Source organism: Oncorhynchus tshawytscha, linkage group LG01 (genome assembly GCF_018296145.1).
Source record: "Oncorhynchus tshawytscha isolate Ot180627B linkage group LG01, Otsh_v2.0, whole genome shotgun sequence".
In the NCBI taxonomy this organism is placed as follows: Eukaryota; Metazoa; Chordata; class Actinopteri; order Salmoniformes; family Salmonidae; genus Oncorhynchus; species Oncorhynchus tshawytscha.
In genome coordinates, this window is record NC_056429.1 from 49,773,312 (window position 1) to 49,902,548 (window position 129,237).

Sequence of the window (129,237 nt, forward strand, 5' to 3'; positions counted from 1 at the left end):
CTTCCTCTGTCTCTCACCTCAAACCTCCTCTCGTGTTGCTGTACTCCTGTCCCCCTGACCTGCTCTAGTCCTGGATTAAAATCTACAGATTCCAACCCATTTTTTGTTTGTGTCAGGCCTTAAAAGTAGACTCAGCGATATGAGATATAAATTAGTATTAGCAAATAGAAACAAAGAAAGAAAGTGCAAAGTGAGAGAATTTCCTCAGCAGTAGTTGTCATGCAGCAATCACATTAGAGAAGTGTGAAGCGAGCTGATGTGTATTTGCACAGGTGCGCTTTGTGGGTGCCTCATAATATCTTTGGTTCACACTGTTGCTTGTGGTCACATCCAGTGGTGTGGTGGAGGGTTAATGCATGTAGCCTAAACAGTGTTTACACAAAAAAAATGTAGACATCTGTTGGCAAACAGAAGATAGCCCTATTTGGTAAAAGACCAAGTTCATATTATGTCAAGAACAGCTCAACTAAGTAAAGAGAAATGTCAGTCCATCATTACTTTAAGACACGAAGGTCAGTCAATCTGGAAAATGTCAAGAACTTTTAAAGTTTCTTCAAGTGCAGTCGCAAAAACCATCAAGCGCTATGATGAAACTAGGACTCATGAGGACCGCGACAGGAAAGAAAGACACAGAGTTACCTCTGCTGCAGAGGATAAGTTCATTAGAGTTACCAGCCTTGTTTAACTTGGGACAAACATTTTGTGTAGCCTTCCACAAGCTTCTCACAATAAGTTGGGTGAATTTTGACCCATTCATCCTGACAGAGCTGGTGTAACTAAGTCAGTTGTGTAGACCTCATTGCTAGCACATGCTTTTTCAGTTCTGCCCACAGATTTTCTATAGGATTTCAGGGCTTTCTGATGGCCCCTCCAATACCTAGACTTTGTTGTCCTTACGCCATTTTCCCACAACTTTGGAAGTATGGTTGGGGTCTTTCTTCATTTGGAAGACCCATTTGCGACCAAGCTTTACCTGACTGATGTCTTGAAATTTTGCTTCAATATATCCACATAATTTCCCTTCCTCATGAAGCCATCTATTTTGTGGGATGGTGTTCTTCGGCTTGCAAGCTTCCCCCTTTTCCCCCCAAACATAACAATGGTCATTATGACCAAACAGTTCTATTTTTATTTCATCAGACCAGAGGACATTTCTCCAAAAAGTACAATCTTTGTCCCCATGTGCAGTTGCAAATCTTAGTCTGGCGGTTTTGGAGCAGTGGCTTCCTTGCTGAGCGGCTTTTCAGGTTATGTCGATATAGGACTCTTTTTTACTGTGGACATAGATACCTTTGTACCTGATTCATCCAGTATTTTCACAAAGTCCTTTGCTGTTGTTCTGGGATTGATTTGCACTTTTCGCACCAAAGTACGTTCATCTGTACGAGACAGAACTCGTCTCCTTCCTCAGCAGTATGACTTCTGCGTGTTTCCATGGTGTTTATACTTGCATACTATTATTTGTACAGATGAACATGGTACCTTCAGGCGTTTGGAAATTGCTCCCAATGATGAACCAGACTTGTGGGGGTCTACAATTAGTTTTCTGAGGTCTTGGCTGATTTCTTTTGATTTTCCCATGATGCCACGCAAAGAGGCACTGAGTTTGAAGGTAGGCCTTGAAATACATTCACAGGTACACCTCCAATTGACTCATGGTGTCAGTTAGCCTATCAGAAGCTTCTAAAGCCATGACATCATTTTCTGGAAGTGTCCAAGCTATTTAAAGGCACAGTCAACTTTGTGTATGTAAATTTCTGACCCACTAGAATTGTGATACAGTGAATTATAAGTGAAATAATCTGTCTGTAAACAATTGTTGGAAAAATTACTTGTGTCATGCACAAAGTAGATGTCCCAAACGACTTGCCAAAACGATCGTTTGTTAGCAAGAAATTTGTGGAGTGGTAGAAAAATTTAATTTCTTATGTTTCATCAATCTACAGACAATAACCCATAACAACAAAGCAAAAACAGTTTTTTGTTTTTTTAAATAATAATAATTGAAATATCACATTTACATGTATTCAGACTCTTTACTTAGTATTTTGATGAAGCACCTGGAGGCTGGAGTCTTCTTGGGTATGGTGCTACAAGCTTGGCACACCTGTATTTGGGGAGTTTCTCCCATTCTTCTCTGTAGATCCTCTGTAGACTTGGCCCGAAGCCACTCCTGCGTTGTCTGTGTGCTTAGGGTCGTGAGGTCCTGAGCGCTCTGGAGCAGGCTTTCATCAAGGATCTCTCTGTACTTTGCTCCGTTCATCATTGCCTCAATCCTGACTAGTCTCCCAGTCACTGCTGCTTTAAAACATCCCCACAGCATGATGCTGCCACCACAGTGCTTCACCGTAGGGATGGTGCCAGGTTTCCTCCAAACGTGACCCTTGGCATTTGGGGCAAAGAGTTCAATCTTGGTTTCATCAGACCTGAGAATCTTGTTTCTCATGGTCATAGAGTCATTTGGGTGCCTTTTGGCATTCTCCAATCGGCTTCTGTCTGGCCACTCTACCAGAAAGGCCAGATTTGTTGAATGCTACAGAGATGATTGTCCTTCTGTAAGGTTCTCCCATCTCCACAGAGGAACCTGATGTCAAAGTGACCATCAGGTTCTTGGTCACCTTCCTGACCAAGGCCCTTCTTTTCCGATTGCTCAGTTCTAGGAAGAGTCTTGGTGGTTCCAAACTTCTTCCATTGAAGAATGATGGGGGCCACTGTGTTCTTGGGGACGTTCAATGCTGCAGAAATGTCTTGGTTCGCTTCCCCAGATCTGTGCTTCGACACAAACCAGTCTCGGAGCTCTGACATGCACTGTCAACAGTGGGACATTATATAAATAGGTGTGTGCTTTTCCAAATAATGTCCAATCAATTGAATTTACCGCAGGGGAACTCCAATGAAATTGTAGAAACATCTAAAGGATGATCAATGGTAAATGGATGCACGTGAAATCAATTGCGAGCCTCATAGCAAAGGTTCTGAACATTTATGTAAATAAGGTATTTATGTTTTTTATGTTTTATAAATTTGCAAACAATTCTAAAAACCTTTATTCACTTTGTCATTATGGGGTATTGTGTGAAGATCGGTGAGAAAGAAAAATATTTAATCCATTTTAGAATAAGGCTGTAACGTAACAAAATGTGGAAAAAGGGAATCAGTCTGAATACTTTCCGAATGCACTGTATGTATATAACCTAGCAAGCAACATTAGATGGATAATTAAATGAAAGCCTTAATTGGAAAATAGTTAGCTAGCTTGCTGGCTATAGCTTGCTTAAACGTTGTCACTTGTGTCACTCACTCCATTTCGGGCCGAGCAGTCTGTCCTGACTGTAAAACTCATGTTTAGGTTATTCAAACCTGATCTGTTATTGATCTCAACTAGCTGTTTCAGGTCTTTGAATTGCACACATAGTGGTGATGTTGTTTTATCAACAATATACTGTATCTGATTTATGCTGATGAAGAGTCCCACTGCTTCTATCTAGTCTAGAAATAGCTGTTGCTATATATGTGTATGCTGTACATGACATGCATGACACTTTAGAAAAGTTCCTCTTTGAAGTTTATTTCAAATAAATTACAGAGATTAAAATGTGCCTCGTCAATATTTGCTAATATTTGTACTTAACAGTCAATTCCATGCCTGGCTGGCTATCCAACCAACGAATGTCCACATGTTAAATGCCCTGAGGGCTCTGCTTACCTCAGCTACCCACGACAAAGAGACATGACAGATCTGCCTGTGTGTCTCAACCTCTTCAACCTCTAGATGGGAGATGGCATCACTCTGGTTGCACTCTGTTTTGTGTCCTTTCACTCTGAATTGTGCACTCGATCACTCCCCCTCAATACAGGATACATTGGTAATCAGCCATGGTTAGCCCTGGCACTTTTTATCCTTTCAGTTTTTGAACCCTGTCCCTGACCCCTAACCTCTATATGACCCTATAACTATATGGTGTTTGCATTCAAGTAAAAGCTTTACTACCAAAGATGAAAGTGTGGGTGTGCCTGTGTGCCTGTGTGCATGCTTGTCCAACATTAGTCAGCATAGTTCTCTGACACAAGCACTTCCACCTGGTGCCTCCCTCTTTCCATCTCTCTGTTTCTCTCTCTCGCTCCCTCCATCATGTTCACATTGAAATGAGTGTTGAGTGTGTCATACCAGCTGGTGCTTTTGCATGCCACGTGAATAGGTTGTATGTATGTGCGTGTGTGTCATATCACAGATGTTCTCTGGCTCCTCATCTCATGCACAAGGTGATTTATTCTACTTTCTAAACATATTTTTATTACATTTTCTGCTCTCTTCCCTTTTCTGTGCATGCAATTCAGTTCTCTTCTGCTATATCTTATTCTGTCTTTCTCTTTCTCTCTCTCTGACACTTACCCTCACCCCCTCCTCTCTCTGTTTTCTCTGCCATCAGTGAGTAATCAAGCCCTGTGATGAGTAAAGGAATGAATAAACTGTTCAAAGTAGGACAGATTTGACTCAGTTTATCAGAAGAGCAGATTGTTTGCATTTGTTTGTGACTGTGTGCTATGGAGACAGACCAGGGTTGGAATTTAAGGAAAAGATGACATCACTCACAATTATAGATGTGGTAAATATATTAAAGGAAGTCGACCAAAGCAATGGAAATGCCATGTCAACACCAATCACGCTTTCCCGTTGGGAAAGATTCAGAATCTCCTCATTGCTCCCCCCATCAAAATAAGCCTACATTTAGGCTATTGCTAAAATTTCTATTTCACACTATTTGGGGGTAAAACAATCGGAGTATAATGCTTATATGGAAGTTAACCCTAATACATATTCCTGTCATTGTCACCAATGAACTGCACTATGTTTAAAAACGGCTTCAAGTACCACCACCAATTTCTATATGGCTAGATTTAACTACCAGTTTAAACGAACGGCAGCTAGCATTTACTGTAGCAGACATTTTTTCTAACCTGAAAATGACTATTTTCTGAGGATTATGCATCAAAAACAGCTAAATATATCCATAGCCAGATATGAGTAACCACATTGTGGATAATTTAGAACATACATCATGATGAACTTGACTGCAAAACGCTACAGAGAGTGGTGCGGATGGCCCAATACATTACTTAGGCCGAGCTCCCTGCCATCCAGGACCTCAATAGCAGGCGGTTGTCAAAGGAAGGCCCGAAAAATTGCCAAAGACTTCAGCTACCGAAGCCATAAACTGTTCACTCTGCTACCGCTAGCGAACATTGGTTCTCGGACCAACGATATGACTGCTAAATAGACTATCTGCGTTGACCCTATCTTGCACTGACTCTATCCACAATTACGAGACTATATATATATATATATATCTGGCCAATGACCTTGAGCCTTCTTGGAAGGGCACTACTAATGTAATTCTATGGCAGGAGCCAAAGGGCTTGAATTTTCGATGTCTACCTTTACTACTTGGCCGTGACGTAGTGTCCCCATGAGTGACAGAACACTGAGCCAATCACGGAGCAACGCTCCTATTTTCTGCTGACTGAGCTAGGCTGAAACACCTGCATTTTGGAGCTGCCTTACATGTTTGTATGCGGCTTTATTAACTCAATGATATATATATGTATTTTTTTTTTTACATTGTTTGCAAACTGATATGTGATTTGTATTAATGCCAAAACATATATATAGTTGAAGTCGGACGTTTACATACACCATAGCTAAATACAGTTTTCACAATTCCTGACATTTAATCTTAGTAAAAAGTCAGTTAGGATGACCACTTTATTTTAAGAATGTGAAATGTCAGAATAATAGTAGAGAGAATGATTTATTTCAGCTTTTATTTATTTCATCACATTCCCAATGGGTCAGAAGTTTACATACAAATCAAATCAAAGTTTATTTGTCACATGCGCCGAATACAACAGGTGTAAGACCTTACAGTGAAATGCACTATTGGCTCTAAACAATAGTGCAAAAAAGAGGTTAGGTGAACAATAGGTAAGTAAAGAAATAAAACAACAGTAAAAAGACGGGCTATATACAGTAGCGAGGCCATAAAAGTAGCGAGGCTACATACAGACACCGGTTAGTCAGGCTGATTGAGGTAGTATGTACATGTAGATATGGTTAAAGTGACTATGCATTTATGATGAACAGAGAGTAGCCGTAGCGTAAAAGAGGGGGTGGGTGGCGTGACACAATGCAGATAGCCCGGTTAGCCAATGTGCGGAAGCACTGGTTGGTCGGCCCAATTGAGGTAGTATGTATGTTTCCTGAAGGGGAATAGGCATTGTCGTGCCCTCTTCACGACTGTCTTGGGGTGTTTGGACCATTCTAGTTTGTTGTTGATGTGGACACCGAGGAACTTGAAGCTCTCAACCTGCTCCACTACTGCCCGGTCGATGAGAATGGTGGCGTGCTCGGTCCTCCTTTTCCTGTAGTCCACAATCATCTCCTTAGTCTTGGTTACGTTGAGGGACATAGGTTGTTATTCTGGCACCACACGGCCAGGTCTCTGACCTCATCCCTATAGGCTGTCTTGTCGTTGTTGGTGATCAGGCCTACCACTGTTGTGTCGTCTGCAAACTTAATGATGGTGTTGGAGTCGTGCCTGGGCATGCAGTCGTGGGTGAACAGGGAGTACAGGAGGGGACTGAGCATGGACCCTTGTGGAGCTCCATTGTTGAGGATCAGCGTGACAGATGTGTTGCTACCTACCCTCACCACCTGAGGCGACACATCAAGAAGTCCAGGATCCAATTGCAGAGGAAGGTGTTTAGTCCCAGGGTCCTTAGCTTAGTGATGAGCTTTGAGGGTACTATGGTGTTGAACGCTGAGCTGTAGTCAATGATAAGCATTCTCACAAGTGTTCCTTTTGTCCAGGTGGGAAAGGGCAGTGTGGAGTGCAATATAGAATATAAAACATATATAAATACATATATAAACATACATATATAACATATATAAATATATATATAAAATATATAAAACTTGATGCTCTCAATCTCACACAAATTATCAATGAACCTACCAGGTACCTCCCCAAAGCCTTAAACACGGGCACCCTCATAGATATCATCCTAACCAACTTCCCCTCTAAATACACCTCTGCTGTCTTCAACCAAGATCTCAGCGATCACTGCCTCATTGCCTGCATCCGTAATGGGTCAGCGGTCAAACGACCTCCACTCATCACTGTAAAACGCTCCCTGAAACACTTCTGCGAGCAGGCCTTTCTAATTGACCTGGCCGGGGTATCCTGGAAGGATATTGATCTCATCCCGTCAGTAGAGGATGCCTGGATATTTTTTTTAAATGCCTTCCTAACCATCTTAAATAAACATGCCCCATTCAAGAAATTTAGAACCAGGAACAGATATAGCCCTTGGTTCTCCCCAGACCTGACTGCCCTTAACCAACACAAAAACATCCTATGGCGTTCTGCATTAGCATCGAACAGCCTCCCGTGATATGCAGCTGTTCAGGGAAGCTAGAAACCATTATACACAGGCAGTTAGAAAAGCCAAGGCTAGCTTTTTCAAGCAGAAATTTGCTTCCTGCAACACCAACTCAAAAAAGTTCTGGGACACTGTAAAGTCCATGGAGAATAAGAACACCTCCTCCCAGCTGCCCACTGCACTGAAGATAGGAAACACTGTCACCACTGATAAATCCACCATAATTGAGAATTTCAATAAGCATTTTTCTACGGCTGGCCATGCTTTCCACCTGGCTACTCCTACCCCGGACAACAGCACTGCACCCCCAACAGCAACTCGCCCAAGCCTTCCCCATTTCTCCTTCTCCCAAATCCATTCAGCTGATGTTCTGAAAGAGCTGCAAAATCTGGACCTCTACAAATCAGCCGGGCTAGACAATCTGGACCCTTTCTTTCTAAAATTATCTGCCGAAATTGTTGCCACCCCTATTACTAGCCTGTTCAACCTTTCTTTCGTGTCGTCTGAGATTCCCAAAGATTGGAAAGCAGCTGCGGTCATCCCCCTCTTCAAAGGGGGGGACACTCTTGACCCAAACTGCTACAGACCTATATCTATCCTACCGTGCCTTTCTAAGGTCTTCGAAAGCCAAGTCAACAAACAGATTACCGACCATTTCGAATCTCACCATACCTTCTCTGCTATGCAATCTGGTTTCAGAGCTGGTCATGGGTGCACCTCAGCCACGCTCAAGGTCCTAAACGATATCTTAACCGCCATCGATAAGAAACATTACTGTGCAGCCGTATTCATTGATCTGGCCAAGGCTTTCGACTCTGTCAATCACCACATCCTCATCGGCAGACTCGACAGCCTTGGTTTCTCAAATGATTGCCTTGCCTGGTTCACCAACTACTTCTCTAATAGAGTTCAGTGTGTCAAATCGGAGGGTCTGCTGTCCGGACCTCTGGCAGTCTCTATGGGGGTGCCACAGGGTTCAATTCTTGGACCGACTCTCTTCTCTGTATACATCAATGAGGTCGCTCTTGCTGCTGGTGAGTCTCTGATCCACCTCTACGCAGACGACACCATTCTGTATACTTCCGGCCCTTCTTTGGACACTGTGTTAACAACCCTCCAGGCAAGCTTCAATGCCATACAACTCTCCTTCCGTGGCCTCCAATTGCTCTTAAATACAAGTAAAACTAAATGCATGCTCTTCAACCGATCGCTACCTGCACCTACCCGCCTGTCCAACATCACTACTCTGGACGGCTCTGACTTAGAATACGTGGACAACTACAAATACCTAGGTGTCTGGTTAGACTGTAAACTCTCCTTCCAGACCCATATCAAACATCTCCAATCCAAAGTTAAATCTAGAATTGGCTTCCTATTTCGCAACAAAGCATCCTTCACTCATGCTGCCAAACATACCCTTGTAAAACTGACCATCCTACCAATCCTCGACTTTGGCGATGTCATTTACAAAATAGCCTCCAATACCCTACTCAACAAATTGGATGCAGTCTATCACAGTGCAATCTGTTTTGTCACCAAAGCCCCATATACTACCCACCATTGCGACCTGTACGCTCTCGTTGGCTGGCCCTCGCTTCATACTCATCGCCAAACCCACTGGCTCCATGTCATCTACAAGACCCTGCTAGGCAAAGTCCCCCCTTATCTCAGCTCGTTGGTCACCATAGCATCTCCCACCTGTAGCACACGCTCCAGCAGGTATATCTCTCTAGTCACCCCCAAAACCAATTCTTTCTTTGGCCGCCTCTCCTTCCAGTTCTCTGCTGCCAATGACTGGAACGAACTACAAAAATCTCTGAAACTGGAAACACTTATCTCCCTCACTAGCTTTAAGCACCAACTGTCAGAGCAGCTCACAGATTACTGCACCTGTACATAGCCCACCTATAATTTAGCCCAAACAACTACCTCTTTCCCAACTGTATTTAATTTTACTTCATTTATTTATTTTGCTCCTTTGCACCCCATAATTTTTATTTCTACTTTGCACATTCTTCCATTGCAAAACTACCATTCCAGTGTTTTACTTGCTATATTGTATTTACTTTGCCACCATGGCCTTTTTTGCCTTTACCTCCCTTCTCACCTCATTTGCTCACATTGTATATAGACTTGTTTATACTGTATTATTGACTGTATGTTTGTTTTACTCCATGTGTAACTCTGTGTCGTTGTATCTGTCGAACTGCTTTGCTTTATCTTGGCCAGGTCGCAATTGTAAATGAGAACTTGTTCTCAACTTGCCTACCTGGTTAAATAAAGGTAAAATAAAAATAAATAAAAAATAGATTGCGTCATCTGTCTAGGGTTTCCAGGATAATGGTGTTGATGTGAGCCATTCCAACCTTTCAAAGCACTTCATGGCTAGGGACGTGAGTGATACAGGTCTGTAATCATTTAGGCAGGTTGCCTTTGTGTTCTTGGGCACAATCAGCAGAGAAGTATTTGGTAGCATTGCCTTTAAATTGTTTAACTTGGGTCAAACATTTCGGGTAGCCTTCCACAAGCTTCCCACAATAAGTTGGGTAAGTTTTGACCCATTCCTCATGACAGAGCAGGTGTGACAGAGCCAGGTTTGTAGGCCTCCTTGCTCGCAAACGCTTTTTCAGTTTTGCCCACAAACTTTCTATAGGATTGAGGTCAAGGCTTTGTGATGGCCACTCCAATACATTGACGGTATGCTTGGGGTCATTGTCCATTTGGAAGACCCATTTGCGACCAAATTTTAACTTCCTGACTGATGGCTTGAGATGTTGCTTCAATATATCCACATAATTTTCCTGCTTCATGATTCCATCTATTTTGTGAAGTGCACCAGTCCCTCCTACAGCAAAGCACCCCCATTAGGTGATGCTGCCACCCCCATAACATGATGCTGCCACCCCCGTGCTTCACGGTTGGGATGGTGTTCTTTGGCTTGCAAGCCTCCCCTTTTTTCCTCCAAACATAACGATGGTCATTATGGCCAAATAGTTCTATTTTTCTTTCATCAGACCAGAGGACATTTCTCCAAAAAGTATGAACTTTGTCCCCATGTGCAGTTGCAAACCGTATTCAGGCTTTTTTTATGGCGGTTTTGGAGCAGTGGCTTCAGCCGTTCAGGTTATGTCGATATAGGACTCGTTTTACTGTGGATATAGATACTTTTGTACCTGTTTTCTCCAGCATCTTCACAAGGTCCTTTTATTTTTTTTATTTAGTTCACCTTTATTTAACCAGGTAGGCTAGTTGAGAACAAGTTCTCATTTGCAACTGCGACATGGCCAAGATAAAGCATAGCAGTGTGAACAGACACCAACACAGAGTTACACATGGAGTAAACAATAAACAAGTCAATAACATAGTAGAAAAAAAAATCTACAGTATATGTATTTTGCTAAAAATGTGGAGCTCAAAACAGTTGGGGCTCTGCCCCTTCTGCCCTGAATGACAGGTCGCCACAGATCCTGACTAGTCTCTCAGTACCTGCCTCTGAAAAACATCCCCACAGCATGATGTAGTGATTACAGCCTCGATTCTAATTGGGTATGACGATACAAACTTGGCACACCTGTATTTGGGAAGTTTCTCCCATTCTTCTCTGCAGATCCTCTGAAGCTCTGTCAGGTTGGATGGTGAGCGAACGCTGCTCAGCTATTTTCAAGTTTCTTCAGAGATGTTAGATCGGGTTCAAGTCTTGGCTCTGGCTAGGCCACACTTGTCCCGAAGCCACTCCTGCGTTGTCTTGGCTGTGGGCTTAGGGTTGTTGTCCAGTTTAAAGGTGTACCTTTGCCCTAGACTTACGTCATGAGCGTTCCGGAGCAGATTTTCATCAACAATCTCTTTGTACTTTGCTCCGTTCATCTTCCCTCAATCCTGACTTGTGTCCCAGTCCCTGCAGCATGATGTTGCCACCACCATGCTTCACCGTAGGGATGGTGCCAGATTTCCTCCAGACGTGATACTTGGCATTCAGGCCAAAGAGTTCAATCTTAGTTTCATCAGACCAGAGAATCTTGTTTCTCATGGTCTGAAACCTTTAGATACCTTTTGGCAAATTCCAAGCGGGCAGTCATATGCCTTGTACTGTGGAGTGGCTTCTGTCTGGCCACTCCACCATAAAGGCCTGATTGGTGGAGTGCTGCAGAGATGGTTGTCCTTCTGTAAGGTTCTCCCATCTCCATAGAGGAACTCTGGAGCTCTGTCAGAGTGACCCTTGGGTTCTTGGTCACCTCCTTGACTAAGGCCCTTCTCCCCCGATTGCTCAGTTTGGCCTAGCAACCAGCTCTAGGAACAGTCTTGGTGGTTCCAAACTTCTTCCATTTAAGAATGATGGAGGCCACTGTGTTTTTGGGGACCTTCAATGCTGCAGAAAAGTTTTGGTACCTTTCCCCAGGTCTGTGCCTCGACACAATCAAGCCTAAACAATCCTGTCTCGGTTTGGTTTTTGCTCTGACATGCACTTTCATCTGGGGGACCTTATGTAGACAGGTGTGTGCCTTTTCAAATCATGTCCAATCAATTGAATTTACCAGAGGTGGACTCCAATCATGTTGTAGAAACATCAAGAATGAATGATGGTAACAGTAGTCTCATAGCAAAGGGACTGAATACTTATGTAAATAAGGTATTTCTGATTTTTATTTTTAATACATTTGCAAAAATATCCAAATAGCTGTTTTCACTTCATCATTATGGGGTATTGTGTGTAGATTTATGAGAGAAATTCAACAAAAAAAAATCATAAATTCATAAATTTTAGAATATATAGTCGTGGCCAAAAGTTTTGAAAATGACAAAAATATTAATTTTCACAAAGTTTGCTGCTTCACTGTACTGAATACTGAAGTATAATTACAAGCATTTCATAAGTGTCAAAGGCTTTTATTGACAATTACATGAAGTTGATGCAATGAGTCAATGTTTGCAGTGTTGTCCCTTCTTTTTCAAGACCTCTGCAATCCGCCCTGGCATGCCGTCAATTAACTTCTGAGCCACATCCTGACTGATGGCAGCCCATTCTTGCATAATCAATGCTTGGAGTTTGTCAGAATTTGTTGGTTTTTGTTTGTCCACCCGCCTCTTGAGGATTGACCACAAGTTCTCAATGGGATAAAGGTCTGGGAGGTTTCCTGGCCATGGACCCAAAATATCGATGTTTTCTTCCCCGAGACACTTAGTTATCACTTTTACCTGATGGCAAGGTGCTCCATCATGCTGGAAAAGGCATTGTTCGTCACCAAACTGTTCCTGGATGGTTGGGCGTAGTTGCTCTCGGAGAATGTGTTGGTACCATTCTTTATTCATGGCTGTGTTCTTGGGCAAAATTGTGAGTGAGCCCACTCCCTTGGCTGAAAAGCAACCCCACACATGAATGGTCTCAGAATAATTTACTGTTGGCATGACACAGGACTGATGGTAGCACTCACCTTGTCTTCTCCGGACAAGCTTTTTTCCGGATGCCCCAAACAATCGGAAAGGGGATTCATCAGAGAAAATGACTTTACCCCAGTCCTCAGCAGTCCAATCCCTGTACCTTTTGCAGAATATCTGTCTGTCCCTGATGTTTTTCCTGGAGAGAAGTGGCTTGTTTGCTGCCCTTCTTGTCACCAGGCCATCCTCCAAAAGTCTTTGCATCACTGTGCGTGCAGATGCACTCACACCTGCCTGATGCCATTCCTGAGCAGGCTCTGTACTGGTGGTACCCCAATCCCGCAGCTGAATCAACATTAGGAGAAGGTCCTGGTGCATGTTGGACTTTCTTGGGCACCCTGAAGCCTTCTTCACAACAATTGAACCGCTCTCCTTGAAGTTCTTGATGATCCGATATATGGTTGATTTAGGTGCAATCTTACTGGCAGCAATATCCTTGCCTGTGAAGCCCTTTTTGTGCAAAGCAATGATGACGGCACATGTTTTCTTGCAGGTAACCATGGCTGACAGAGGAAGAACAATGATTCCAAGCACAATCGTCTTTGAAGCTTCCAGTCTGTTATTCAAATTCAATCAGCATGGTAGCGTGATCTCCAGCCTTGTCCTCGTCAACACTCACACCTGTGTTAATGAGAGAATCACTGACATGATGTCAGCTGGTCCTTTTGAGGCAGGGCTGAAATGCAGTGTAAATGTTTTTTTTGTGATTCCGTTCAATTGCATGACAAAGAGGGACTTTGCAATTAATTGCAATTCATCTGATCACTCTTCATAACATTCTGGAGTATATGCAAATTGCCATCATACAAACTGAGGCAGCAGACTTTGTGAAAATTAATATTTGTGTCATTCTCAAAACCTTTGGCTACGATTGTAGCTGTACCGTAACAAAATGTGGGAAAATGTCAAGGGATCTGAATACTTCCCGAATGCACTGTATACACACTATATACTTACACACACACACACACACAAACTACACTGACATTCTCACACAAGACCCACACACATTCCCACACACTACACACACATAAAGACACTACACACACACACACACACACACACACACATATACACACACTTTCACTCATCATATTCTGCTGCTACTCCGTTCTTTATTCTTACTCTCATGATTATCTATCCTGATGCCTAGTCAGTCAATGTACTCTGCCTTTATGTACCAACAAGCTCTCACAGTCAAATGTCAGAATTAGACGTTCATCCATGTTTCTGAACCGTCAGTGTCTAGCATTAACTCAAAATTCTTAAGGTTAGGCATTAACTCCGAATGGTTAAGGTAAACCAGTTAGGTGTAGGACAGACTTAAAACAAAAATATCAAAAACAACTTTCTATCAATGGATTTGAACATGCATCCAGCCCTTTGGAAGCAGATGCAGATGCTTACTCCCATCTGCCATCCCCTTCCAGAATAACCTTCCAAAACCTACTTGAAGGTAACAGTGGTCACTGTGGCCGTTTTCCACGTCATCTTCTGACAGCCTCAGACAATCAAATCTAATTTTATTGGTCACATACACATATTTAGCAGATGTTATGGCGGGTATAGCAAAATGCTTGTGTTCCTAGCTCCAACAGTGCAGTAGTATCTAACAATTCACAAAAATAAACACAATTCAAAATGTAAAAGAATGGAATTAAGAAATATATTAAATAGGTAAATAAATGTTAAATAAAATAAAAAAATTAGGATGAGCCATGTCGGAGTGGCATTGACTAAAATACAGTAGAATAGAATACAGTATATACATATGAAATTATTAAAGCAGTTTGTAAACATGATTAAAATGACTAGTGTTCCATTATTAATGTGACCAGTTATTCCATGTCTATGTACATAGGGCAGCAGCCTCTAAGGTTCAGGGTTGAGTAACTGGGTGGAAACCGGCTAGTGATGGCTATTTAACAGTTTAACAGCCTTGAGATAGAAGCTTGGGTGGTTGATGTCCTTGATTATCTTTTTGGCTTTCTTGTGCCATTGGTGCTGTAGGTGTCCTGGAGGGAAGGCAGTGTGCCCCAGGTGATGCGTTTGAGCAGACCACGCAACCCTCTGGAGAGCCCTGTGGTTGCAGGCTGTGCAGTTGCCGTACCAGGCGGTGATACAGCCTGACAGGATGCTCTCAATTGTGCATCTGTAAATGTTTGTGAGGGTCTTAGGGGCCAAGACACATTTTTTTCAGCCTCCTGAGGTTGAAGAGGCACTGTTGCACCTTCTTCAGCACACTGTCTGTGTGGGTGGGCCATTTTAGATAGTCAGTGATGTGTACGCCAAGGAACTTGAAGCTTTTCACCTTCTGCACTGCGGTCCCATTGGTATGGATAGGGGCGTGCTCCCACTGCTGTTTCCTGAAGTCCACGATAAGCTCCTTTGTTTTGCTGACTTGAGGGAGAGATTTTTTTCCTGGCACCACTCCGCCAGCGCCCTCACCTCCTCCCTGGAGGCTGTCTCGTCATTGTTGGTAATCAGGCCTACTACAGTTGTGTCGTCTGCAAACTTGATGATTAAGTTGGAGGCCACTGTGTGGCCACTAACTTGTGTCACCGGTGACCTCCCTCATGTACATATCTACCTCAAATACCTTGTATCTGTTACTGGTACTCCCTGTATATAACTTCATTCTTGTGTATTGTTTTCCTCTTGTCTTACTATTTTTATGTTTTATGATTTATTTATTTTACTCTCCATCGTTGGGAAGGGCTCGTGAGCAAGCATTTCATGGTAAAGTCCACCCCTTGAATTTAGCGCATGTGACAAATACAATTTGATTTAGAAGAGAACTGAAGGAAAGTATAGACTATTACCGTGTGTGTGTGTGTGTGGGGGGGTGTTATTGGGTCCCTGGGGTCTGTGAGTTCTTCTTGTTCTCTCTATTTAGGCAAAAACCTGCCTCAATATGTCTCTCACCCTGGAAGTCTTTGTGGTGACTCACACACTGCGCAGACTGAGAGCTGGCCGCTGTGTTTTGGCTCGTCTCCTGTACATGTGTCACACAGTTAGAAGAAAAACACCTCCAGGCCCCCCACACACATACCTCTCGGTCCCCATACACACCACATGTTGGTTCTCACTCCTATCTTCCTGCATACCTTTTGTCAAACCTTTGTCGGTGTGTTTGACTCTGTGGCTATGTCTCTACTGGTGGTCATTAACTAATTGAAAAGCAGTTGCAGCTTCACCTGGGACAATCACTCTCCACTAACCTGAGGTCGGATGTTGGCATTCTGATTCAGTCGTTGTCTGTTGTTCTGAAATCAAGAGAGATGAATGCTGGGTAGTCCTTTCTCTCTCTCCTGGATTTGCCTCAGGGCATAGCAGAGTCCATCAAATATTAACTACCTACATTATCATCAGATCATACTCTGACGCTGTGTGTGTGCTTGCATACGTGTGTGTTTGCATGATTGTGTGTATTAAAGTTGTACTAAGATAGAAAGAGTGAGTGCATACATCAGATTTCAATAGTCAGCATTGATCAACATCATCTCAGTCGCTCTTCTAGCAAAAGTTGGCAAAGCTTTTTTTGGGAATCTGTGGTTGCCTTGGCAACCATAATCAGCTCTAATTCAGCTGAGAGACAATGTTTTATGGTCACATACACCAGATAGGTGCAGTGAAATGTGTTGCTTTACAGGGTCAGCCATAGTACTACAGCGGCCCTGGAGCAAATAAGGGCCTTGCTCAAGGGCACACTTGTCGGCTTGGGTATTCAAACCAGCGACCTTTCGGTTACTGGCCCAACGGAATATCCTCTAGTCTACCGAACTAGATAGACAGAGAGGGAGAGATAAAATGAGAGAGTGAGGTGAAAGCAGGGTCTACTAGAATGTGAGAGAGACTTCGACTGAGTTCTGGGGTTTTTCCACTGTACTGATTGAGTGATGGGTCAGGGACTGAGAGGACAGAAGCGAAAGAGTGAGAGAGAAAGGAGAAGAGAAGACAGATGTGTGACAGAGAAAGAGAAAGGGAGCAAGAGAGATGGCTGTCTTTAGAGGATTAGAACCCTATCCTCTCGTCTGATACTAGTATATCTCTCATTCTTTTTCTCCATCAACTGGGATTACTATTACAAGTGGAAAAACATATTCCCCATCTCCTTCTCATCCACTCCTCTCTCTACTGGGGTTTCTGCTACAGTACTACTTATAGAGGGAGAACTCACTCCCCATCTTCCTCTCCTCCTTTGGCGCTACTGGGCTTCGGACCTATCATCCATCTACCGCTCAATGCATCGGAGAGAAGAAAACATGGAGGATGGAACTAATTGTTTTTCCTCCTTCTCCCTCCCTCTCTCATTCTCTTCCCTCTGGTCCATACTAGAGTTTAGGATACAGATTTAGGATCTTAATTTGATCACTCTTTTGTTGCTGAGAAGGTTCCTGCACAGGAAATGCTAACTTGTACTTCAAGGTATAAAAAGGCTTCTAAAGTTTGTCATTTCCACTTTAAAATGTCAGACTTGATTTGCGTTGATAAAAATGTATCAACCCCCTACAAAAAAATGTAATTTAATTCTAATCCACATAATATTGTCCTGTTACTGCGGGATTATTTTCCTGCTGTAGCAAACTGGCTCAAATTAAGATGATAAATCTGTACACTGGGAGAGAAGAAGAGAGGAGATGAATAAGATAGATAGAAAGAGAGCGAGAGAGAGAGCAGGAGAGAAATAGGCGAGAGGAGGAGCGGAGAGTGGTGCGTGGTGCTAAATGCTGTGTTTGCTTTGCTTCTCCCTGTCGCATTACTTACCCTCCGTCTGGCACAAATACACACACACAAACACAACAGGCACACTTACTCTCCTGCTGGCTCGCACCAAAACAAACCTCCCAGGCAGTGTTTGTTTCTTTGAAAGCAGCAAGTAAAGGTAAACAACAGGAGAAAGACGAGAAGGAAAAAATAAATGGTAACTGGAGGAACAAGAGAAGAGAAGAAAAGAGAAAGAGGAGAGGAGAGAAAATAGGAGAGGAAAACAACCTGTCACTCAATAGTAGTTGTATAGTACAAGTCAGTTGGTCCGGAATTTTCTACCACTCTCCCAGCCAATCAGGTTGAGTTAGGGGATTCTCAAAGGATAAAGGGGAGGAGACAGAACACTGTTGTTGATTGACAGCCGGAGTCCTACAGGTGGAGCCACGAATAAACGGAGAGAGAGAAGGAGAGAGCAAGCGAGCGAGAAAGGAGCAGCAAGCAGCTACACTTTACGTCCCCTTTACTTCCTTTCCTCTTTTCACTTGTTTTCTGCCTAGTCGATACCCCGCAACACTCGCGTTTACCCCAACAATTGTGACTATCGTTGCCACTACAGAGTCAAGATGAGCCATTGCAGGAAGAGATGCAAGCGACAGCTGACCAAAGTCTTTCGATTTTTCTACCGCTTCCTCACAGGGACACTCGAGAAAGGTAGGCAGTCACTCCACTGTAACATCCCTTACCTCCAGCTCCTAAACCCCCTATACTTCTAATCCAGACCCCTGCACCGGGCTCACCTCCACAGGTAAGGTGGGAGCAGAGCTCTGGGTCTGGAGCTGCTCCTGGTTGTTGCTTCAATATACAATTGTTTGGGTCTAGGAGCTGGTGTGATCTAGCCCAATGGATCGATCTATGTGGTTCCAGCTTTGTCATTCTAGGTCTAGGAGTTGGAGTGTTTAAGCTATGTGGTACTGCTGGTATCTGATATTTTATATCTCTTGGTTCTGTGTGGTCTTCTATATATTGTGTGTGTGTGTGTGTGTGTGTGAGAGACATTGTACTCTGTGGCTGCCCTTACAAAAAGCACATGTCAAATTAGCAGTTTCACATTTGAAAATCGCAGTTTCACTAATGTTTTCACGTGTGAAATAGCTGTTTTCACATGCTGAGCTTCAATTTCACACTTGAAACCATATTTTCACTAGTATTAAATGTAGAGTTCACATATTAACACCAACTTTTCACATGTAAGGAGAATAACATATTTTTACTTCACATGTGAACTTGCAATTCCACATTTGAAAGTGAAAGTCAAATTAGCAGTTTCACATGTAATTATAAGTTCCCATTGAAGAACAATCATGTGAAAATCAAATTTGCAGATTCACATGTGATGTTGAAATAATGTTATTCTCTCCACATGTGAACAGATGGTTTTGACATGTTGCAGTAGTAATGTTTACACCGGTGAACTTATGGTGACCGCATCTAAAAAGCCCAAATGCGGGACATGGGAACGATTTTGTGGAACATTCGTGGAACAGTGGACAGAACATTTTGGGGGGGCAGGTTATTGGATCACACTCTAGTTCGGCTGCTGTATGAAGGTCACTGCCAGTTAAAGTGACAATCCGTAGTTGCTACGTCTATTTTTGGACTTATAAATTAATGATATGTACCTATTGATTCTTGTAGAATATAACGTATAAATGTCTCATGAGCTTAGTTCAACTGTCGTACCCCATCAGAACCCAACATATAAGCTTGTTTTACTCCAATGTTTGTAAACAAAGTAAATGTAAACAATGTGGTTTTTTTCACATTTGTTTTGTCTTTGTTTTTTGTAAAGGTCTGACAGGCTAACACTTTGTTAACCAGTCAGGACTCCATAAGCTGTAATTGAGCTGTGGATGTAGAATGAAAGGAAAATTGGACTGAGTGAACGCTCCATTAATCCCTCTTTCTCTCCCTCTTTCTCTCCTTCTTTTCTCTCTTTCCCTTTCAATCATTTTTGCTATCTCTCTCTTCAGCAGTCAAATGGGTTGCTCTCCAGAACCAAAACATGTTTGTCCTCTACACTAAAAAATATTGTGCTAGTTCTAGTTTGAAAAAAATGAGTAAACTATTTACAGCAGGTTTCTGAGAATTTCCAACATGGGATATTTTTATGTAATAATATACTTCATTTTTGGTGTTTCACAAACACTAATATATTAAGTCCAACATCTAAAAAATTGCTTAGATCCAACATAATTTTATCAATTCCAAAACTGTTATCATTTGTTAGATTTACTTAATCTTTTTCATTAGTTACTTTCAGTGATCGTGTCATATTGTTTAATATTTGTAAAAAAAAATATTGGTCACTAAATCCTGCTAGAAGGACCACGTAAAAATGGTTGGCTGGCATGCCCTCACCCGTCTGAGCGTCAGCTGTGAATGCTCTCGCCCGCTGTATACTTACAGCGGGTGTTACAGTGCCTTGCGAAAGTATTCGGCCCCCTTGAACTTTGCGACCTTTTGCCACATTTCAGGCTTCAAACATGAAGATATAAAACTGTATTTTTTTGTGAAGAATCAACAACAAGTGGGACACAATCATGAAGTGGAACGACATTTATTGGATATTTCAAACTTTTTTAACAAATAAAAAACTGAAAAATTGGGCGTGCAAAATTATTCAGCCCCTTTACTTTCAGTGCAGCAAACTCTCTCCAGAAGTTCAGTGAGGATCTCTGAATGATCCAATGTTGACCTAAATGACTAATGATGATAAATACAATCCACCTGTGTGTAATCAAGTCTCCGTATAAATGCACCTGCACTGTGATAGTCTCAGAGGTCCGTTAAAAGCGCAGAGAGCATCATGAAGAACAAGGAACACACTAGGCAGGTCCGAGATACTGTTGTGAAGAAGTTTAAAGCCGGATTTGGATACAAAAAGATTTCCCAAGCTTTAAACATCCCAAGGAGCACTGTGCAAGCGATAATATTGAAATGGAAGGAGTATCAGACCACTGCAAATCTACCAAGACCTGGCCGTCCCTCTAAACTTTCAGCTCATACAAGGAGAAGACTGATCAGAGATGCAGCCAAGAGGCCCATGATCACTCTGGATGAACTGCAGAGATCTACAGCTGAGGTGAGAGACTCTGTCCATAGGACAACAATCAGTCGTATATTGCACAAATCTGGCCTTTATGGAAGACTGGCAAGAAGAAAGCCATTTCTTAAAGATATCCATAAAAAGTGTTGTTTAAAGTTTGCCACAAGCCACCTGGGAGACACACCAAACATGTGGAAGAAGGTGCTCTGGTCAGATGAAACCAAAATTGAACTTTTTGGCAGCAATGCAAAATGTTATGTTTGGCGTAAAAGCAACACAGCTCATCACCCTGAACACACCATCCCCACTGTCAAACATGGTGGTGGCAGCATCATGGTTTGGGCCTGCTTTTCTTCAACAGGGACAGGGAAGATTGTTCAAATTGATGGGAAGATGGATGGAGCCAAATAAAGGACCATTCTGGAAGAAAACCTGATCGAGTCTGCAAAAGACCTGAGACTGGGACGGAGATTTGTCTTCCAACAAGACAATGATCCAAAACATAAAGCAAAATCTACAATGGAATGGTTCAAAAATAAACATATCCAGGTGTTAGAATGGCCAAGTCAAAGTCCAGATCTGAATCCAATCGAGAATCTGTGGAAAGAACTGAAAACTGCTGTTCACAAATGCTCTCCAACCAACCTCACTGAGCTCGAGCTGTTTTGCAAGGAGGAATGGGTCTCTTGATGTGCAAAACTGATAGAGACATACCCCAAGCGACTTACAGCTGTAATCGCAGCAAAAGGTGGCGCTACAAAGTATTAACTTAAGGGGGCTGAATAATTTTGCACGCCCAATTTTTCATTGTTTTTGATTTGTTAAAAAAGTTTGAAATATCCAATAAATGTCGTTCCACTTCATGATTGTGTCCCACTTGTTGTTGATTCACAAAAATATACAGTTTTATATCTTTATGTTTGAAGCCTGAAATGTGGCAAAAGGTCGTAAAGTTCAAGGGGGCTGAATATTTTCGCAAGGCACTGTATGCTTTTTGAACATATAAAGATGAAGTAAGGTATTGAAGTAAAAACAGAAAACTGCATTTTTATGTACATTTTTTGGGGGATAATATTCACTCAGCCTTGTTTTTTTTTTACAGTGTACAAACTGTTGAGCAATGAAATTATACCAGATGACCTGTTCAGTGGGTTACTGTGTGCAACAAAAGAGTGTTCAAATGAAGATCCTTCATATGTATGCCAAGAGAAGGAGGAGTATCTGGTTAATGAGTTTCTTCCTTAGTTTTTTACACAAGACATACTTGAGGGTCAGGACATACTTGGCCTACTGGGAAGGCAGGGAACTCTAAACTTGACCCTACCAGAAGGAAGGGAGCTCTGACCCTACCATGCATGCATGATACACTGGACCTACTTGAGTGGCAATAAACTCAAAGCTTGGACACGTTTCACCTGCCAGGTAGACCCAAAACTGTAAATCTAACCCTACCAGGTGGGAAGGGAACTCAAACCCTACCGGAAAGGAAAGGAATTGTAAACCTACTGGGAAGGGAACTCTGACCATCCCGGGAAGGAAGGGGACTCTGACCTGACCCTACCAGGATGAAATGGAGCTGGACAACTAGGTCAGGGCAGACATCAGGGGTGACTTCTGGTCGGTCACCCGTGGTGATGTCTGGCAGGTCACCTGAGGCAATATCTGGAGGTAGCAAGACCCTCAGGGCTGGAACTACCACAGTGCTAGCAGGTGGGGCAGGCAGGGACTCCAGGCCTGGGATCAGCAGGTCCCACCAGGCTGTAACTGGAGATGCCCCAATGTCTGGCATGTACTTGGCCTCTGCAGTAGCTGCAGGCTGTGGCTCCTTCCAAGGAGCGGGCAACGAATTCAACGTGGGCTGTGCTCTGGGCCAGAAGCAGTGAGTGGCTCCTGAGGGAGAGCAGGGCTATTTGTGTCTGAAGGTTCCAGAGTTGAAGACAGTCGAACCTCGGGCACCAGAGCGTCTGCCTCTGCTAGCAGGGTATTCCCACTGGAAGGAGAGGAAGACTCCGCAACGGCAACCAGAACAGGCCCCAAAACAGCGGCTGGCTGTGGCTCCATGACTGGAGCGGGAGTCTCCTTAACTGTGGGTACTCGAGGAGCTGGCTGAGGAGGATGCAGACCTTGGTGTCGTGGACTGTGCACTCTGGAGTTGTCTTCATCTGCTGAGAGGTAGGCCGCTCTGGAGAGCAGAAATGTACCCTACGCCCCCGTGCCTCTGGCCGGGGGGGGCTTATAGGGACATCGGTCAGGAGAGCAACTCGTCCGCCTCTGGGGAGAGGGCGCTCCCGACACTAGGGCATATACAACGTAGTTTCCAACCGGGGGGGCCTGGAGCGACAAAGATCTGTTGAATAGCTAGGACACCTCAGGATGTAGTTGGGGTCCCAACGGTTCCGTGGAGGTGGCGAACACCCGGAGGGCCTGGAGTAGTGTCTCTCAGGAGAGTTGCCGGGCCGACTCAGGGAGTACCACGATAGCTGGGAAGGCCTAGAGCAATGCTGCTAAGAGTAGCGGGGGTGGTAAGAGTGCTCCCTCAGCGGTGACTCAGGCCGGGTGGTCCTAGAGTATGCCCCCTGATCTCTTGCTGCTCATGACGCAGGTACTCATATTGCCTCATCAGCTCCCAACTAGAGAGGGTGGGGTTACTCCCTACCACTGAGTATGCCTGGAGCAGGGCTGGTAGTCTCTTAGATGAAGAGAGGTGTGTAGTAGGACCTCCTATGGGCTTAGGTGGGTGGTGACAGTCGTCTCATACATCTTAGGGATGCAGGATAACTCGTCTGCATCCGGGAGCATGGAAACAACTCATCCAGCTTGAAGGACCATGTTAAAACTATTGGTCGCTAAATCCGGAGAAATGATGGACCATGTAAAAAACTGTTGGTAACTAAATCCGTCTAGAAGGGCCATGTAAAAACGGTTTGCTGGTATGCCCTCACCAGTCTAAGCGGTCAGCTGTGAATGCCCTCACCCGCTATATACATACAAATGTAGTCGGAAGTTTACATACACTTAGGTTGGAGTCATTAAAACTCGTTTTTCAACCACTCCACAAATTTCTTGTTTACAAACTATAGTTTTGGCAAGTCGGTTGGGACGTCTACTTTGTGCATGACACAAGTAATTTTTCCAACAATTGTTTACAGACAGATTATTTCACTTATAATTCATTGTATCACAATTCTAGTGGGTCAGAAGATTACATACACTAAGTTGATTGTGCCTTTAAACAGCCTGGAAAATCCCCCAAAAGTATGTCATGGCTTTAGAAGTTTCTGATAGGCTAATTGACGCCACTTGAGTCAATTGGTGGTGTACCTGTGGATGTATTTCCAGGCCTACCTTCAAACTCAGTTCCTCTTTGCTTGACATCATGGGAAAATCAAGACCTCAGAAAAACAATTGTAGACCTCCACAAGTCTGGTTCATCCTTGGGAGTAATTTTCAAATGCCTGAAGGTACCATGTTCATCTTTACAAACAATAGTACGCAAGTATAAACACCATGGGACCAGGCATCCGACATACCGCTCAGGAAGGAGACGCGTTCTGTCTCCTAGAGATGAACGTACTTTGGTGTGAAAAGTGGCCACTATGGAAAATGCTGTGGTAGCGTGTGCATGTAAAGACTGTTTACCAATACAACCATTAAACCACTTCTGAAAAAGTACTTGTGCAACCAATGCAATAATAACGCTTATGGCAGTACAGAATAATACTACATGCAATAAACAATACGCAAAGCAGCATTGGCAACTCTAACATACAGTAGAACGTATGGCTGAAACTTATCTAAGTAGCATGAAGTAATTAGTGGTAATTACCTGTTATTGCACAGCATGTACAAACCACAATAACCCCCCTGCAACTTCCATTTCAATGCACGCACAACTTTCAGACATTTGTGTTACTGTCGACAACAAAAATGTCCTCCGACAAATGCGTCGGGTGCAGTGCCCAGTGAGCAGTGTGACCTCATCTTTGAACGTCAATATGCCCAACTGTTTTGATATCAGTTTATCATGATCTATTACACCTCATAGCACAACAAACTGCTTAATACTAGTATAGAAATAGACATACATATACTGTAACATTGTGTATAAGTACCCACAAACCTCTAAAAACTGAGCCACATGGCAAGTTGATTAAAAATGTTAAGTCAATTAAACACCATTTTCATTGTTGTCATTTTAACTCCAAAATAATTGTTCAGATTTAGCAGTATATTGAATTTACATTTCAAATGTTATGCTTTTTGAGCATATAAAAATGAAGTAAGGTATTGAAGTATTGAAATAAAACCAGAAACCTGTATTTTTATGTACATTTTTGGGGATGTAATATTTAATAAGCCCCTAATTTATATATTTTTTATAGTGTACAAACTGTTGAGCAATGAAATTATACCAGATGACCTGTTCAGTGGGTTACTGTGTGCAACAAAAGAGTGATCAAATTAAGATCCTATGTATGCTAAGAGAAGAGGAGTATCTGGTCAATGAGTTTCTTCCTTAGTTTTTTACACAAGACATACTTGAGGGTCAGGACTTGGCCTACTGGGAAGACAGGGAACTCTAAACCTGACCCTACCAGAAGGAAGGGAACTCTAACCCTACAAGGAAGGAAGGGAACTCTGACCCTACCATGCAGGCATGATACATATGTATGCTAAGCTCTTGTATGGACCAGAGGGAAGAGAGAGAGGGAGGGAAAAGGAGGAGTATCTGGTCAATGAGTTCCTTCCTTAGTTTTTTCTTCTCTCCGATGCATTGAGCTGTAGATGAATGAAATGTCCAAATCCCAGTAGAGCCAAAGGAGGAAAGGAAGACAGGGAGCGAGTTCTTACTGTGTGTTATTGTAAATATGCACTTTGACCTAAGCTTATGTCAAGGTACATATTTCATCCTCCATTTTCACTCTTTCATTTATCTTGTTCTTCTTTCTCTCGTTAGACGTTGACATTTGTAGAGGAGTGTTTTCATATTCAGAAAGTGCACACACACATACACACACACATGCAGCAGAGCTTCTATCAGAAATACTGTGCATCGGTCAGTCCAGGCAGTAAGTCAGTGGTCTTATAATAACCCCCTCAGCAGATCCATTAAGTATTTAGTAAATACAGCGTGTGTGTGTACTTAAATGTACGTTTACCGAGAGAGCCAGGTTTCTATGACAACCGGGTCTTGCGTGTCTGTTCCAGGAAGAGGCGAGCGAGAAAGAGAGAGGGTGGAGATGGAGAGAGGGGGATGGAGAAAATAGAGAGACATAGGTAAAGAAATTGACAGATAGAGGGGAATGTGGACCTCTCTGTATGGGAGCTAGCTAATAGTATGTAGGTATTTCATCAATGTCAATCGTGGTTTGTATTTCAGCATAATGGTATTTTAGGACAGGCTAATGTAAAGGGGCCCAGCTAATATATAGTCAATCAACTGTAACAATAGATAACATTTACACATCGTTTTGACTATACATATACACTGAGTGTACAAAACAGCCTCAATTCGTCGATGCATGTACTATACAAGGTGTCGAAAGCGTTCCACAGGGATCTTGGCCCATGTTGACTCCAATGCTTTCCACAGTTGTGTCAAGTTGGCTGGATGTCCTTTGGGTGGTGAACCATTCTTGATACACACAGGAAATGGCTGAGTTTGAAGAACCCAGCTGTGTTGAAGTTCTTTACACAAACCAGTGCAGCTGGTAACTACTACCATACCTGGTTCAAAGGCACTTAAATATTTTGTTTTGCTCATTCACCCTCTCTCCTCCCCTTCATCTACATTGATTGAGGTGTATTTAATAAGTGACATCAATAGCTTTCACCTGGATTCACCCTATGTCATGGAAAGAGCAGGTGTTCATAATGTTTTGTACACTAAGTGTATACTTTTGACCCCCAGTCCACGATTAGAGGGGAACAATGAAAACCTGTAGGAGTTTAATACAATAACAGAATGAGTTCAAATGAGTTCAAAACAATTACTTTTGTAAAAGTTCATTGTAGGGGTAAAAAAAAAAGTATGCCACACAGTTTGAGCAACCCATAGAAATCTCACCTAGTTTTTTTAGTAGAGTGAACCAACTTGAGTTTTTCTATCTCCCACTATTTCTGAGGGAGAGAAAGGAGGGAGGTAGAGAGAGAACTGTAACTGTGATAATCAAGTCTGTCTGGTAAAACTATAATTAAACTGGCTCTCACAGCATAGACCTGGGTTTTGAGGTGTGTGTGTGTGTGTGTGTGTGTTCTCCTTTCTGCCCTAGGGCTCTGTTATATTATTGTGAAACTATATCTCTACTTAGACTAATTAACAGGCATTAAACACTATTTGGCAAAACTATCCCTCCCTTCCTCTCTCCTTCTCTCCCTGCTCTCTCCTCTTTCTCTCAGTACCTCTAGGTCTGTCTGTTTCTTGTTTTGTGTTGTTTGTCTGACTCCTTTGATTGTCTGTCTGATAAGACACCCATTGGGTTGTGTCATTCTCTGAATGATAAGAAACCAAATATCCAGACAGTCCTAGGCCTATATCTGATTCATAACATAGGCATTAGCTCAGGGAGCTGACATGAGTCTTTCAGGTCTCAAGCAAGGTACTCATTACCTGAGCCTATTTCAATGAACCACCTCTGATATTTGACGTCCATCCATGTGTGAGGACGTCGGGGGATGAGCGCTGTTACCTTCAAGTACTGTAGGTTTTGGTTTTGCTAGGGCATTGTGGACAGGGATGGCAGATGGGACAGGGGACAGGGATGGCAGATAAGCATCTGCCTCTGATTCTAAACGTTGCATGTTTGAATCCAGCGATAGAAAGTTGTTTTTATATTTTTGTTTTAAGTTAATGCCTAAACATAACCTTAAGTTAAGGTTAAGTTTGGAAGAACTTCGAAATTTAACTTTTAAGAAACTGTTAACATCTAATTCTGACGCGAGACTGTGAGAGCTTGTAGAATTATATGCCAGCGGAGTAAAGTATTGTCTTCTTGTTTTGCCAGATGGCTAATGAGCTATTCTGTGATTGTAGCTTTGTCTTTTGTCTCTTATGATGTTCAGATTGATATCAGTCGGCCCTAGTCTTTCACCATAGATAAAGGCTTGCACACATGTACGGCTGTGACCGCATGCACACACAGACACACACACGCACACACACACTTACTGTTGTGATTGAAGAAATAGAGGATACGGAGAAGTGAAAAAGATGTAGGCAACACACAGCACACAGCAGCAAAGGGAGTTTAAAATCCCGTTAGTTTCCTTCTTGCGATCAGTACCAGTAATTAGTCAGAGTGACATGCTGCTAAAGGAAACAAAGTGTTCATTCTTCAGTGTCCTGGGAACGTTAATACAGTACACCCACTATTAATTAATGACCTCTGATTTCACAGCACCCATGGTGCTATACTTCTCTACACACACACGCACACACACACTACATATATTGTATATCAGTGGTTCACTAACAAGGTAAGATAGGTTTTCACATGCTTTGTAACGGCTTCTTACTTGTTTCTTGCACATTACTTAATTGTACAGTAAATACTTGCACAGCTGCAAGGTCAGGTGCATTGTGAATAGATGGTCCAATTACTGATTCCATACAGAACCCAATGTAAACCCATACAGAAAGAAAAACCTATTTTAGTTATACCTTTTTGAACCTCTATGCAGTTTTACAAGAGTTTATATGTCTAATGATGTCACCTCTGCTCGTGTGTGTGTGTTAGAGAGATCCTTCTCTGACCTTTAATTCAAGTCTATATTCTAATAGTATAATAGTAATGATGTCACCTTTCTACTCCCCTGTCTTTCTCTTCCTGCCTATCTCTCCTGCTTCTGTCTCTCCGTCACATATTCTCTTCTTTATTAAATGGATTTAAACTGTGAACATATAATAGATCATGAATAAACCATATCCTGGCTGACATGACAACTGAAGAGTTGGGAGTACTTGCAGAGGTGTGGTTTGTGTGTGTATGTGTGCACATGCTCACTTGTTGTGTGTGTTTGTGCACACATACATGTGTATTTTGTGTGAAATGACTAACGGACTGCAGCATTTTATCCAAGAGTGTGTCAATAGTCTCCACAGGAGAAGAAATGTTCATTTCCATAAGGACAAATCACTCAAAACAAACCCCATGTCTACACAGTGAGGCTCCCTGTTTCTCTGTCTTTGTCGTCAGGAAGAATAGAGGAGACACTCTGCTGTGTGTGTGTGTGTGTGAGAGAGACGCTCTGATAGACACTGTATAATAGATAATATCAGGGCCCAGCAGGAGGCCGCAACGAAGCCTGGGGGTTGGGTAGAGTTGGATCCCAGTTTGGGGGTCTTGTGATGGGAGTGGAGGCCAGAGTGAGGATTGGAGGTTGGGTACTGGTGGCTCAAGGGTCCGGTCCGGAAACACCACAGTCGATCAAACAAGTCCTGCAGGAGAAGTGCTGCAACAAAGGACCTTGCAGCTGGCCCAGAACAGAGTAGCACGTCTTGCCCTTCAATGTAAACTGCGGGCTAATGTCAACAGTATGCATGTCAGTCTCTCTTGGCTCAAAGTAGAAGAGATTTACATTACTGTGTTAAAAATTCCCAATTGTCTGTATAAATCAACTTACATATTAGCCTGATGTGGCCCCGCCCACTTGACACAGTTCCATTCGAACGCGATTGTTTTTGTGTTTCCGTTTCACAACTTCCGTCAACGCTAGCGAATGACCTCAGAGCGGGGGCTAGCTAATAATAATAAAAAACTTGCATCATTATCACATCTTAACAAATAAACAAAAGCAAAACATGGCTCACATTCTTCACCGGGAGGAGGGAAAAGGATTGGTATTTTTTAAGGCCGATGTTCAGCCCAGCCAACCAAGCAGCTCTTACCACTCGGCTTGGGTACTTGTATCCAACAACGGATAAGTAGAGACGGCTGGATGCGCTTGCACCGCTGGCCTTGGAATGTCATGCAGCCTCAATTTTGTAGAAGGTCGGCTCATAAGCAAAGCCACTTGCATTTCCAAGTCTAACATTACTTGACATAAGCGATTACAGCATACATGCAGCCTACAAGCAGCCTACAAGCAGCCTACATGTGGTGACAGTTACTATAATCCATAGGCTAACGTTATGATAGAGTTCTCAGATGATATCTATGATCAATCTCTGCGTCACTTGGTCTTGTAATTTACTAGATGAAAGTGCACAATACTACCTTATCTAGTCACAGAAGGATACAATAGTCCGGCCTAACATAGCAGTTTAAACGTTTTGTTGGATGAAAGCTGATTTGAGAATGTCATGATTTACTGGTGATGTTAACAGGTACTTGTGAATCAACAGAACTGCTATATGTCAAATGTCATGTTGGTGAAGCATGGTAGGTTTATGGAGTTCATGTGAGTAGGGTATATCATGTATTTAAACATGTCAGCATCACATGTGTTTCTTTGGTGTTATTGTTTTTCTGGGTGAATAAGGTTTGTATCCTTGTGGTTGGGGGTAATGCCTAAAGTATGGTAAGTACAAGTGGTCTAATCTCATTGGGAAGAATAGCAAGGCAAGTTTAGGAAGAAACTTGCATGTGTTTTGATTAAGTTGATCACATTGTCCTCAGTCACACAATTGTTAATAATGGGATTTTCTCTGAATGTTTATATTGTAACAAACATTCCATCACAGGTGCAGAATGCAGTGTCCAGTGGGCTAACTGCCATAGACTGCACAGATGAGCAGCGACAATGGAATGCAGGGACTCGGAGGAAACTTGAGCCAAAGAGGTTAAACAGCATTGACTTCACACACCATAAGGCCAGTGACCAATATGCAGAAAAGCATCCAGAATGTCCACCCCTGCCTCCCACTCCTGCATTCCACTCACGGGAGGAATTGAATAGGAGCCTGAGACACCTTGTCACGATCGTCGTAGTCAGGAGACCAAAGCGCAGCGTGATGTGAATACATCTTTTTAATGAAAGATGAAAAAACACGAAGTACACTAAACAAACAAACAAAATAACAAGACGGCCGTGACCGCTATCAAAACTGAGTGCAAACATGCAACATCACATAGACAATAACCCACGAAATACCCCAAGAAGATGGCTGCCTAAATATGGTTCTCAATCAGAGACAACGATAAACAGCTACAAAACCCCTAGACAGTACAAAAACACATACATCACCCATGTCACACCCTGACCTAACCAAAATATATAAAGAAAACAAAGAATACTCAGGTCAGGGCGTGACCGTACCCCCCCACAAAGGTGCGGACTCCGGCCGCAAAAACCTAATCTAAAGGGGAGGGTCCGGGTGGGCCTCTTTCACGGCGGCGGCTTGGGTGCGGGATGTGGACTCCGCTCTACCTCAGTCTTGGCCCACTTAGGTGGCGCCTCAGGAGCGGGGACCCTCGCAGCGGGCCCCGGACCGAAGATCATCGTTGGGAGCGCCACTGGACGGAAAGGCGCCTCTGGACTGAGGAGCGACTCTGGCAGCTCCGGACTGAGGGGCAGCTCCGGACTGATGGGCAGCTCTGGACTGGCTGACGACTCTGGCAGCTAATGGCTGGCTGACGGCTCTGGCAGCTAATGGCTGGCTGACGGCTCTGGCAGCTCCTGGCTGGCTGACGGCTCTGGCAGCTCCTGGCTGATATACGGCTCTGGCAGCTCCTGGCTGACTGGCGGCTCTGGCATCTCCTGGCTGGCCGCCCCCAACATTGTTTTAGAGAATATGCCTCATAACCGCAGACCACGTGTATGGCGTCTTGCCGGGGGTGAGCGGTTTGCTGATGTCAATGTTGTGTACAGAGTGCCCCATGGTGGCGGTGGTGTTATGGTATGGGCAGGCATAAGCTACAGTCAAACACAATTGCATTTTATCGATGGCAATTTGAATACACAGAAATACCGTGACGGGTTCCTTAAGGTATCTGTGACCAACGGATGCATATCTGTATTCCCAGTCATATGAAATCCATAGATTAGGGCCTAATGAATATATTTAAATTGACCAATTTCTTCATATGAACTTTATTGTTGCATGCTGCATTTATATTTTTGTTCAGTATATCAACAAACTATCTATTAATAAGCAACTAACTATCTGTTGATAAGCAACTGCTTGCTAAGGTTACGCTTAGGGTTAGGGTAAGGTTCAGAATAAGATTTAGGCTAAAGGTTAGGGTTAGGATAAGGGTTGTCCATGGTAAGGGATCTCCAAATAAATTGTTACCATCTTGGGTAACATAAGGGAAACTGGGCATCTAGAGGGGGGGGGATTTTTTGCATTTAGCTAATTGCACTTATTGTCACTTAGCTAATAACGCCTAATATCACGCTAGCCATTTTACAAACATTTGAATGCTGAAAGTGACCTGCAGATGTGCCAGATCAGGAATAGACCTACCTCTCCTTGGTCAGTGCCCAAAACTGCACACAGCGTGCAGATTGACTAGGCTACTGATATTGCCTGTTGTTGGGCGACATGCAAAATTACTTGTAGATCAATGACTGTCAAGACAATTACATGCTTAGTTTGACACTGAAGGTAAGGACGCATCAGTTGTCACGAAAGATGAGAGGTATTTTTGGAAAGTAGAAAGAAAGTACCTTGAGCAAAAAACAATTGTGAACCGCCGATTCTTAACGTTTTAATATATTTCCTGATACATGCAACCTGCATTTGGATTGGTTTGGGGTCCTGCGGACCGAAGCAAACATTTGAACCTGGGACAGATGCATATCGGTGAATCATTACATCCCTATGTGAAACATCACCTTCATCCATCATTGACACACACACCTCTCACACACACACTAAAAAAACAGAGTCATACTTAAAACAAATTCCTATTATCAGCAGTCTGACAGAGAGGAAGAGATGAGAACAGAGAAAAGAGACAAAGTGTACATAAGGAGAGGATAATAGTTAGGGAAGGGGAGGAGAATGGTTAAGGGAAGGAGAGAAGAATGGTTAGGGAAGGAAGGGAGAGGGGAGGAAAGGATAACAGCGAAAGAGATGAGTTGATGAAAAGTAAAGAAGAACTGGGAAAGGGGCAGAGAGGAGAAAGAAGCGAGAGATAAGATTAAGCATGCACATAAGAAGATGAGTGGATAAGGGAGGAGCGTGTGAGGTGTGTGTGTGGGTTCGTGTGCGCGCTTGCGAGAGAGATAATTTCAAGGTAGACTTAATGAACATCTGTCCCTGCCTCTCTATATCTCCCATGGCCTATGCAGTCTTAGATCTGTCATACACATCACTCACCCCCCCTCCACTTTCCCATTGAGAATTTATGAGCATGTGCTTGGAAACACGCGCACCTACACACACCTGTAGTTGTGTGACTGACACTCACGAGGCATTTAGGAGAGAGAATAGATGCCACCCTCAAGTTCCACCAGCTGTTGGCACTGTGTGACTGGGAGCTGCTGCGCATAGTGTGTATGGGCAAACCAACCTCCTGCTGGTTTCATTTACACAAAAGTTTGTCATATACTGTATCACCAAGCTTTTTTGGGGAGCTATTCCACAGTGTCTCTATATACAGTGTACTACACTCTTACAAAAAAAGGGTTCTTCGGCTGTCCCCTTAGGAGAACGCGTTTTTGGTTCCACATAGAACCCCTTTCGGTTCCATGTGGAACAGTTCTACTATGACCAAAAGGCTTCTACAAAGGGTCCTCCTATGGGGACAGCCAAAGTGTACACCCCTAGAGACTGACAGAGGCTGTACATAACAAATCATTTCCCTTCACGTTTCAACATAATGACTAGTTCATGAAGTCATGGACATTTTTTGTAGTATATTGATAATCATACGTTTTCTAATCAGTGAAAGATCTAGTCTAACTATAGCTATTAAATGCCGGAGGGATCTCTCTATTCACATAAAGTACACACACACACAAACACACGCACTCACACACATTCTTGCCTCGTTCCCTGTCTATCTTTTCCATTAACTTTGTATTAACTTTGGGTTAGTAGCCAAGATTAACCTGTGTATGTGCGTGCGTGTGTGGCCTGCAGAAGCAGTAGCTTCAGAACAAAGAAACACACACACACTTACACAAACGCATTCTTTGTGTGTGTGCGTGCCTGCGTCCCTTGCGTGTGTGTGTTTGTGTGTGTGTGGATGTATGTGGGTGTGCATGCGTATGTGCGCCTGAATTTATGCATGTGTGTGTGGGCCACTAAATGTGTGTGTGACTACCCTGTGGGAATTGCTTGTCTACTCCAGTGAGCTAGTGAGACGAGACGAGACCTTGGAGAGAGATGACCTTGAAACACTCTCACTATGTCCCCTACTGAGTACTGCAGAGAGAGAGAGCGGGAGGGGGAGAGAGAGGGAGAGAGAGAGAGAGTGAAGTAAATGGCAGAAAGGGAGATGGAAAGATAAGGGGGAAGAGAAGACAATGTAAAATAAACAAACAGTGAGGAGAGAGAGAGAGCAATGAATCATCAAGTTTCTGAATAAGACACTTGTTGGCTCCTTATCGTTTCTCTCCTCCTACATCAAGTCACTCATGACTTCATTATTTAACTCCCATACATGCATCTGAATATTCAATAGATTTGTAATCTCTCTGAAAATGTTCACATTGTTGATTTGAATGCCAGTGAGTGCTGAGACCAGGGTTGCAGTCAGAAATGTGTAACGTACCAAATCTTGCAGATAGAAATGCCAGGAAAATAACCTGCATGATTCCTCATTCCACATATCTGAGATATACAGTACCAATCAAAAGTTTGGTAACGCCTACTCATTCCAGTTTTTCTTTATTTTTACTATTTTCTACATTGTAGAATAATAGTGAAGACATCAAAACTATGAAATAACACCTATGGAATCATGTAGTAACCAAAAAAGTGTTAAACAAATCCAAATATATTTTAGATTTTAGATTCTTAAAAGTAGCCACCCTTTGCCTTGATGACAGCGTTGCACACGCTTGGCATTCTCTCAACCAGCTTCACCTGGAATGATTTCCAACAAGTCTTGAAGGAGTTCCCACATATAGTGAGCACTTGTTGGCTGCTTTTTCTTCACTCTGCGGTCCAACTGATGCAGGCCAGGTCATCTGATGTAGCACTCCATCACTCTCCTTCTTGGTCAAATAGCCCTTACACATCCTGGAGGTGTGTTGTGTCCTTGTCCTGTTGAAAAATAAATGATAATCCCACAAAGTGCAAACCAAATGGGATGGCGTATTGCTGCAGAATTTGCAAAAATGTCAAATAAACTGTTTTCGCTTTGTCATTATGGGGTATTGTGTGTAGATTAACGAGGGAAATGTTATATTTAATACATTTTAGAATATGGCTGTAACGTAACAAAACGTGGAAAAAGTCAAGGGGTCTGAATACTTTCCAAAAGCAAAATATGTCTGTATACAGTATCTTGACAACAAACAATTCTGCAGAGGCATCGCACTGCAGAGTCATATAAAACGATGATTATAAAATAATAATGGATTAGGACAGGACAGGGTATGACAGGACAGGAAAATAGTCTTAGACAAAATACTACAATACTACTGCAATCAAAATAGACACTGTACATAACATAACACTCAACATAATACATACATTGCAGGTTATCCATGTCATACACATTTACATGTCTCGTATAGCCACATACATAATACATATTGCACACTGCCCTTATACATTCTGTTAGTGGCATATTGACACAGCTTAACTTTACTTATTGTTTGTAAAGAGGTTTTCATTTAGTCTCAAAGCTCATAACACTGATGGGCTTAAAGATAAACAGCGCAGTGTTCATTAGGCACCAAACGGAAGAAAACTGGAGAGAACCAGGAGAGAACCTGAACTTGTCCAATAAGAAACCACCGTTTCTTGTCCCATTAAGACCTTTTCCGTTGCATGTGATAATGAACAAGTCTGCCCCTCTTTTCAGACTTCATGTTCATCACCATGTCTGCTGTGGTTCTGTCATTTGTTTGTCAGGAGTCATGTCTCGCTCTCACAGGCAGCACACCTTCGTCTGTCTTCCGTTACTCTCTGTCTCTTTCTCTCTGTCGCCCCCCCTCTCTCTCGCTGAATGTATTCTCATGGAGGAGTGTTTTGGAGTGATGTTTGTCCGTCCGTCTGTCTGTCTGTGTTCGTGTAAACAATGTGTTGCTCTCAGGATGACGTGGCTTTCAAAGACATTATTATTATTAGATATGGAGCGTTAGAGTCATGTCTCCTGTTGTCTTGTCTCGTCTCATCTGTGTCTCGTTTGGGTCTCACTATGCATCTCACAAGGGAGGCAGGGGAGTGAACTGAAGGTGAGAAAACAGCAGGTGGGGAGGGAGATGTGTTCCCCTATCACACACACACACAAACAAGCACACATGCACACACACACACACACACACACACACACACACACACACACACACACACATTCATTCTTTCCACATGAAAGACCTCTCTCTCTATCTAGGGAGGGATGACACAGGGTGTTTTTACTCACAGTAGACCTACCTCCCGACCACCCAGCTCTCTCTCTCTCTCACTCTCTCTGTTTCTCTCTGTCTCTCTCGCTCTCTCTCTATCAAGGTGAAGCACCTTGACAGAGTTGTCAGAAGGTACACAGCCAATGTTTTACTGTTGGGTAGGTACTGTAGGTAGGAGAGTTTGCATTTGTGTTAAACACAAGAGATAAGAACAATGCAAACAAAACATTGACACTCACAAGAAGAAAATGATTCAAATCTACAACTATGGCTCCGTTATGCCATTTTCTGTCCTACTTTAAGCCACATGCTTATATATATTTAGAAGTATAGTTTAAAACATATTTGTATGATACATATTTAAAGTGCACATCAGAATAAATTGTCATTCCTATATATATATGATTCCATAAGCTTTACTTATTTATATATGATGTCCTTGACTCAGCGTTTGGGTTCTGTGGGTTTGGAACATGCATGTTTTACTGAATGGTGTTTACAGGGTTGGGGTTGAGATTAGGGTTGCGATACTGTTGCTATAGTATGGTGTTCAGATTCAATCGTTGTCATTACCATCAATCGTCGTCACTTTAATTAACTCTACCTACATACTACCTCAACTAACCGGTGCCCCCGCACATTGACTCTGTACCGGCACCCCCGTTTTTATATATTGTTATTTTCTACTGCCCCTCCTTAATTACGTGTTACTTTTATCTCTTAATCTTATCCATATTTTTTTTAACTGCACTGTCGGTTAGGGGCTCATAGGTAAGCATTTCACTGTAAGGTTGTATTTGGCGCATGTGACTAATAAAATTTGATTTGATTTGAACTATCATCCCCATTCTCATCATTGCTATAGTATTGCCAGGCTTGGGTAGGTTACTTTCTACATGTAATCATTTACAGTTACTAGTTACCTGTCCAAAATTGTAATCAGTAATGTAACTTTTGGATAGGTCCCCCGAGTGGCGCAGCGGTCTAAGGCTTCAGGACTTGATGTGTCACTACAGGCACCCTGGATCAATTTCAGGCTGTAACACAACCGGCCGTGATTGGGAGTTCCATAGGGCGGCGCACAATTGGCCCAGCGTCGTCTTGGTGTGGCCGGTGTAGGCCTTCATTGTAAATAAGAATTTGTTCCTAACTGACTTGCCTAGTTAAATGTTAAATCAAATTTAAAAAATAATAATTACCCAAACTCAGTAACGTAATCTGATTACATTAAGTTACTTTTAGATTACTTTCACCTTAAGAGGCATTAGAAGAAGACAAACATTTATGTTACCAATTGAACAACATCTATTGCAGGATAAATCAATGTTAAGGTTGCTGGCCATATATGGATGTTAAATGTTACTTTATGGGTTGGTTATGTAGGCTTCTTCTAACCCATTGCTTTCTACTTCATATAATAATACAATTAAATTAAATCTTTACATTAGAAACAAAAGTCTATCAGAATTCCAGTCATTCCAATAAATGTTATACCCCTTGATCTTCAAGAATAGGACTCATGGAAGCCAAATTGTTTTACCTGAGCATAACCCCAAAACTACGGACTTATTAGCCAGCCCTACTCTGTTGTTTATGATTTTGTTGTCATTGAGGACGGATTGGATTCATTATGTGACAGTTGAGCTCATGAGGCATTTATAAGTTATATCCTTCAATAATCAATGGATATATATATATAGCTAAATGAGAGCAGCAGTGTGGTTCACCTCAATGCGACATGTAGATATCAATAATACGTGATATCTGTATCACCGTAGACTACACCATGCTGCCATCCTTACCTCCAAGCGTTTATTCAAATTGGATTATCTTTGGATGCCGACAGCAGTCGCACCATTGGAAGACATAGCTTGGACTGTGGCCTAAAAAAGCCTATTCTTGCACTTTCCAGCGATCCACCAAACACATTTGGTGTGTCATCATAGTGGTTACTGACTTGTGGCCAGACTCGCTCAGACCGAACAAACTTAAATTTGAGCCTTTTTTCAATGCTGATTTGAATTGCATTGAGAAAACAGAGAACTGTCAAAGATTTTTTTTCCGCAAACATCCTTTCTGAATTTAAAAGTAATCCTCGAAGTATCATCTAGTTTTTCAAAAGTATCTGTAATCTGGTTACAATATTTTTGCTGCTAACCTAACGGATTACAGTTACCGTTTTTTTATAATCCCTTACATGTAAGGAATTACATGTAATCAGTTACTCCCCACCCCTGTGTATTGCAGTAGTGGTAATATCTAATATAGGAGGTTATTTCTGTCTTCTCTGCTTTCTCTGACCGTCTGTCTTCTTTCTGATTCTTCTGACTGATCCAGGTGTGTGTGCGTGTGTGCGCGTGTGTATGGCCGGTATGCTGTACACACAATACTCTTAACAATCTTATTGAAACACACACACAAACACACGCGCAAACGCACACGCAAATGTATACACACACACACAGACACACACACACTGGACCATACACAGGTGTCTGACAGTGAGTGTAGTGTTGTGTGAGAGAACTTATCAGTGAAGCACTGCAATTAACTCTTAGGCTAAAGACAATACACCTCCATCGGGGAATGAAAAAGGGAGGGAGGAGAATGATAGAGAGGGTGGAGATTAGAGGAGAATAGATGAAGGATGGGGACAATTATTCAAGGAGAACAGGTGGGGAAAGAGAAAAGGGGAAAGGAAAGAGGTGTAGAGGTTAATTTGTCAATAAGAGCACTCTCTCGGGCCTCCCGGGTGGCGCAGTAAGAAGCAGTGCGGCTTGGTTGGGTTGTGTATTGGAGGACGCATGACTTTCAACCTTCGTCTCTCCCGAGCCCGTACGGGAGTTGTAGCGATGAGACAAGATAGTAGCTACTTTAAAAAATTGGGGAGAAATGTTTTTTTATATTTTTTTATAAATAAAATAAGAGCACTCTCTCTGCTTCTCTCCTCTCTCTCCTCTGCTGTTCATCCCTCCATGGAGGGATGGAGGGACAGAGGAGAGGAGCGGAGAGAGTGCTCTTATTTTATTTATTTAAAAAAATTAAAAAACATTTCTCCCCAATTTTTTAAAGTAGCTACTATCTTGTCTCATCGCTACAACTCCCGTACGGGCTCGGGAGAGACGAAGGTTGAAAGTCATGCGTCCTCCAATACACAACCCAACCAAGCCTCTATTTTTAGACCTTATAGCTAGAACCTCCATCAGAAGCTAGCTATCAGAGGCTAACCAGCTAATTAGCTACTAGCTATTTAGTCATTGTTAGCCACTGCTAGCAGCCTTTACCTTTAGCTCAGACAACAGCTGCTTTTAACCTGGATAATACCTGCCAGTCTGCACAGCGCGATATCAGCCCTGAGCATATCGGACTGCTTTTCTCCACTACATCACCGGATTCCTGCCGTAAGCTCTGGACCATTACTCCGGTTCATTGTAACTAGCTAGCTGCTCCCGAGTGGCCCAGCCCCGAAGCTAGCCTTGAGCCAGGCCCATCTCCCGGCCTGCTCAGTGGACCCTATGATCACTTGGCTACACAGCTGATGCCTCCCGGGCTCTATACTAACACGACTAGAAGCCACTACATCACCGGATTCCTGCCGTAAACTCTGGACCTTTGCACTAGAAGCACCGGAGTGGCTATAGTGGCTAACGCCCTTGGCCCGAAGCTAGCACCAGTTAGCCTCGAGTCAGGCGCATGTCCCGGCTAGCAAACAAAATTACTCCAGCTACAATGCCTCTTTTGCCAATTTGGCCTGGACGCTTTGTCGACACGAAGCCCCGCCGATCCATCACGACTGGTCTGCCGACGTGATTCCGTCCGATGTGCCCTCAACCGGCCTTTGCCAGACGTTGGTGACGCCCGTGTCCCGAAGCTAGCACCAGTTAGCCTCGAGCCAGGCGCATCTCCCGGCTAGCATAGTAACGACTACCTAACGGCTTCCCTGTTTCATCTATTGCTGGCTGTTCACTGGACCTTATGATCACTACAGCTACATAGCTGATGCCTGCTGGACTGTTCATTATTCACAGTACTCCATTTTGTTTATTTTGTTTATCTGTCGGCCCCAGCCTCGAACTCAAGCCCTGTGTGTAGTTAACTGACCCTCTCTGCCCATTCATCGCCATTTTACCTGTTGTTGTCTTAGCTGATTAGCTGTTGTTGTCTTACCCGTTGTTGTCTTAGATAGCTCTCCCAATCAACACCTGTGTTTGCTTTATGCCTCGCTCTATGTCTCTCTCTAATGTCAATATACCTTGTATACTGTTGTTTAGGGTAGTTATCACTGTTTAATTTTACTGGGGAGCCCCTAGTCCCACTCGACATGCCTCTGATAGCTATTTTATCTCACCTCCCACACATGCGTTAACCTCACCTAGCATAACTAGTGCCTCCAAAGATGCAACCTCTCTCATCGTCACTCAATGCCTAGGTTTACATCCACTGTACCCGCACCCTACCATACCCCTGTCTGTACATTATGCCCTGAATCTATCCTACCACGCCCAGAAATCTGCTCCTTTTATTCTCTGTTCCCAACGCACTAGACGACCAGTTCTGATAGCCGTTAGCCGTACCCTCATCCTTACTCCTCCTCTGTTCCTCGGGTGATGTACATATTAACCCAGGGCCTGTTTGTCACCAGGTGCTCTCATTTGTTGACTTCTGTAACCGTAAAAGCATAGGTTTCATGCATGTTAACATCAAAATCCTCCTCCCTAAGTTTGTTTTACTCACTGCTTTAGCACACTCCGCCAACCCTGATGTCCTTGCCATGTCTGAATCCTGGCTTAGGAAGGCTACCAAAAATTCTGACATTTCCATCCCCAACTACAACATTTTCCATCAAGATAGAACTGCCAAAAGAGGACAAGTTGCAATCTACTTCAGAGATAGCCTAAAAAGTTCTGTCATACTTTCCAGGCCTATGCCCAAACAGTTTGAGCTAATTTAAAAAATGAATCTCCCCAGAAATAAGTCTCTCACTGTTGCCTCCTGTTATCGACCCCCCCTCACCTCCACAGCTATGCCCTGGAGACCATATGTGACTTGATTGCCCCCCATCTATCTTCAGAGTTCGTTCTGTTAGGTGACCTAAACTGGGATATGCTTAACAACCCGGGTGTCCTACATTCTAAGCTAGATGCCCTCAATCTAACACAAATTATCAAGGAACCCACCAGGTACAACCCTAAATCCGTAAACATGGGCACCCTCATATTATCCTGACTAACTTGCCTTCCAAATACACCTCTGCTGTCTTCAACCAGGATCTCAGCAATCACTGCCTCATTGCCTGCATCCGTTATGGGTCCACGGTCAAACGACCATCCCACATCACTGTCAAACGCTCCCTAAAACGTTTCTGCGAGCAGGCCTTTCTAATCGACCTGGCCCGGGTATCCTGGAAGGATATTGACCTCATGTCGTCAGTAGAGGATGCCTGGTTGTTCTTTAAAATAAATTACCTCACCATCTTAAATAAGCATGCCCCTTTCAAAAAATGCAGAACTAAGAACAGATATAGCCTGTGGTTCACTCCAGACATGACTGCCCTCGACCAGCACAAAAACATCCTGTGGCGTACTGCACTAGCATCGAATAGTCCCCGCGATATGCAACTTTTCAGGGAAGTTAGGAACCAATATACACAGGCAGTTAGGAAAGCAAATGCTAGCTTTTTCAAACAGAAATTTGCATCCTGTACCTCTAACTCCAAAAATGTTTTGGGACACTGTAAAGTCCATGGAGAATAAGAGGACCTCCTCCCAGCTGCCCACTGCACTGAGGCTAGGAAACACTGTCACCACTGATAAATCCACGATAATTGAACATTTCAATAGGCATTTCTCTACGGCTGTCCATGCTTTCCTCCTGGCTACCCCAACCCCAGCCAACAGCTCTGCACCCCCCGCAGCTACTTGTCCAAGCCTCCACAGCTTCTCCTTCACCCAAATCCAGATGGCTGATGTTCTGAAAGAGCTGCAAAACCTGGATACATACAAATCAGCTGGGCTAGACAATCTGGACCCTCTCTTTCTAAAATGATCCGCCACCATTGTTGCAACCCCTATTACTAGTCTGTTCAACCTCTCTTTCGTATCGTCCGAGATTCCTAAAGATAGGAAAACTGCCTCGGTCATTCCCCTTTTCAAAGGTGGTGACACTCTAGACCCAAACTGTTACAGACCTATATCCATCCTGCCCTGCTTTCTTAGAAAGCCAAGTTAACAAACTGACCATTTCGAATACCACCGTACCTTCTCCGCTGTGCAATCCGGTTTCCGAGCTGGTCACGGGTGCACCTCAGCCACACGCTGAAGGTACGAAACAATATCATAGCCGTCATTGATAAAAGACAGTACTGTGCAGCCGTCTTCATCAACCTGGCCAAGGCTTTCGACTCTGTTAATCACTGTATTCTTATTGACTCAACAGCCTTGGTTTCTCAAATGTTTGCCTCACCTGGTTCACAAACTACTTCTCAGACAGAGTTCAGTGTGTCAAATCGGAGGGCCTGTTGTCAGGACCTCTGTCAGTCTCAATGGGGGAACCACAGGGTTCAATTCTCGGGCCGACTCTTTTTTCTGTATATATCAACGATGTCGCTCTTGCTGCGGGTGATTCCTTGATCCACCTCTACGCAGACAACACCATTCTGTATACGTCTGGCCCTTCTTTGAACACTGTTAACAAACCTCCAAATGAGCTTCAACGCCATACAACACTCCTTCCATGGCCTCCAACTGCTCTTAAACGCTAGTAAAACTAAATGTATGCTCTTCAACCGATCACTGCTCACACCCGCCTGCCCGACTAGTATCAATACTCTGGACGGTTCTGACTTAGAATATGTTGACAACTATAAATACCTAGGTGTCTGGCTAGACTGTAAACTCTCCTTCCAGACTCATATTAAACATCTCCAATCCTAAATTAAATCTAGAATCGGCTTCCTATTTCACAACAAAGACTCATTCACTCACGCTGCCAAACATACCCTCGTAAAACTGACTATCCTACTGATCCTCGACGTCATCGATGTCATTTACAAAATAGCCTCCAACTTTCTACTCGGCAAACTGGATGCAGTCTATCACAGTACCATCCGTTTTGTCACCAAAGCCCCACATACCACTGACCACTGCGACAAGTTTGGTCACGTCGGCTGGCCCTCGCTACATATTCGTCGCCAAACCCACTGGCTCCAGGTCATCTATAAGTCTTTGCTAGGTAAAGCTCCACCATATCTCAGCTCACTGGTCACCATAGCAACACCCACCCGTAGCACGCGCTCCAGCAGGTATATCTCACTGGTCATCCCCAAATCCAACACCTCCTTTGGTCGCCTTTCCTTACAGTTCTCTGCTGCCAATGACTGGAACTAATAGCAAAAATCACTGAAGTTGGAGACTTATATCTCCCTCACTAACTTTAAGCATCAGCTATCTGAGCAGCTTACCTATCGCTGCAGCTGTACACAGCCCATCTGTAAATAGCCCATCCAACTACCTACCTCATCCCCATATTGTTTTTATTTTTAAAAATTGCTCTTTTGCACACCAGTATTTCTACTTGCACATCATCATCTGCACATCTATCACTCGTGTTCATTTGCTAAATTGTAATTACTTCGCTACTATGACCTATTTATTTCCTTACCTCCTTACTCCATTTGCACAAACTTTATAGATTTTTCTATTGTGTTATTGACTCTATTTTTGTTTGTCCCACGTGTAACTCTGTTTTTTGTCGAACTGCTTTGCTTTATCTTGGTCAGGTCGCAGTTGTAAATGAGAACTTGTTCTCAACTGTCCTACCTGGTTAAATAAAAAAGGTTGAAATAAAAAAGGTATCAAGGGTGTGAGCATGATGTTGGCATTTTAACACCACTGAACAACAGAATTGGTGAAGGAGGGAGGGAAGGAGGGAGAGGGAGAGAGACCAGAGAGAGGACAGCAGCTCCTGCCAAGCAGCTTTCAACTCACCGCACCCACTTTGAACTATGTCCTATAAATAAATGAGATTACAGTAAATATCTCATATAAAGATGGTTTGAGGGAGATAGCGTATCTCTCATCATAATGACTGTAGTTTGTCTTTTCTCAAATGTCAATTTGTGGTACTGCTATTGCTGGGGATCTTTGTCTATGACAGGTACATTTTGTCTGTTTGTGCATATAGACTGAAGTAAAGTCTATTCTGAATGGTTGAAAAAATACATTTTAAAGCAGTTGTCATGATGTTCTCTGAAGGGAGGCCCACTGTTTCAGACTTCAGAAAACGGCTGATTTAAAGGAAAGACGTGTTGTCTACAGTCTGGGCTAACTTCATTTCTATACAACAAATAGGCCTCATTTACACCTTGCACTAATGTGGGTTTCGTGATCTGACCAATATGATCCAATCACTATCTGATCAAGGTTTGTCCAGCTACTGTGTCCGCATTGTGACCGGATTTCCTGGTGTCTCACTGTATGCACATTTTTTGATAGACATTCTTCCAAGATAATATGAATGTATTTATTTGAAGACAGTTATTGATGCCGTAAGTCAATGGTGCTACCTGTCAAGGATTTTATTAGCCGGTATAATGTAAATGATGATGTAAATGGTTTGACCGTCCAGATCTGTTTCCAATTAATTCACATCCAGATACAATTGGTCTCTGACTACCTCCAGAGCTGGTCAGGAAGATCTGATCACAATCAGATAATTTAATCATCTACACCTGTCTAAAGATTTCACACCTGATGTTTTTTTAAACAAAACACTATCAAACACATACATAAATACTGCATGCATGCACACACACACACACACACACACACACACACATGCACACACACTATTCTCTGTTTCAAATAAGTGCTTGAAGGTGTTTTTAAACCATGGCATTAATACAATTCTACTATGGAATATCATCTCCTTAGCTGACATTTAGAGAGCACCGCAAAGTCATCAAGACAAACACACTCTGATGCTCCCACTGAGAGATCTGTATTTATCTGCATATTATTCAATTAGAGGCTACACTGCCCCTTAGTGTCTGTATAATGAACACACAGGCATCCAGTATGTGCTGGAAGGTGTGTGAGTGTGTGAGAATGAGTGTGAAAGTTTTGTTATTAGATTAACCTCTTTTGTACATATATTAAAGTACACTATATATATGTAGTAGAAGTCAGAAGTTTACATGCACCTTAGCCATGCACATTTACATGCACCATGCACATTTAATCTGTTATTCACAATTCCTGACATTTAATCCTAGTAAAAATTCTCTGTTTTAGGTCAGTTAGGATCACCACTTTATTTTAAGAATGTTAAATGTCAGAATAATAGTAGAGAGAATGATTTATGATTTATTTCAGCTTTAATTCCTTTCATCACATTCCCAGTGGGTCAGAAGTTTACATACACTCAATTAGTATTTGGTAGCATTGCCTTTAAATTGTTTAACTTGGGTCAAACGTTTTGGGTAGCCTTCCGCAAGCATCCCACAATACGTTGGGTGAATTTTGGCCCATTCCTCCTGACAGAGCTGGTGTAGCTGAGTCAGGTTTGTAAGGTCTCCTTGCTCGCATACGCTTTTTAAGTTCTTAAGTTCTGCCCACAAATGTTCTATAAGATTGAGGTCCGGGCTTTGTGATGGCCACTCCAATACCTTGACTTTGTGGTCCTTAAGCCATTTTGCCACAACTTTGGAAGTATGCTTGGGGTCATTGTCCATTTGGAAGACCCATTTGCGACTAAGCTTTAACCTGTTGCGTCGAGCCATCCCGGATCCGGGATCGTGAATACAGCCTCAAGCTCATTACCATAACGCAACGTTAACTATTCATGAAAATCTATTCATGAAATGAAATTAATATGCTAGCTCTCAAGCTTAGCCTTTTGTTAACAACACTGTCATCTCAGATATTCAAAATATGCTTCTCAACCATTGCAAAATAAGCATTTGTGTAACAGCTAGCGCACCTAGCGTAGCATTTAGCGTTAGCATTAGCAGGCAACCTCTTCACAAAAACCAGAAAATCATTCAAATAAAATCATTACCTTTGAAGAACTTCAGATGTTTTCAATGAGGAGACTCTCAGTTAGATAGCAAATGCTCAGTTTTTCCTGAAAGATTATTTGTTTAGGAGAAATCGCTCCGTTTGGTGCATCACGTTTAGCTACGAAAAAAACCTGTATCCAGGAGTGTAATTATCCCCGCAGCTCATTAGCATAACACAACGTTAACTATTCATGAAAATCGCAAATGAAATGAAATTAATATGCTAGCTCTCAAGCTTAGCCTTTTGTTAACAACACTGTCATCTCAGATTTTCAAAATATGCTTCTCAACCATTGCAAAATAAGCATTTGTGTAACAGCTAGCGCACCTAGCGTAGCATTTAGCATTAGCATTAGCATTAGCAGGCATCATTTTCACAAAAACCAGAAAATCATTCAAATAAAATCATTACCTTTGAAGAACTTCAGATGTTTTCAATGAGGAGACTCTCAGTTAGATAGCAAATGCTCCGTTTTTCCTGAAAGATGATTTGTTTAGGAGAAATTGCTCCGTTTGGTGCGTCACGTTTGGCTACCAAAAAAAAACGAGAATTCAGTCTTCAAAACGCCGAACTTTTTTCCAAATTAACTCCATAATATCGACTGAAGCATGGCAAACGTTGTTTAGAACCAATCCTCAAGGTGTTTTTCACATATCTCTTCGATGATATATCGTTCGTGGAAGTGTGCTTTCCCCTCTGAATCCCAGGAGAAAATGCCTGCGGCTGAAGATTACGCACCAATTTACACAAAGGACACCGGGCGGACCTGTGGTAAATGTAGTCTCTTATGGCCAATCTTCCAATGATATGCCTACAAATACGTCACAATGCTGCAGACACCTTGGAGAAACGATAGGAAGGGCAGGCTCATTCCCGGCGCACTCACAGCCATATAAGGAGACAATAGAAAACAGAGCTTCGAAAATTCTGCCCATTTCCTGGTTAAAGTATCATCTTGGTTTTGCCTGTAGCATGAGTTCTGTGGCACTCACAGATAATATCTTTGCAGTTTTGGAAACCTTAGAGTGTTTTCTTTCCAAAGCTGCCAATTATATGCATAGTCGAGCATCTTTTCGTGACAAAATATTGCGCTCAAAACGGACACGTTTTTTATCCATAAATTAAAAGAGCGCCCCCTATATCCAAGAAGTTAACAGTATGATGGCTGCGTAGTCCCATGTTGTTTATACTTGCGTACTATTGTTTGTACAGATTGACGTGGTACCTTCAGGTGTATGGAAATTGCTCCCAAGGATGACCCAAACTTGTGGAGGTCTACAAATGTTTTTTCTGAGGTCTTGGCTGATTTCTTATGATTTTCCCATGATGTCAAGCAAAGAGGCACTGAGTTTCATGCACAAAGTATAGTTTGTTAACAAGACATTTGTGAAGTGGTTGAAAAACGAGTTTTAATGAATCCAACCTAAGTGTATGTAACCTCCAACTTCAACTGTATATATCTATATATAAATAAGTATGTGGACACCCCTTCCATTTTGTGGATTTGGCTATTTAAGCCACACCCGTTACTGACAGGTGTCTAGAATCGAGCACACAACCATGCAGTCTCCATAGTCAAACATTGGCAGTAGAATGGCCATACTGAAGAGCTCAGTGACTTTCAACGTGGCACAGTTATGGAATGCCACCTTTTCAACAAGTCAGTTCATCACATTTCTGCCCTGCTAGAGCTGCCCCGGTTAACTGTAAGTGGTGTTTTTGTGACGTAGAAACGTCTAGGAGCACCAACCACTCAGCCGCGAAGTGCTAGGCCACACAAGCCCACAGAACGGGACCGCCGAGTGGTGGAGCACCTAGCACGTAAAAGTCTGTCCTTGGTTGCAAGACTCACTACTGAGTTACTACCTCTGGAAGCAACGTCAGCACAATAATTGTTTGTCGGGAGTTCATGAAATGGGTTTCCATGGCCGAGCAGCCACAGACAAGCCTAAGATCACCTTGCATAATGCCAAACGCCAGCTGGAGTGGTGTAAAGCTCTCCCATTGAACTCTGGAGCAGTGGAAACGTGTTCTCTGGAGTGATGAATCGTGCTTCACCATCTGGCGGTCCAACGGACAAATCTGGATTTGGCGGATGCTAGGAGAACCTTACCTGCCCCAATGCATAGTGCCAACTGTAAAGTTCCAACATGTAGTGGAAGGCCTTCCCAGAAGAGTGGATGCTGATATAGCAGCAAAGGGGGGACCAACTCCATATTAATGCCCATAATTCTGGAATTAAATGTTTGATGAGCAGGTGTCCACATACCTTTGGTCATGTAGTGTATGTGTCTATGAGAAAGACAGAAATACGGAAGAGTGAGCTTTTGAGAGACTTGCAGGCCAGTAGGGAATGTGTACTGAGTAACTGCCAACTCATAAAGTCAGTTTTGAGTGGTGTGGGTGTGTGTGTGTGTGTCCTTAGTTTTTATCTCTCTGAGAGTACCAACTAGAGGTCGACCGATTATGATTTTTCAACGCCGGGACCGATTATTGGAGGACCAAAAAAAGCCGATACCGATTAATTGGACAATTTTTTTTATTTTTTTATTTGTAATAATGACAATTACAACAATACTGAAGGAAAACTTATTTTAACTTAATACATAATTAAAATCAATTTAGCCTCAAATAAATAATGAAACATGTTCAATTTGGTTTAAGTAATGCAAAAACAAAGTGTTGGAGAAGAAAGTAAAAGTGCAATTTGTGCCATGTAAGGAAGCTAACGTTTAAGTTCTTTGCTCAGAACATGAGAACATATGAAAGCTGGTGGTTCCTTTTAACATGAGTCTTCAATATTCCCAGGTAAGAAGTTTTAGGTTGTAGTTATTATAGGAATTATAGGACTATTTCTCTCTATACCATTTGTATTTCATATACCTGTGACTATTGAATGTTCTTATAGGCACTTTAGTATTGCCAGTGTAACAGTATAGCTTCCGTCCCTCTCCTCGCTCCTACCTGGGCTCAAACCAGGAACACAACGACAACAGCCACCCTCGAAGCAGCGTTACCCATGCAGAGCAAGGGGAACAACCACTCCAAGTCCCAGAGCGAGTGACGTTTGAAACGCTATTAGCGCGCACCCCGCTAACTAGCTAGCCATTTCACATCGGTTACACGAGCCTAATCTCGGGAGTTGATAGGCTTGAAGTCATAAACAGCTGCTGGCAAACGCACAAAAGTGCTGTTTGAATGAATGCTTACGAGCCTGCTGGTGCCTACCATCGCTCAGTCAGACTGCTCTATCAAATCTAGACTTAGTTATAAATGAAATACAGAAATACGAGCCTTAGGTCATTAATTGGCCATATTAATGACCTATCATCTCGAAAACAAGAGTTTTATTCTTTCAGTGAAATACGGAACAGTTCCGTATTTTATCTAACGGGTGGCATCATAAGTCTAAATATTCCTGTTACATTGCACAACCTTCAATGTTATGTCATAATTACGCAAAATTCTGGCAAATTAGGCGGCCCAAACTGTTGCATATACCCTGACTCTGCGTGCAATGACCGCAAGAGGAGCGACACAATTTCACCTGGTTAATATTGCCTGCTAACCTGGATTTCTTTTAGCTAAATATGCAGGTTTAAAAATATATACTTCTGTGTATTGATTTTAAGAAAGGCATTGATATTTATGGTTAGGTACACATTGGAGCAACGATACGCACCGCATCGATTATATGCAACGCAGGACACTGCTAAATAAACTAGTAATATCATCAACCATGTGTAGTTTAACTAGTGATTATGATTGATTGTTTATTATAAGATAAGTTTAATGCTAGCAAGTAACTTGGCTTACTGCATTCATGTAACAGGCAGTCTCCTCGTGGAGTGCAATGTAATCAGGTGGTTAGAGCGTTGAACTAGTTAACTGTAAGGTTGCAAGATTGAATCCCCCGAGCTGACAAGGTAAAAATCTGTCGTTCTGCCCCTGAACGAGGCAGTTAACCCTAGGCCGTCATTGAAAATAAGAATGTGTTCTTAACTGACTTGCCTAGTTAAATAAAGATTAAATAAAGGTGAAGATTTCCGATTACATTAATCAGTCGACCTCTAGTACCAACATCATAAATATAGGTGTCTATGCTCCATGCCCTGACTATAGCTTTCATCTAGCTCTCTACACCTCATATCTCTCTCTCGCTTTCCTCTCTTTCTGTGGATTGAACTTTCTTCCTCTGTCTGTCTTTTTCTTTCCCTCTCTATTTGAGTGCTTTTCCCTATGAATCTCTCGCACCCTCTGCTTTCTCCCTCTCGCTCTATCTGTCTCTTCCTGTCTTTCTTTCCTTTGATTATTTTTTCACATTATTTTTTCCCCATTCTGTTTATTCTGTCTCTGCATTCTCCCTGAGTTTTATACACAGTTCACATTTTTGCATTGTCTTCTCTACTCAACAGTGAATCAATTTGTCTTTCTTCTGTACGAGTTGGTGTGTGCGTGCTGGGGGCTGTGTTTTTGTGTGGAAATTGACATTTTCAGGCATATATATATGAGAGAGAGAGAGAGAGAGAGTGAGAGAGAAAGAGAGAGAGAGAGAGACTCTGACACTCTCTCAGCATGAGCACATATGCCATCATCAGGGAGTGAGTCAGTGAAACTGGCAAGCATTTTTAGGAGTCTATTATTTACTCCTCATATTGTAGCATACAATATGTCTCCACACACCTACAGTGGTTTCTCCTTTAAAAGTTGCGAGCTTGCCCCGCTGGACTTAGAGGTACCCAGCATCACGGCTTCATTGATCCAGACCACCACAAGGGGGAGATAGAGCACTCGTTGTGCATTTGGGTCCCAAGGTTTTTATATGACCAATCATATCGAGTGGGTCCAATGACACATTTTGACGTGAGCCACCCTTGCCTTGTGGCGTTCTTCAACAAAGATGGCTGACAAAACAGATGTAAGTTGTTATAATGTCATAACGAGTCAAGCAAAACATGAACAATTGAGAGGAATACCGTAGTTAACGTAGAGACAAACGTTTGTGCATATTTGTTTGTTATAAATTTAATTTACGAAAATCTCTATTTAGCAAGTTATCTGACTAGCTAACGTTGACCAGCTAGCTAGTGTTAGGAGAATTAATTTGTAATTCGTGTTGTTTAATGTTTTAGGGACTACTGAGAACCAGCAAACCAGGCATCTTTTGTCATCTTGTGAACAGTCGATGTAAAGAATCCAGCTAGCTAAAGCATTTACTGCAAATTTAATGTACAATTGTGTAAGCTTGCCTTGCTTATATTTGCCTTGCAATGCAGCTGAAGTAACTAGCTAACTATTTACTTGCTTATTGTCTAGTGGAGGATAAAAATAACTATGCCTATGGATGTGTAGCTAGCTACAGTATGTAGTCGATCTGTGTATGGACCCTAAAACGTTAGGTTCTGAACTAATATTCATACCAATCTATGAACCTCAGCTATCATAGTTGTATCAACTTCAAGTCTAAATGGCATTAATGAAGCCTATGGATAGAGTAGAATATAATAACTTTATTGTGCCAAGGTTGAAAGTCCTATATACACATGTACTGTAGATATTACCACGTATGAGATTCCCACATTGTAGCCTGTACATTAAATGTATTCACTCTCCCTGGCAAATAAAGGTGTGGTTCAGGTAGGAATCTCTGAGACATTATTTTTCAGTCATATCAAACTCCATTATTTGAATGATGCTGTGTCTGCATGTATGTATTACAATTATACACTTCAACAGTGTTTACAACTCCTGCTCCTGGGACATCAATGATTACATATTGTAACTATGCAATAGACTAAAAACGTGATTGTTTTGTAATTCATATATACAGAAAAAAAGATCCATATCTAACTCCCTTCATAATTAATCTGAGGACACTGAATTGGTGTAGTATTTCAATGAGATACTTAATTTCAACCAGTGGAGAACGTGAAGCGCTTTCTTGAAAGAAGTTCATTATCCAGGTGTCATAAATACATAAATGCATTATAATTATGATAATTGTAATATTATAAAAACAAGTTCAATCTGTACTTCAATGCACACATGGTGTGCATTATAAAATGAGGAAGAAAGGCTAGGTGGGGAGATAGGTGTAGAAGACTGACAGGGAAAGAGGTAAGAACAGCGGCAGACAGCATATGATTCATGAATTACAGTGCTACCCTAATATTCTCTCAGTTCATCACAATTGCAGTGTCTCCTAACCAGCCTTGGGCCCCCAGTTGGCCCGAAGGTTATCTTAATAGCGGGTGAGGTGGCGATGACGTCAGGTGAGATAGCGATGACCTAGGCCGAGGCTATTGATGGTTTCAAGGCAAGGTCATTTTCATTGACCTCAGATTCTCAGTTTGTCAGTGTCAAAGTAGCCTGTCATTTCCATTTGTGCTTTCATGACAACTGGGAACTCTGAAAAAAACAAGGTTGAATCATGACGTCAGTGATCTTCAGGTCGGAAAGTCAGAGATCTAGAAGAGGCCAACTTATATGGCCAACCGTATATGTATATATTCATATTCCATTCCTTTACTTAGATTTGTTTGTATTAGGTAGTTGTGAGGTAGCAAATGTGATGATACGCATGCAATGCTTTATTATAAAGGTGATATTTTCTTCTCATGCGTTCCGGTACGTCAGAGCTCTCCAGGTCACCCCACTCACACCTCCCGATTTACAAGTTAAGCACTGCTGTAGAGAATATAATTTGGCCTGTTTATAGTGATCAAGAGAGAGAAAGAGAGGAAGAGGTTCAAAATATATGACTAAACAAATATGGAGTGGAGTGAGTATTGAATGGAGCTCATTAGTTTTAGTTATCCCAGCTCGGTGTGTGAATGCAGCAGTCATCCATACGCCTCGGAAATAACAGGAACAGCCTGACCTGCCTGTCCCCTCTATCTCATTCCCTACCAAGGCTTCAGATAGCTTTATAACAAGGCAAGCTGTTCTTCATTTATAATAGGCTGTGTTTGGTTTTGATGGGCTGTGTGTGTGTGCGCGCGTTTAAACATCTTTCTGATGGTCTTTATGTGTGTTTTTTGTGTCTCTGTGTCCCCTCCTCTGCCTCCCACTCCACTCTGTACCTGGAACTCATTCTGACAGATGAGTGAGTGTATTTGATAACAGCATTATTGTATGGAGGGTTAGAGCGGTAGGCGCTAAGGCTAAGTGAAATCTGTGTGTGTTGTTTAGCGCTAGTTAGAGGAACTCTCTGAGGTGATGTTTATTAATTCACTGAGACTGTGTCACTCCTCACCTTGCCTAGTGGGATGGTGAATTAAATAGCAACACTGTGTGTGTATGTTTGTGTGTGTGTGTGTATTTGTGAGTGTGTGTGTGTGTGTGTTTATAGTATTGGCTTTTTTTATACTACATCAATAGCTTTGGCTTTGGCCCTGTGTATAATTGTGTATTGATGACCAGGGATGTTTGGGAGAAGACGAGAGAGAGAGGAAGATCAGAGGAGAGAGGGAAGAGGACCAGAGGAGGGAGCAGGGGAGAAGAGTAGAGGAGAGCGAATGGAGGAGAAGAGGGAGGAGAGCTGATTATACAACTAGAGAACACATCTGCGAGGCCAATTTACCAGCTGACAGATAGAATGAGGTGAAGAATTTAGCAGGAGAAAAGAGGTCCTGGAGGGTAATAAAGTAGGGATGGTTTTTCCTCTCCTCATTCTGTCATTCTCTCCCTGACACATACAATGTCATCAGACCTTACCCAGCAAAAAACAAACGTTCTCACAACTTTAGAGAGCGTTCCCTTACGAGCCTCATTCGGTCATTAGATAACGCTTTCATAGGAATGGTCCAATGATGTGCACGGACTGTTTCCAAGAGACCATTTCCCTTAATGTTGAACATACCCAGAACATAATTACCATGTTCACAGACAATTTAATATTAATATTCTAGACACGTTTCATGGGAACATTGCAAGAACATTCATGTGTCCAGTTTTCTGAGGGTTAGGAGAATATTCCATCAACATCACACCAAACATACACAAAACACGATTGCCATGCATGTTCTCAGAAAATAAGACATGAATATTCTAGACACATTTTGTGGAGACGTCGCAAGAACATTCTTGTGTCCAATAATGGATAAAACAGGACGTTCTGCCATGGTTCACCGGAAGTTTATGTTTAGTTCCCAGCTTGTTCCGGGGACGTCCCCAAAGAAGTTTTTAGGACGTCGCCTGATGTTCCCAAAGAAACGTTCACTGAAAAAAGGCATGTTTCTTTACTCACCACCCTGGCTGTTGCCGAGCCCATCAAGCACTGATCGGTGAACCACTGATCCTTTTACAGCTCTTTGTCTGTTGGCAAGTTTAGGGATACCCACACACACACAAACAGTGCTTTTAACATACAATGTGTTCAACTTATATATTTAACACACATTGACATACACGACTACATTGTGCACGTTTATTTACACAGTAATTGTTATTAAATAATCCCTTGTTCCCTCTCTCTCTCCTCTCATCCCTGGCTTAGTAGATGACACCTCATCAATACATCCAAGAGTCATCTCTAACAAACGTTCCTCCAGAGGTGTGTGTGTGTGTGTGTGGGTGTGGGTGTTTGGGTGTGTGTGTGCGTGTGTGTCCATGCGTGTGTGTGTGCCGACAGGAGGCTAGCATGTTTTTGAAAGTAGCCTGTGCTTATTACAGACATATACATTACTGTCAACATCGACTGGAGGAACAGGTTACAGCATGGTGTTTGTTTTGTTGTCAAACCCCCACAGATATCATCAGTTATGTCAGATTGTGTTCCCTGTCATATTGTATGCCCACCTGTAGTGTGTCAACCAAGGACAGGCTAAGTTGGCATGTCATGCCGTGGTGTTCCCTGGTGTTGTATACTGCTGAGAAAGCCATCATATTAATGAGATGTCTAGTGCAGGGACTCTAGTAAACAAACAACACAGACATGACTCACAAACATATAGAGGGGGAAGTAGAAAAGCATTGAAATGAGAGAGAGAGAGAGACACTTTTTAGACTTTGTCTTTAATGATATATCCTCATTTAATTAGATTAAAACCTCCCCACCGACCCACCCCCCTTTAAAATCAAGTATCGTCTGTGCTGCATACTCACCTTGCACTCTACCCCACGACATAAAACAACGCCACACATCACAATAACCAAAACCTCACCACTTGTCACGTTCTGACCTTAGTTCTTTTGTTATGTCTTTGTTTTAGTATGTTCAGGGCGTGAGTTGGGTGGGTTGTCTATGTTAGTTTTTCTATGATTTGCTATTTCTGTGTTTGGCCTGGTATGGTTCTCAATCAGAGGCAGCTGTCAATCGTTGTCCCTGATTGAGAACCATATTTAGGTAGCCTGTTTTCTATTGTGTTTCGTGGGTGATGGTTTTCTGTTGTGTGTCTGCACCAGCCAGAACTGTTTTCAGTTGTTTCTCTTTATTATTTTTGTTATTTCCGTGTTCATTTTATTAAATATGGACACATACCACGCTGCACCTTGGTCCTCACCTTCTTCCACCAACAACGGCCGTTACACCACTTCTACATAATTTTATAGAACTCAAATTCCACCCGAATGTGTGCAGAGACCATCACATTAAATAATAATAAAGGGTCTGTTATCCCTCCACCTTTGACCCTGTTCCTCCTTGTTAGCTAAAAATCCAACTCCGCCCGAGCAAACAGAAAATTCAACAAAACACATTTGGACTTTTCCTTCTTCGAATACCTGTGCCCCATTATAAACATCCCAACAGTAAACTCCACCCGCGACCTCACACACAGACATTCCAACAGAGACAGTAATGGCATTAACCTGACGCACAGTTTCACTCATGGCACAGAAAGGACACCCCTGTCCGGGTCCCGGGTCGACCCGTGCTAACCAGCTGTTTGTTACGGCTTTCTTCCGTTGAAAGAGAGTCGGACCAAAATGCAGCGTGGTAAGTTAGATACATATTTAATGAAGAAGAAAAAACAAACAAAACAAAACAACAAACGTGAAAACCTAAACAGTCTATCTTGAGCTAACACACACAGAGACATGAACAATCACCCACAAAACACACAGTGAAACCCGGGCTACCTAAATATGGTTCCCAATCAGAGACAACGAGAATCACCTGACTCTGATTGAGAACCGCCTCAGGCAGCCATAGACTATGCTAGACACCCCTACTCAGCCACAATCCCAATACCTACTAAAACCCCAATACAAAAACACAACACAAAATAAACCCATGTCACACCCTGGCCTGACCAAAAAAATATATAAACACAAAATACTAAGACCAGGGCGTGACACTGTTAGTGGCCAGGGCTCCATGTAGAACCCTCCACTGAAGGTCAAATCAAATCAAATCAAATTTTATTTGTCACATACACATGGTTAGCAGATGTTAATGCGAGTGTAGCGAAATGCTTGTGCTTCTAGTTCCGACAATGCAGTAATAACCAACAAGTAATCTAACTAACAATACCAAAACTACTGTCTTATACACAGTGTAAGGGGATAAAGAATATGTACATAAAGATATATGAATGAGTGATGGTACAGAGCAGCTTAGGCAAGATACAGTAGATGGTATCGAGTACAGTATATACATATGAGATGAGTATGTAAACAAAGTGGCATAGTTAAAGTGGCTAGTGATACATGTATTACATAAGGATGCAGTCGATGATATAGAGTACAGTATATACGTATGCATATGAGATGAATAATGTAGGGTAAGTAACATTATATAAGGTAGCATTGTTAAAAGTGGCTAGTGATATATTTACATCATTTCCCATCAATTCCCATTATTAAAGTGGCTGGAGTTGAGTCAGTGTCAGTGTCAGAGTGTTGGCAGCAGCCACTCAATGTTAGTGGTGGCTGTTTAACAGTCTGATGGCCTTGAGATAGAAGCTGTTTTTCAGTCTCTCGGTCCCAGCTTTGATGCACCTGTACTGACCTCGCCTTCTGGATGATAGCGGGGTGAACAGGCAGTGGCTCGGGTGGTTGATGTCCTTGATGATCTTTATGGCCTTCCTGTAACATCGGGTGGTGTAGGTGTCCTGGAGGGAAGGTAGTTTGCCCCCGGTGATGCGTTGTGCAGACCTCACTACCCTCTGGAGAGCCTTACGGTTGTGGGCGGAGCAGTTGCCGTACCAGGCGGTGATACAGCCCGCCAGGATGCTCTCGATTGTGCATCTGTAGAAGTTTGTGAGTGCTTTTGGTGACAAGCCGAATTTCTTCAGCCTCCTGAGGTTGAAGAGGTGGAGAGAGGGAGAGGGCTCAGAACGCACCCTTGTGGGGCCCCAGTGTTGAGGATCAGCGGGGTGGAGATGTTGTTGCCTACCCTCACCACCTGGGGGCGGCCCGTCAGGAAGTCCAGTACCCAGTTGCACAGGGCGGGGTCGAGACCCAGGGTCTCGAGCTTGATGCCGAGCTTGGAGGGTACTATGGTGTTGAATGCCGAGCTGTAGTCGATGAACAGCATTCTCACATAGGTATTCCTCTTGTCCAGATGGGTTAGGGCAGTGTGCAGTGTGGTTGAGATTGCATCGTCTGTGGACCTATTTGGGCGGTAAGCAAATTGGAGTGGGTCTAGGGTGTCAGGTAGGGTGGAGGTGACTTCATGATGACGGAAGTGAGTGCTATGGGGCGGTAGTCGTTTAGCTCAGTTACCTTAGCTTTCTTGGGAACAGGGAAAATGGTGGCCCTCTTGAAGCATGTGGGAACAGCAGACTGGTATAAGGATTGATTGAATATGTCCGTAAACACACCAGCCAGCTGGTCTGCGCATGCTCTGAGGACGCGGCTGGGGCTACCGTCTGGGCCTGCAGCCTTGCGAGGGTTAACACGTTTAAATGTTTTACTCAAGTCGGCTGCAGTGAAGGAGAGTCCGCAGGTTTTGGTTGCGGGCCGTGTCAGTGGCACTGTATTGTCCTCAAAGCAGGCAAAAAAGTTATTTAGTGTGCCTGGGAGCAAGACATCCTGGTCCGTGACGGGGCTGGTTTTCTTTTTGTAATCCGTGATTGACTGTAAACCCTGCCACATACCTCTTGTGTCTGAGCCGTTGAATTGTGACTCTACATTGTCTCTATACTGACGCTTAGCTTGTTTGATTGCCTTGCAGAGGGAATAGCTACACTGTTTGTATTCGGTCATGTTTCCGGTCACCTTGCCCTGGTTAAAAGCAGTGGTTTGCGCTTTCAGTTTCACACGAATGCTGCCATCAATCCACGGTTTCTGGTTTGGGAATGTTTTAATCGTTGCTATGGGAACGACATCATCAATGCACTTTCGAATGAACTCGCTCACCGAATCAGCATATTCGTCAATGTTGTTGTTGGACGCAATGCGGAACATATCCCAATCCACGTGATCGAAGCAGTCTTGAAGCGTGGAATCAGATTGGTCGGACCAGCGTTGAACAGAGCTGAGCGCGGGAGCTTCTTGTTTTAGATTCTGTCTGTAGGCAGGAAGCAACAACATGGAGTCATGGTCAGCCTTTCCGAAGCCATTCCTGCGTTGTCTTGGTTGTGTGCTTAGTGTCGTTGTCCTGTTGGAAGGTGAAACTTTACCCCAGTCTGAGGTCCTGAGTGTTCTGGAGCAGATTTTCATCAAGGATCTCTCTGTACTTTGCTCCGTTCATCTTTTCCTCCATCCTGACTTGTCTCCCAGTCCCTGCCACTGACAAACATCCTCACAGCATGATGCTGCCACCACCTTTCTTCACTTTAGGAAGGGTGCCAAGTTTGCTCCAGACATAGCATTTGGCATCCTGGCCAAAAAGTTCAATCTGGTTTAATCAGACCAGATAATCTTGTTTCTCATGGTCAGAGAGTCTTTAGGTGTCTTTTGGCTAAATTCAAACGGGCTGTGGTGCCTTTTACTGAGGAGTGGCTTCCAACTGGCCACTCTACCATAAAGGCCTGATTGGTGGAGTGCGGTTGTGGTTGTCCTTTTGGAAGGTTCTCCCATCTCCGCAGAAGAACTTTGGAGCTCTTTCAGAGTGACCATTGTTTTTTTGGTACCCTTACCCAGATCTGTACCTCAACACAATCCTGTCTCGGAGCTCTATGGACAATTCCTTCGACCTCATGTCTTGGTTTTTGCTCTGACATGCAGTGTCAACTTTGGAACCTTATATAGACAGGTGTTTGCCTTTCCAAATCATGTCCAATCAATTGAATTTACTTCACGTGAACTCCAATCAAGTTGTAGAAACATCTCAATCAATGGAAACAGGATGCACCTGAACTTAATTTTCAAGTCTCATAGCAAAGGGTCTGAATACTTATTTATATCGGGTAATTATTTTATTTTGTTAATTAAAGCTTGTCTTTGCTTTGTCATTATGGGATATTGTGTGTGGATTGATGAGGATTTTTATTTTATGTAATACATTTTAGATTAAGGCTGTAACATAACAAAAATGTGAAAAAGTCAAGAGGTCTAAATACTTTCTGAAGGCACTGTGTGTGTGTATATATATATATATATATATATATATATATATATATATATATTATATATTATATATTATATATATATATATAATATATATTTATTATTTGCATTTTATTTTAGTTGACCAGCAATGGGATGCGTTCTGTATTCACAAAGCATGGGAGAAGAGCTCTTTGCCCTAACACTACACAGCTGATTTAAATAACTGACTCATCATCCAGCTTTGAATATTTGAATCAGCAGTGTAGTGCTAGGGCAAAAACCAAAATGTGCACACACATTGGGTCCCAGGATCGAGTTTGGGAAACCCTGGTCTAGGAGAGAATACAGAAATGGATAAGCTACACTCACAAGTGGGGATGAGTGACCCTCTCATCTCTCTCTTTCTCTCTTATTTTCTTTCTTTAATCTTTTTCTGCTCTCATCCACTCTCTATTTGTTTCACTCCATTCCTCTTTCCCCCTGCCATGTAGTGAAATACTACTCTGGTACTCTGGATCTGTCTCTACCTTCTTGTGATTGGGTCCATCATGTGATTCATTGTTTTGATTAAACATCAGTCTAAGCCATTCAATTTGACCAGTGCTCCTCCAACTGTTGCCTCCACCCACTCTTTGCTAAGATGCATCTGTTGCTGTTTCTCCTCAAGCTAATACTGAAGGGAATTTGTGTTGGTGTTTACGTAACCTAGATAATGAAATACTGCATTCATTATTTCGATAGAGGTTTACTGCATACTGCAAGAGAGTGTATCGAGACTGACAAAACGTCTAACTAGACATTTATTTAAAAAGTTAAACCGTTATTTCTGTCGTAGTGAAATAGTTATTTCTTTAAAAGCGAGATTAAATGTTGTTTCTGTAGTCATGCATGTTGTCGAGTTTGGTTCTCCCAAACATTTTCAGCCAGTTACCTTGGAAACCACATTTGGCAAATCAATTAAAGTAATATCACTGGGCATACCTCCCTCTCCTCCCTGTCTCTCTCTCTCTCTAACTCTTCTGCCTCCCCTTCACTCTCTCTCCCGCTGTCTCCCGCATCTACCTAACTCAGTCATCTCTCCTTCACACACACAGCCAAAGGACTAGCAGACAGCACTCTTCCCCGGATTAATTTACTCAAACAGGGGGTGGAGGACAGGAAAGAGCAGAAAGGAAAAGAAGAAGGGAAGCGAGTAGAGGAGAAGAGTTTCACTCTTTCCCTGTGATGTTGAAGGGGGAATTTTTACCTGATGGTAGTCCAGGACTGATACATTATTGGGGCTGTATGGACACCTATTTCTAGCTCTGGGGAGAGGACAGGTTCTGGAGGAGGGATCAGAGAAATCCAACCAGCTCTCTCAACTGTTGCTGCAGGAGATTATGGGATAACGGGATTTTTTTGTGGATACTTGGTGACCACTTGGGTGTACCCACCTTGAATCTGGTTGGCCCAGCTTAGTTCTGTTGGTACAGGCAGATGTACTGCTCTGTTTGGGGGAAAAGGCAAAGGATATAGGTGTAATCCGGCACAAGGGACTGAGTTTGGCTGGGCCTGGGCCTGGTTTGATTAGATCGTGTCCCCAGGATGTTGAGTCTGGATGGGCTGGAGATGATAGCTGTCCTGGTGGTGATGGGACTGTTCGTCAAAGTCCTGGAGCAGTTTGGACTCTTCGAAGTTGTAGGAGAGGAAGGTAATGGACGGGGGTGTGTGGGGGGGGTGAGTGTGTTATTATTATTTCTGAAATAATTGTATTTAATCAAATTCCATACAATTTCTATTTATTTTTATTTCAATTTACTTACACTTTATTATCAGTAGAAAATATTGCAAAGTCTAGATATTAACCTTGAGTGGCTACTACAGAGAACTTGGCATTTTGGCCTGTTTGGCTACCATTTTGGCTTTAGCTTTGGCTTAAGCCCATATGTTGGTTTGATCCCCCACAAAAAGATACAGAACAAGTTCAACCAAAAACAACGTAATTTCTGCAGGTCAGGTTTGACAGACTGAAGGAGAAATTGATAGATTAAGAGAGAACATACAGAAACATTAATTAATTTGTCATGAAGATGAATGACACACTAATATTTTCTCTTTAATGACCCTATCAAAATAACAGCTATTTTCAGTTTGTTGCTAAATTGCTGCATAAAATATGCTGTAAAATATAATAGAAACAAAGAAAGTACAGTATGAAGATAGGCAGAAACTGCTTCTCCAATAGAAATCCCTGATCACACTTGTAAGCAACGTTGGCTAGCTAAGCTCATGAGCAGAAACACGTCATCGGTATAACGGTCGTCCCGTGCCAAAGTGCGCATTTTGCAGGCCATCAAATCAAAAGCACTCCGTCCCTTTTCTAACTGTTATAGGCCAATTTCTATTTTGCCCTGTTTATCAAGTGTTGGGAAAACTTGTCAATAATCAACTGATTGGCTTTCTTGATGTCTATAGTATTCTCTCTGCTATGCAATCTGGTTTCCTCTAAGGTTATGGATGTGTCACTGCAACATTCAAGGTCCTCAATGATGTCACCATTGCCCTTGATTCTAAGCAATGTTGTGCTGCTGTTTTTATTGACTTGGCCAAAGCTTTTGATACGGTAGACCATTCCATTCTTGTGGGCCGGCTAAGTATTGGTGTCTCTGAGGGGCCTTTGGCCTGGTTTGCTAACTACCTCTCTCAAAGAGTGCAGTGTATAATGTCATAACATCTGCTGTCTCAGCCACTGCCTGTCACCAAGGGTGTACAGCAAGGCTCGATCCTAGGCCCCACACTCTTCTCAATTTACATCAACAACATAGCTCAGGCAGTAGGAAGCTCTCTCATCCATTTATATGCAGATGATACAGTCTTATACTCAGTTGGCCCCTCCCCGGATTTTGTGTTAAACGCTCTACAACAAAACGTTCTTAGTGTCCAACAAGCTTTCTCTGCCCTTAACCTTGTCCTGAACACCTCCAAAACAAAGGTAATGTTGTTTGGTAAAAAGAATGCCCCTCTGCCCACAGGTGTGATTACAACCTCTGATGGTTTAGAGCTTGAGGTATTCACCTCATGCTAGTACTTGGGAGTATGGCTAGATGGTACACTGTCCTTCTCTCAGCACATATCAAAGCTGCAGGCTAAAGTTAAATCTAGACTTGGTTTCCTCTATCGTAATCGCTCCTCTTTCACCCCAGCTGCCAAACAAACCCTGATTCAGATGACCATCCTACCCATGCTAGATTACGGAGACGTAATTTGTAGATCGACAGGTAAGGGTGCTCCCGAGCGGGCTAGATGTTCTTTACCATTCGACCATCAGATTTGCCACAAATGCTCCTTATAGGACACATCACTGCACTCTATACTCTTCTGTGAACTGGTCATCTCTGTATAACCACCGCAATACTCACTAGTTGATGCTTATTTATAAAACCCTCTTAGGCCTCACTCCCCCCAATCTGCGATATCTACTGCAGCCCTCATCCTCCACATACAGCACCTGTCCTACCATGAGGATGTTGCCTCTAATCAATGGCTTCTGGTTGGGATATGTACATATGGTCGCTTATTGATGAAGCCGATGACCGAGGTGGTATATACCTCAGTGCCATTAGATGAACATATTCCAGTCTGTGCTAGCAAAACATTCCTAGCATCCACGTCATCTGACCACTTCGGTATTGAGTGAGTCACTGAATCAGGAATCAGGAGGATAGAATTATGGTCAGATTTGCCAAATGGAGGGCAGGGGAGAGCTTTGTATGCACTCTGTGTGTGGAGTAAAGGTGGTCTAGAGGTTTTTTTTCCATCTGGTTGCACATGTGACATGCTGGTAAAAATATGGTAAAACTGATTTAAGTTTGCCTGCAATAAAGTCCCTGGCCACTAGGTGCGTTGCTTCTGGATGAGCCTTTTCTTGTTTGCTTATGGTCTTACAAAGTGTGTTGAGTGCTGTCTTATAGCCAGCATCGGTCTGTAGTGGTAAATAGACGGCTACGAATAATATAGATGATATCTCTCTTGGTAGATATTGTGCTCTACAGCTTATCATAAGGTACTCTACCTCAGGCAAGCAATACCTCGAGATTTCTTTAATATTAGACATCGCGCTCCTGCTGTTATTGACAAAAAGACACACACCCCCTCCCCTCGTCTTACCAGACGTAGCTTCTCTGTTCTGGCGGTGCATGGAAAATCCCGTCAGCTCTATATTATCCGTGACATCGTTCAGCCACGACTTTGTGAAACATAAGTTATTACAGTTCTTAATGTCCCTTTGGTAGGATAATCGTCAGTTATCAATTATATTTTCCAATGATTGCATGTTAGCAAGTAGAACGGAAGGCAGTGGAAGTTTACTCGCTCGCCTACGGATTCTCTGAAGGCAGCCCGATCTGCATCCTCTTTTCCTTCATCTTTTCTTCATGCAAATGACGGGGATGTTCCTGGGAGAGCAGTACATCCGTCTCGTCGGACTCGTTAAAGGAAAAAGCTTCTTCCAGTTCATGGTGAGTAATTGCTTTTCTGATGTCCAGAAGTTATTTTCAGTCGTAAGAGACGGTAGCAGCAACATTATGTACAAAATAAGTTTCAAAACAAACAATGCAAAAAAATGAACAAAATAGCACAATTGGTCAGGAGCATGTAAAACGTCAGCCATCATCTTCATGATGTGTGTTTTGTCCTATATTTTTATTTTATTTTTATTTTTAATTCCAGCCCCCGTCCCCGCAGGAGGCCTTGGCCTTTTGGTAGGCCGTCATTGTAAATAAGAATTTGTTCTTAACTGACTTGCCTAGTTAAATAAAGGTTAGATAAAAATAATAATAATAATATAATGGTTTTTAAAAAATCAATTTCACGAGGTTGGAGTAATCACATGTGCAACTACTTAAGGCAGTGGCTCAAATCTAGGTTGTGTCTTTAGATTTCAAGCAAAATAACAACTAAGGAATTATTTTTCACTTCTCTCATTGACTTCTCAAACCTTAAACAGGCTTCGTCTGTTTGGCAAGCTTCCCCGGAAGCCTTGCGATGTTAAGCCTCTGTGCCTATTCACCTTTTGTTTCCCCGCCCACTTGAGCCAGTTCCTTATGTAAACACAGTTGTTAAAGCAAGCAAACCCATTGTTAAGTAAATTATTAAATAAAGTGCACAGAATTTGAAAGAAATGTTCATTTGGTCGCCCGTGAGAGTTAAGATACTCTTCAAAGAGGTAGGGTTTCAGACATTTTCGAAAGGTGGGCAGGGACTCTGCTGTCCTGACCTTAGGTGGAAGCTTGTTAAACCATTGGGGTGCCAGGACACAGAAGAGCTTGGACTGGGCTGAGCTGAGTGGGAGCTGCTGTTCCCGTAGGATTGGAAGGGCCAAGAAATCAGAGGTGGTACGCAGTGCTCCGGTTGGGATGTAGGGATTGAGCATAGCCTGAAGGTAAGGAGGAGCAGTTCCCCTTGCTGCTCTGTAGGCAAGCACCAGGGTCTTGTAGATGATGCAAGCTTCAACTGGAAGCCAGTGGATTGTGCAGAGGAGCGGGGAGACATGAGAGAACTTAGGAAAGTTGAACACCAGGGGAGCTACAGCATTCTGGATGTTGCAGTGGTTTGATGGCACAGCCCAGCTGATGTCACAGCCCAGCCAATGGAGAGTTGCAGTAGTCTAGACAGGAGAAGACAAGTGCCTGGATTAGTGTGAGTAAAGGTTGTACTCTATGGATGTTGTTGAGCGTAAACCTGCAGGAGCGAGTCACTGCTTTTATGTTTGCAGAGAACAACAGGGTGTTGTTCAGGGTCACGCCAAGGTTGTTTTCACCAGTGGAGGCTGATGGAAGGAGCTATAGGAGGATGGGCTTATTGTAATGGCTGAAATGGAATAATGGAATGTTATCAAATATCTTAAAACCACGTTGGACTCCGTTCCATCTATTGCATTCCAGCCATTACAATAAGCCTGTCCTCCTATAGCTTCTCCAACCAGCTTCCTCTAATTTGCACTCTGAGAGGGGGAAACCATGGAGTTGTCAACCATGATGGAGAGGTCTTGGAGCGGGCAGGACTTTCCTGGGAAGAAGGTGTTTTGTCAAGATTGCTCTTGGCCAACATCCAAGCTCAGATGTCTGCCAGGCACGCAGAGATGCGTGTTGCCTCCTGGGTGTCAGAAGGGAGGAAGGAAAAGAGTAGTTGAGTGTCATCTACATAGCAATGATAGGAGAATCAATGTGAGGATATGACAGAACCAAGTGACTTGGTGTAAAGAGAAAAGAGGAGAGGGCCTAGAACCGTGCCCTGGATGCGTGCTCAGTCCCTTCCTGTACTCCCTGTTCACCACATGACTGCACGGCCAGTTACAACTTCAACACCATCATTAAGTTTGCAGATGACAGAACTGTGGTAGGTCTGATCACCAACAACGATGAGACAGCATTTAGAGAGGAGGTCGGAGACCTGGCTATGTGGTGCCAGGACAACAACCTCTCCCTCAATGTGATCAAGACTAAGGAGATGATTGTGGACTACAGGAAAAGGAGGACCGACCACTCCCCCATTCTCATCGACGGGTCTGTAGTGAAGCAGGTTGAGAGCTTCAAGTTCCTCAAAAGGTTCTACAGCTGCACCATCAAAAGCATCCTGGTTGCATCACTGCCTGGTATGGCAACTGCTCGGCCTTCGACCGCAAGGCACTACAGAGGGGCCAAGCATGCTGCCATCCAGGACCTCTATACCAGGTGATGTCAGAGGAAGGCCCTAAAAATTGTCAAAGACTCCAGCCAGCCTAATCATTGACTGTTCTCTCTGCTACCGCATGGCAAGCGGTACCGGAGCGCCAAGTCTAGGTCCAAGAGGCTTCTAAACAGCTTCTTCCCCCAAGCCATAAAACTACTGAACATCTAACCAAACTGCTGCTCTTTAATTATTTGTTACTTTATTTCTAATTGTTTTAGGTATTTTTCTTATAACTGCATTGTTGGTTAAGGGCTTGTAAGTAAGCATTTCACTGTTGTATACACCTGTTGTATTCGGTGCATGTGACAAATAACATTTTATTTTATTTGGGTGGATACCAGTAGTGAGAGCACGTGGTGCAGACACAGATCCTCTCCATGCCACCAAGTAGCATGGTAGGTAGTGCTAGGTATCAACAGCCAATCCTGTAAGGGCTGGAATCTATAGTGAGCTTTGGATTGGTAAATCACGTTCAGATATCGCCAAGGAATTGACTGATGTGTGACAGGACGTGTTGACATGTATTTGGTTCAACATGGGGATTTGTATTTGGCTTTTTAGAAGTTTGACATGGGGGTTACACTGAGGATTTTACAAACCTGGGCATTGTCATCTGCAAAGACAACAAAGTATGAACGCTACCTATATTGCTATTGTTTTACCTGAGACCAAAGAGCTACGACTTCATAGGTGTCTCTTTAGGGACCACATGTATGAACTTTCAGGTACTCTAGCCTAAAAACCCTAAGGTAGAAAAGGAATCTGATTCAGAGTCAACAAGTTACATTAAAATCCTTCTTTATATCCCAAAAAGTCAGTTTAGTTGGAGCCATCGATTTGAGTTAACCACTCGTTCAACCACTCGTTCAACATGCAGAGAAAGGAATCCAGAAATCTACCGCGAAACTTTGTTAAAACAAGTCAAAATACATTTCTATTGACTCCCCAGATACCCTAAAATGTAATCAAACTATAATATTTCATACAGAAAGAAGTACGTTCAATAGGAAACCGATATTAGCAGGTGCGTCTTGTCTTCATCACACGCCCAAACACGAATTTTCAATAGTGTGTCCCAGTACTAAAACTCATATTTCTTACTCGTTTTGAAAGAAACAAGCCTGAAACTTTGAACATAGAGTGCTGACACCTATGGAAGCCAGAGGAATTGCATACTGGGAGTGTCACGTCCTGGTCTTAGTATTTTGTGTTTTATTTATTTATTTGGTCAGGCCAGGGTGTGACATGGGTTTATTTTGTGGTGTGTTTGTGTATTGGGGTTTTTTCGTAGGTTTTGGGATTGTGGCTTAGTGGGGTGTTCTAGCAAAGTCTATGGTTGCCTGAGGCGGTTCTCAATCAGAGGCAGGTGATTCTCGTTGTCTCTGATTGGGAACCATATTTAGGCAGCCATATTCTTTGAGTGTTTCGTGGGTGATTGTTCCTGTCTTTGTGTTAGTTGTCACCAGATAGGCTGTATAGGTTTTCACGTTCCGTTTGTTGTTTTTGTATTGTTCGTTTTTTCTTCGTTATTAAACATGTATCTAACTTACCACGCTGCATTTTGGTCCGACTCTCTTTCGACGGAAGAAAACCGTAACAGGGAGCTAGATGTCATTATTTCCCTACACTTTCCATTGTAAGAGCATGGGCTCTCAAAACAAAAAAGTTTCTGGTTTGTTTTTCTTGGGATTTTCTCCTACCATATCTATTGTGATATAGTCTCCTACATTATTTTAATATTTCAACAAGTGTTTTCTTTTCAATGGTACCAATTATATGCATATCCTGGCTTCAGTGCCTGAGCAACAGGCAGTTTACTTTGGGCACGTCAGTCAGGCAGAAATTGAGAAAAAAGGACCCCAGCCCTAGCATTAAATAAAGGTTCAATTAAAAAACAAAAATGTAAAAATTACAAAATTGTGGGAGTCTGATGTGCATTTACAGCTGTCTATTCCATAGGGATCTCTTTTGTTTTGTCTTTTTTGCATAACATTACATGGGGCTTTGTTCAATTGCATTAACAATGCAAATTATCACTGATCTTTATATATGAAGGTATACCAGAGAGTGAAGGAAAAATGCAGTTTTTTATACATGTGCAGTGCATTCAGAAAGTATTCAGACCCCTTGACTTTTTTCACATGTTATGTTACAGCATTATTATCAAATTGATTTTAAAAAATCTTATCAATCTACACACAATACCCCATAATGACAAAGCAAAAACAGGTTTTCAGTTGTTTAAAAAAATATATAAAAATAATCATGTTGACATACACTACCAGTCAAAAGTTTTAGAACACCTACTCATCCAAGGGTTTTTCTTAATATTTACTATTTTCTGCATCATAGATTAATAGTGAAGACATCAAAACTATGAAATAACACATATGGAATCATGTAGTAACCAAATAGCCACCCATTGCCTTGATGACAGCTTTGCACACTCTTATAATTCTCTCAACCAGCTTCATGAGGTAATCACCTGGAATGCATTTCAATTAACAGGTGTGCCTTGTTAAACGTTAATTTGTGGAATTTCTTTCCTTGGTATAGGAATGGTATACATAAGATAGCCCTATTTGGTAAAATACCAAGACCATATTATGGCAAGAACAGCTCAAAATAAGCTAAAATAAACGACAGTCCATCATTACTTTAAGACATGAAGGTCAGGCAATCCGGAACATTTCAAGAACTTTGAAAGTTTCTTAAAGTGCAACAACAAACTGTCTCTCATGAGGACCGCCACAGGAAGGGAAGACCCAGTTACCTCTGCTGCAGCGGATATGTTCATTAGAGTTCCCAGCCTCAGAAATTGTAGCCCAAATAAATGCTTCACAGAGTTCAAGAAGCAGACACATCTCAACATCAGCTGTTCAGAGGAGACTGTGTGAATCAGAAATTCATGATTGAATTGCTGCAAAGAAACCACTAATAAAGGACACCAATAAGGAAAAAATACTTGCTTGGGCCAAGAAACACGAGCAATGAACATTAGACCGGTGGAAATTTGTGGTTCCAAACGCCGTGTCTTTGTGAGACGTGGTGTGGGTGAACGGATGGTCTCCGCATGTGTATTTCCCACCGTAAAGCATGGTGGAGGAGGTGTTATGGTATGGGGGTGCTTTGCTGGTGACACTGTCTGTGATTTATTTAGAGTTCAAGGCACACTTAACCAACATGGCTACCACAGCATTCTGCAGCGATACGCCATCCCATCTGGTTTGGGCTTAGTGTGATTATCATTTGTTATATTTATTCTACAATGTAGAAAATAGTTTTTTTTAAATAAAGAAAACCCCTTGAATGAGTAGATGCTCTAAAACTTTTGACCGGTAGTGTAGGTATTCAGACCCTTTACTTAGTACTTTGTTAAAACACCGTTGGCAGCGAATACAGCCTCTGAGTCTTCTTGGGTATGACACTACAGGTTGGCACACCTGTATTTGGGGATAGTAGATGCCAGACACACTGCTTTGAGTGTGTCAGTAACTGCAACGCTGCTGAGCTTTTCACACTCAACAGTTTCCCATGTGTATCAAGAGTGGTCCACCACCCAAAGGACATCCAGCCAACTTGACACAACTGTGGGAAGCATTGGCGTCAACATGGGCCAGCATCTCTGTAGAACGTTTCCGACACCTTGTAGAATCCATGCCCTGACAAGGTTCTGAGGTCAAAAGGGGGTGCAACTCAATATTAGGAAGTTGTTCCTAATGTTTGATACACCTAGTGTATATTGGAGAGAAGAGACACAGATGTAAGATCTTAATTTGACCAATATTGGCTCAGTAAAAACATTCTGCAGCAAAAGGATTTTAATGTTTAGTCCATAATGTTGCTTCATCGGTGGTTAGGCTATTAGCTGGCCAAAATTTGGCTGCATGAAAGTGCAATCTTGTTAAAACCTCTTGCCTCTACCTGGGACGCAGACGTCCCATTTATGCGTCTGGAAATGCAAATGCGCTACGCCAAATGCTAATAGCACTCGTTAAAACTCAAACGTTCATCAAAACACACATGCAGGCATTGAATTAAAGCTACACTCGTTGTGAATCTAGCCAACAAGTCAGATTATTAAAATGCTTTTCGGCGAAAGCATGAGAAGCATGAGAAGCTATTATCTGATAGCATGCAACACCCCGAAATACCTGAAGGCGACGTAAACAAAAGAATTAGCGTAGCCGGCGCTACACAAATAGCAGAAATAAAATATAAAACTTTCATTACCTTTGACGAGCTTCTTTGTTGGCACTCCTATATGTCCCATAAACATCACTATTGGGTCTTTTTTTCGATTAAATCGGTCCATATATACCCAAAATATCCATCTATGGAAACTGTGTGATTCAGAAAAAAACACAGTTTCGAAGCGCTACGTCATTTTTTAAAATTAAAAAAGTTGACGATAAACTTTCACAAAACACTTCGAAATACTTTTGTAATCCAACTTTAGGTATTAGTAAACGTTAATAATCTATCAAATTGATCACGAGGCGATGTGTATTCAATAGCTCCACTCTTTCAAATCATCTTCCGAAAACTCACTTCCATAACGTCCTGTCGGAGACCGGATGGAAAGTGGTCTCTCTAACTCGTTTAACCAAGGAACAACTCCCAGGCAATTGACAAGAGTGGTGACATTGTGTGGAAGCTGTAGGACTTGCAATCTCCGCCCCATTTAATTTCGTGCCCCTTGAACAATACATGCAAGTGGCGCATGGATATTTTTTTCAGTTTTCAGTGATCAGTTTTTCTTGCGCTTTTCGATGAAACAGACGCTCTGTTATAGTCACAGCGGTGATTTAACCAGTTTTAGAAACGTGAGAGTGTTTTCTATCCACACATACTAATCATATGCATATACTATATTCCTGGCATGAGTAGCAGGATGCCGAAATGTTACGCGATTTTTAACAGAATGTTCGAAAAAGTAGGGGGTAGGATCAACAGGTTTTAATATAACCATGTGTTATTGCGCGTTTTCAGTGAATTTATGTCAATCATGAAGCTCATCTACATCTACTGAGATGCAGGAAAATTCTCAGCAACAAAAGACGGATCAAATTAAGATCCTATGTCTGTACAAAAAAAAACAGTTTGGTTATACACACAAAAATTTAGGTGCTGTGCTAATAAAGTATACATTAAAAGAACAGAAAGGCCAGCACACTGTATATGATCACAATTACCACCTTTATAGAGAAGTTTTTCGATCTCAATGATTTTAGTCAGATCGAGCAGAGGTATAATTCATGAATGAAAGCCTTGTGTGATCTCCCTTTCCAAATCAACATTTAGCCCCTAACTACTTCATGCCGATCAGACGGATTTGGACAGAGACTTGTGTGTGTTGCCTGTGTGGCATCCTTCACTGTAATTCTGTCAGTGAAAAAGGGAACAGGTCGAATTGATGCACTGTTGCTCTGCTGACTGGGGCCACGATAACACACACATATACACACACACACACACACACTTACACATCACCTACACACACACACACTGAGTGAGCTGATCTTCAAGCCTTTTGATAACTTATTACTCTGAGAGAATGTTATATTCGTCTCACTCTCTCCACCTCTCTCCCTCCTTCCTCTTTCTCTCTGTCTCTCCCATTCTCGCTCTCTCTCGTTTGATTTCCAAATAAATCAATTAATTTTTACCTCATCCCGGGCACACAGCCAAAGGACGTCTCATTCATTACTCCTCCACCCCTCTTCCTTTCCTCCTCTCCCCACTCCTTGAATGTGAGTTGCTCATTTGTACGTTGAGGAAGATTGTGAGCCTGGCAGATTCTATTCAGAGTGGTGTAGGAAGTTGTGAGGCTGGCAGAGTGTTCAGAGTGGTGTAGGAAAGTAACATGATTCAGATATGGAGTATTGTTGGTCCTGTCGTGTGTGTGTGTGTGTGTGTGTGTGTGTGTGTGTGTGTGTGTGTGTGTGTGTGTGTGTGTGTGTGTGTGTGTGTGTGTGTGTGTGTGTGTGTGTGTGTGTGTGAGCCCCAGACCATTATTCCTCCTCCACCAAACTTTACAGTTGGCACTAGGACTTGGGGCAGGTAGGGTTCTCCTGGCATCCGCCAAACCCAGATTAATTCGTCTGACTGCCAGATGGTGGAGTGTGATTCATCACTCCAGAAAATGCTTTTCCACTGCTCCAGAGTCCAATGGTGACGAGCTTTACACCACTCCAGCCAATGTTTGGCATTGGGAGTGGTGATCTTAGGCTTGTGTGCGGCTGCTCGGCCATGGAAACCCATTTCATGAACTCCCGACGAACAGTGCTTGTGCTGACAATGCTTCCAGAGGTTAGTTTGGAACTCGGTAGTGAGTGTTGCAACCGAGGAGCAATTTTCAGCACTCAGTGGTCCCGTTCTGTCTGCTTGCATGCCCTACCACTTTGCGGCTGAGCCGTTTTGGCTCCTAGATGTTTCTACTTCACAATAACTGTCACTACCCCAGCATTACGCACTCCTGCCACCATCAGTACGCACACCTGCCTTCCTCCCGTCATGTGCATCGGCGATTATTGGACCCACCCTGACTCAATCACCTGTTTATTACCTCCCCTATATTTATCTGTTCCCTGAAGCTGCATTAATAACATCACTTACAGTTGACCGAGGCAGCTTTAGCAGGGCAGAAATTTGATGAATTGGAAAGGTGACATCCTATGAAGGTGCCACATTGAAAGTCACTGAGCTCTTCAGTACGGGCCATTCTACTGCCAATGCTCATGTTTGGTTTACTCAGTGTAGAGTAGGCCGTCATTGTAAATAAGAATTTGTTCTTAACTGACTTGCCTAGTTAAATAAAGGTTCAATAAAAAATGTAAAAAGTAAAAATGGTTATGATGTTGATGATAATCATAACATTAACACCACATAATATGTATGTATAAATCGTTCCAGTAAGAACCGGATGCCATACTGTGAAGTTCTGTGCTGTGTGCGTGTGTGTGTGCGTTTATGTCTTTTTATAGTCAATAATCCTTCATTACCTTCCCACTGTTTGTCTGCGCAGTCACAATCTGAATGAAGGGCAATTACAGAAAGGGAGGGGAGACGGACAGACGGACAGGCAGGCAGGAAAGAGAAAGAAAAAAAAAGAAAGGAGGTAGAATTTAGACATACAAATGTTAATGATAATGCTCGGTTTGATTTATACAACACTGCCCTCTGGAGGAATGTTAGTGAATTCCAATCATGAATTGTTTAATGACTGTAATGACTAGTTTATTATGCATTATTAAAATTAGGTACCAATGAGCAAGAATAACATCATTTGAGCAGAATACGGTACAGGTAATGCTGTATTTTGGCTTCGAAAGGAGGCTTCAACAAAACTTTGATAATGTGACTAAAAAGACAACATCCTCAAAGCAGATCCTTCAATGCTGCCAGTTCAGTGCATGTGTGTGTGCGAACATGGTTCTGTTTTGAATACAGTGAAGATTTTTCCTACTTTGTAGTCAGATTTGTCCATTGTTGTAGTTCATGCCAAAAGGGTGTAGTTATTGTAATTAATCTGTTTTTGTTTCAGATCCCTTTTTTAAAATGTTTATATCCCCTAAGCTAATGATCTATGCAAATGATCTCCCCTTTCATTTACTCACAGTAATTGGAAACATTGCTACCCAATGTTGAGCGCCATTCGTCAATGCCTCCCTCTTTCACTCACCTACATACACACACACACACACACACGCACACACACGCGCACACACATGCACACACACACACACACACACACACACACGCACACACACACACACACACACACACACACACACACACACACACACACACACACACACACACACACACACACACACACACACACACACACACACACACACACACACAGCTAGATATTTGAATTAGCTTAGTATCTTTTCAGAGGGATAATTCCAAAGGTAGAAGTCTACATCTGGAGGTGTTTCAAGTGTCTGGCCACAGGCAAAGTTTTCCTCATCATAACTAGTACACAGTTTGGCTGATTAGAAAAGAAGGTAGAACCATATAGTGTTCTTCAGTTTGTCCCCATAGGGAAACCTCTATGTAGGGTTCCCTCTGTAAATGTTGTTTATCTAGAAACCTATATGAAGGGTTATGCCTAGAACCCTCTATAAATGAGGGTTCTTCCCAGAACTCTCTATAAACGGTTTTACCAAGAACCCTTTCATCTTTGAAGGGTTCTTCCCAGAACTCTCTATAAATGGTTTTACCAAGAACCCTTTCATCTTTGAAGGGTTCTTCCCAGAACCCTCTATAAATGGTTTTACCAAGAACCCTTTCAACTTTGAAGGGTTCTTCCCAGAACCCTCTATAAACAGTTCCACCAGCCTTATTAGCCTTTATTTCTTTATTATTTGTTTTTTAATCAGCTTTTTCAGAAGCAGCAGGTACTCTTCCTGGGATCCACAAAAAACACAAAACATGAGAAGTAACAAAACACTGATAAACTAATAGACAAGGACGGTCACACAAATTAAAAATGCAAGGATATGCAAACAATATATTTTTTAAATCTTTAAAAATAAACTCTTTATGAAAGAATCCTTATTGCCTTCCTTCTTGATTCATCAAAGAGCCCTTTCTTAAAAACCCTTTGCCTTACAAAGAACCCTCTACTTCCAAAAAGGGTTCTTCAGATGAAAACAGTTCTTGGTGGAACCCTATCCCTCTGCAAAGAACCCTTTCGCAAACCCTTTTTTTCTGTCTTGGGCTGTGTAAGCCTGTCTGTGTGTGTGTTTGTGTGTGTCCGTCTTGCCCTACCTACTACTCAGCAGGCCAACAGACACACCTACAGGGACGCAGCAGTCATCAAACCAAGACAGACGGTACAGGATTGAAATAGACGGAGGGATAGAGGTCCGTGTCAGACAGGGCGTGGGGAATAATGTCAACATTTCTGCTGCCTCAAGCTGTGTTTAGACAGAGATGGAGGACCAGGTATTCACATATCATTATCTTACAGTTACTGTAGGTGTTCATAGTAAGATGCTGGTCTACCTAATGGTAGTAGATTTTATCTGGCATCTGAAACTAGCAGCCCTCCAGTTTCCAGTTCAATTCCCACTTGTTCCACATTTAAACTAACAATCTTCCAGCTTTTCTCTTCCCGTCGCCACCTCCTGTAAGGTAGAGAATACAGTGATGAATGAATAATTGCTTTTACACAGTGAGGAGCTAGAGCAGAGGAGCCTGTTTTGGAATATGAGTTCATTTCAGCAGGATCTTCATCAGACACAACGTTGTGTTTGATTAGCCCAGCCATTTGCAATAAGCTCAGAATCTACGAAGGACCTGATCCAGGTCAAGAATGTGTGTGTGCATGCATGTGTGTGTGTGTGTGTGTATTAGTATGACATGGAATGGGAGCTATTGAACGCATGTCTCTAGAATGTGACTGACAGACAGACAACTCATTTAACTGAGCTAGTTACAGTGAAATGGAGCACATTCTCAGAATATCAGGACACGCACACACACATACAGACAGACACGCAATCAAGATATAGAAAATAATGATCCTATTGTTGTCTCTTCAGTCTGAGCATAAAAAGTTGCAGTATAAAGATAACTCGGTTTGAAAAGGAAAAGGTTTCTCAGTTTGCTCGACTTCCAAACTGTCATTTGGAAGATGCATCAAACCTGCAGCAGTCAGACCCAGAGTACCACTCAGATCTCGCTCTCGCAGGTAAGCAGACAAACAAGATGTTCTCTACATGGCACCACATGACCTTCATATCAGAGACCTGTCACTATCACTGAGAATAGATGGAAATTGAATCCATGTAGAAAATTGGCTTTGGCTTGACAGTGACATGATCAACATCACAAGCAAACAACTGTAAGACATCAGCAGCACACTATACAGTGCGTTCGCAAAGTATTCAGACCCCTTGACTTTTTCCACAATTTTTGTTACGTTACAGGCTTATTCTAAATGGAATTACATACATTTTTTCCGTCCTCAATCTACACACAATACCCCAAAATGACAAAGTGAGAACAGGTTAAAAAATGTTTGCAAATGTATTAAAAATAAAAACAGAAATACCATATTTACATAAGCATTCAGACCCTTTGCTATGAGACCCTTTGCTATGAGACTGTCACACCCTGACCTTAGTGTTCTTTGTTTTCCTTGTTATTTTGGTTAGGTCAGGGTGTGACATGGGTGATGTATGTGTTTTGACTTGTCTAGGGGTTTTGTATGTTTATCGGGCTGTTTCCTTTCTAGGTGTTTATGTAAGTCTATGGTTGCATCGTTTTCTGTAAGTCTTCACAAGGTTTTCACACACTGTTGCTGGTATTTTGGCCCATTCCTCCATGCAGATCTCCTCTAGAGCAGTGATGTTTTGGGGCTGTTGCTGGGCAACACGGACTTTCAACTCCCTCCAAAGATTTTCTATGGGGTTGAGATCTGGAGACTGGCTAGACCACTCCAGGACCTTGAAATGCTTCTTACGAAGCCACTCCTTCGTTGCCCGGGCGGTGTGTTTGGGATCATTGTTATGCTGAAAGACCCAGCCACGTTTCATCTTCAATGCCCATGCTGATGGAAGGTTTTCACTCAAAATCTCACGATACATGGCCCCATTCATTCTTTCCTTTACACGGATCAGTCGTCCTGGTCATCAGTCGTCCTTTGCAGAAAAACAGCCCCAAAGCATGATGTTTCCAACCCCATGCTTCACAGTAGGTATGGTGTTCTTTGGATGCAACTCAGCATTCTATGTCCTCCAAACACGACGAGTTGAGTTTTTACCAAAAAGTTATATTTTGGTTTCATCTGACCATATGACATTCTCCCAATCTTCTTCTGGATCATCCAAATGCTCTCTAGCAAACTTCAGATGGGCCTGGAAATGTACTGGCTTAAGCAGGGGGACACGTCTGGCACTGCAGGATTTGAGTCCCTGGCGGCGTAGTGTGTTACTGATGGTAGGCTTTGTTACTTTGGTCCCAGCTCTCTGCAGGTCATTCACTAGCTCCCCCTGTGTGGTTCTGGGATTTTTGCTCACCGTTCTTGTGATCATTTTGACCCCACAGGGTGAGATCTTGCGTGGAGCCCCAGATCGAGGGAGATTATCAGTGGTCTTGTATGTCTTTCATTTCCTAATGATTGCTCCCACAGTTGATTTCTTCAAACCAAGCTGCTTACCTATTGCAGATTCAGTCTTCCCAGCCTGGTGCAGGTCTACAATTTTGTTTCTGGTGTCCTTTGACAGCTCTTTGGTCTTGGCCATAGTGGAGTTTGGAGTGTGACTGTTTGAGGTTGTGGACATGTGTCTTTTATACTGATAACAAGTTCAAACAGGTGCCATTAATACAGGTAATGAGTGGAGGACAGAGGAGCCTCTTAAAGAAGAAGTTACAGGTCTGTGAGAGCCAGAAATCTTGCTTGTTTGTAGGTGACCAAATACTTATTTTCTACCATAATTTGCAAATAAATTCAGTAAAAATCCTACAATGTGATTTTCTGGATTTTTCTTCTCATTTTGTCTGTCATAATTGAAGTGTACCTATGATGAAAATTACAGGCCTCTCTCATCTTTTTAAGTGGGAGAACTTGCACAATTGGTGGCTGACTAAATACTTTTTTGCCCCACTGTAGGTGTCTGGCTAGACTGTAAACTCTCCTTCCACACTCACATTAAGCATCTCCATTCCAAAATTAAATCTAGAATCGGCTTCCTATTTCGCAACAAAGCCTCCTTCACTCATGCACCAAACATACCTTCGTAAAACTGACTATCCTACCGATCCTCTGCTCTTTTGCACACCTGTATTTCTACTTGTACATCCTCATCTGCATATCTTTCACTTCCAGTGTTAATTGCTAAATTGGAATTACTTCCCCACTATGGCCTATTTATTGCCTTACCTCCTTTCTTCATTTGCACACACTGTACACAGATTTTTCTATTGTGTTATTGACTATACGTTTGTTTATCCCATGTGTACCTCTGTGTTTTTGTTTTTGTCGCACTGCTTTGCTTTATCTTGGCAGGTCGCAGTTGTAAATGAGAACTTGTTCTCAACTGGCCTACCTGGTTAAATAAAGGTGAAATAAAAAAAATCATGTGCATCCTGTTTCCATTAATCATCCTTGAGATGTTTCTATTGGAGTCCAGCTGTGGTAAATACAATTGATTGGACATGATTTGGAAAGGCACACACATGTATATATACTGTTAGAGCAGAGCAAAGACCCAGCCAGGATGTCAAAGGAATTGCCCGTAGAGCTCCGAGACAGGATTGTGTCAAAGCACAGAAGGACCCCAAGAAAACACTGGCCTCCATCATTCTTAAATGAAAGAAGTTTGGAACCACTAAGACTATTCCTAGAGATTCTCTGGTCTGATGAAACCAAGATTGAACTCTTTGGCCTGAATGTCAAGCACAAAGTCTCGAGGAAACCTGGTACCTTCCCTACGGTGATGCATGGTGGTGGCAGCGCTCAGGACCCCAGACTGGGACAAAGTGTTCACCCTCCAACAGGACAACGACACTAAGCACACAAGACAACGCAGGAGTGGCCTCGGACAAGGAGTGGCCTCGGACAAAGGGTGTGAATTCTTATGTAAATATGATATTTATGGGGGGTTTTATTTTATAATTTGCTAAATGTTCTAAAAACCTGTTTTTGCTTTATAATTATGGGTTATTGCGTGTAGATTGATGAGGGAAAAAACAATTTCATACATTTTAAATAAGGCGTAACAACATGTGGAAAAAGTCAAGGGGTGTGAAAACCTTCCGAATGCACTGTATATTAGGGGCATATGCAATGCAAAAGGTTAAAAGACAGATAAGCAACGTGTGTGTGTGTGTGTGTGTGTGTGTGTGTGTGTGTGTGTGTGTGTGTGTGTGTGTGTGTGTGTGTGTGTGTGTGTGTGTGTGTGTGTGTGTGTGTGTGTGTGTGTGTGTGTGTGTGTGTGTGTTGAGTGAGGTTATCTGACTTAGCAAGGACTTTTTTGCTCAGTGGTGTCTCTGAGTGTTCCGTGGTTCCCCAAGAGCTTTTGCCAAGGAGCTTAGTTCCAATAGTGCATGCGGAGCATTATTAATCACTGAGCAGACAGACCAGTCCTCCTCACTCTTCTCTCCCCTTTCTCACCCCTCTATTTCCCCCCTCACCCCCCTTTTGCTTTTTTGAGTGAAAATTCATTGAGAACACACACACACAGCCTTGATCCTCAACCCACTTTCCATCTCATTCCTTGTTCCTTTTTACTCTTCTTCCACAGTCCTTGAGAGTGGATATATTTCCACTTGTTGAAATGTTCCCCTTGATGTCCCACATCTTGTACCTAAAATGTTGTGACCCAATGTCGTTCTCTTTTTGCTATAAAGTGAGATCATTTCTTTTAGGCTTAAGCATAGTGTTGGTTTAGTGTTGGTTTGGTTTAGTGTGCATCACTTAGTTTCACTGGTTAGTTTAACTGTGGCTATAGTTTGTCAGTCTGCTTCGTTTGGCAAGGTAAGTTGAACTATGGTTGGTCTGTTAGTATAATTGGTTGGTTTACTGTTACTGTTTTTGGTATGTTGGCATGGTGTTGGTTTGGCTGTTGTGGCGTTATTATGACATTCAGTCTAAACATCCTGAGGTCTGGCATCTTACTGGCACAGAGACGTGATACACCCGGAGTCAGATTTCACCCAATTTTACACATTACAGCTCACTGGCACACACCTACCTCCATGTGGGTATGTTAGTGGATATGCAAGCCAAGGGAAGCAAGGGAAAGAGAATCACATCTGTGAGTCTGGCCACAGCTGCCAGCGACGCGTGAATTCTAGCTGCATGTCACTCCCTCACCTACCCCATTCCACCCCTTTCCTTCCCTCTTCTCTTCTCCCCCGACTCAACCATCCTGTCTCTTCTCTCCACCATCTCCTCCTCTCCTCCTTCTTCTCCCCTCTCTCCACCTTTCATCCCTCTCTCCTCACTCTTTCCTCCCTCTATCCAAACTCATGCTACTGACCCAACTACACACTAGGAGGGACTGAGCAGGAGGGGATGGAGAGATGGAAAAAGGGAGGGAAGAGAAACAAACAGAATAACAGAAAGAAAAGGGAGTAGGTAGATAGCACCTTCATTTCTAAGTGTATCTACAGTGCCTTGCGAAAGTATTCGGCCCCCTTGAACTTTGCGACCTTTTGCCACATTTCAGGCTTCAAACATAAAGATATAAAACTATTTTTTTGTGAAGAATCAACAACAAGTGGGACACAATCATGAAGTGGAACGACATTTATTGGATATTTAAAACTTTTTTAACAAATCAAAAACTGAAAAATTGGGCCAAAATTTTGCCCCTTTACTTTCCACAAATTTCAGGCTTCAAACATAAAAGATATACAAAAACACACAGGTGGACTTGATTACACACAGGTGGATTGTATTTATCATCAGGTACAAGGAGAAGACTGATCAGAGATGCAGCCATTTACAGCTGAGGTGGGAGACTCTGTCCATAGGACAACAATCAGTCGTATATTGCACAAATCTGGCCTTTATGGAAGAGTGGCAAGAAGAAAGCCATTTCTTAAAGATATCCATAAAAAGTGTTGTTTAAAGTTTGCCACAAGCCAGGTCAACATTAGATCACATTCTCAGAGATCCTCACTGAACTTCTGGAGAGGGTTTGCTGCACTGAAAGCTGTTTTAAAGGGGCTGATGTGCAAAAATAATTTTGCTGTAACGCCCAATTTTTCAGTTTTTGATTTGTTAAAAAAGTTTGAAATATCCAATAAATGTCGTTCCAATTGATGATTGTGTCCCACTTGTTGTTGATTCTTCACAAAAAAATACAGTTTTATATCTTTATGTTTGAAGCCTGAAATGTGGCAAAAGGTCGCAAAGTTCAAGGGGGCCGAATACTTTCGCAAGGCACTGTATCTGGAACTTTAAAGGGTTCTTTGGCCGTCACTATAGGAGAACCCTTTGAAGAACCCTTTTTGGTTGCAGGTAGAACCCATTTGGTTCCAGGTAGAACCCTTTTAAGTTCCATGTAGAACTCTTTCTACAGAGGGTTCAGCATGGAAACCAATAGGGTTCTACCTGGAACCAAAAAGGGTTATCATATGGAGACAGTCGAAGAACCCTTTTGGAACCCTTTATTCTAAGTGCGTAGGAGTGAGAGTAAAATCATTAACCTTTGATATAGCTTAGATCTACAGAGGACTATGATCACCTCTTTACTCTGGTTAACTACCTAATGATATTGGAGAGTTCTTCTTAGTTCAGATAACGATTGATGAGAGTTGACTAGGCTGGCTAACAGGTCAACCTGTAGGGCTGAGTTACAGAGGACCTTCTTTATACCTTTGACAGACAACCACCTGTGAGCTGTTCTTGACAGGTCTGTTACTCTGGACCGAGTCAACTCTGCAATGTCAATACTACCTACTACAGACAGATTAGGGGACAGAGAGAGTGAAACTCTACATCGTCATCACTTCTGACCTGAGTGGACGTACCATGGCTTTCTACTGGCAGATAGTGGGAGACTGAACAAGAGAGAGAGAGAGATCAAGGTGGACAGAGATATAAATGCGACTTTGAGGGACCGAAGGGGGTCTGAGCTAAGGTTGGCCCTCTTGGATTGACACGGATAGACCGAGGGAAGGAGAAAAAGAAAGAGGGAAGGGAGAGATCTCTCTCTCTCTCTCTGGGACAGTGTGTCAAGATGCAGTTGTTGTTTTTCCGTGAGGTGTGGGAGATGGAGGGATTGCAAACCGTGGGGATACTCCTGGTGGTCTGTAGCTCCCTCAAACTGATGCACTTCCTGGGGCTCATTGATTTCTCCTCAGAAGGTAAGATACAGGGGTCTGAGGGATGGTTATGAGACAGGGGATATGGGGAGGAGAATAGGCAAGGTTATGGGCTAAGGACAGAAGTAGGAGCTTCGGGTAAGGGAGAGGGTTATAGGGACATGGATTAGGTTTGGGGACAGGGGTAGGTTGCGATTAGGATGAGGATAAGCTCCAGGGACAGGGAAGGGTAGGATGTAGAGATAGGGGTAACTGTAGAGTTTCGGTAAAGGATAGCCAGGTTTGGGCAGTAGCATGTTCTGGGGCAGAAGTAGGTGTAGAAGGTGGTGATTCAGGCCAGGGTAGTGATAACAGTAGGGGAAGAAGAAGGGAAAGAGATAATAAAAAATATTAAGTGGGAATGTTTTTGGTTGTTATTCAAGGCAGGAACGTCTGTCTATGTGCGGCAAGAAGACTATATCCTTCAGCTGTCTGATAAATGGTGGACTCTATTGGCTATAATTCAGGTGTGTGTGTGTGTGTGTGTGTGTGTGTGTGTGTGTGTGTGTGTGTGTGTGTGTGTGTGTGTGTGTCCCAGTAATTAGTCTCCATAATACGGTACTCACATGAGCTGGCACTGTCACACTGGGCCATGCTAATGCGCCCTAACCCAAACATACGTAGTAAATGAGCATGACCTGATTTCTCCCTATCAGGTGTGTGTGTTGGTGGTTTGGGAGATGTGGGGCAGAAATAGCTCTGCATGTGTGTCTAGTCTCTCTGTCCTCTCGCACTCTTCTCTGTGCCTAATGAGCTGTGGACTGGGACAGTCTATAGTTTATATTAGTACTGGAAAGATTACATTTTTTGGATAGTGGGTCATGAATTGTGGCAGTTTGAGGTTAATAATAAACATGTTTTTCCTAAACGTGGTTTGTGTATGGGTACCCTCAAGGGAACACAAGGCAGAGTTAGCTGAAAAGACCCCAAAAAAATCCAGACATTCTTTGACTTGAGATGATAGGGTCCATTCCATCAACTGATTTTCCTCATTACGTAGGTAATAATGTCACCCTGTGTGTGTGTGTGCGTGTGTTTTGGCTAGAGACGGAGCAGTATGTGAGTGACTCAGCCCTGGTGGCCATATGGCTATGATTACCCTGCATGGGCCAGATCATAAACACACACACTTACATCCCATCTCCCCAGGCTAGTGTGTGTGTGTGTGTGTGTGTGTGTCAGTACCTCTAGCTCTAATATCTGACCTTGAGCTGCATATTTTGGCAGCACACCTGTAGGGGGTAGGACAAGGTAAACGGGTCAACAGCTTGTCGTTAAAACATAGTCGTTTTATGTCAACCTGTGTTTGTGTGTATGTTGGGTGGGCTGCCGTGGGGCATTCAGGTTACCAGATGACAGAGGGCAATAGAGAGCTATTGTGAGCAAAGTGAGACACCTGTAATCCCCCGCCCCCCCGGCCTTCCCACCTGGGTAAAGAGTTTCCCCCTGGGTAAAGAGTTTCCACCTGGGTAAAGAGTTTCCACCTGGTTAAAGAGTTTCCACCTGGTTAAAGAGTTTCCACCTGGTTAAAGAGTTTCCACCTGGTTAAAGAGTTTCCACCTGGGTAAAGAGTTTCCACCTGGGTAAAGAGTTTCCATCTCTTTAGCTAATTAAGACTGGAGTAAATAAAAAATGATGCTGAAAAAAGGAGAGCCCTACATTTCTCTGAGCTTTCCTTTGCTGTATTCCACTACTTTACTTGTGTAATTCAATCTCTGTAATGGCAAAACACTTTATTGACAAGCACAAATTATAAGGTACAGTACTTGCTGGCAGAATCCCATCCACACACACACACACACACACACACACTCTCTTTCTCTCTCTCTCTCGCTCTCTCAAGTGCACACACCCTGGGCCAGAGGGCTGACTGGAACTGTGCTACGTGGCCAGATGTATTATCTGAGGCCTAATGGGCTGCCTGGTCAGCCTTCAAATGACGCCAACAGACTCCCAACGACCAGCACAGACCAGGAGAGAGGAAGAGACAGGGAGCTAGAGAGAGGTAAAGAGTAAGATAGATAGAGTGTACTGATATACAATACAGAGTACAGAAGTGTATACATGTATTGGTATAGTTAGGGTTAAGGTTATACAGTACTGGTCTCTATCATGGCCTTCATCCCTCAGACTGCTGGAGTTCTACTAAAAGGTGTGAAGTTGCTGTTACCATGGAGACGCAAGAGTAAGTCCCTCTCTTCTTCACTTTGCCTTAACCTTTAGTACACAGAGGGATGCAGTATTGTTGTACTTGTACTGTTTGTGTGATAAGGTGGGGTGAGTAGTGAGTAACATGGGCTGATTTCTGGTGGATGAGTTCTGGAGATCTGATGGATGAGTTCTAGTGGATGAGTTATGCTCTGTGAGAATGTGAGGACTGGTGGGGTTTGAGTCGTTCGATTAAGGTCCCTGTGAATCTTGATCGAACAGATAGCTCAAGGTTGTTTCCAAGTAATAGGACCCATGAGCACCAACATGTGAAGTTCATAGGAGCATGTCAAATTGGGTGTCAAATGAAAGCTATTTTTGAGAAAAGAAGGCATATATACATTTTTAAACCATTTTGTGTCCTTAAAATTTTAAAAAGCCTTGAAATGTATTAGAAATATATCAAAACAAAATAATGTTGAAGTAAAGACCACTGCCAACTAAGAGCATGTCACACCCTGACCATAGAGAGCCATTGTTTCTCTATGGTGTAGTAGGTCAGGGAGTGACTAGGGGATGATCTAGTATATCTATGTCTATGTTGTGTTCTAGTGTCTTTTTCTGTTGGTGTTTTGGATGATTCCCAATTAGAGGCAGCTGGTAATCGTTGTCTCTAATTGGGGATCATATTTAAGTAGTTATTTTTCCCACCTGTGTTGGTGGGATCTTGTTTATGTGTAGTTGCCTGTGAGCACTCCATTGTCTTCACGTTTCATTCATTCTTTATTGTTTTTGTGCGTTTCAGTTTAATAAACATGTGGAAATCATATCACGCTGCACCTTGGTCCGATAATTCTTACGACGTATGTGACATAGCAACACATTTTAGTCTAGGATAATTTTTCTGCGTTCTGTAAGTTTAAGAAACATTGCCTTGTGCCTTGAAATTCCGTTAACAAAAACCCACATATCTTTAAGATATTTTCGAATAATGAAAGTTTACAGAAGTAACAAGTAAATGTAGAACTATCAATAAGGTAGTTTTTTTACTGATATCAATTTTGTTTATGAATTAAGTGATTCAATCTCAAAATTCCATTACCTAATTGGAAAGTCAATTTCTACAATTCAATTGGCTACAATGGCAAATCATAGTATTAAAAAAACACATTTGGGTTCACAGGTTTAGGTTCACAATATTGTACTGAACTCTACTGTACTGAACTATACTGTTCTGTGATCTACTGTGCTTTGCTTTGATGTCCAAACTTGTAAATCATAGATGTCTATGATTGGTTCAGATTTGGCCCGGACCAACCAAATATAGTCTTGTTTGGGGGCAAAGTTCATTGAAATAATATTCAGTGTGTAAAATAATACCCAAATATGCAAAGGAGGATATTGAATATTTATACCGTTCTGTACCTATCACCAAGAAGAGAATTACATTCATATCCATAATTATGCATTTCTTTGTAGTACAGATCAGGGACCCATGATAGAATTCTGTTACCGTGTGTAAATCTATTTCACTTAATGTAGTTCAATAACCAAAATAGTTTTTTCAAAGTCAATGTGTCACGTCATAGTCATAAACTGAGGGAGATTTTTCCTGAAAGTCTGGTACCAAACGTTGTATCTGTTCAGTGTAAAATTGTTCAAAGTAGTCCTTGAGTTGTATGGTTTGAAATCAATGTTTTTTGTGTGTCATACATTTTAACTGACAAATCCGTTATCGTGGAATTACCCTCAACTGGCTTATCGTATTATGGTAGCCTAGGAATTGTCTAGAAATTGTGCTGCATTAATTCCTTAATCTCTCTGAAAATATTACATAAATGTGATTCCTACCTCATAAGAACCTTTTATCTTGCTCTGTTTGCCATTGAGTTCCCTCAGTTCCCTATAGTCGGTTCAGACTAAAAATGGAATTATGGCTTCATACTGAGTATTCATTATTTGTTTGTGTTTGCCAATGACTCCCCCGTAGAGGTCTGTGTATGGTGGTGTAAGCTAATAGCTGAAATGGACGCCCGTCCTAGAAAAGCCAGGTCAGCGAACCAAACCGCAAACCGCTGCCCTTACTATGGGAGACTGCCACGCATGCCTCAATGCTTGTTGCTTATGCTGTGCGTGCGTGCATGCATGCATGGCTGTGGGTTTGCATGTCATTTTATGTGCATGTGCAGGTCTACGTCTGTGAGATTGTGTTTCTGTGTGTGCTCTGTCTAACCTCTGCTATGGTTGGTGATTACAGGTAACACTCCCACCATCAAAAGTAAAAAGACTATAAAGCAGAGATTCCTCAAGCTGCTCCCCTGCTGCACACCCTCCGTTGCCGCCTCAGTCAGTCAATGCAAGTGACTCTTCACTCTCTACAAACACACGGGAGCGCAAATGCGCACACACACACACACGCAAACACACACACACACAATATATATCTGGATATACTGTATCTCAGTATCATTGGACTGTGTGTTTTGGTCTCCTGGGGAAATGATGATATTTTTGTCTGATATGGTGTGTGATAGAGTCTGATGTGCAGAGGTGAGATGGGGACAGACAGTCACCCATGCTATACCTGCTGGGATAGGAGGAGAGAAGGAGTGGGGGATGGATGTCTTCAGCTGACCGTGTGTGTAAGGAGGTTTGGATAGAGGGAGGAGTGGAGAGAGAAATGGATGACGAGGGAGAGATGTAATGTGAGGATCATATCATTTTGGTTGACGATCTGATGGCTTTTGTCGTTAAACTGTTGTTTCGATAGGTTACCAATACTTACCACTACTTTCACTGAATGTTATCGTCAATGAGTACATCAGTTTACTATTTAACCTCTGCATAGATATTCAGGAAACTGACAGTGTGATGTTGATATTTTCTATTGATGACTTGATGACTACGTGTCTTCCTTTGTTCTCTTCAGTTTAAGAGAATTGTAATATAATGTAGATTACGATTACTGTATGTAACGATTACTTATCTAGCTGTATGTTCAGGTAATGCTACAATAGTGTAATGATATATCAAAAGTTGATCATTAACAACACTGAGTGTACAAAACATTAAGGACACCTTCTTAATATCGAGTTGCACATTGATGCTGGCCCATGTCGACTCCATTGCTTCCCACACTTGTGTCAAGTTGGCTGGATGTCCTATGGGTGGTGGACCATTTTTGATACACCCAGGAAACTGTTGAGCTTGAAAAACCCAGCAGAGTTGCAGTTCTTGGCACAAACCAGAGTACCTGGCACCTACAACCATACCCCGTTTAAAGGCACTTCAATAGTTTGTCTTGCTTTTCACCATCTGAATGGAACACATACACAATCCATGTCTCAATTATCTCAAGGATAACAAATAATTATTTAACCTGTCACTTCCCTTCATTCACACTGATTTGAAGTGGATTTCACAAGTGACATCAATAAGGCATCATAGCTTTCCCCTGGATTCACCTGGCCAGTCTATGTCATGGAAAGAGCAGGTGTTCCTAATGTTTTGTGCACTCAGTGTACTTGGTTATGTTTTTAATTACTAGTACCAGTTATAAGGTGTGCCAGGCAGGCACCTGTAGGAGTAGCCTATAGGTACGTATATATAATATACAGTACCTCTCTCTGTCCCACAGACAGCGTAGAAGACGACTTTGAGTTGTCCACTGTGTGCCATCGACCAGAGGGTCTGGACAAACTACAGGAGCAGACCAAGTTCACCAAGAAGGAACTACAAGTTCTCTACAGGGGCTTCAAGAATGTGAGTCTAGGGATGCGGGAGAGGGTATGGGGATGGAGTTATGGGATGTTAGAAGCCTGCGGCTGAGGATGGGGGGTTGGGAAAGAGGAGGAAACTACAAGTTCTCTACAGGGGTTTCACAAGCTTTTCTCTAAGCAAAGCTGTTTTGATATATACAGTTGAAGTCAGAAGTTTACATACACCTTAGCCAAATACATTTAAACTCAGTTTTTCACAATTCCTGACATTTAATCCGAGTAAATATTCCCTATTTTAGGTTAGTTAGGATCATCACTTTATTTTAAGAAAGTGAAATGTCAGAATAATAGTAGAGAGAATGATTTATTTCAGCTTTAATTTCTTTCATCACATTCCCAGTGGGTCAGAAGATTACAAACACTCAATTAGTATTTGGTTCAGTGCCTTTAAATTGTTTAACTTGGGTCAAATGTTTCGGGTAGCCTTCCACAAGCTTCCCACAACAATTTGGGTGAATTTGGGCCCATTCCTCTTGACAGAGCTGGTGTAACTGAGTCAGGTTTGTAGACCTCCTTGCTCGCACACACTTTTTCAGTTCTGCCCACAAATGTTCTACAGGATTGAGTTCAGGGCTTTGTGATGGCCACTCCAATACCTTGACTTTGTTGTCCTTAAGCCATTCTGCCACAACTTTGGAAGTATACTTGGTGTCATTGTTAATTTGGAAGACCCATTTGCGACTAAGCTTTAACTTCCTGACTGATGTCTTGAGATGTTGCTTCAATATATCCACATACTTTTCCTGCCTCATGATGCCATCTATTTCGTGAAGTGCCCCAGTCCCTCCTGCAGCAAAGCACCGCCACAGCCGTGCTTCCCGGTTGGGATGTTTTTCTTCGGCTTGCAAGCCCCCCCCCCCTTTTCCTCCAAACATAACAATGGTCATTATGGCCAAACAGTTCTGTTTTTGTTTCATCAGACCAGAGGACATTTCTCCAAAAAAGTACAACCTTTGTCCCCATGTGCAGTTGCAAATTGTAGTTGGGCTTTTTTATGGCGGTTTTGGGACAGTGGGTTCTTCCTTGCTGAGCGGCCTTTCAGGGTATGTCGATTTTGGACGCGTTTTACTTTGGATATAAATACTTTTGTACCGGTTTCCTCCAGCATCTTCACAAGGTCCTTTGCTGTTGATCTGGGATTGATTTGCACTTATCGCACCAAAGTATGTTAATCTCTAGGAGACAGAACGTGTCTACTTCCTGAGCAGTATGACAGCTGCGTGGTCCCATGGTGTTTATACTTGCATACTATTGTTTGTACAGATTAAAGTGGTACCTTCAGGTGTTTGGAAATTGCTCCAAAAGATGAACCAGACTTGTAGAGGTCTGCAATGTTTTTTCTGAGGTCTTGGATGATTTCTTTAGATTTTCCCATGATGTCAAGCAAAGAGACACTGAGTTTGAAGGTAGGCCTTGAAATACATCCACAGGTACAACTCCAATTGACTCAAATTATGTCAATTAGCCTATCAGAAGCTTCTAAAGGCATGACATGGTTTTCTGGAATTTTCCAAGCTGTTTAATAGCACAGTCAACTTAGTGTATGTAAACTTCTGACTCACTGGAATTGTGATACAATTTTAAGTGAAATAATCTGTCTGTAAACAATTTTGGGAAAAATCACTTGTATCTTGCGCAAAGTAGATGTCCTAACCGACATGCCAAAACTATAGTTTGTTAACAAGAAATTTGTGGAGTGGTTGAAAAATTAGTTTTAATGACTCCAACCTAAGTGTATGTAAACATCCTACTTCAACTGTAATAGTAGAAGTATATAGATGTTAGCAGACTTGCAAATTGACTCTGATCCTGTTCTTTTCTGCGTTGTTGTTTTGTAGGAGTGTCCAAGTGGAGTGGTGAATGAGGAAACCTTTAAAACCATCTACTCTAAATTCTTCCCCCAGGGTGGTGAGTTAATGACCTTTAAACCTTTGACCACTGATTTTTAACATAGTATTTCCAGGGTCTGATACTCCCCAAAGTAACTGACAAATTGAACAAGGATAGCAACATTTAACACCAATGACATGTGTATTTATGTGATGTCTCATAGAATATATATATTTTTTTAACATTATGTCAGTGCTACTTACAGTAGGACACTTACACAGCTGTGTTTGAAATTATATTTAGGTTTAATTTTTTTTCAACTGCTTGTTACAGGTGGATAGCGCCTTCTTTGAAATTACATTTATATGTACTCACAACTTGTTTGATCAAGTTACAGTAGGAAAGGGTCTTTGGGTCTTGTTCTCAATATATTCATCCACTTGTTTGAGGATTTTTTTTGTATGAAGTATTCCCAGATATATTTTCTTACGATACATTTTGTACATCTCTGTACTTTCAGATTCGGGTGCGTATGCACATTTCTTGTTTGAGGCCTTTGACACAAACAAGAATGGATCAGTTAGTTTCGAGGTAAGACTATTTTTACTATTGTCTACTTCCTAAGGGAGTGAGGAAAAACTCTCAGTCTGTAAATATGCAGTTGTAACAGAATACATGCCTTTCCTCTCCTTTTTAACACACACACACACACACACACACACACACACACACACACACACACACAACCTGAGGGTCGCAACATTGTTGATGAACACACTGGTGAGCATATAATGTATTGCAGTGAGCCACGTAATCTTCTTTGCTGATGCTATAGCCCCAGATAACTCGTATTGTGATATCACAACACAATATATGACCTTCCTCTCACTCAATGTCAATACATAGCTTTAAATAGCTTGTATGGATGGTTATTAACTTGTAGTGGTGGAAAAATGGTACTTGTTGAACGCTGGTGGGTATGACAGGTGGCGAGGAATTTTTTCTGTCTTTTCACAGGACTTTGTGATTGGTCTGTCTATCATTCTGAGAGGAACGATAAATGACCGGCTGAACTGGGCCTTCAACCTGTACGACCTGAACAAAGATGGCTGCATCACCAAAGAGGTAACACACACAGATGCACACATACACAGACACGCACACAATATATCTATCATTCTGAGTCTCCTTAGAAGTTCTGAGCTTTCTGTGTTCTAAATGTGACCGGTTACAGGAGGTGTTTGACACTAGGTCCTAGTTCACAGGCCATTAAAAATCATTATTTTTGTTATTTTTTTAAAACCTTCTTGAACATTTGAACTTTCATATGCCTTAATTACAAATGTGTATGAGATCTGTAAATATCAAGAAAATAGCCTAGTTTTACCCAAGGAGAAAGCACTGAGCTATTCAGGGAGAAAGACAGGATACTTCCTGGCTAGTTATGATTGGCTGACATAATTGTGTCGTTGGAAATGCAGAGAGATGAGTCCTGATTGGTCTGTCATGTTACAGGCTTCTGTCTATAGCAGAATGGGGGCTTCCCTGAGGGGTATCCTATGAAGCAGTTTTGAGGAGTTAGCGAGGTAACTTTGGTCAACTCTGAGTTCAACTCGAGATAACCGGTCATACGAAAGTTGTTCACCTTTTAGCTAGGTAAATATCTATGTCAACGAATCCTTCACAACTAACCTGGCTAACAGGCTAACTCACGGCTAACTTCTCTTACCCTAATCAAATGACTGAGCCACGAGTTGAGGACCAATAAATTCAGATTCCCTCCCTCTTGCAAAGATTGCATCATCCCCTTCATTTAAGGGAGACAACTGATTTAATATTTTATTTATCAAATGTTTTAGTTTTTTTCTGTAAAATGTTAAAATATATCACATTACACATTTAGTAATGACAGAATGCATTTTAAACTTCACGCAATGGACACTTTTGTTTGACTTGATAATTTTTTTTTTTTTATCATAGATATGCACACCAAAAACGGCATTAACGATAATTTAGCTGGGTTTAAGTAAAGAGACTACTTTCTGGAGGACAATACCATGCTGACTCACAAAAATGTGATTTTCCTGTGTTTTAAATATATTTCCACACTATGAGGTTGGAATAATACTTTGAAATTGTGAAAATGAAGATAATGCCCATTTAGTGTCAAAGCTGTTTGAAAAGACACCCGGCAAATTCAGCCTGTTTTTGCCTTCCATGATGAAATCAACATGCGGTTAATAAATGTTCAGTGTTGCCCTCCCCATTAAAACAACTCCTAGAGTCCTAGCAAAATTATTGCAATGGGAATTTTCTCCAAGTTGTCTCCTAAATGGGATAACAAGTTTATCAAATTTTAAAGCAGCATAATGTTCCCAGGTTTACTCAACTACACTGTATGATATCTATACTTTTAAAAATGTTTAAAAAAATAAGCAAATCACTTACATTTGACATAAGCCTCAATAGAGAAATCAGACACAAATCTAAAGTCTATTCTAAAATGGACAGTTCTTAAATTGACCATCAATCTCAGATTGGAGACTGATTGACAGATCTTGTACTGTGGAAGTATACCCTGTGTCATCTCTCTCTCTCGCTTTCTCTCTCCCTCTCTGTAGGAGATGATGGATATAATGAAGTCTATCTATGATATGATGGGGAAGTACACATATCCCTGTATGCAGGACGAGGCGCCCAGAGAACATGTGGAGAGCTTCTTCCAGGTCAACAGACACTTTCTGTTTATCAAAGCCCTTGAGCAAGGCACTTAGCCCTCAAACTGCCCCACAGGCAGGCACTGATTGACATTTGACCTATTTTACCTCCCCTTTCTCCCTTCTAGAAAATGGATCGTAATAATGATGGGGTGGTCACTATTGATGAGTTCATCGAGTCATGCCAAAAGGTAGGTTGTGTGTTTTTATTTAAAGTTATTTAAGGAGGAAGGGAGACTGTATTTTATACCCAAGTATTAACACAAATATTGGCACACTGCCTTTTCAGAAATTACACAACAATGTGTCATCTTAATTAAACATATAAAAAACAAATAAATAAAATTAAAAAATGTAAATATTTTACATTCAACTTATTTCATCAACAAAAAAATGTTTTCCCCTCCTCCACAAAACATACTGCTTCTTCATAAGTCCACTTCGCCTCAAACAATCGGAGATCTTTTACAGCCGAGAATAAAATCCACTTTTATTCTCGCTTTTATTAATCCTTTAAAAACACATTTTACATCCTTACCATATCCCTTGTCTATTTTATATTTCCTACTTTTCCTAACAGTTGACATTTTCTTTTCTGTTGCTTACTGTATCGAAACCGCAAAATAAAAAGTGTTGTTGAAAATCTCTGCTATAGCTGTGAACAAAGGCTCTAGTATTTCAAAATAGGTTTTAACCTCTCCATAAAACAGTGAAAAGTGTTTATCTTATATTACAAAAAGGACATCCATCTCCATCATCTGAATTAATGAGAGATACAAAAGCATCAACTGCAATGATGCCATGCAAAACCTCTATTGCATATCACCAGTACCCTTTTGTACCGGTGGCTCTCCATGCTGGCTTTACCTTGTCATCAAGGCCCAGTTTTAGCCTCCAAGGAGTGTCTTTTCTATTTTCCAATGTATCTTTATTTTATACCTTGACACACCCCCTATATAACTCCTTCCCATTCACCTCATCCAAACCCACCTCTTCCAATCCTCTCAAATCCAGTAATTAAACCTTTGTGTCTGACTCTGGGATATTAGGTGTAACTTGGAAAATGGGCGTCTTCATCTTGTGCCTGTTTCTTGTGACTCTTGCGCATAATCCACTCTTCTGCTGACAGAGCCTTCCTGCAGCATCCAGCAGTTGTCCGACAATCCTATCCGACCTCACCCCCAAATATTCAGCCACCCATCCTCCATCCATTAAGGTGGGCCCAGCAATGTCCATTAACTGCTTTAGGGTGATGATTTTGCCCTTCACCAGAATCTTGGAGAAATGTGGAACAGCTTCAGTTGTACAATACAATCTTGCCCCATAATACACCAGAGGTTCCTCCAGCATTCAATGCACTGACTCCACTGGAGTGCGTCTGGACACCTTCATTATGCTCCAAACCCTAAGAAGGCCTCTGTTAAACGGAGTGAGTCTCTCCCTAGAAATCTGACTACTATCAACCAAATATAAATCCTTCTTTAAATCTAATCCCCCTACCTTCTGTAATACCAGGCCTACCACCCCTCTCCAAACCACATTTTTCGGTCCATAAAGCAATCTTTGAATAAACTGAAACCGGAAAGCAGCAGCCTTTACTAGCAAGATGTACAAGACCTTGTCCCCCCTCCTCTTTTGACAAATACAAAACACTTTGTGGAACCCAATGATATTTATCTCTACAATAATTGCCTGTATCTTGGCCAGAAGGCCAGACCATGGCTCTAATCATGACAACCGATGCCACAGTGCACCCCTGTGCACCCCTTCCAATTTTTTTCCATTGTCCCCTCATCCCCTAAGATACTTAAAACCTCCCCTACACCATTCCAACCCCCCTGGCAAAGCCATGATCCCTCCAAACCATTTCCCGATCTGTAATTATTATTATTTTTATTTAACCTTTTTTTTTTTTTAAACTAGGCAAGTCCGTTAAGAACAAATTGTTATTTACAATGACAGCCTAGGAATAGTGGGTTAACTGCCTTGTTCAATGGGCAGAACAACAGAATTTTACCTTGTCAGCTCAGGGATTCAATCCACCAACATTTCGGTTACTGGCCCAACGCTCTAACCACTAGGCTACCTGCCATCCCAGGTAAAGCACAACTTTTGTAAAGCACAACTTTTTCCCCAATTTACCTTTGCCAAGGATATTCCCTTAAACCGATCAACCATGAGACTCAAACTATCCACCTCTGCTTGACCTTTCACCTAAATAAATACATCATCAGCATAGGCTGAGAGACGAATAGGAGGAATATCCTCTGAAAGGTGCCCCCCTTCAATGCGACTTCTAATGCTATTTAGTAGTGGCTCTATAGCGATGGCATTCAACATTCCGGACAACAAACACCCCTGCCTCATTCCTCTACACACTTTAAAAGGGGCATTCAAACCAATACACTTTCAATGTCACCATATATCACCCTGATAATGGCAATAAAATCAGAGCCTAAACCAAAAGCCACAAAATGTATTTTCCTGATCAATTGAAATTAGACCAGTATCTAATCCAATAGCCCTAGAGATGTCCAAAAAAATCCTGAATCAGGGATATGTTATCCCCTATCTGCCTGCCGGGAACACAGTAGGACTGGTCCGTATGTATGATTTGCCCCATCACCTCCCTCAGCCTGTTGGACAAAGCCTTGGACAGGATCTTATAATCAGTGCACAATAAAGCCACCGGCCTCCAGTTCTTCACTTCCCTAGGGTCACCCTTTTATGGCAGTAGGGTGAGGACAGCCCTTCTGCATCTTATCGGTAGTAACCCTCTGGTCAAACTATCGTTACTGCTAGCCAATCCTCTCCCAACACAGCCCAAAAGACTTAAAAAAGTCAACGGGAAGCCCATCAATACCCTTTCATATTCCATGCCTTTTAATGCAGTGTATTGCTTCTGCAAAGACAATGGTTGCTCTAGTTCGACCTGAGCTTCTGCAGCCACATGTTTTATCCTCTTTGTACTCACACTTGTAGAGCTCAGCATTAGAACTCTTACTGCTCTCTTTTATAATTTCACTAGTGCTAGTGAGCTCCTGTCCAACAGCTGATTTGAGGCAATGAATAATTCTTCTTTGTCCATTCTTCGTCAATCTCTAAACCAAAGAAAAATTTGGATGAGGCATCCATTTCAGAGATTCCCTGAACATGTATTCTCACCAATTCTCACATGTATTCTCACCTGTGCTCTGATACCCAGCAGGTCTGCCAATGCGGCTTTTTCCCTCTTGAGTGCCTTGAGTATGGCCTCGATCTCCCGTGGTCTCAACTAACGTTGGGCGTTTATTGATCTGGTGATATTTCTGGTGACATTCATTGTGTACTGATTACATAATTGTTGAATCTGGATTTTTCCCTGTATCCCACCACTGTTGAAGGGATACAAAACTGTCATTTTGAGACCTCCACCTCCACCTCTCCCAGAAAAAACTACAACATTTCCTGTAGTGAGCATCACTCAATAAAGTTATATTAAAATGCCAGTATGTGCTTTTGGGTTTTACAGCGTTAATATACACCACCTTAGTTATTAAACAATGATCAGAAAATCGCACTGGGGTTATAACACTTGATTTACAGACCTGAGATTGATGCTCAAAACAATAAAACCTATCTAACCTGGCCAGAGAGATGGTGTTCTCTCTCACATTGGTCCATGTGTACTGTCTCGTGCCTCCATTTTGACTCCGCCAAATATCACATAGTTAATGTGTTACAAAAAGGCCTTTTAAAAAAGTCCTTGAGGCTATGAGGTTCTTTGTGATTTATATCTAAATCACTGACTGTGCAGTTAAAATCCCCAGCAAGAAATAAATAATCCTCTGTACTACATTTCTCAATGGTATTTGATAATGTCTCTAAAAAACATACCCTCTCAACTGCCACTATGGGGCATGTACATCAGACACATAGTGATGTTTTCATTTTCATGATGTTTTCATTAAATTTCATTGTAGAAAACTTCCCTTTCACTTTATTAAATCATACACTACGGATCTTTTTTACGTCTCTTGCCCCATTTACGTTTAAAGAATGAATCTTAACTGCTCATGGCTGGAAAAAAATACAACGTTAAGGCTGCAACTGAACTATTTAATTTCCTTTAGAATTTACCTAACTTGTCACTCTCGTGACCACTTTCTTTAGTCTAGCAATTTCTGGGCTTGACAAACCCCCTCCTTTATTTTTTATATCAGAAACTTTGCTGATTCAATAAACAATTCACTTTCAGGAAAAACAAATCTGTTACATTATAACGTTAATCCTGCATATATTTATTCCCTTTTGCCAAATTCAGAAATTGACATACTTTTTCAATCCAATACCTCCCTTCCACTCCCTTTCTCTCGCTATTTTGTTGTGATGCATCAGATGCCTCACTAGATTTATCAATCTCTACCTTCCTCTTAGAATTAGAACCTTCATCACCCCTTAAAGTCTTCCTCTTATTCCTTGGTACTTTGAAAGCTGCTTCATTTTCCATTGTTTCACTCTCCTCTTGAACTCCCATTTAATTCTCCAGCACCCCCTAAGCGACCTCAATCGCAGTCTCACCTACTGCGCCCCCCCCTTTTCCCTGCTCTACCTCAACTGCCCACCTTCTCCCTTCTCCTGAACCCTTAGCCTGTTCATCCCTTCTCAGTGGTGCTTCAGCAGCACCAGCGCTAGAGCTACTACCAGGCTCTGCACGCTAGTTCTCTTGACAATTACCCACCAGATGTCTCTTCCACAACCAAAGCATTTCATTGATTCAGTAGAAGCGTAGAACACATAATCAAACCCATCAATCTTGAAACTAAAACGGTCAATTCAGTTCGTCGGTATCCTTCTTTACAATCATGTGTACTTGTTTCCTATGAGATATATGTTTCAGCAAAGGAGATTTGCATACAAAAATAAGATTCTTTATTATAGATACAAGTTGTCCATGATGAGAACTCTCGCTCCAACACTTAATCTCTAACAAATGGGGGCACGTTAGAAAGTATATGTTAACTCTCAACTATCGTATTGACCTTTTAAATGGAATCTAAGAGTATTACTACAGCGCTATTCATCCTTGAGGCTGATTTTATGCTATCATACCCAATGATAGCGCCCACTGCTAAACTACATTCTTCCACCGAACACCCTGCCGCAACTGGAATATTCACCCCATGCCCCCAACAAAGTTTTTCAAACTCTAAACCTCCACGAGTGGCCATTACAACCAGCCTCTCACACTGGTTGCACCCTGGAGAGAACCAACCTCAACAATCCCACCACCCCTATATGTGCTTAGTGATAGTGAGACAATATAAAACAACTCAACTACCCAATATAGTGAAAATAATTCCATTATTCGCGCCTGCTTCCGACTCACTCCCAGCATGCACTCCGACGAGAAAGAGAGACTACTCTTGAGGGTCACCTCTACTGTCGTCTGTTTTAGGGAGTCAGACTCCCATGAGAAAGAACAAGAAGCTGAAACAAACAGGGTTTCATTGTGCCTCTGGAAGCTTGCTGTCCTTGCTGTCTCTCTTTAACTAAGATTTCTATCTCTCCTTCTCTCTCCATCCCTCTCACTCTCTTCAGGATGAGAACATCATGCAGTCCATGCAGCTGTTTGACAACGTCATCTAGGAGCCTCTGACATAGAAAAGGGGCTGAAGAACAGGGGAGGTGTGAGTGTGCGCCTGCATTTGTGTGTTTGTGCGCGTGCATGTGTGTGTTGTGGGGGGGCTCTGAGAGGGGCTTGGACATTGACCCTCAGCCCCCCCACCCCCCACCCCCAAATCCTGACACCTCCTTCTAACTCCTTTCTCTCCGCACCCACTCCAAGCCAAAAGAAGGCCCCTCCTCTTATCCAACCTTTCATCTCGTCCAGAGACACAGAGAAGAGAAGGGCTGGCTCATAGACTCTGACCCACACCCACACCAAGGACCTGTTCAGGAATGTGGACCTTTATAGAATGTTCAGATAGAAATGTGTTGTGCAGAACAGATATGATTGCCAGTCGTTTGTAATAAGGAGTCAATTGTGTCAGCTCTATTTGTCAATCTGCAACGTTCGAGGCGATTTTCCTCATTGAATACACTTGTTTCATTAACCATTTTATTATTTAACACTCCTGTTTCTGAGAAAGCTGCTGTAGCCTGTTGGCTGGACTCAACATAGGATTAAATCCCCCTACTCACTGATCTAAGGTCAGTTTTAGCCCCACTAATGGTTAAGGTTACGGTCAGGAGTGGTTCAGCGGATCCTAGATCTGTGGATGCCAACTTCTACCAGAGCAGGTTGACTCCTGACACTTCTGACATTAATAGAGAGGTAACTAGCGCCACTTAGTGGACACCTGGAAAAGGGACAACAGAACAGAAGGGACTGAGGATCTGAAGGATGAGACACACTCTTCACGAACAGAAGAGACATAGTTGTTTTCAATAAGGAACTGATTTTAATATCGCATGATGATGTCTTTAATAATAACCTATATATATTTACAGAAATACTACAGCCTGTCTGTTGTCTGTCTGCTGGTCCTAGAGTCACCCACAGGTGCCTCGCTCTGTGTATGTGCGATTGTGCATGCGTGTGTACGTATTTGCGTGCGTGTGAGAGGCTGTACTGGCATTCCCGTCTCCGGTAGGAACCCATTAAGATTTCAACCCCATACGAGACCTCCTTCGTACTAACACTAACTTACCCTCTGGCCTTTATACCTGTTACCTTAGCTGTAGGTGTATGCTGACTGTTGTACCTCTTCCAATAACCCTGTGGTCAAGAACTACTAAACAGTCTGTGGCGCTATATTGATGAACATGCTGGTTGGACCATCTAGGCTCCCGAAGACCCCTTTCTTTATTTACAGGTGACTAACTGATGCAGTGAATTGTGGGAATTGAAGTTCAAAACTGTAACACTGATTATTTTGCATTATACTTATCATACAGTTGAAACTGAAAGCATTTCTGTTTAGATCGACCATGAAAGACCAGCAACATGTCAAGAACAATTGAATCTTATTCAGAATCCAAATTAAGCCTCTTGTTACATGTCTACATGTGTGCGTGGGTAGGTGGGCATGAAGACAGCAGTAATGTTTCCAGCCTTCCCCCCCCCCACTGACACCAAAGAGTCAGGCACACCAACTAAAGTATTTAAAGCCACCCTCAGTTATATCAGGGTATAAATAGACACATTTGTGAAATGTGAGAGAGAGGGACGAGAGGAGAAGGAGAGGAAAGGAGAGTAGGAGTGTTTTTGTGTGTACATCGTGAGAGAGTGAAGATTTGTCGATTGAATAGTAGTTTCCCAATTCTTTGCAAACTTGATGCCGTTTCCTACTGGGTGTTAAAAAAAAGGCTTGTTTGAAATGTGGTGGAACGCCTACCTCGTGGTTCTGAATAGAATGCTGATCTTTTGTAAGATAACACTACCTGTATCCATCAACTACTTCCTGTGTCTTTCATTAAATTACATTAATTACTTCACTTTCAACCCCCCAAAAATTATAATATGCCATCAGGTGGGTCAATAAAACGACAACAGTGGCATAAGCAATAATGTCCATATTTTACCCCTTTTACCTACTCCTGGGAGTAGATAAAAGTTGCCCCTAAAACCCTGGACCAGACTCCAATTTTCCTAGTCACATACTGATTATGATTAGGATTGAGAAGGATAACTGACCCTAGAACTCTGGTTAAGGCCAACTTCCACCAAGAGTGTATTATTAATCGGTTAACACCCTTGTTGTAATAACCTGCACTTTCTTCCAACACCAATACAGTATTTGTAACTTCTGATTTCTTTACATTTCCATTTTATCCAATTGAACGTTTTCACATCTCTTTTTTGGGGAGGCAGGGGAGTGGTCTGGCTCTGATTGCCCCCTTGCAGGTGCCGTAGGGGATTTCCTGAACTGACCACCAGTGAAACCTGTCTATACTCGCATGTACTGTCATAAAGCAAGGATACCTACTAACCCATTGTTACTGACTGTGTCTAGTAAGTTGGCTAGCCTCAATTGTTGCATTGCATATTTAAGATGTGTATATTTTGTACAGAGAATAAAAATCACATTGCTATGCATCTTCTTGTGTGAAGGGGTTTTAAGTGATCATTTTGCTTCATTCGCAGTTTGCCTGGCTTTCACTACATAACTACAGCCTATTCCTAAACGGTGTCCATTGAGAAGGAAACAGCTAAGAGTGTAGAGTTATGAAGCTCTGAAAATACTGAGATGGTTTAACATTGCCTTTAAAGACAAGACATCTCTAGTAACAAAACAAACTCAAGATTCCATCACACACATACCCAACACAAGTGTCCTAAACCAATATATAATACATTATTTAACATACAACGATTGCCCTCCAGTCACTGATCCTGGCTCAGATATGCCGGTATACCTCAATCGTTCAGGTAAGGATTGGGGGGTTGGGTAACTGATCCTAGATCTGTGGTACCGCAAGCATTAATATTCACCTCAGTATGAAAATACAGAAAAATCAAGAGGCAGTGCATTGATCAGCAGAAACAGACAGAAGTCAAAGGATGAGAAACAACTGAGTCAAAAGCATTCATGTCCTGTCCTTTTCAGAAGCAAAAGGCACACACACACTTCCTATGTACCCGTTAGTATTATGTAATTATTGTATGCAAGCCTTAAATGATCAGTTGACTTTTGCGTTCCAGCCTGAAATCAAAAAATAATAATTCTCACCCATCTACACACAATGCCCCATAATGACAAAATGAAAACAGGTGCTTCAACAAAGTAGAGTAAAGGGTCTGAATACTTATGTTAATATGATCATTTTTATATATATATATATATATTTGCAAACATTTCTAAACTGGTTTTTGCTTATCATTATGGGGTAGTGTGAAGAGTAATAAAAAAAAAAACGTTATCAATTTTAGAATAAGGCTGTAACGTAACAAAATGTGGAAAAGGTGAAGGGGTCTGAATACTTTCCGAATGCACTATAGATGGATGAGTTTTTTTATTTCTTGAAATTCAGGCTGTAACAACAATGTGGAATAAGTCAAGGTGTATAAATACTTTCTGAAGGCATTCAAATGTGCCAACATAGGATTTCTTTTCAGAATTTTTGCAATATAATTTATGAAAATGTCTGTAATATGTCTGCCACAAAACAGTGGAATCAGTGTTTCACAGTATTACTTACCCGCCAGTGTTGTAATCGGCTGTGATATTCACCTATTGATTTCTCCTGCCGGAGTCAAATCTGTTTTCAAACTTGGAAAGCTGTTCTGAATTTGTGGCCGTGTCATCTAGTGTAAATCGCTAATTTCCTGGTTGCTAAAATTCTACACTGCTCAACTCAATTTCAGTTTATTAATAGTCGCTATCTAGTGACATTGAAATGTAATCTATCGTCAGCTACAGTAATGCCTTTCAGTGAGATTTCTAAACTACAGGCGACTCACCTCCTGGCCCAACCACTGCACTGCTGGGGGAAAATGTAGTGAAATAAGCTTGAACATTCTTTCCATTGCATCAATCAAAACAACCTTTATATAACTGAATTCTAATGTTATGATATAACTTCAAACCGGTGGAAGGAGCTTGCAGCTTTGCAACAGAAGTTCCCCGACATAGTATCAAAAGACCCAATCCATTGTTTTATAGAATGATTCTCTCCTCTCTTTCTTCCTGGAGCATCTTGTCAATATTCTTTATTTTTTTCCCCCCTTGGACTGGTTTGTCTCTGGAGGCCTGATCGAGTTATGGCAAAGTGGGCATCTACTTGGCCACCTTCCTGAGCTCTGCCAGGACCCAGATGGCCAATGAGAGCAGGGCGACAGAGCCTGACTGGTGGGTCGCTGCTAGGGGAGTGGGCACGTAAAGAAGCAGGGTACTGATGCCCAGGGCAACCTGAGGATGGAAACACAGGGACAAATTAACACCCATTGTACATACTGATTTTCAAAAGGACCCTCAAAAGCATCAGTGTAAAAGAAAGCATTGGTGTATGACGTATTGTGTGTACCTGCGCATAGGCCATAGCTGTAAGGCAGGATATGGCTATCTTAGCTCTCCTAGGTAGCATCATCCTCCTGGAGAACATATAGAGACCTGTGATGGCCGTCAGAGACGAGATTGCCTGGAGGGAGAGGCAGGGAGTAACAGTTACTGTTTAGTGGTCATCTGTGGCTCAGGTGGTAGAGCACGGCGCATGCAATGCCAGGATTGTAAATTCGATTGCCGCTGGGTGTAATCCATACGAAAATGTATGCATGCATGAGCGTAAGCCGCGTTGTTTTGAAAAATGTGTGAAGTGCGAAATCAATCACCTACATAAATAACATTAATAAAACGAGGCTGTGTGCGTTATGTACCAAAACTCGATGGTCAAATTGAACAGTGGTGGGGTTCTCAAAGAAGTTCTTGAGTGTTGGAGAAAAGGCCAGGAGGTCATCAGGGATCCATCTGTCTCCCATCAGAGGGAACGAGTTATACACCAACCCAGCATCCAGCCCTGCTACAAACGCACCTGTAACACAGACACACACCATCTTCAGTCATGTTAGGGTTATTATGGCTGGGATGATACCAGTATTGTGGCAAGGAAACAAAACTTGGGACGAGACGATACCAGCATGGCGATACGCATTTGTATCGTGGCAAGGAAACAAAATATGAAGCAAATTTAAAGTCTTTAGGAAAACAGCCCTAATGTTGGAAACATCATTATGTTTACATTTAAATGTTTTGTCATTTAGCAGATGCTCTTATCCAGAGTGACTTACAGAAGCAAGGGCACAACAACAGATTTTTCAACTAGTCGGCTTGAGGATTCGAACCAGCGACCTATTGGTTACTGACCCAATGCTAGGCTACCTGCCGCCCTGTTGTCATCCAGAGTCACGTTCATTTATTTATTTTTCCTGTGGAAAAAAAATATTGCGATACTGGTCTCATCACAGCCTTGACTCTTGCCATATTTTGTTACGTTACAGCCTTATTCTAAAATGTATTAGATGCATAAAAATCCTCAGCAATCTACACACAATATCCCATAATGACAAAGCATCTTGTTTCCATTGATCATCCTTGAGATGTTTCTACATCTTGATTGGAGTCCACCTGTGGTCAATTCAAATGATGGAACATGATTTGGAAAGGCATATTCACCTGTCTATATAAAAGGTCCCACAGCTGACAGTGCATGTCAGAGCAAAAACCAAGCCAATGAGGTCAAAGGAATTGTCTGTAGAGTTATGAGACAGTGGTGTCCATCATTCTTAAATGGAAGAAGTTTGGAACCACCAAGACTCTTCCAAGAGCTGGCCGCCAGGCCAAACTGAGCAATCCGGGGAGAAGGTCCTTGGTCAGGAAGGTGACCAAGAACCCGATGGTCACTCTGACAGAGTTCTAGAGGTCCTCTGTGGAGATGGGAGTACCTTCCAGAAGGACAACCATTTCTGCAGCACTCCATAAAATCAGGCCTTTATGGTAAATTGGCCTAACGGAATATTGGCCAAACACTATATTTACAATGACCATGAGAAACAAGATTCTCTGGTCTGACAAAACCAAGATTGAACTCTTTGGTCTGAATGCCAAACGTCACATCTGGAGAAAACCTGGCACCGTCCCTAAGGTGAAGCATGGTGGTGGCAGAATCATGTTGTAGGGATGTTTTTCAGCGGCATGGCCTGAGAGACTAGTCAGGATCGAGGCAAAGATGAACGGAGCAAAGTACAGAGATCCTTGATGAAAACCTGCTCCAGAGCTCTCAGGACCTCAGACTGGAGTGAAGGTTCACCTTCCAACAGGATAACAACCCTAAGCACACAGCCAAGACAACGCAGGAGTGGCTTTGGGATAAGTCTCTGAATGTCCTTGAGTGGCCCAGCCAGAGCCAGGACTTAAACCTGATCGAATATCTCTGGAGAGACCTCAAAATAGCTGTGCAGCAACACTCCCCATCCAACCTGACAGAGCTTGATAGGATCTGTGGAGAAGACTGGGAGAAACTCCCCAAATACAGGTGTGCCAGGCTTGTAGCGTCATACCGAAGAAGACTTGAGGATGTAATCGCTGCCAAAGGTGCTTCAACAAAGTACTGAGTAAAGGGTCTGAATACTTCAATGTAATATTTCCTTTTTTTTATGAGCAAAAATGTATAAAATCCAGATTTGCTTTGTCATTATGGGGTAGTGTGTGTAGATTGATGAGAATTAAAATAAAATAAAAATACATTTTAGAATAAGGCCTAACAAAATGTGGAAAACGTCAAGGGGTCTGAATACTTTCCGAAGGCATTGTATATACACAATCCACATCCAAACCTGATACAACCGCCACTTTGGCACACACAGCACACACAATTACCTGAGAGTGCGGTGAGGAAGACCAATCCTACAGTGCCCTTAGCAAACCTCCTCAGCTGGTTCAGACGCTTAGTATTAGCCAACTAGGAGTAGAGGGAGGGGACACAGATTCAAAACATGATTAATATGCAAAGTTTGAGCTTTCGCGTGTGTGCGTGTTTCAGTACCTTGTGCGGCTCGACCATCAGTGTGAGTCCGGTCCATAGACTAGCACAGTAGAGTAGCAGAGCTGACCCTAGGTGAGCAGACAAGCGATACTGACTGACTCGGGGGACATCATAGGACTCTGGTTTCTCTTCCAGACCACTCTTCACCATGTACCAGCCCAGGAGGCCCTACAAGAGGGGAATGGAAAGACATGGGGAAACCATTTTAGACAACTTAAGACCGTAGAAGCCATGTACAGCTTAGGTTCTCAGACAGTCCCAGAACATTTGTGTACTGTATCATCTGGAAGAGGCAAATCCAGACCTGCCAACCTTGAATAATTTGTATGAGTACCACTTCAGCATCGTGGCTGCTCCCCACAACTGCGCGAGCGACACTCACACTGTTCAAGTCATGGGCAAATGCACCTTTTTTTGCCTAATAATGATGTTGGCAGAAGACTGCCTCGGTAGGAATGGTAGGCTATAGAGTTATGGGTACTTGGTAATTGGCTGCTCTTCAGTAGCTAACTAGAAACACATTTAAATGTACAATCAGGGCTCTCCCTAGGATTTTCAGACAAGGTGGTGCTGATGTAAGCATAAGGTTGGGTAGGGAGGAGGTCCGGAGGTGGTCAGCATTCAATTATAGCAAAAGCCTTGTGTTTGGTATTTCATGAAATGAAGGTGGTCCCAATGACACTTTCTTTCATAGGTAACATTTAGGGGTAATGATTATTCTAATTAATAGGTGTCTTTATGTGGATAGTCTAGTGAAAATAAACAGTCTAATTAAATTACTGGATACCATCTTGTAGTCTAGCGTACTGTAGGTTATTTGGAATATGAAGCAACTGAACTAGGTCTATATGAGCTCGTTTCAGAGCTCCATCATCTCCTTCATTTATTACGTCATTGTCTCCATCCCTGACCTGACCTAATCCATCAAGTTAGGTCTGACTATTAGGCTACCATTCATTCAACATGCCTTGTTGACATTGGTGAACTGACTATTATCACATCATTAGCAGCCTACTGTTGACATGCAGCTGTATCAAGAGGACTATATACATCCCCAACTGTTGAACTGTTGTGTGCTCGCTCTCACTTTCTTTTTCTCCCTCTCCATTACTTCATCCTCCAACCCTCCTCCATACCTGGAAGATGACAAAATCTAGAGTCTCAGTGCGCATCCCTTCCCAGTGCCCCCCCCCCTCTCATCCCATCTGTACTCTCTTACCTGAAAGAACACAAATCCACAGAGTCCCAGTGCACGTCCCTTCATAGATCTGTTGAAGTAGCCTTTCTTCCAGAAGTAGATCGTGGGGAGGACATAGGCCAGCCCTACCAGCCTGCCCCACATCCTGTGGCCCCACTCCATGTAGAAGATGAACTTAAACTCTGGTAGAGTCATGTCATGGTTCATTCTGGAGAAAAACAGAGTGGACAGTGAGTCAACAATGAGATGAGTAGTCAAAAGTTAAGTAGTTTGCAACAAGCTTATTTGACAGAAAGGCTTGCTATTTTAGAGCGATTCCCAGGTGAAATTAAAACTAACGCTATGGTTTGAGATAGTTAATTCCGTTAGCATTTTAAGGACATTTGGAGGACTTATTTTTTTAAGGCAAGTATAAATTGAGCATTTTCACACCACTGTCGAGTATCTTAGAAAGGTCAGAAACAGGTTCTTAAATGGATACTGCAAGATTCTAAATTTTCCCACATAACCAGTCAGATGAACTTGTGGATACCATTTGCATGTCTCAGTGTGCAGTATGAAGGAAGTCAGAGGAAGAATGCTAGCGTACCTGTAGACTTCCAGTCATTGCTAACTTCCTTCATATTGCACGCAGAGACAAAAAAATTGTATCCACGAGTTCATCAAACACAATGTAGAAAAACAGGAGAATCTCCCAGTATCCCTTTCAAACATAATTATACATGTTCTGTTGATGTAGACTTTGAGGTAGCCTAACTATCAAGACAGATACATACAGGCCAGGCACTCACATTTTGAACTCTGGGAACTGCCGGTACTTGGCAAACTCAGCCTCCCACTCGGCCCGAGTCTGAGGAGGCTTCATCTCTCTCACCAGGTGCCAGTCTACCATTGAGAGCCCTGACTCCGTCAGCCTGGATGGGGAGAACACACACAAAGAGTATCTCTCAATAAAATACAAAACAATACAAAACAATAAAATACAAAACATTACAGCTAACTAGCTAGGTCTTGCAACTCCAAGTAAGGCATTTATCCTGCAGGATCAATAAGAAGTAGACCCATTCTTGAACACTGAAGATCCAACCAATGTGGTTACAGCTACAGTACATAATACATTGTTTCACTTCCATGATGTGTTGCTGTGTTACCTTGTGACACCTCCCAACACCACTGCCCCGACCACCAGTCCACTGCAGCCCAACAGCCATCGGCCGAGGATCCGATTGGTGGCCGCGTTGGGAACTGTAGCTGGAGCTGTGTTGGCTCCTGCCTCTGCTGTGATGGAGTGCTGGCTTCTCTTCGCCAGCCATTGCCGCAAATGAGGAGTCCGCTGTTGTTATGGAAGAGAGGGATGGTAGACCTTCAGCTATACACTGAGTGTACAAAACATTAGGAAATTCCTGCTCTTTCAATGACAGACTGACGAGGTGAAAGCTATGATCCCTTATTGACGTCACCTGTTAAAACCCACTTTAAAATTATTATTTTTTAAATCAGTGTAGCTGAAGGAGAGGAGACAGGTTAAAGTTTGTGTTTGTGTGCCATTCAGAGAGTGAATGGCTAAGACAAAAGTTAAGTGCCTTCGAACGGGGTATGGTAGTTGGTGCCAGGCGCACCGGTTTGAGTGTGTCAAGAACTGCAAAACTGCTTGGTTTTTCACACTCAACAGTTGACCATGTGTATCAAGAATGGTCCACCATCCAAAGGACATCCAGCCAACTTGACAACTGTGGGAAGCATTGGTGTCAACATGGGCCTGTGGAAGGCTTTTGACACCTTGTAGAGTCCATGACCCGACAAATTGAGGCTGTTCTGAGGGCAAAAGCGGGTACAACTCAATATTAGGAAGGTGTTCCAAATGTTTTGTACACTCAGTACATACCAGACAATTTTTTTACCCCCTTTTTCTCCCCAATTTCGTGATATCAAAATGTGATCTTGTCTCATCCCTGCAAGGTCGAGTCATGCGTCCTCCGAAACATGACCCGCCAAGCCGTGCTGCTTCTTAACACCCGCTCGTTTAACCCGGAAGCAAGCCAATGTGTCGGAGGAAACACTGACAACCGAAGTCAGCAAGCAGGCGCCCGGCCCACCACAAGGAGTCGCTAGAGCACGATGAGCAAAGTAAAGCACTCCGTCCAAACCCTCCCCTCATTGAGACGACGCTGGGCCAATTGTACGCCGCCCTATGGAACTCCCGGTCACAGCCGGCTGTAACACCCCAGGCTGTAGTGATGCCTCAACACTGCGATGCAGTGCCTTAGACCACTGTACCACTCGGGAGGCCCCTGTTCCTCATACTAAGATGGACCAAGATGTGTTGTTTTTGCACATATTTGTTCATTTGTTTTGCAACAGTCGGTTGGATTGGTCAGTTCATTGATTTTGCAATACGTTGTTGCCATTGATTAAAAGAGCAAGAATTGGATGCACTGTCCAACTTGTTTTGGTAAACAATATAAGTGAACAAAACAATTATCAGTTGGTTGCATAAATAATAATGACTAAATATTACATGAAATGGACATTTTAAGTCCAAATGGAAACCCCTTTCTTAATATGTATTGGCAATAATTAAGTTAATAGTGAGGCATGGAAAAATACTGTGGATGTTTGAAATATGAGTAGGTATGATGATTTGAGCTATGCTGCTTTAGCAGTGGAATAAAAACAATGTTGTAAAAAAAATACTGTGTAAATACTGAAGTGATGCATGATTGTTAATAAAATTGTTCATAGAATCATTTTTTTAAATACTGTGTCCATGCGTATAGGCAACTAGTACATTGAAATTAAATCGTTTTCAAGTCATTGAAACAACGACCTGAAAATTGTGTCCTTTTAACTTTCACTGTCAACCAAAACTGAGCATAGATTGAACGTTTGTCTTTACAACATTTTTTTTCTAGGTGGGATGCCTCTACTGCCATTCATTCCAATTAGACTGGTTTTGGATTTCTCCCTGACCGAGATGGCTACCATTTTCACCCCATTATGGAACTTTGAGGGTTTATGACATAACCCCTCTAGTTTTAATTGGATCTCTATAGGATGCGGTAAGTGAAAATTCCTTTCGTAGGAAGGCTGGGGGCAATTTCATGAGTTACGGCATAGAATCCGTTGCGTGATTAGTTTAGCCTGCAGATTCATACTACAGCTATGTTTGTATTGGTAGTGGTATGAGGTGGGATTATGCCGGTCATTGTTTAACTAGCTACATGTCTAAACAAAAGACTCGACTTCACCAGATGATTACATGGCCCATCAAGTTAGCCAGGTGTGTCTGGGGGTGATTACAGCCATCTACTGTATTTCATGAACATGTGTACATGTCTAGACAATGGTGACCCATCCACTTAGCTAAATATTGGTGGTTATAGCATTTACTTCATATGAAGGAAGTTTAGATACACTGAGTATATGTATTTGGCTAAGGTGTTTCACAATTCCTGACATTACATCCCAGTAAATATTCCCTGTTTTAGGTCCGTTTGGATCACCACTTTATTTTAAGAATCTCAAATGTCAGAAAAATAGTAGCGTTCAAGACAACTGGGAACTGCGTGGAAAAACCAGGTCCGACTGGGAACAATAGTTTTGAACGGTCATTCAACCACTGACGTCATGTTTTGACCTTTTTTCCCCGAGTTCCAAGTTGCCTTGAAAACAGCAAGACATGAAAACCACTTTCCGACATGATGCAGGTTAGTCAGTCATGATAACGTTAGCAGCTTGCTAGCTAGCCCATTTCCTCCACTTACATTGCTCTGCTGAAATCCTCTCCCAGCATTTCGACAGCCACACGACACCAACGTCCGTAACGAAGGAAGCAGCATCCTTATTTAAAATGGTCCTCTCACGCAACAGCGGTAGGAAGACTGGGCATCGATAAAAAAAAACGTTACACAACCGTAAGTGTTTCCTAACAGAGACATGCAATTCAACTCTGACCTCTGACGTCACATCGAGGCTATACATATAACATTTTACAGTTGTACTTTTTAAAACATTTTTAATATCACAAACATACATGTATAAATTGATACTTGTGGATTAAAAACCCATATTCAATCAACTCTTTCTATGATTGACGTTTCACCAGGACGATTAATCGATCACAGATAGGGCAAAATAGATGAGCGCGACCGATGGCCGAATGAAGGGTTGGTTCTTGACAACAAGTGAAGGCTGAAACGGTGGAGAGTTGACGCGCACACAGAACAAGGAGCTAGTAATACAAATATTTGGCTGACGGGTAGGTGAACACGGAAGTCGAAACTTGAAATAGCCTAAAAGTTTGGTATTTGTCGACATTGATTTTGAGTAACGTTACACCAGTCTGGCATTTCATGGAAACAATATTTCTCTCCGTGTGTGCGTAGGATGGCAGAGGGCTTTTTGATGGAGGTGTGTGTGGACAGTGTGGAGTCTGCCATCAACGCCGAGAGGGGAGGTAGGCTATGCTGCTGTAATGGTAGTGTAAACTAACCTCCCCTAAGTGAAGTTGACTTTAGACCAGGACTCTGCCATACTGTTCCTGGAGAGCTACCCTCCTGTAGGTTTTTAATCCAATCCCAGCTGTAACTAACCTGATTCAGTTTATCAACCAGCTAATTATTAGAATCAGGTGCATTAGATTAGGGTTGGCTGTGTGCTTGCCGAAGAGGAGTAGACTTGTGACGCTGAAAACCGTTTAAATGTTCTTTACCTCATCAAAAACATAACGTTGGCCCTTGTTTGAGTGTGAGAAAGGTCTTGACAACACGCTTGGGTTGGAAATGGCAGCCAGTACTGTGGACGAAATGGAGGAAAGGTTGGAGAAGCAACAGCTGTGCTGGAATGTGAACAATATGGGTGTCAGTTCTGATGATATGGAGCGGGAGGATGAGGGTCAAGGAAGAAGAGATATCAAATCAAATTTAAAAGATATCATAAAGAAGGCCAAGGTAGGAAGCAAGAGTAATAATGTGTTGGAGTGGAAAGTGGTGATGGTGTTTGGTGAGACCACAGGGCCTCATTTACACCATATCCAACTAACCAATGTTGTAGAGAGAGGTGAAGTCAAACTAGCCCGGTTCGTTGGAAAAGATAGATTGATAATATTTTGTGGCAGTCCGGCTCAGCAAGGGAAGATCGTGCCAATAAAAAAAGAGAAGATTAAAAAGCCATGTCCCTGGTGCTTATGCTAGGTTGAGGGAGTGATCACTGGGGTTCCAATATCTATGTCCATAGATTATATTGATGTGAAGGGAGGCAGTGATTGAGGCCAAAAGGTTGATCAGTAGGAAAGCAGGTCAAAGATGTGAAAGCGTATCAGTGCTGCTGAGGTTTGAGGTTTTGCCTGGACAAGTACAGATAGGATTCCTTAGTTTTAATGTCAGAGAATTTGTCGCCATTCCCATTGCAGTGTTTTAAATGTCAAAGAATGGGACATGTAGCTGATCCGTGTAAAGGAAAGAAAATATGTGCCAAGTGTGGGACCAATGTGAAGGTTAAGTGTTGTAATTGTGGAGGGGAACATAGTGCAGTATTCGGTGGATACCAGGTGCAGAGAGGTTGAGATATATCATCAGTCATGATGTATCATATGCAGAGACAAAGACAGATTGGTGGAACTACAGTGCGGACCGATGGAGCTTCCATGGCTGCTCCTGTACTAAGTGTACCTACTGTCGGGGCTGGTGCTTCTGCTGGTCCTGGCATGGTTTGCAATTATGAATGTGCTTTGATAGTGACTAAAGTTAACTTCATAGCTTTCATTGGTAAGGTTGTCAACACGACTCGGGTTGTGGAAAGTAGAAATGCCAGGTTGAAGGTTATAGTGGCACTCACTGTCATTGAGGGTACTTGTAGGAGTACAACTTCCATTAGCATTACGTCACTACATGCCGCACCCACTAGCATTACGTCATTACATGCACGCTAGCTAATATACGCTAGTACTAGCTAGTGTACATGTAATGCTTCTAGTGACGTAATGCTAGTGGGTGCGGCATGTATTGATGTAATGCAAATAGCTAGCTAGCTAGGTAGTGTGTACTTGCTAGAATGTACAACGCTAGCTAGCTAGCACACATGTCTGAAGACAGACCCTATTGAACCCAGTTCTCGCGTGGCTTAACTTGGTGGGCGAGGTATGTAGTTGATCATCACTACACACCGTGGGTCGTCATTGTAACCAAGAATTTGTGCTTAACTGACTTGCCTAGTTTAGACCCTACACCAATCTGCTCCCGAGTGACACAGTGGTCTAAGACACTTCATTTCAGTGCAAGAGGCATCACTGCAGTACCTGGTTCGAATCCAGGCTGCATCACATGATTGTGAGTCCCATAGGGCGGCGCACAATTGGCCCAGCGTTGTCCGGAGTAGGCCGTCATTGTAAATAAGAATTTGTTCTTAACTGACTTTCTTAGTTAAATCAAAATAAATACTTGGTGTATGTTTGTAACCCACAGGTGCTGGTCGGCTGGAGCTGTGTTCTAGTCTGCTAGAAGGAGGAATCACGCCCAGTATAGGTGAGGGTGAGACCCACAGCCTGTATATGGGTAAACCCATACAGATCTCAATTCATGTTTATGGGTGTCTGTCAACGGATGGCATAAAAGATTGCGTTCATGTAGCGCTTTTCACAGTCTCAAAGTGCTTTATGTTGTATGAAGGTGGTGTTTTCACATGGTAATGAAAAGGCACATTTGTCTTCACTTTTGTGTTGTAACCTCTCTTTCTCTCCATCACTTGGTTTGGCCCAGGTCTGCTGCAGGTGGTGAAGCAGTATGTGCGAATCCCGGTCTATACCATGATCCGTCCACGCGGGGGGGATTTCCTGTACTCGGACCGTGAGGTGGAGGTGATGAAAAAGGACATTGAGCTGGTGAGGAGTCATGGGGCAGATGGACTGGTGCTGGGAGCTCTGACTGAGGATGGGAGAGTAGACGCTGAACTCTGTATGGAATTGCTAGGTAGGAGTGTGCGTGAATTCATGCAATTTAAGTGGGCACAGAGTCTTGGCCCTGCCATCTGAGATTCCTGGGATCCTTAAGCGAGGGTTTGAAAATCGACAAACTGTCAGTGATGCGGATTATAATTTAATCCAATTTATTCCTTCATTCCCTCTCCACCAGCTGTTTCTCGTCCTCTACCTGTTACTTTTCACAGAGGTAAAACAGCTTCCTATGGTTTCATGACTGTTTGGTCTGGTCTTGGTGACATTTATGTTAAGACAAACTGACGCATGAAAGAAATTGACCCCAACCCTGACCCTTTATTGCTGTGTTTTAGCCTTTGACATGGTGCACGACCCCATGGTTACCTTGGAGACGCTGGTGTCTTTGGGGTTTGAGCGTGTTCTGACCAGCGGATGTGACTGTTCAGCTCTGGAGGGACTGCCTCTCATCAAACGCCTGGTGGAACAGGTGAGTCTGGAACAATAGGCAGGGATCCAATCCTAAAACTTACTCCTCCTACCCAGTTCCAAAACAACCCCAAACCACCATACACACAGGGTGCACCTCAATAGTCTGAAGAGACTTTCTCGCCTAATGTCCTCCCATTCACCTTTGAAGAAATAGGTTTCAAAACTAATTTCACACCTTATTCATCCAACGTATCATGTCAGCTGTCTTGCCCCTCTGTCCCCTTACATGTTTTCTGATCTGTCCTTTGCTACTTTTTCACCAATCCTGTCTTTTCATCCAACAGGCTAAAGGGAGAATAACCATTATGCCTGGTAAGTTCCCTACATTCGTTTAAGTCAAGTGAATTCCCCTTTTCAGCTGATTATCACTGGATACTGCATACAAGTCTGCAGTAACAATGTACCTAATGTTCTTATCTTTTTTAATGTGTGTGTCTGTTCTAGGAGGGGGTATTACAGAGCGGAATCTCCAGAGGATTCTAGAAAGTTCTGGGGTTCTGGAGTTCCATTGTTCTGCTCGCTCCAGTAAGGACTCTGCCATGAAGTTCAGGTGAGTCCTTGCCATAAAGCAAGCCCATTTACCCATAAAGCACTTGTGACAATGCTTTTAGTTAAAAGCGCTACATAAATTAAATTAGTACTTAATTTATTAGTTCTGTCTGCTCTCCCCTGCAGAAACTCCTGTGTGAACATGGGCGCCTCGCTGACAGCTCCCGAGTATGGCCTGAAGGTGGCAGACGTGAGCAAAGTCCGCTCTCTGAACGCTATAGCCAAGAACACCCTGTAGTGACGACAAGCACATACACACCTGAACTCCCTGTATGGCTGCTGGACAGCTGTCCTCAGCCCCTTTGGGTAGCAGGTACTCCTGCTCCTATTGAGCCTGACCCCAAAATAGTGTACTATATAAGGAATAGTTCAGATGCTCTCTTACATTGTTCCTGGAGAGCTACCATCCTGTAGGTCTTCCCTCCAACCCTAATCTAGCTCACCTGATGCTAATAATGAGCTGGTTTATAAACTGAATCAGGTAAATTACAACTGGGGTTCGGTTGAAAAACTACAGGAGGGTAGCTGTCAAGGAACAGGGTTGGACTACCCTGGAATACGGTGTAAATTGGAAGCTAATCAATGGATTTTTGTAGTAATTTCTAAAAGTGAGGTCATGTTTACACAATGACTAAATAAAAAGGTATATAGGTGATCATCAAATCCCTTAGGCATTGTAAGATGTGAGGTTTCATACAGCTTTGTATTCATAATAGTTGATTAGGCATTGAATTACACAATCGCAGAATCCTGTTTCCTGGAGGTTCAGCTTGATGTCATTACTTGATTATTATGTGGAGAGTTCCCCTCCATACAATGAAAAGGGATTTGAATATTGGGGAAAGCGCAATATAAATCCAATTATTATTACAGAGTTATTGATAGAAAAGAGAGAGCTGCACACTGTTAATGTGGAAAAAGACATGTGTTTTTATTATAAATTCATGTTTAAAATGTTCTTAGGGAGCGTCAAAATTTACACAATTGTCACCTGGAGGAAAATGGGGGAGGGTCATGCTTTTCATATTTCAATCAGGGAGTATTTTTTTTACATTTTTAAAATCTAGTCCAGGGGAGGGTCATGTCATTTGTAATCGATTAAATGTCATATTGCTCAATGTTTGGGAATTAGTTGCTTATTATATCTCGACGTGTGCCCAACGCTGCCCCTCATTCCTGATTCCAGTGTTGTAGTACTGGAGTCCGGTCTAGAGACCACGTTTTGAGCGCCTGGGTCTTGTCTCGATATCGGATACATTTGTAATTTCTACCCAAGACTTTATTTTACTTTTTTACATTTTATTTCACCTTTATTTAACCAGGTAGGCCAGTTGAGAACAAGTTCTCATTTACAACTGCGACCTGGCCAAGATAAAGCAAAGCAGTGTGACCCAAACAACAACAGTTACACATGGGATAAACAAACGTACAGTTAATAACACAAAAAAGCTGTATACAGTGTGTGCAAATGAAGTAAGGAGGTAAGGCAATAAATAGGCCAATAGTGGCAAAGTAATTACAATTTAGCAATTTACACTGGAGTGATATGTGCAGATGAGGATGTGGAAGTAGAAATACTGGTGTGCAAAAGAGCAGAAAAACATATGGGGAGGAGGTAGGTAGTTGGTTAGATGGGCTGTGAACAGCTGCAGCGATCGGTAAGCTGCTCTGACAGCTGATGCTTAAATTTAGTGAGGGAGATATGTCTCCAACATACCGATTATGATTTTAACGCTGATGCCGATTTTTGGAGGACCAAAAAAAGCTGATACTGATTAAATCGGCCAATTTTTTAAAATGTATTTATTTGTAATAATGACAATTACAACAATACTGAATGAACACTTATTTTAACTTAATATAATACATCAAAATCAATTTAGCCTCAAATAAATAATGAAACGTGTTCAATTTGGTTTAAATAATGCAAAAACAAAGTGTTGGAGAAGTAAAAAAGCTTTCTTACATGGCACATATTGCAAACGTTTAAGTTCCTTTGTCAGAACATGAGAACGAACATATGAAAGCTGGTGGTTCCTTTTAACATGAGTCTTCAATATTCCCAGGTAAGAAGTTTCAGGTTGTAGTTATTATAGGAATTATAGGACTATTTCCCTCTCTACCATTTGTATTTCATTAACCTTTGACAATTGGATGTTCTTATAGGCACTTTAGTATTGCCAGTGTAACAGTGTAGCTTCTGTCCCTCTCCTCGCTCCTAACCGGGCTCGAACCAGGAACACAATGACAGCCACCCTCGAAGCAGCGTTACCCATGCAGAGCAAGGGGAACGACCACTCCAAGTCTCAGAGTGAGTGACGTTTGAAATGCTATTAGCGCGCACCCAGCTAACTAGCTAGCCATTTCACATTCGTTACACCAGCCTAATCTCGGGAGTTGATAGGCTTGAAGTCATAAACAGCTGCTGGCAAACGCACAAAAGTGCTGTTTGAATGAATGCTTACGAGCCTGCTGGTGCCTACCATCGCTCAGTCAGACTGCTCTATCAAATCATAGACTTAGTTATAACATGATAACACACAGAAATGGGGCGGCAGGGTAGCCTAGTGGTTAGAGCGTTGGACTAGTAACCGGAAGGTTGCAAGCTCAAACCCCCGAGCTGACAAGGTACAAATCTGTCGTTCTGCCCCTGAACAGGCAGTTAACCCACTGTTCCTAGGCCGTCATTGAAAATAACAATTTGTTCTTTAACTGACTTACCTAGTTAAATAAAGGTAAAATAAAAAAATTAATTAATATGGTCGAATCCGGAAACTATCATCTCGAAAACAAGATGTTTATTCTTTCAGTGAAATATCTAACGGGTGGCATCCATAAGTCTAAATATTCCTATTACATTGCACAACCTTCAATGGTATGTCATAATTACGTAAAATGCTGGCAAATTAGGCGGCCCAAACTGTTGCATATACACTGACTCTGCGTGCAATGAACGCAAGAGAAGTGACAATTTCACCTGGTTAATATTGCCTGCTAACCTGGATTTCTTTTAGCTAAATATGCAGGTTTAAAAATATATACTTAATACTTGATTTTAAGAAAGGCATTGATGTTTATGGTTAGGTACACATTGGAGCAACGATACGTTAGGTACACATTGGAGCAACGATACGCACCGCATCAATTATATGCAACGCAGGACACGCTAGATAAACTAGTAATATCATCAACCATGTGTAATTAACTAGTGATTATGATTGATTGTTTTTTATAAGATAAGTTTAATGCTAGCTAGCAACTTACCTTGGCTTACTGCATTCGCGTAACAGGCAGTCTCCTCGTGGAGAGCAATGAGAGGCAGGTGGTTAGAGCGTTGGACTAGTTAACTGTAAGTTTGCAAGATTGAATCCCCCGAGCTGACAAGGGAAACATCTGTCGTTCTGCCCCTGAACGAGGCAGTTAACCCACCGTTCCTAGGCCGTCATTGAAAATAAGAATGTGTTCTTAACTGACTTGCCTAGTTAAATAAAGGTGTAACACTTTTTTAAAATAAATTGGCCAAATCTGTGTTCAAAAATACCGATTTCCGATTGTTATGAAACTTGAAATCGTCCCTAATTAATCGGCCATTCCGATTAATTGGTCGACCTCAATACTAAGCCTACCTGATACTATACGGTGTTTTTTTTTTAAAATGTATTTTTCACAAATTCATTGATGATCAGATACTTAATTTGTAACTTGTTCTGTTGCGCTAAATGTTCATAGTTGATAGTCTAAGTTTGGAACAGTGCTAAAGTTGTCTATCCTCTTTTTTTAACAATAGCCTGTATAGAAATCAATACTTCTCTTGTTCTGCAGCATGCATTCATTCGTTGTCATGCTCTATTGTAGTATTAAAAAAGATTCTACTTGTCTACAGTCATGTAGAATTGCATTAATTGTGTTTATAAAAGGTATTTTTTTTTCTCAGACCACAAATAAGATGATAGATACAAGCAGTGTTTTTTTTTTTTTACAATGGAGATCTTTTCACTGCTTACTTTGACCACGGTGGTCTGCGAATCCACAACCTTCTGGCTACTTTGCCATGTAATGCTTACAAACGAAGAACAGTTTCTAAAACTGCACCTAAGGCTCTGGTCTGTCCTTGGAGTAAGGGTATATAGTAGGAATGTTCCCTGCTATCCACTTTGTTTTAATTATTATTTTGGTTATAGTGGAGGGTTTCAAGCGTTCAGGGAGGGTTGGGTAAAAATATATTTTACTGAAGGGAGGGCCATCCATTTTCATTTCAGAGAGATCTGATTTTCTCCAGGTATCCCTCATTATACATAATGTAGTCCCTTATTGAAACATGCCCTGTGCCATTTGAATATGACTTTTGTAAGGGATTGATGGAACTTCTACAATGCATTGCATGCGTTGCAAAATAAATGTACACATACACGCTATTCCATCATTTAATTTAAACTGCTTGTGTGTCAACGAGCGCCAGCATATACAGTTGAAGTGAGGAGTTTACATACACTTAGGTTGGAGTCATTAAAACTCGTTTTTCAACCACTCCACACATTTTTTGTTAACTATAGTTTTGCCAAATTGGTTAGGACATCTACTTTGTGCATGACACAAGTTATTTTTCCAACTATTGTTTACAGACAGTGAATTTTAAGTGAAATAATCTATCACAATTCCAGTGGGTCAGAAGTTTACATACATTAAGTTGACTGTGCCTTTAAACAGCTTGGAAAATTCCAGAAAATTATGTCATGGCTTTAGAAGCTTCTGATAGGCTAATTGACATCATTTGAGTCAATTGGAGGTGAACCTGTGGATGTATTTCAAGGCCTACCTTCAAACTCAGTGTCTCTTTGCTTGACATCATAGGAAAATCAAAGGAAATCAGCCAAGACTTCAGAAAAACAATTGTAGACCTCCACAAGTCTGGTTCATCCTTCATGCCCGAAAGTACCACTTTCATCTGTACAAACAATAGTACGCAAGTACAAACACCATGGGACCACGCAGCCGTCATACCGTTCAGGAAGGAGACGCGTTCTGTCTCCTAGAGATTAATGAATTTAGGTGCGAGAAGTGCAAATCAATCCCAGAACAACAGCAAAGGACCTTGTGAAGATGCTGGAGGAAACAGGTACAAAAGTATCTATATCCACATTTAAACGAGTCCTGTATCGACATAACCTGAAAGGCCTCTCGGCAAGGAAGAAGCCACTGCTACAAAACCGCCATAAAACTGCCAGACTAAGGTTTGCAACAGCACATGGGGACAAAGATCGTACTTTTTGGAGAAATGTCCTCTGGTCTGATGAAACAAAAATAGAAGTTTGAAACTATAGAATAGTTTGCCCATAATGACCATCGTTATGTAGATGGCATCATGAGGCAGGAAAATTACGTGGATATATTGAAGCAACACCTCAAGACATCAGTCAGGAAGTTAAAAGCTTTTTCGCAAATGGGTCTTCCAAATGGACAATGACTCCAAGTATACTTCCAAAGTGGCTTAAAGACAACAAAGTCAAGGTATTGTAGTGGCCATCACAAAGCCCTGACCTCAAGTCTATAGACAATTTGTGGGCAGAACTGAAAAAGCATGTGCGAGCAAGGAGGCCTACAAACCTGACTCAGTTACACCAGCTCTGTCAGGAGCAATGGGTCAAAATTCACCCAACTTATTGTGGGAATCTTGTGGAAGGCTACCTGAAACGTTTGACCCAAGTTAAACAAATTTAAAGGCAATAATACCAAATACTAATTGAGTGTATGTAAACTTCTGACCCATTGGGAATGTGATGAAATAAATAAATGCTGAAATAAATCCTCTACTATTATTCTGACATTTCACAATTTTTTAAATAACGTGATGATCCTAACTGACCAAAGACAGGGAATTTCTACTATGATTAAATGTCAGGAATTGTGAAAAGCTGAGTTCAAATGTATTTGGCTAAGGTGTATGTGAACTTGCAACTTCAACTGTACCTACCTGGGTGATTGAGAGATGAACTGAGTTCCACACTACAGTTGGTGGTTATAATGCACCTTAAAGTTTGTTGCCAACTGCCATATAAAGTCCACAGAAGAAGAAGACTGAAGGAGGAGAGATTACTAGAAACTAACTCAATTTCACCTTTTAGCTGTGGATTAACTGTTGGAGTAGAAAACGCACGATTTTGTGTGACTCAATATAGGTCAAAATTCTACACAGACACAGGAAAAAAGGAACTTGTGCATTTCAGGTAAAATAACAACCCAATGTTTATATCCCAGGACAAATTAGCTAGAAATAACAAGCTAGCTAGCTAAATGTCCATGAATGTTTCATGTGTTTCAACCTATCCCCAAATTAATATAGTTGGTTCAGAGTTCATTTTGATATTTCAACCTGCGAGTATTAACCGTGGATGGACAAAAATCAACATTCACACGCATTTCTGGTCTCGTCAGCATGTCAAATAAATCGCAAAGAAACTAATCAGACACCTCCCGGCTACTATCCAATCAAAGCCACGTTGACATCTAGCCCCAGACCCATTGACCGCTCTGTTTGGTACAGTTGATGGGAATAACCACAAAGGGAAAGCTGTCTCTCTTTGTACTCTATTAGCCAAAAGGCTCATATTGCAATTTTGTAAACTGGAGACTGTACCTACCTTTGAAATGTGGTTACGGGATTTAGGGAATGTAATACATATGGAGAAGATTCGATACAATACCTCCAATAGAAGTCCAATGTTTTACAAAATATGGCAGCCGATACTGGATAAATGGTCTAGTCCTGCTTCATAACTGGGTTGACGATCTGCTGCTACTCTGCTGTACTCCACTCAATATTTATTTTTGGCTTAACTACACTGCTTGTAATGACTATATGCTGTCTTCTTATACATGTACCACCTAATAGGATTTTGTTTTATTTTGTGTATGTGTGAGTTAAGTTTTGTTTTGTCCTCTAAATTGGCCATCCCATTCAACAGTAAAATGAATGTCATTGTTAGTATTGCTGTCTTTTTTTAGATTTTTTATTGTAAAATAATAAACATATAAAATATATATATATAAAAAAATCCAAACGTAACACAATATCTGCCAATTAATTACCAGCAATATTGCCCCGGGTCCGTCTGTTGCGCGCTTTTGTCCATCACCCTGTGTGTAGCCAGTTAGCGATGCTAACGATAACCATCTCGTATACATAGTCTTTCCCCAAAACCTTCTCAATTAAATGTTCACTGCAAAATACTGTAGGCTTACCTGGTAGAACTGTATCATGATTATTCGTATCTATCAATCAGGCATGTGTTTTTAAAACTGCCAGGACATCTAAAGCTGAAGTACAGAAACACCCCTAGGCAAACAAATTAATCTCTTCTTGATGCGAAATTAAAGGGGAATTACATTGAAATTAAATGGGGTTTTCCCCCCAGACCTAAAAAATCTTCTGATGTGATTTAAGTATTGACATGGACCCAGAACATCCACTTTTGTTGTTTCTCCATGAATCATCATAATTCTGAGTGCAAAAAAAAACAAGGAATCCAATACCAGGAAAGAATTTCACTGAGAAAACAGAGTCTGGGAAAAACTAAAACTGATTTTATAGGCCCTCTAGTGTTGTTAATTAACCATTGTTTTTCCAGGTATATTGACAGAAAACACATATCTTGTACACCAATGACCTAGGAAAGAGTTGTAGGGGAGATGAGAAGAGTGTGCCTATTTGAAAGTTGGAAGAAATTAGTAGTTTGCAACGTTTCATTTTTTAAAGTAGTTCTCATGCAGAAAAGGTTGGCGACCCCTGCGCTACATTCACCTGCACAGCAGATCTCAATTGGAACCATTATTGGTTGGCTCATTACCACTCACTAAAAGCTGATATCGGTGTTACCTTGGTCCTGCTCTGCTATTTTTGCAATAAAATTCCAATTTTAGAGAGATCCGAGTAGAAAGGGAGAGAAATTAACCTCGGACTGGTGCTGCCAGCACCGTCAATAAACAAGCTATATTGGCTAAATGATCCACATTTACGAGTCCTTTAAAAATGTCCTGTAACAAATGACCTCCTAAATGATTTGGTGTGTTTCGATGTGTAGCATATTAAACATTTTATAGCCTATTGTTTTATTGGTTTTTACTTTCCTAAAGCAATAATTGTCCACCTCACAGTTCAGCTGTCGGGGGTTTGAGCGCTAAATGCATCAGGGCATTGCATGCATATAGGCCTATAGGTGTCCACTGTATGATATTAATATTTAAAATAAATATAAATGAAGAAAAGCTTAGGCCTAACCCTAGATCAGTGGTCACCAACCTTTTCTGAGTCAAGATCCCTTTCTGAGTCAAAATGCAAGCTGAGATCTACCGCTCAGATTTTTTTTAAACATGACTTAAAAAACATAAGCCTATGCAACATTAACACATTAAAAACTGTTCTGTAGCAATGAGGATTGTGCAGGAAGCTATAGACCCAATACCTTATCACTGCATTTTGGCTATGCTTGAATTGCCCTACCAATGTTGTTCTTCTCAGACCATTTTGAAATTATGTTGAAAAAATGTAGGTACACTATATATACACAAACATATGTGGACACCCCTTCAACTTTGTGGATTTGGATATTTCAGCCACGCCGGTCGCTGACAGGTGTATAAAATTGAGCACACAGCCATGCAATCTCCATATACAAACATTGGCAGTACAATTGCCATACTAAAGAGCTCAGTGACTTTCAATGTGGCACCGTCATAGGATGCCACCTTTGCAACAAGTCAGTTTGTCAAATTTCTGCCCTGCTAGAGCTGCCCCGGTCAACTGTAAATGCTGTTATTATGAAGTGGAAACGGAGCAACAACGTCTCAGCCACGAATTGGTAATCCACACAAGCTCATAGAACTGGATCGCCGAGTGCTGAAGCTCCTGGCGCACAAAAATTGTCTGTCCTCGGTTGCAACACTCACTACCGAGTTCCAAACTGCCTCTGGAAGCAACATCAGCACAAAAACTGTTAGTCACTAGCTTCATGAAATGGGTTACCATGGCCAAGCAGCCACACACAAGCCTAGGATTACCTTGCGCAATGCCAAGCGTTGGCTGAAGGGGTGTAAAGCTCACGCACATTGGACTCTGGAGCAGTGGAAACGTGTTCTCTGTAGTGATGAATCACGCTTCACTATCTGGCAGTCCGACGAACGAATTTGGGTTTGGTGGATGCCAGGAGAACACTACCTGCCCGAATGCTTAGTGCCAACTGTAAAGTTTGGTGGAGGAGGAATAATGGTCTGGGGCTGTTTTTCATGGTTCGGGCTAGGCCACTTAGTTCCAGTGAAGAGAAATCTTAAAGCTACAGCATACAATGACAATCTAGACAATGCTGTGCTTCCAACTTTGTGGAAACAGTTTGGGGAAGGCCCTTTCCTGTTCAGCATGACAATGCCCCCATGCACAAAGCAAGGTCCATACAGAAATGGTTTGTCGATGTCCTCCTGAGTGTCTAGGGCTGTATCACAACCGGCTGTGATCGGGAGTCCCATAGGGCTGCGCACATTTGGCCCAGCGTCGTCCGGGTAAGGGGAGGGTTTGGTGGGGGGGGGGGTTTATTTGTCTCATCACGCCTGCACAGAGCACTGACCTCAACCCGATCGAACACCTTTGGGATGAATTGGAATTGCGAGCCAAGTCTAGTCACCCAACATCAGTGCCCAACCTCCCTAATGCTCTTATGGCTGAATGGAAGGAAGTCCCTGCAGCATTGTTCCAACATCTGGTGGAAAGCCTTCCCAGAAGAGTGGAGGCTGTTATTGCAGCAAAGGGGTGACCAACTCTATATTAATGCCCATGATTTTGGAATGAGTAGGTTCGACATGCATATGTGTCCACATTATTTTGGTCATGTAGTGTATATGACCACACTGGTAATGGATAATTTGTTGTATTACTTGTGAGGCACAGCTAAGTTAGCATAATAAAAAACATGTTTTTACTGAACTGATGGCCTGCTTCTGATGGTCAGTCTGAGGGGAGGGAGGGAGCAGCAGTGAGGCTGCCTGTCACCCGACTCACCGTCCCGCTGAGAAAAGGATACAGTCTTCCAGCTGATGGCGAAACTCATCTTGCACAGCATTATTTTTGTCTCATGCACCAATTCATGTTGTTACTCCTATTACTAAAGAATGTGAAATGTTCCTCGATATTAAAAAAGACACAAACCACTAATAATAACAACGCAAGCTTATCGGAACACTTTCTTATACTCATTCATTGCAGCTGTGGTGCTGGTTGTAGCGTAGGGAGAATGCACATTTTATGGTTTATAAAGGTGTTGAACAAATTGCTGATAGTGCTGAATAAAAACTTAAACATTAACTTACACATAACGGCAGCTTTTTGTTGTATTCGTCTCGCTCTAGTCATGGTTTTAAACGTTTTGAAATCTCACCGTATCAACTGTGCGTTCGAGCCTTCTTTTTACAGTATAAAGCTTGAGGAAACTTTTCCAGACATGATGATCTGAGATATCTGATTTGCCAGCGGTAGACCTATAGGTGCACTTGATTTGATCTCTGGGCCTGCCGGGTAGGCATAGTTCTACCTTCAGACACGTTTTTTTTTATGGGAACAGTTTGCCTTTCCGGGGTGCACCTACCGTCAACAGCGCGAAACGAATAACAAAAATATGAACGCAAGGCTTTATCGTTGGGTTTTTTACAGAAATGTTTGGTGATCGACTATGAACACGTTGGAGATAGACCAGTCGATCGCGATCAACCGGTCGGTGGCCACTAGAGAGACCGAGAGAAAGATTGAGAGATATGTTGATGCCATGTTCCCGACACCAACATGCATTTCTTTATACTTGTCAGAGAGGCTACTACTGCTATACAGATATTGGCGTAAAGGAGGCTAATTTGTAAATGTTCAATCAGAATATTTTTTTTATAAAGATAAGCATTATATTGTTAGATTAACTCTGATAGAACTTCAACATTCTTCCTCACCTCAAGTTCAACTGTCGGGAGTCCGTTGTAACGCTGTTGCGCACTGCATTCTTAGGCATGCTGGAGCTGAGCCTAATAATAGCCATAACACACCAAACCTTCACAAAAGTTTCCTAATTTTATTTGTTTAAAATCAAAATTAAGTCGTCATTGTTTATAGGGAAAATGTGAACAAGTGATATTTCGGCATTAAATTAAGTTTTCAATCACGCCCTCTTTAGTTTTGCATTTTCATGTGTGCGAGTAGCCCTATAGTAGACCTACCAGTAATTATATTATATTGCGTCAAACACATTACAGTTGGGCTTTAATTCGTCCAAAGAAAATGTTTCAACAGAAGTTTTGAACAGGCTTATATTGCAGCTATTGCAACTACCTAACAAATGACAACAAGGCTAATGCTATTTATTTTAAAACAGGCCTACTTGTAAACCCATCTTAAGCTAAATACGGACAACAAAATTAAAAAGACAGTTCAAACTTAATTTAGCCAACGAAAATGTCTCAACAAAATGAAACAAAACACTTTTTTGCATATTTAAAGAACTGGTTTAAAATTCTTTAAATTATTACCACAATAATAATACAATAATAATAAAACATGATAAATATTAAAATAAATAAAAGTTTAGGCACACGTGAGTTAAGCAGCCAGACCCAGTTTCAGCTGGACATGCAGTGCATTCAGAAATATTCAGATCCCTTGACTTTTCCCACATTTTGTTACATTACAACCTTATTCTAAAATTGATTAAATATTTGTTTGGCTGGCTATTTGTTTTTCCTCATCAATGACAAAGCAAAAACAGGTTTTTAGAATTTTTGCCAATGTTTTACTTGTGATTCCTTATTTACTTATTTACTTTAAGTATTAAGACCCTTTGCTATGAGACTTCCTGTTTCCATTGATCATCCTCGATGTTTCTACAACTGTATTGGAGTCCACCTGTAGTAAATTAAATTGATTGGACATGATTTAGAAAGATACACACCTGTCTATATGAGTTCCCACAGCTGACAGTGCATGTCAGAGGAAAAACCAAGCCATGAGGTCGAAGGAATTGTCTGTAGCGCTCCGACACAGGATGGTGTTGAAGCACAGATCTGGGGAAGGGTACCAAAACATTTCTGCAGCATTGAAGGATCCCAAGAACACAGTGGCCTCCATCATTCTTAAATGGAACAAGTTTGGAACCACCAAGACTCTTCCTAGAGCTGGCCATCCGGCCAAACTGAGCAATCGGGGGAGAAGGGCCTTGGCCAGGGAGGTAACCAAGAACCCTATAGTCACTCTGACAGAGCTCCAGAGTTCCTCTGTGGAGATGGTAGAACCTTCAAGAAGGACAACCATCTCTGCAGCACTACACCAATCAGGCCTTTATGGTAGAGCAGCCAGCCAGAGTTTTTCAGCGGCAGGGACTGAGACTAGTCAGGATCAAGGGAAAGATGAACAGAGCAAAGTACAGAGAGATCCTTGATGAAAACCTGCTCCAGAGTGCTCAGGACCTCAGACTGGGGCAAAGGTTCACCTTCCAACAGGACAATGACCCTAAGCACACAGCCAGGACAATGAAGAAGTGGCTTCAGGACAAGTCTCTGAATGCCCTTGTGGGGCCCAGCCAGAGCCCAGACTTGAACCCGATCCAACATCCCTGGAGAGACCTGAAAATAGCTGTGCAGCGAGGCACCCCATTAAATCTGACAGTTTGAGAGGATCTGCAGAGAAGAATGGGAGAAATCTTGTAGTATCGTACCCAAGAAGACTCGAGGCTGTAATTGCTGCCAAAGGTGCTTCAACAAAGTGAATACCTATGTAAATGTGATATTTCAGTTACATTTTTTATACATTTGCAAAAATTGATAAACTGTTTTTGCTTTGTAATTTAGGGTATTGTGTGTAGATTGATGACAAACATTTTTTTAAATCAATTTCAGAATAAATAAAATAATAAAATAATGTAGCAAAATGTGGAAAAAGTCAAGGGTACTTTCCGAATGCACTGTAAACTATATGTTTTATTGAGATGCAATTGGCTGACACAAACAACAAGCTCGCACAGTTCTAATCACCTAACACACACACATTAAATGAGCAGGGGGCGGGTCCAGTATGTAAATCAATTATAATTTAACAGAACAGAGACCCGTGGCAATTATATCAGATCCAATGTAGATTCGAGACAATAGTCCGAATTTAGGACCCGGTCCCAGACTACAAAATTACAGCGATTATTTCAGCATTACGTGCATAAAAAAAATCCATTTAATTAAAGTCCACCAACTACCGAATTTATGTAGTTTGATGGGGTTTTTTGTTGAAGTTTCGGCTTGCAGTGCTGCCTTGCTATAACATCGGTTCGGCTGTAAACAGTTATGGAATCTGACGATGCTAATGTGGCTGTAGCCCTGTGCTTAAATTGTACATCGGAAGGTGCCGGAACAAAAGGTGAGCGCGAGAAGGGGATGACCTGGGGAGCTCTGAGATTTAAAAAATATCACCTTTCTAATAAAGCATTGCATTCATATAATCACATTTATGTTGTGGCATAGAGCAGCATTGTAGAGGCATTTACAGAAGTTGCATTCTACCTCATTTTACATTACTGGAGGCTTTGGCGTAATCTTTACTTCCGAATTCAAGACAACTGTGAAATTGGCGAAAATCTAGCTCTGACTGGGAAAATTTGTTTTGAACGGTCATCCCTATAGACCCTGGTTTTATTCCGGGCTGTATCAAAACCGGGCCGTGATCGGGAGTTCCATAGGGCGGCGCACAATTGCAACACAATTGGGCGCTGTAATGGTACTCTTTGTAGCTGTGTTTTTTTTTTTAAATACTGGTTAAGCCACAACTGAGCGAGCCAAATAAAACCTTTTGGTTGTACTCAATCTCTGACACTAGCACCTCTATTTCAGTCTTTGAGTGTATTTTTTTTTCTTAGCTTTTTTTTGTTTGCAGCGTTGTATTTCATGGTATGGCGTTGTATATTCCCCACAGGTTAAAGGTAGGATTTTTATCATATATGGTTAATTAGGGCCGTTTCAAATGCAAACTGCCAAGGTCATGCACGAGCACTGAGGCTGAGAACAATTTGGTTTTTATCAGTGTTTTTTTTTTATCAGTGGTGTACATATGAGGCTTGACGGATTGTTTGTCACACTTTTTTTCTATGGGAAACAAATGCAACTTTTCAGCAGGACACTGACTTAAAACACAAGGCCAAATATACTGTAGTTGCTTACCAAGACGACATTGAATGTTCAAGTGGCCTAGTTACAGGTTTGACTTAAATTGGCTTGAAAATCTTGGGCAAGACTTGAAAATGGCTGTCTAGTGATCAACAAACAACTTGAAGAATTTTAAAATTCCCCCCTTTGATGGATGCAAAACAGCCTCCACTCTTCTGGGAAGGCTTTCCACTAGATATTGGAACATTGCTGTGTGGACTTGCTTCCTTTCAGCCACAAGCATTAGTGAGGTCGGGCACTGATGTTGGGTGATTAGGCTTTTGATGGGGTTGAGGTCAGGGCTCTGTGCAAGTCAGTACATTTTTTCCCACACCGATCTCGACAAACCACTTCTGTATGGACCTCGCTGGGTGCATTGTCATGCTGAAACAGGAAAGGGCCTTCCCCAAACTGTTGCCACGAAGTTGGAAGCACAGAATCATGTAGAATGTCATTGTACGCTGTAGCGTTTAAGATTTCCTTCACTGGAACTAAGGGGCCAAGCCCGAATCATGAAAAACAGTCCCAGATCATTATTCCTCCTTCACCAAACATTACAGTTGGCACAATTGTGCATGGGGATCTTAGGCTTGTGTGCGGTTGCTCTACCATGGAAACCCATTTCATGAAGCTCCCGACGAACAGTTCTTATGCTGATGTTGCTTCCAGAGG

General features: G+C 42.1%; 3 protein-coding genes across 5 annotated transcripts; 2 read left to right on the forward strand and 1 right to left on the reverse strand.

Moving 5' to 3' along the window:
- Positions 1–17,854: 17,854 nt before the first annotated feature.
- On the forward strand, positions 17,855–101,189 carry LOC112252485 (Kv channel-interacting protein 2). 2 transcript variants are annotated; one of them, XM_024423739.2, is made up of 8 exons: positions 17,855–18,297; positions 87,980–88,104; positions 89,960–90,029; positions 90,472–90,542; positions 90,969–91,076; positions 92,573–92,677; positions 92,797–92,859; positions 98,249–101,189. In XM_024423739.2, the coding sequence occupies exons 1-8, from the start codon at positions 18,210–18,212 to the stop codon at positions 98,294–98,296; spliced, it is 678 nt and encodes a 225-aa protein (XP_024279507.1). In that variant the 5' UTR covers positions 17,855–18,209; the 3' UTR covers positions 98,297–101,189. The 2 variants fall into 2 exon arrangements, with proteins under 2 accessions (XP_024279507.1, XP_042178437.1); XM_042322503.1 differs by lacking the exon at positions 17,855–18,297 and adding an exon at positions 60,784–61,345.
- A 553-nt stretch (positions 101,190–101,742) lies between these two features.
- On the reverse strand, positions 101,743–110,291 carry LOC112252495 (cytochrome c oxidase assembly protein COX15 homolog). Its single transcript, XM_024423760.2, has 9 exons — positions 110,153–110,291; positions 107,540–107,721; positions 107,180–107,302; positions 106,410–106,596; positions 105,191–105,358; positions 105,025–105,106; positions 103,026–103,180; positions 102,677–102,790; positions 101,743–102,561 (listed from the first exon to the last, which is right to left on the reverse strand). The coding sequence occupies exons 1-9, from the start codon at positions 110,225–110,227 to the stop codon at positions 102,430–102,432; spliced, it is 1,218 nt and encodes a 405-aa protein (XP_024279528.1). The 5' UTR covers positions 110,228–110,291; the 3' UTR covers positions 101,743–102,429.
- Positions 110,172–115,315, forward strand: cutc (cutC copper transporter homolog (E. coli)). 2 transcript variants are annotated; one of them, XM_024423774.2, is made up of 10 exons: positions 110,172–110,302; positions 110,494–110,646; positions 110,774–110,844; positions 112,850–112,909; positions 113,144–113,353; positions 113,516–113,551; positions 113,673–113,806; positions 114,093–114,120; positions 114,253–114,358; positions 114,484–115,315. In XM_024423774.2, exons 3-10 carry the CDS (start codon positions 110,775–110,777, stop codon positions 114,593–114,595), a joined length of 756 nt encoding a protein of 251 aa, XP_024279542.1. In that variant the 5' UTR covers positions 110,172–110,302; positions 110,494–110,646; position 110,774; the 3' UTR covers positions 114,596–115,315. The 2 variants fall into 2 exon arrangements, with proteins under 2 accessions (XP_024279542.1, XP_024279551.1); XM_024423783.2 differs by lacking the exon at positions 113,516–113,551.
- The last annotated feature ends 13,922 nt before the right edge of the window (positions 115,316–129,237 follow it).

Bases quoted from the DNA above. Each gene is read 5' to 3' on its own strand.
- LOC112252485 (XM_042322503.1), top strand. From the start codon at position 61,240: ATGTTGAGTCTGGATGGGCTGGAGATGATAGCTGTCCTGGTGGTGATG. The intron at 61,346-87,979 runs GTAATGGACGGG...TCTGTCCCACAG, and splicing joins CGAAGTTGTAGGAGAGGAAG to ACAGCGTAGAAGACGACTTT. The intron at 92,860-98,248 runs GTAGGTTGTGTG...CACTCTCTTCAG, and splicing joins TCATCGAGTCATGCCAAAAG to GATGAGAACATCATGCAGTC.
- LOC112252495 (XM_024423760.2), bottom strand. From the start codon at position 110,227: ATGCTGCTTCCTTCGTTACGGACGTTGGTGTCGTGTGGCTGTCGAAAT. The intron at 107,722-110,152 runs GTAAGTGGAGGA...CCATAACAACAG, and splicing joins GAGGATTTCAGCAGAGCAAT to CGGACTCCTCATTTGCGGCA. The intron at 105,359-106,409 runs GTAAGAGAGTAC...CCCCTCTTGTAG, and splicing joins GTGGATTTGTGTTCTTTCAG to GGCCTCCTGGGCTGGTACAT.
- cutc (XM_024423774.2), top strand. From the start codon at position 110,775: ATGGCAGAGGGCTTTTTGATGGAGGTGTGTGTGGACAGTGTGGAGTCT. The intron at 110,845-112,849 runs GTAGGCTATGCT...TGTAACCCACAG, and splicing joins CATCAACGCCGAGAGGGGAG to GTGCTGGTCGGCTGGAGCTG. The intron at 114,121-114,252 runs GTAAGTTCCCTA...TGTCTGTTCTAG, and splicing joins GAGAATAACCATTATGCCTG to GAGGGGGTATTACAGAGCGG.